Source organism: Emydura macquarii, unplaced genomic scaffold (genome assembly GCF_026122565.2).
Source record: "Emydura macquarii macquarii isolate MOO-44397 ecotype Brisbane River unplaced genomic scaffold, CSIRO-AGI_Emac_v2 contig_3692, whole genome shotgun sequence".
Classification (NCBI taxonomy): Eukaryota; Metazoa; Chordata; order Testudines; family Chelidae; genus Emydura; species Emydura macquarii.
Window position 1 is genome coordinate 9,554,819 of NW_027133829.1, and position 130,871 is coordinate 9,685,689.

Here is a 130,871-nt window from a genome sequence, read left to right on the forward strand (position 1 = left end):
CTTAATTTTGCTAGACATTAAAAATCATGAACTCAGCAGTGACACTGATTTTATGTCTCATTACAACAATCTGTAACCCACTAACTCTCTTTTATCCTATGACTGCAGAGGCATTAACTGCCTGCTTCATCTTGAATGGTCTCTTGCAATATGTGTTGACTCCTTATGCTTAACAATCTGTTCCATCTTGCATTTAGCTGTGACACTCACCGATTACCTTTCCCAGACCTGCAGAGGAGCTCTATGTAGCTCAGAAGTTTGTATCTCTCACCAACAGAAACTGGTCCAATAAAATGGCGGTTCTCAACCAGAGGGCTGTGAGCAAGTTTCAGGGGGTCCACCAAAGTAAAGCAGAGAGCATACAAAAAATAAAAGCCATTTCACCTCCTGCTATTTGGACACATTGGTGTATATATATATATATATATATATATATATATATATATATATATATATATATATATAAATAAAAGGCATCTTAATTTCCCTACATGATGTACTAAACCTAATGGTTTCAGTATGTCTAGCATGGAAACTAACACGTTCACATTCTCCATTTACATAGCACATTCTCCATTTATGGACAGTGGGCCGTAGATTTTTTTATAGCATGGAGGGGGGCTCAGAAATAAAAAGGTTGAGAACCCTTGCAATAAAATATATTACCTCACCCACCCTGTATCTCATGTCTCCTGGGACCAACACAACTACAATAACACTGCAAACAACATCTATTAAGATAAATATCTGAGCTGAGATTATCTGTATTCGGTTAAATGTAAAGGTCATGGCAGAAGAAGACCAATGTGTGAATGAGACAGAATGGACTAAATAACCCACAGTTTAAATACTCTTTCAATATTGAATATGCTTTCAGTTAACTGTAATCAATCACAAAAAGGACTGTCATTTTGCAGTTTGGTGTAAACCTCTGCTCAGCACCCAGCAGCAGTCAAACAATCAAAATGTCAATAGAATGTATAAAGAATGGGATCAAAATTAGTATTGAAAAATACTAGAATGGCAGATTAAATCAATGATACATCATCACATGGACTAGTGGGTTCAGTCTGGTTGCTACACCTCAAAAAACAGAGAAGAAATTGATGGGGTTCAAAGACGGACAGCAAACTGATTAGAAGTATAGAGAGACTTCCCTATGAAGAGACTGAAAAAATTGGAGCTATTTACCAATAACATGATGGATTTTTTTTTTTTTTTTTAAAAAAAGGTATCCAGAAGGTAGACTGGAAACTGCCATTTCCTCTCTCTCCTAACAGAGAAACAAAGGGACAATTAATTAATTTGAAAGGCAGCAAATTTAAAATTGATAGAAGGAAATACTTTTTCATGTCATAAATAATTAATCCATGGAACTTATTCCACAAGGTATCACTGAGGTAGAAAGTTTAGCAAGATTCCAAAAAGGTTAGTCATTTATATGGATAACGAAAACATCCATAAATTACATAAGACAAGAAAACTAGATTTTGCTTGTTTTTTATGTAAATTTGGGATATAATCACTGATGCCCGAGAGCAAAACTATTACTGATAGGCGTAGGAAGACACTTCCCAATAGAGCAGGCAATTCCAAAGTCGTCCATTACAGGGTGTTTTTTACCTCCCTCTGGAGCAGCTGGTACTAGTCAGTGGCAGAAGCAGAATTCCTCACTAGATGAGCCATTGGTCTGATTTAGTATGGCCACTGCCATGTTCCTATAAAGAAGATCTGCAGAGGAACAAAAAATATTGGCTCTGTGCCCTCCATTGACTGACTCTTTATGATATATAAAGGCCTTAAAGGCTTATGCTTAAAAAAAAAACCAAACACACACCACTTTTTGCTGTTTGCTTTTTACATTAGAAGGTCAGGTTTTCCTGGGAGGGCTGCATGGTGAGTGGAGGAGTGCTGAAGTTAAAACATCATTCAAGTTGGGCGACTCAGTGCTGCAGCACTTGGGAAGGAAAAGGGGTTTTTAGTCAGACTGTTTACAATTATTTGCTCCCTCCCCCAACTTCCATTTCATGCACAGGGCACGAATGTGTTGGGGAAAGAAAACCTTTCTTAAAGACTGGGCAGCTGCAATCTGGTTGAAGCACCAGACCCGCTACCTAGAGGTTCACCAGCAAAGTGGGGAAGCCCAGTTAACACTCCAGACATTTCTAAGGTGCAAAAGCAGCAGAGACTGCACAGGCCCCCCTCCCCCGCCAGACAGACTCTTCTACAGCTCCCTCAGCACCCCAGAGACTGCTCAGCCCCTCCCCCCATGCACCAGCTCTTCTCCCTCCAACAAACACTACAACCCCCCAGTTACTAGCAGCAGACCGCACAGGCCCCCCATGCACCAGCCCCTCCCCCAACAGCCACTACAGCTCCCAGCATCCCAGGGACTGCACAGAACCCCAGACAGCAATTCCCAAGATGCCCTGGGCCTCCCCTCACGTACAGACTACAGTTCCCAGCATGCCCCGCTCATAAGGCGCACAGCGCCCGGCGCAGCGCTGCCTTTCCGCGCATGCGCCCCGCGGCCCGGGCTGGCTGGCTTGGCTGTCGCGCTCCCAGTCCCTGGCTAGCGGCTGCGGCGGGTACCCGCCATGGAGTCCTACGATGTGATCGCGAACCAGCCCGTGGTGATAGACAACGTGAGTCCGGGCCCGGCCCCCTCAGGCCGACACCGGGGAAGGGGGGTGGGAAAGACCCGGCCGGCACCATCCCTTTGTCACCGGGACCCCGCCCGCCTCCCCGGGCGAGTCCCCTCAGCCCAGCCCAGCCCCGCCCCGCCCCGATGTCGGGCCCTCCCCTCCCCTCCCCGACCCAGCGCGACGTGTCAACCGAACTCACTGCACGCCCTCGTCCCGCCTTTCGGGCCGTGCCCGCCGCCCTCCCCGCTTTTTCATTGGCTCCCGCGCCTGCCAGTCACCGGAGGAGCGGTCACCTGAACCTGCTGGTGCGACCCGTCCCGCCTCCGCGGTGGTGCCAGGACACGGGGGGGTGTTTTGGTGGCCTGGTTGGCTCCCTCGGCTGTCAGTCGCATGGGATGCCCGGACCCTTGGCTAAACCTGACGAGCCCCGCCCCTGAGGCAGGCACCTGTGGTGATTGGCTACCGTAGCTGTCTGTTCTAGGTATAGGCTGGGGCCCCTCAGGCTCCGTTGGCCTGGGCCCTGTTGGTCTGTGACCAGACTTGGCAGAGGCTCCCTCCTGACCAGGCTCCCAGCATGCACTGCTCAGGTGCCCAGCAGGAGGTGTGCCTCTGGACACTTCCCAGCATGCACTGCTCCATCTGGAGGTCAGAGGGCTGTGCCCTCCCCCTGGGGATAAGCGCTCCCAGCATGCACTCTGTGTCCAGTAGGAAGTGGACCCCAGGGTGGGGACGGCTCCCAGCATGCACTGCTCCATCTCCCGGCCAATGGGAAGTGAGGCCCACCCCCCATGGGGATGACTGACTGCTCCCAGAATGCACTGCGCTGCCCTGGATTTAAGGGTGGGGGCAGGGCCTGCACAGATGACAGGTTCAAGGGGGTGATGCTGCTGCTTGATTCAAGCCAAAACTTTAATCTCAGTGTCAGGGCGGGGGCGGGCCAGGTGCCTCGGCGTGGGACTCCAGAGCCCCATGCAGACTGTGCTTGGGTTAGCTTTGGTTCACGGGGCCTCCCGACAAGAAGGACCATCTGGTAAAGGGTGAGAAGAGGAGAGGGATGATGTAGAGGCAGCCGGATTCATTACAATGGGTCACGCACGCCTTTCTCCTCCCGTCAGCCTCGGGATGCCCATATTCCAAACTGCTTTTGCTGTTCACATGTCAAGTGGGGGGGATTCTGCCTGTCCTCTCACCATTCTCCATCCCCTTTGGCAAAAGGATTCAAGAAAAATCAGCAAAGGCTTGTTTGCCTTGCAGCTCTGAATACATTCCCGGTTTTCTTGTACCTCATATCTTTGGACCATTTAGGACCACACTAGACATCCTAGCATGTCTGCTCTTATATTGGGTGATTCCTAACTTCTTCTTGCTGCATTTTTACTATCCATCCCAATTGCCACCTGGAAATCCAGCCATCTCTTGAACTCTTTCATACCTCTTTGCCAATCTACCTTTTCCAGTAACTAATTCCAAATATATTTCAGACTCGTGACTTGTATGTGTCATAATGGGAGGCATGACTCTTGTTTCACTCTGAGGGAAGCATTACAAATTTCCTGCGGCTCCAGCCATAGTTTCTAGTGCTGGCTTTTAACCCCACAGTTGATGTTTCCCTTTAGAAAGTCTAGAAGTGAGAGCAGTGGTTTGGGTTGGTAGGCCTGGGTCCTTTCCCTTTTAAAGAGATTTTCCTGAACTGGAATACTATATCTATACCCTTCAAACTTTGAAACCTGATTCAGACTTCACAGATTGGTCCCCTCAATCCTGTTTTCCCACTAACTCTGTGTGACTTTGGGCAAGTTGCTTAACCTCTCAGTGCTTTAGTTTCTCCATCGATGAAATGGGAATAGTGGTGCTTACCCACCTTGGTAAAAGGCTTTTGAGCTTCTAGGATGAAAGACAAGGGAGGAGTGCAAAGGAATTTTCATTAAAACTTAGTGCTAATAATATGCAGACACTGCTTGGGATCAAGCAAGGCTATAAAGAGCCAGATAGCTGCAGCATGTCTGATTTTTCCTGGTCTGTGAGATGTAAATAATTGAGCAATTTATGTTGTGAGATCAGCATTTTTTGCTGGCAAGGCTCCCAGATCAGGATTTTACAGTGACATTGCAATTTTGGGGCTCCCATGTGTGATAGAGGAAAGTGCTAGGAGAGACAGACAGTGGAAACAATGCAGACTGTACACTACTGTTCTCTACTTCTTTGTAGTGCCTTTCATCAGAGAGTGTCATAGGGCTTTAAGAAGTTGGGTGTTATCCCTGCTGTAGGCATGGAGTAAAATGAGGCAGTAAGAATCAGGAACAGATCCAGAGTCCCTATTCCAGTTTTGCTGTTACCAGTAGTACCTACTCTTACCTATTACTATTATATATCACCATGCTATAAACTCATGCTCATGTGTCCACACAGAGATTTTATTGTATAAAGCTGGAGATTGGCTTAATACTCCTTCTCTTTCCCATAAGTAAATTGTAAATGACTTGGGTCCCCGCTGTGTGATGAGCACCACTTGGGCAGATCTCTGCACCCATATGGTGCCTCACTGAAATCAATGGCCTTGGTGAACATAAATGACACCAGTCAAGGTGAAGCGCCAGATTCAGCACTGGCAACTCCCCTGACCTCAGTGCTGTTGTACTCACTTACATTAGACTTGAACTCTGAGAGGAGAATTAAGTGTGTCTTTGTAATCTGAATAGTGTTGTTTTATACAGCTGATATAGCACGCCTGGATATTGGTTCTTTGAGAGAGTTTTTTTATGCTCTTGATGTTAGTAAAAGAACATCGACCAAAATGGAAGTGTAAGAGTATGGAATGTGTTCTTTCCATAGAGTTGTGAGACCAGAGTAGATTTAATCTGTCAATGCATTCTATTTTTATTCAGCTCATAAACCCCTTCAGGATCAGTGAATCAGTTGTATAGTTCACTACAAAGTTGGTGAAAGGATAGCTTGCTCCCAAAGTTTAGGTGCTGTAACAAAATATTTTCATGAGATTATTTTCACTGATTTGAAAACAGTCTTTATGGTTCCCTTCTCCCCCGCCCCCCATTTAAAATACAAAACCAGTTAGGATAACAGATTTAAAAATCTATTTTCCTTCCTTCATCAATCAGTCTTAATAAATGTAATATGCTTTTGGTGTGCAGTGTTGTTGCAGCCAGAGGGGAGGTTACATGTTTTGCTGTACTTAAAATTGTTTCCACCACATTCCTTAAAACTAACTTTATTCCAGGGCAACAAATCCCCCCAAAATATTTATTTTAAAACAGTGACTCTTAAACTGGCGGTGCCCTTTTACCACTTACATTTTTTTTCTGTGTGGATCTACAGGGACAGTTAACAAAGATTAAATAGCTCCACCTACCTAATGCACACAGGTGTAGCTTTGTTTGGAAAGATTCAAGCATTTTACAGGAGAGCTAAATAGACTGGAAAGCATCGTCAGCTGTCATAAGGGAGAGATGGCTAACAATTGCAGTTGGATTACTGCATGGTACCACTGCATTTGGGCCTGGGCCTGCAGGCCTGTGTGTTCCACTAAAGTCCAATTTCTGTTTTTGAAGGACAAATAAATGTCAGCTGATTTGGAACTTTAATAAGTAAGTTAAAAATGCATCACTTGCTGGAACCTCTGAGTGATTTTTAGCTTGGCAGAAGAACGTTTCTATTACAGTGTTAAATACGAGCATCATGTTCTCCTGAAACTGCTTCCTTGGAGCAAGACATGCTGGCAGTGTGTTAAGAGTTATTATCTAGACTCAAATATTAAATAAGCACTTATTTGGATGAGGTTGCCTTACTGTATTTATTTATCCTGCTTTTTGCTATGGTGAATAACAAAGGATGAAATTGTGTATTTGCCAAGTATATAGCCCTTAAAGTTATTGCCTAGGAAACTCAAGACTGTGTTTTGTAGACTAGAATAATGGCTTTGCTCTAAGACTGCAGGTCAGAAAAGAGTCCATGTAAAGCTGACATCATCTCTTATTTCACAGATCATTTCCATGTGTGAGTATGTTGATGCAGAGAGCCGACAAAATTATGGGCCACCAAGCAGGAATCTCCTATGTGTCATGCCGAACATCTTAACTGTGCTCTGGTGGCAGGATGGGGCTGATTCACAGTGAGACAGCGTAGTTCAGGGGCTAGGGCACTGGCCGAGGAGGCCAGAGTTATGAATTTTATTCCTAGTCTGCCATTGACTTGCTGAGTGTCTTTGGGCAAATCAGTTTGTTGGCCTTTGTCTGTAAGGTGAGGCTAGAGATACTAACCCACCGTTGGCGGGCACTTTGTGATCTGTGGGTGAAGAGCAGCCTTGTTAGTCTGGGATCCTGGGTGGCAGTTAAAACAATTCTCTTGACCTGTAAACTGAGAAAACGCGGAGTGGAGTCACTGAAGGTGAATAGAGGATCCCATTCTTAGAGTCACTTGGCTTCAGGAGACATCACATGCCTCAATCCACTCTCATTTTTTAATTGCGTGCCTTTCCACGGAGGAGCTCGTTTTCAGTGTCCTGAGAGAGCAAACCAAGATTATCTGACTCAAAGCACATGAGAATCTGTTCTTTATACTAAAAACCTGGGAGTTTCCCTGAGATCACTCCTTGTTTCAAGAGGACACTCCTGTAGAAAGGAGAAAAGGAAGTGGAGGGGATCAGCAGTGAGTGTGGTAGTCAGCCAGGTTCCCAGCTTGTATCCTGAAAATATCTGTGAGGGGAAGTGAACTTTGTTGTTTGATTGGAGAGATTTCAGTAGCTCTATGAGGTCAACTGCCCAGCACGATTGTAAGAACATAAGAACGGCCATACTAGGTCAGACCTATGGTCCATCTAGCCCAGTGTCCTGTCTTCTGACAGTGGCCAATGCCAGGTGCTTCAGAGGGAATGAATAGAACAGGTAAAATCATCAAGTGATCCATCCCGTTGTCCATTCCCAGCCTCTGGCAAACAGCAATCACTGCCTATTCTGGCTAATAGCCATTGATAGATCTATCTTCCATGAACTTATCTAGTTCTTTTTTGAACCCCGTTATAGTCTTGGCTTTCACAACATCCTCTGGCAAGGAGTTCCACAGGTTGACTGTGCATTGTGTGAATAAATACTTCCTTTTGTTTGTTTTAAACTTGCTTCTTATTAATTTCATTTGGTGATCCCTAGTTCTTGTGTTATGAGAAGGAGTAAATAACACTTCCTTATTTACTTTCTCCACACCAGTCATGATTTTATAGACGTCTATTGTATCCCCTCTTAATTGTCTCTTTTCCAAGCTGAAAAGTCCCAGTCTTATTAATCTCTCCTCATATGGAAGCTGTTCTATACCCCTAATCATTTTTGTTGCCCGTTTCTGTACCTTTTCCAATTCCAATATATCTTTTTTGAGATGGGGTGACCAGGTCTGCACACAGTATTCAAGATGTGGGTGTACCATGGATTTATATAAAGGCAATATGAAAATAAGACAGAAAATATCTATCCGTTTCCTAATGATTCCCAACATCCTGTTAGCTTTTTTGACTGCCGCTGCACATTGAGCTGGTGTTTTCTTCTCCCAGCCTCAATTCCAGTCTGTTTCCCATGTGGTCATTCTCCACTTAAAATTCTCTCCTTGGCTCACTCAGCCATGCCTCCAACCTTTCCTCCAAGTCCCATTTTAAGGCATGCTCCTTCCGAAAGGCCTCTGAACTCTCCTACTTCCCTTCTAAGAAATGGCATCTAAAAGTTGAACCGACCTGGTTTTTGCTAAACTCTGCCATTTAATTATTTGCTTCCTGTTGCCCTCTCCACCATCTGTCTATTGTTTAGGTTACACTGGAATCCCATGAGGGCCGAGGCCTCATTTCCTTTTGGTGCTAAACAGGTGGCGGTGTTTGGTTCTAAAACAGTCTTCTGTAGGAAGCAGACTCTGTGTCTTGGGGTAGCTCTGTGCAGCAGTGTGACAGCCCAGATGAGCTGCTGCTTTTTGCTGACATTCCTCAGTTTTCCCACTCCAGGCCTGCACAGCAAGGCCTGGTCAGTGGAGGGTGGAAATCACTCCCTCTAAGGAACCTTAGCACACTGCAAAGCACATCTTGATGAAGCACTTGTTTGGATTTGGATCATCAGTGCGGGCAGCTTGCTTTATGATACAGGGAGGCAAAGGGCAGTTTGGGCTCAATTTACCATGCTACTTGTTTTTAAATTGTTTTGAACACAAGGGCCACAGTGACTGATATGCAGAACTATTCAGTATTAATTACTTGCTTTTCACACACTTCTCCATTCCTCCCACAGGGCTCGGGTGTGATCAAAGCAGGATTTGCAGGTGATCAGATACCGAAGTACTGTTTTCCAAACTAGTAAGTATCCTAGTAACTCGGGGGGGTTTAGTTGCTCTGAGTATCCCAGACCATTTGCAATCTACATAGAGGGGAGGAATGATCTTGTGGTTTAAGTGGGGGTTGGGAATCTGAGAAGTGGGTTTTATCTCTGGCTCTGCCACTGAGGGGATGCCCACCTCGCAGAGGTGCTCTGGAGTTTTGTTCAGTAATGTTAAATGCTTTTCAATCTCCTGAAGTTGTTAAAAAGTGCAAAGGATAATTATGCATCGCTTTCAATCAAGTGCTGTGGGCTCCCGGCACCTGGTTGTAGTTGTAGAACTATAAAGAGACCGAAGGTGGAATTAATTTTAACCCCAGGAAAAACATTGGTCAAGTGGGGTACTCTGGAAAACTGAAAAAACAAGAATAGGATGGGTAAAAAAATACCTTCATGTATTTATTCTGAGCCCAGTCCTACCATCTTTACTCATGTAAAGTGTCCGTGGGAGTTCTAGCTGAGGATCTGGATGCCTGTACACGACTGCCAGCTGTTAGTTCCCCAGCCTAGCTGTTTCACAGGAGTGTGTGTGTGCTCACCAAGGGGAAGTACTGCTTCACACCATTGCTAGAAATAGCTTCTCAGTGACGAGAGAAGCATTGACTGATTAGTGCTCAGGCATGTATGCTGTCTTGCATGAGACTCACTTATACTTGTAACCTCCATTTTAGTGTGGGCAGACCAAAGCACGTTCGTGTCATGGCTGGTGCGCTAGAAGGCGACATTTTCATTGGGCCAAAAGCAGAGGTAAGAGCCATTTATCCTGGGTACCCACGTGTCTGCAAATGGAATGGTTCCCAACTGAGAAGAGTCGCAGCAGTTCACTCGTCGAGGGCAGTGTTCCCATTGAAAGTAGAAGAGCTGCGAAGGGCAGTGGTATAGACCTTCCAGGCCCCAGTGCTGCCTGCAGCAGGCTGACGGTTGGGCCCTGCCCCTGGGTTTTGTCATTAGTTGTTTCAACTAAACAGTTTACATTCGCTCAGGAACGGTGGAGTCTTTCTCTGCTGTCCGTGTTCTCTGTGCCTGTAGAAGGATAGTATTTCTTTTAGATGATGTCCTTTTGAAAAGGAAAATAAAACTAATGGCCTGATCACATAGGATTGTTATGGAGTCCGTAGCACTTTCCTAGAGTCGGATTTCCACCCTCCAGTGTCCTGGCTTGATTCCAGTTGGACAGTTACATCCTCCCTCCCTGAGCTCCCCTGCCATTTTGAACTGGATGCAACATTTATTGACTGTTGTGTGGTGGTACTGTGGGCTGTTAATCAACTGCCGTCCTTCTCCCCAGAGGTGGCTGCATTTCAGTGGGGAGTGATGGGATTCAGTAACAGGTTCCTTTCTTTCTGTTGCTGGGTGTAGTTGTGCCTCAGTTTCCACTCCAGATCTGTGTTTCAGCCTCCCCCCTCTGAACTGCAGCCTCTGTTGTTGTAGGCCAGTTGATTTTTTTGAAGTTCTTTGGCCCTCTGGCCATAGCAAGAGCGTCTTCCCTTTCCAGGGTTCAACAGAACCAAAGCCTTCGGCTAAATGCTTCCATCCTTCGCTTATCCATCTCCACCCCTGTTGATGCAGGGCTGATCAGTGCCAATAGTAGTCCTTTTCTCCAGCAACTGCTCCTCTTGATACAGAGGGTGGATGTGGATTTCCTTCTACCCTACCTGGAAGTCCCTGTCGCAGATCCCAGAAACAGGAATTTAGCACTCAGTTCCCATCCCAAACCCTCTGTGTCTTTTTGCCCATAGCTTCCTCCATCACTCACTTCACCCCTCTCGGGTCCTCGTATTTCTGGCTTTTCTCTAGGCCAGCTCACAGTTCCTCCTCACGTTGCGTCCCCATTTCTCATGGTCAAGAACCTTAAAAACCCAGTCTTGCTTTGCTTCTGGTTTCCATAGCTAGAGAAGCTCAGTAAGTGGCTCAGAAGTGTTTCTGCACTACTCTGGTAATGAACTGACGCCTAGTCAGGGCCTGTGTTTTTAAGACAGCCCTGCTGGAAACTTAATGATGTGACTTCTGAGTGGACAGATGGAAAAAGATCCATTAGGTCATCTTGCCCATCCTCAGCACAGTAAGATTGTCCCTATAGTCTATTCCCCAGTGCTCTGGCTAACTTAGCTCGAAATGGCCCCAAAAACTTGTCATGTGTAGTCCTGTGTTGCCCAGCACACAGTCGCATGAATGCCTACAGCCTAGTCTGGTGCGGAAATTGGCCTATAGCCTCTCTTAAAAGACCAGTGGATCCCATTACAGCTTCCCCTCATGTATAAACTAGTGACACAAACATACCAGCTTATGGATATTTGTATATCCGTTTAGGAGGAATGTAGGGATGGAAGGCGCTGGATAAATACAGGATATTAATGTGCTACCAGCATAAGAAGTCCTAATTCATCACCTGGGAATACTTCTGTGTGAAAGGAGTTTGTCATTTATTTACAGTCCTGGCCTTTTAAAATCCATCCTCTCCTTTTTTTTTTTTTTTTTTAAATACAGAAATTCAGTGTTGTTCTGTGGAGCTAGAGGCAAGCAGATCCATTTGTGAGAGGAGCAGTGTCAGTAGTAATGGGCAGTGGCGGGTATGTTTGGAAATCTTGCTGAAAGGCGTATTATGTTGTCTTTGCTGTGTGGCTAGGAGCACAGAGGTCTGCTCTCGATCAGATATCCCATGGAACATGGCATAGTGAAGGACTGGAATGACATGGAGCGCATCTGGCAGTATGTGTATTCGAAAGACCAGCTTCAGACTTTCTCAGAAGAGGTGAGATGCTTCATTCCGTGCAGGCCCAGTGCTTTGTTGCTAACTGTCTATTTAATAAGCTGTGGGGTAGATCTAGCATCTTCCCTTTGCTTTGCCCCGCAGAAGCTCTAAATAGACCTGTTTGTTCATCAGAAATAATTGCTTAACATTAGGCCTCGGCCAAGAAGCGCCCAAGCAGGATGCCTTGTGGCTAATCTGAGATTGTAGCTTTACTGATGATCCAGCATTGGGACTCCGCGCACACATTCGCCCTAATGTAGCATCCCATTATTTCTGAGCAAGGCCAGGTGCATCTAATCTTTCCTGTTTCTGCTTTATCCACTCACCCAATGCTTGCCAAGGAGATTGTTTGAAAGGAAGGAGGAGTAAATCTTGTGCACTCAACCTGGCGAGAGAGAAATAAAATAGGGCCATGTCTGCGAGATGGCCTGTGAAATTGCTCTGTAAGTGGCTCAGAAGCATTACTGCACTACTCTGGTGATGAACTGACTTCTGCAGCCTCTTAGTCAGGGCCTGTGTTTTTAAGACAGCCCTGCTGGAAACTTAATAATGTGACTTCTGAGTGGACAGATGGAAAAAGATCCATTAGGTCATCTTGCCCATCCTCAGCACAGTAAGATTGTCCCTGTTGTCTATTCCCCAGTGCTCTGGCTAACTTAGCTCGAAATGGCTGAACTCATGAGTTTTTCTCCAACCCTTTCAGTGGGAGATTATTCCACAGCCTATAAAAACTCCTATGAGATCTCCCTGGCTGGCAGTGTTCCCTCATTCCTTAACTTCATCCCATCTTGTTATTTGTAGCCCTGTGGTTCCTAAACGGTTATTCTGGAACACATTTCCAGTAACACCTCCTCCACCCCCCCCTTGCCAATCCATATGGACATTCCTAGCCTGTGGTGGGGAGAGAGCCCCACTCCTACCTCTAGCTGTGATGGAGCATTCCCAGCCACAGTGGTTCCTGCCATGTGCTCAGAGCCACGGTACAAAGCCCTTGGCTGAGTTCTGTTTTGGTTCTTTCCAGCATCCTGTGCTCCTGACAGAGGCTCCCCTGAACCCACGTAAGAACCGAGAGCGAGCTGCTGAGGTTTTCTTTGAAACCTTCAACGTGCCAGCCCTTTTCATCTCCATGCAAGCTGTGCTCAGCCTGTAAGTATCTGCCCCTTTCTCTGCACAGCCTGAGCGGAAGGGCAGGAATAATACTCGAGTGAGGCTGGCCTGTAAACCAGCTGTTCCTTTGGAGGATGACTGTGTAAATGGAGATGGATCTGCCCATCCCAGAACCACAGGGACGTTTGGGTCCAGCTTTCATGTTGGCAGTTTTGTTTCATTTCTAATTCAGACCTTAGCCACCTGGAAGGAATGAGAAATATACAGACGATTAAGCTTTTTTTCTGAAAAAACTCTTTCCAGTCATTGCTAGTGTAACGTGGCCCACCACACAAATCCCTGTACAGGCCACAGTCTGCAACTCTGCACCCTACGTTAGCAGTGGGGCTTGAACCTGGGATCTCGGGATCTTTAAAGCAGGAGCCTCTACTGCCTGAGGTAGAAGACTCAGGTGTGTTAGCCAAGGCTGCCCCAGGCTCAATCTCTGTGTGGTCCAGCCACCACTAGAGGACAGAGTGTGAGACTGAGTGGGCGGCAGTTCAGCTGGTACAAACGAGCAAGGCTCACAGCCATTCGTAATTCTACCATCCTGTCATGGAGTCCTGTCCACAGCAGTGGTTCGCGGGGGTTAAAATGCTGGTGGCTGCCGGTGCCTTGACTAAACTAGTGCCCCTCAGTTGTTACCATTGGGGGAGCTAAATTGCCGGTGGCAATGGTGGGGGGAAAAGGCTAGAGTATCCAAAGCGGTACATCTCCTCCCACGGCCTTGCGTTGCAGCCATATTGTCCCTGCTCTGGAAAGCACCAGGCACATGCTTCCTACCACAAGTGCTCTCTTGGCAGTTTGAGGGGCCAGGACTGGCTGACATAACGATTCCTGCCCCTCCGGCTGTTCTGAAGTATGGCTTGTGGGGAGATGGGGTGAGCAGGGAAGTGGCTGTGACTGGACTGGTTTAAAAAAAGTCATGGTTCATCTGCAAGGACTTCTGTCCTGGTCTTTACCAAGCCATATTAAACAAAAGGCGGCTTTATAAAATTGGTCGTCTTTAGTGCACTGTCCAGTTTCAAATGCACAGCTAGTGACACTGGATTAACCATATTTCTTTTAAAATCCTTCCCTTTTTTATTAGTAACCCTTAGATAGTTAAATGCATTTTTTAACTCCAATATAGTGTTCTTCAGTCAGATCATTTGCTTTCTGCATTTCACTTATGAAGCTGGACTGATCCATTTTACCAATATGCACATTTATTGATTATAACTACTCGCTTCTCTTCATATTACATTTTATAAAAGCTTATTTAAAAACACCGACAACCCCAAACCCTGCAGTAAGGCCAAAATTAAACAGAGTCCCTCAGAATTGAGAAAACTTTCATTTAAAAAAAAAAAAAGTAGAAATGCCCGTTTCAGAAGTAAGCTGAATTATTCTGCAATTACTTGCCTCTTTCTAATTGTTTTGTTATTTGTCGGTAGTGTAAATGTGGCATTGGCTGGGCCAGCTACAAGTGCATTGTGAAGGTCGCGGTCTGTCACGCTGAAACACAATCATTCCCTCCTTTGTTGCAGTTACGCTACAGGGAGAACTACGGGGGTGGTGCTGGACTCCGGGGATGGCGTTACCCATGCGGTTCCTATTTACGAAGGGTTTGCGATGCCTCACTCCATTATGCGGATTGATATCGCTGGCCGCGACGTATCCCGCTTCCTTCGCCTCTATCTCCGGAAAGAAGGCTACGACTTCCACACATCGTCAGAGTTCGAGATCGTCAAAACCATCAAGGAGGTGCCCCGCTGTCTGTGATTGATCTGGGTGTGATTTTCTGCACTGCTGAGCCAAGGGGTCTATGAAACGGGGTGGGAAACCTAAATGGCGGGCTCTTTGGTGGCGGTCTTGGCAGATTCCGACAGAGGATCTCTTCATGTTAGGGTTGAGACACGTAAGCAGGTCGGCGTGGGGGAAGCTTGCATTGCTAGTGCCTGTGCTGTACCAGTTGTGCAGATAAATGGAGACCTCCAGTCCCCAGGGCTGGCAAGACAGCACCTTCCGTTAGCACTAAAGTAACCTTTCATGGAAAAAAGAGTAGTTAAATCCATGCCGGATCAGACTGAGAAGTCTGAAATATTCCAAGTTGCATTATGCCGCTGTTCACAATGATAACATTTAAAGTGCAGTGCCCAAATGAGAGAGACTCTTCTTAGGAGTCCCAATATAAACAGTATTTTGTGATCTGGGAACTGCATTTGCTGCTAAAGAAGTCTCTCATAAATATGCACCATCAGGGAAGTAAACAAACCAGAGCCATCTTGGCTACTGCTCTGTTAGAAACATGGAGGAAGGCAGCTCAGCTCTGCCAAAGAAAAGGATAAAGCTGGGGGGGGAAGGTAAATATTTTAAACTAGAAGAGGGAGTGATTCTTAGCAGTCGCTTTGCTTATCTCTCTAGACCTCACTCAGCAGTTTCTTACACCGATAGGACTCCCACTGATTGATTTCAATGGAGGCTTTGCCTCCCTGGGTACTGAGCTACTGCAATGACTAGCATAGAAATGCTCATAATGCGGGATCAGTCCTGAAGTGATTAGAGCCCAGCACCCTCGAATTTCTGACTGTCGTTGCTTCGTAGTGACATCTGGTGGAGAATTGCCATATTGCAAAATCCCTTCACATCATTGCTGCCTGTAAAGTTGGTTTAAGACAGATGCATGTGCCTGGTGTCAGTGGTATCAGTGAGGTTTTTTCAGTCTGTGATCTCCTGCCAGTCAGAGAGTGAGAGAAGATAGGAAATGTCCTCATGGCTTGGGAGTCAAATGCCAGAGCTGCTGCTTTGCATGCTAAGTGCGAAGCAGCTGAGTGGCTGCAGCAGAATGCACAAAGCTCTGGAGTTGTGAGGCTTGTAGGTGGTGGTTCTGCTGTCTGTGGTGGCGTTATTTCTGCTTTGGGAGTGCTGATTACTCGGGAAGAAGGGCTGGCTTTTCTAATGGCTAGAGAGACGTGTTGTAGATTCTCTTTCGTTCTGCAAAAGTAAATAGCTGTAGCTTGCAAGATGCCAGGCTTGATGGGGTGGGGAAAGTGAGAAACGTGCATGCTTCCAAATCGATGGTATATTGTGCCTTGGAAACACGCCTACAAATGGCCAGGGTCGTTGGGGCACTTTGCATCTTAGAAAATGAAACAACCAAATCACCGGTATTGGAACCTCTGCTCTCCCTTCAAGCTCGCCATCCCTCCCGAAAGTGATGATTTTCTGAACCTTACACTTATGAAAACTGAACTTCAGAACAAAAACAGAGATGAGCCCAGACTTGCTGAACCTTCTCACTAGCCAGGCGGGGGGAGTGGACAGTTAGCTTGTACAAGACCTTTAAATTTGTCTCCCCACCCCCACTGTTTCCCCTTCCCCCAGTAATTCCTGGTTCACTGAAGATGTCCGAATTCATCATTCTCCGACAAATACCAGTGAGATTTCTGCTATTTGTTTTCTGGCAGTGCTGCCAGCTCACGATTTTATCACAAGCCCTGTTGTTTGATTTACTTAAAGACCCAAGTTGTGGAGACAAGGGATAACCATGAGAATCTCTGCTTTCATTAAAAAAAAAAAAAAATTCTACCCCGCCTGGTTGTGGAGAAAAGCTTGAAAACGTGCCCCTTGTGTGACTTAAAGGCAAAAAACCTGGAGGAAAATAAAAAAGAAATCCTAATTTATTATTTAAGTCTGATGATTTGAACCAATAATAACTCTCAATGCTGGATAATCTCATGAAAGGCCAAACTTCCACAGAAACTTCCACGTGGTTGATCTTTACAAAAACAAGACGGGCCATTTGCAACATTCACTTTGCTTCTCTACAGAGGAAAAAGGACTTTAAACTATCTGAACTCCTACATGCCACAAGAGACCACAACTGCGATACCCTTGACTCATCCAACAATATTGTAAACCTATCCAGCTATACACTTAACCCAGCAGAAGAGTCCGTCTTATCTCGGGGACTCTCTTTCTGCCCCACCACCCCCACACACATGATACAATTCTGCGGTGACCTGGAATCCCACTTTCACTGTCTCTGACTCAAGGAATATTTCCACCACACCACTGAACAACACACTAACACACAGATACCTTCCTACCAATGCTACAAGAAGAAGAATCTCCATGGACTCCTCCTGATGGTCGAAACAACAGACTAGACTTTTACATAGAGTGTTTCCACTGATGTGCACAAGCTGAGATTGTAGACAAGCAACATCACTTGCCCCATAACCTCAGCTGTGCAGAACGCAACGCCATCCACAGCCTCAATAACGACTCTGACATTCTAATCAGAGAGGCAGACAAAGGAGGTGCCGTAGTCATCATGAATAGGTCGGATTACAAACAGGAGGCTGCCAGACAACTCTCCAACACCACATTCTACAAGCCATTATCGTCCGAACCCACTGAGGAATACCAAAAGAAACTACAACATCTACTTCAGAAACTCCCTAAAGAAACATAGGAACAAATCTACATGGACACACCCCCTGAGCCCCGACAAGGGTTATTCTATCTGCTACCCAAGATCCACAAACCTGGGAATCCTGGACACCCCATCATCTCAGGCATTGGCATTCTCACAGCAGGATTATCAGGCTATATGGACTATCTCCTCAGGCCCTATGCCACCAGCACTCCTAGCTATCTTCGTGATACCACTGACTCCCTGAGAAAACTACAATCCATCGGTGATCTCCCCGAAAACACCATCCTAGCCACTATGGATGTAGAAACTCTACACCAACATTCCACACAAAGATGGACTACAAGCCATCAGGAACATTTCCCCTGATGAGTATATGACACACTTGGTAGCTGAACTTTGTGACTTTGTCCTGACCCACAACTGCTTCAGATTTGGAGGCAATCTATACCTTCAAGTCAGTGACACAGCTATGGGCACCCGCATGGCCCCATAGTATGCCAACATTTTTATGGCTGACCTAGAACATCGCTTCCTCGAAACTCGTCCCCAAGCACCTCTCCTTTACCTACGCTACATTGATGACATTTTCATTATTTAGACCCACGGGAAAGAGTCCCTCAAAGAATTCCACCGGGATTTCAATAATTTCCATCTCACCATCAACCTCAGCCTGGACCAGTCCACACAAGAAATCCACTTCCTGGACACTACAATACAAGTAAGGGATGGTCACATTAATACCACCCTATACCGAAAACCAACTGAGAGCAATACATATCTTCATGCCTCCAGCTTCCACCCGGGACACATTACACGCTCCATTGTCTACAGCCAAGCCCTAAGATACAACCGGATTTGCTCCGATCCCTCAGACAGAGACAAACATCTACAGGATCTCCATAAAACATTCTTAAAACTACAATACCCACCTGGAGAGGTGAAGAAACAAATTGACAGAGCCAGACGGGTACCCAGACGTCACCATCCACAGGACAGACCCAACAAAGACAACAACAGAACACCACTGGCCATCACCTACAGCCCCCAGCTAAAATCTCTCCAATACATCATTAAGGATCTACAACCTATCCTAGCAGATGATCCCTCACTCGCTCGCGCCGTGGGAGGCAGACCTATCCTTGCTTACAGACAGTCCCCCAACCTGAAGCAAATACTCACCAGCAACCGCACACCATACAACAAGAACACTAACCCAGGAACCTATCCCTGCAACAAACCCCGTTGCCAGCTCTGCTCGCACATCGACTCTAGTGACACCATCACAGGTCCTAACCACATCAGCCACACTGTCAGGAGCTCATTCACCTGCACATCTACTAATGTAACATATGCCATCATGTGCCAGCAATGCCCCTCTGCCATGTGCATTGACCAAACCGGACTGTCACTGCGCAAAAGAATAAATGGACACAAATCAGACATAAAAAATGGTAACATCCATAAACCAGTCGGAGAGCACTTCTATCTCCCAGGACACTCTGTAGCTGACTGGAAAGTTGCCATACTTCTACAAAAAAAACTTCAAAAACAGACTTCAGCGAGAAACTGCAGAGCTGGAACTGATCTTCGAACCTGACACAATCAGACTGGGTCTGAATCGGGTCTTGAAATGGTTCTCTCATTACAAGAAGTAATTGTCACTGTTCACACATTCTCACCTTCTGATCAACGGTTGTGAATAGGCCTCATCTACTCTAACTGAATGGACCTTGCTAACACCTACCCTCCCCGTTGTTGTTCCTTACCCTTGGATATCTATATATACCTCCAATCTGATTTCTGTTTCTTGCATCTGACAAAGTGGGTTGCAGCCCACGAAAGCTTATGCCGCAGAAATTAAATTTGTTAGTCTTTAAAGTGCTACAGGACTCTCGTTGTTTTTGCTGTGTACAGATTAACATGGCTACCCTTCTGGAACTTTTCAGTAATTATTTTGGTGCCTAACTCATGATTTTTGAAGGACAGGTTGGTAGTACTGAGGATTTCAGAGAGGATCATTTAAAAAAAAAAAAAAAAGATTTTTACCTCGTTTCAGCCAGTCAGCAGGGACATTAGCAATTCTGGGCTTACCCCTGTCTTTTTTTTGCTTTGCATTGTGACTTTCACACTGTTTCCTTCCTAACTGGCTTGTGGAGCTGCCTGGAAAGGATTTCCATCTCTCTGATACTTTGACGTGTGTTTTGTCCCAAACTGGAACCAGCTCAAAATAGCAAAGCTTCTTGCAAAACAAAAAGTTCAAGACATTTCTCTTTCGAAATGTCCGAATGTTTTGTTTCCCATGAAACCCAATAGCAGCTAGGCTGGTAGGAGACCGGGGTGCCTTATGGGAGATGTAGTCCAGCTGGGATGCGGGGACCAAAATGAGGCACCTCAGTGGCTCAAGGTGGACTAACAAAGGTTTCAGTTCAGAAAGACCTGAAATATTTGTTGGTCTCCCCACAAGGTTCTGCTGAAAATCGTTCTCTTCCCAAAGAAAAATGTTTTGTTAGAAGCCGTACCCATCTGCTTTCCTTTCTTTGCAGCGTGCCTGTTACCTGTCAATAAACCCACAGAAGGACGAGACGTTAGAGACCGAGAAAGCCCAATACTACCTGCCAGATGGAAGCACTATTGAGGTGCGTACGGATAAATTCTAAATTATTCTTCATAAGAAACTCAGTGTTAGTAGAATGTCCGGGCCCTCTCGCTGCTGGGAGCTGGGAGGCCCCAGTTGAATCTCTTGCTAAAACGTGGCTGCAGCAGGGACAGCTTTTACAAGAGAAATCGCTAGACTAGTTCCTTATCTGTTTCCTTTGAAAGACCTGCAGTGATTGAACCCCTTGATAAATGGTTTCTGATAAATGCAGCTTCCTCTTGAGAGCCGCTGCACACCCGTAAATCATTGAAATCCCAGTGATCCAGAAACACATGCAGTTCCTAGTTAATGCACGCGACTTGCTGTTACTCGAATAACAGACCTGCAGTGCAGGGGGCTGCAGTCGCAGGTTCTGATGCAGGGTCAGGGACAGGACGAATGGGTCTCAGCTTACTGCAAATCCAGAAGCGACCTGTGTAGGGGGTTTATCTTCTCGAGCGGTGCTGTGAAGAAAGACTTAGAAAGGATCCTAAAGATTGAACCCTTGCAGATGAGGGCTGAAGGAGAGGGAATATGTGGGGGTGGGGGGGGCGTTTTTTGCCCTAAGGCACCAGACTTGGAATGAGAAGATCTGGATTCTGCTCCAAGCTTTGCTGCTCATTTGCGATGGAAGCGGGGACGGGGCAGTTGGCGTGTGTTAAAGGGAGGAGCCCAGCAGCCTTGTGTTCCTCTTCAAGATGCCATTCGAGCATCTGGTAGACCAGAGAGACTCTATAACTTGTTGATGTTTTGACCGTTGAAGGGCTAAGCGGCTCTGCGATAGAGGCATAGGCCATGCTCCTTTTCCTACCCAACTGGCAGCTAAGTTGTTCCCTCTTGCTGTTTGCAGATCGGCCCTGCCCGTTTCCGAGCCCCTGAGTTACTGTTCCGGCCTGACCTGATTGGAGAGGAGTGCGAGGGGCTGCACGAAGTGCTGGTGTTCGCCGTTCAGAAATCTGACATGGACCTGAGGCGAACGCTCTTCTCCAACATTGTGCTGTCTGGGGGCTCCACGCTCTTCAAAGGTCTCTGTTTTCTGCAGCGCCCCTGAGCCTGTGCTTCTGACTCAGCCAAAGTCCCCTGGAAGCTAGTGGGAGCGGAGGGGGTTCCTGGAATCCTAGGACCACTCTCCGACCACTCTCAAGGGGCCAGGATGGGAGTGAGGTTTTGTCCAGCTTTGCCCACTTCCCTGGGAAGACAATGCCACAGCCTGAGACTTTGTTCTTTTCTCCAAAACTTTGCCAACATCCAGACTCCTCCCGTTACTCCAAGTCAGAGCCCTCTGGGTCCTAGATAATCCCTCCCCTGCTTCAAATTGTCCCTCAAGCTTCTGCAGACTGAAGTGGAGACTTCTTAAAGGCATGCAGCTCCCACACGTGCCGTTGATGCTCTCCCTTGGCTGTCCTGTCCGTCCCCTTCCCGCAGCATCATTTTGCCTGAGGAAGGACTGAACAGCCAGGCTCTTTCTGCTTTTCCATTGAACCATTTTAGGGCAGTTTCTTTATTAAATCGCTAGAAGGCTGGTGCAGATCCAGAAGTTCCCGTAGATCTCTCCTTTGATGCCAGGGCTGTTGGAATATTCCCAGGCGAGAGCTGAGCATGTGCAATGAGCGTAGCTACATCCACAGCAGAATGTCCGGATGTCCTGTCCCACATCAGCCTGGGGCAGAGAAGAGAAGGACACAGAGGGAGAGATTGTTCTCAAAGCCACGGTGTTCATTACACCCTGAGATGCTCTAAGGGAACAACCAGCTCCTGGCTGTAATTAGAAATCCCAAGTAATCTGACAATCCAGCACTACTCAGAGTGGGACGGCTCTGTAAATTATACCAAACCCTCACATCCCCGTAGCAGGATCTTCTTTCTGGTTATGCTCTGCCGGTTCCCCCAGCCTGCCTAGGACCCTGGGGAGGGACTTCACGGGCTCCAGGGTCAGGCAGGGCCATCGCCCTGGAGTATTTTGCGTCTCGCGTCGCTGCATCTGCAGTAAATTTTGGGGGCCGTGCTCACGGGGCCAAACTAAAGGAAAGTTTCCTCCTCTGTGCAGGCTTTGGAGACAGGCTCTTGAGCGAAGTGAAGAAACTAGCACCCAAGGACGTCAAAATAAGGGTAGGGGCGCTCTCTCTCGAGGCTTCCTGGCCTGCCTCTCCCGTGTGGTGCACCGGTGTACGTCAGCAGATTTGAGCCCCTTGGGGACACAAGGCCGAGGCAGGCGCTGCCCTACCCATCACCCCAACTCCAGCTTTTCGGAAAGAGTCCAGGCACCCCTGTGGTGGCTGCTCTTAGCGCTGAAGCCCACTCAGGCTCTTGCGAGAGACGTCCTGTTGGCAGTGCAGCCCGCCTTCGGGATCTCTGCCCATGATCTCTTAGAGAAGATCATCCTCCGGCCACGCCGCTTGGGGGCGAAAGCAGTCCCAGGGCATGCGTACGATGTGCTGGAGCGACTTGGGGTGTGTGTAACTGCGGAGCAGTTTGTAGCCGGGGTCAATATTAATCCAAGTTCCCTGACTCTCCTTTCAGATATCTGCTCCTCAGGAGAGATTATATTCCACCTGGATCGGGTACGTACTGCGCAGTGACGCCTATAAAGCACTTTGTCCTCTCAGCCTGTATTTCCCTGGATAGCTCAAACCTGCCCACGGGGTGGCCCCAGCCGTGCTGGGTCATATTTGTTGTATGCCAGGTTCTGGCCTTGTCCCAAATTCCGCCGCATGGCCTGTTTCATCAGAAAACCATGCTGGACTCAAGACAGTTCTAAGTTCAGCCTCTGTTGTTTATCATTTTAAGGTTCAGTCCTGCACATCCCATTCAGTGGAGCAAGCCCTTGGATTGTAAACTTTAGGGCGGGAGTTTGGGGCCGGGTTCCCCTCTCATTGACACCAGTTACTTCAGTGGAGTTAGGGCTGATTTCGACCAGTGTAAGTGAGAGGGTAATCGGGGCTGCAGGTGCCTATCTGACCATGCCCATTTAAGGTGCTGTTGAAAGAAGAAAACCTACGTTGCTGGCAACACCCGTGTTTGCAACTGGCTGGCTCTTGGCACAGTTTCAGCTCCCCCGTGGACAAAGCATGGACGATGATGGCTGGAAACTCAGCATAATCAGCATGGGCCTGAAGCTAATGGGAGTTCGGTTTACTGGGATTGCAAGGTCTTTGGGGCAGGAACTCTCTCCCTCTGCGTTTGTACAGGGGTTAGCACCAGGGGGCGTTGGCCTGGCTGTGCTATCGCTGTCTGGATAATACATGGGAGCTGGGGGTGCGTAATGAGGGAACACGGCCCACGCGAGGAGCCATCGGCTTGTCCTGCTCTGCTAACACACTCGCTTGTTCTCCCCAGCGGCTCTATTCTGGCCTCGTTGGACACCTTTAAGAAAATGTGGGTTTCAAAGAAGGAATACGAAGAAGATGGAGCCCGGGCCATCCACCGAAAAACCTTCTAGCCCTGCGGACCCGTCCTTCGGAGACTCACTCCAGTTCCAAACTCGCTTTTCTGAGTCCGAGCGTCTGTGAGGAGTTGTGTGTGCGTGTGTGTGTGCGCGCGGGCAAGCATGGCCCCCAGAATGTCGCAGAGCAAGGAGGAGAAGGATTAGATCACTTTTTTTTCTTTTTTTTTTTAAAAACTAGGAGGAAAAATAATCAGGCCCCATTTCTCCAGAACGATCCATTCCTTTTACAGCCACATCTGGCAGCACAGAGAAAAGAAACCGCGAGACAGACAGACACTGACCACTGCAAATCAACCAGCCGGGTTCTAGTTACCTAGCGTAAGACTCCAAACCCTGGCGTGTCTTTACCCTCTGGCAATTCATAGCCCTGGCCCCTTAGCTCCTCGTTGTTGCTCAGCAGTGAATGACTCACTGCGCAGTTCAGCCTTTTTTTTTTTTTTTTTTAAAGTTGTTTTTGGTATATTTTTATACAGAAAAAGCACATTGGGAGCAGTTATAGCCCCTCCCCCCCCCTTTTTTTTGGTGTGTTTGTGTAAACTCTTAGTCTGCTGCGTGGGGCTGGACTATGAGTGCACAGCTGGAGCAATTGCTGGTAGGACGTAGTTTGTGTTGCATGGTGTAGGTCACAACCACCCCTCTTCCGCTCAGATTGTACTAGCTGGTTATGATCTAGTCTCTTGTTCGCTAACCTTCTTTCTCCTTGTGAAGCGAGTGCCCAGGGCAGGGACAAAGGCCCTCGTGTGTTTGCTTTGATTTTGGTTTGAAAGTTTCCCGTGCTGTGTTCTCGCTGTAAAAGGTGAAGCTGCATATCCCCCTTTCTCCCACAGCAGGGACAAGGAACCATCCATTTTCAGCCAGACGAAACCTCTTTCATTGGATCCGTCCTCGGGCAAAAACCAATTGGAAAAAGTGCATTGTAACTAGAATGATTTTATTTATTTAAATGTTCAGTAATAGCTAAGTTACTAACAGGGCTGCTGTTCCCAGGGGCCGTCGCTGCCCCTGGGGGTCAGGCTGCTGCTCTCCTTCCAACACCTTTGTACTGAATTTCCATTGTTTAATGCTAACACTAATGTTTACAGCACACATGCTTAACGTAGCAGCCAGCCAGCCAACCCGCAACGCTCCTTGGTTACTGCTGGTGAGTCACCATTCTCCGTGAATGCACGAACGGAGAGGACAATAAACTGTGTTAGGACGTTGGCATTATGAACGGAGTCCTGAGCAATAGCTCTTTCCACTCTAGCACGTACGCTGTTAACTTTGTGGGCCCCTCTGTTATGACACTGCTACAGCCAGTGTAAAGGCCAGGCACTTGCTTTGGGTGGGGTGTGTTGTGTTTGATGGATCACCAGGTGCTTGTTTACTTTTCAGTGTTGTTTACTTTTCACTGTTTTGTTTTGTTTTGAAAGGGAGGGTGTGTTGCTGAGAACCAAATGTCTTGTGTGTTTTAGCCACTTCCCTATTAGAGAACACAGCAGAGGTGTGGAGTCAGTGTAGTAGCATTCTCTCTACAGCGAGCCGCATCTGTCAGAGAATTTCTTTGCAAAGAACAAGTCTGGGTGGGAAGGAGGAATTTTAAGTAGGAAAGCAGCAGCCTGGGGAGACCCTGAGCTCCTCCTACTGCCTAAGGGATTTGCAGTTGTTCAAAACTTTTTTTATTTTAAAGCACTGGTTCTTAGTTTAGAGTGGAGACTCAATCCCCGGATTTAGAATGTGCAATTGGATTTATTTCTACAATATAAACACCAGCTGCGCCTTCATCAGAAGTGCAAATGCAGACTTTGTGCTTATTAAGGCGGGGTGGGGGGGAATGTTCACACCTGCTCTTTTAGAAGACAGGCTGGATAGCATTTTTTAAAGAAAAGGTAACTGGCCTGTGGTAAATCCCTGCTTTGTCTTGAAAAGGAAGCTGTAAGCACCTGTAATTCCCACCTCTACTGCTCTGTCCTTGGCTTCATACACCCCCCCCTTCCCGTTAATATCCCTGTACAGCGCCCCACCTGCAGCTGTGAAAAGCCAGGCGTGCTCCTGAAAGACTCCAGGCTGTGGGACAACTTCGGGCTGGTGCTGCCTGTGGGGAACAGAACCTGTTCCTCCATGCGCTGCAATGGATTGATAGCGTGGTTTTCGAGGGATAGAATTTGCTCCTCCTGCCTAGCAGTACAGTGCAGCAGGCTGCTCTCCACTCACTCCCACGGCCTCTCATGCTGCTTTTGTCAGGGTCTCGCTTTACACCAGCCAGAACTTGAGTGGAAGTCAGATTCTTACACATCCCCCCCACTAAAAACAGCGAGGCTGGCACTGCTACACTCTCAACAGCAGCTGCAGCCTCACCACGTTGTATTTGTGTATTCAAGTATCCAACTCTGGCAATCACACCATTGACGGCAAAACAGCGGCAGAGAGCAGCTTTGACACCCCTTTAAGCACAAGGAAGATAGAAAGGGAGGGGTGCAAGAAGTGACCTCTCTGCAGCTGTAGCCTTCCCCTTATAATTTAACCCGATATACTGCACCAGAAACAGCGCGCCATCCCCCTATGGAGAGTCTGAGGTCAGGTGATTTAGGAATAGCAGAGGACACTGGGTGATAGTCTGTAAAACGTTCTCAGCAGCTGGCTAGGCTGCAGCTCAGCTGTAATTTGTTATAAAAGTAACATAGCCTAAAACAGCTGGCGCACACACAGCTGTGCAGTGAGGGCATGTTCTCTCAGTCCAGCTAGTCAAATTCTTCCCATTTTTCCACCCGGCACAAATTGACACAGGTGATACATGTAGCACAGGTGATGTATATATTCACAGCCTTGTACCTTAGTTGCTTATTGATTCCCTTTCTGGATCCTGTATGTACACTCCAGACGCAAACCTGCTTGCACCAGCAGGATATAAATTTGTTCTTAATTCACCTCAGAGCGGTAAGTCTCCATCCCTGGCACCTCTGGCTGACCAGCCTGACGTGAAGCCATGGGCTAGTGAAGATCTGTGCACTCGCTACCTCTGATTTAACATGCTGATTTAAATAGCTGCTGTGGAATAGACCAAGGAGCAAGGGATAAAAATAGCTAATGCCAGCCATGGAACTCCCCTTCTTCCAATCTGCTGCGTCCCTAGAGTTAAAAGTGGGTTGTATCATCCACCATGGCCCTAAGACGTTATTTTGTCTTTTCCAGAGACATGAGGAAGAAACAGGCTTATATATTTGCCATAGATCTTAGCTGCTCGCGTTTTGATCACCGCGTCGCAACTGCTACGCATTATAATGTTAGTGGTTGGCAGCTGCTGGCCCAGAGAAGAGGGAAGTGAGAGGATTTGGACACCAGACTTTAATTTGCATGTAAGGCAAATTCTGCTTGGTCCCCTCCATTTCTTTGCATGACTTGCCTCCTACTAGGCATGAACTAACCTCCTCAAGCGGCAGGGCACCCGAAGAGACCTCTGGCCTTGGCAAAAGCTGCCGCATTTGGTTGTAGAAAGCAACGTGATGCGACAGTCCGGTGTGTGATAGGACCGTTTGGGAACATAGTTCCGTTCAGTGCCACATCTTCTACCAAGTGTCAGCTTCCCACCTCGCTGATGCAGGGAGGTCTGTGCATGGAGTTCTTCCCTGATGCTACGAAGTTGCATCTTCTGTTTGAAGTGCAATTTCGGGACCTGGCACACCATCCAAGCAGTAGCAAGTATTATAAAGGCTGAGGCGCTACAGCTGGTATTTCAAAGGCTCCATGGTCTCCCCACCCCTCAGGAGACAGCTCATCTCCCGCTATTTATTTCCCTGGGGAAGCATGGCTGCTGTTCAGCCTCCCACTACTCACCATCCTTCTAAGAACAAAGAATTGTGGTTGTAAGTAAGAGAACCTGTAAAAACCCCATTGATGAGGAACAGCTGGTACCACAAAGCCAATTTCCTTGGAAAGAAGTTGTATTCTGAGTGGTAGCATCAGGCAGCGGGTGAGGCAGGGAGGTAAGGGAATGACCCGTGGTGTTAAGAGCAGTGACAGCTCATGGATGGGGTAAGAGAAGAGGAAGCGTTTTCCTTATCCTGGCTTTGAGCCAGCAGGAGGCCGTGTTCTGCTTGTAAATCACATGGACCCGACTGAAAGGTGCTTTCTGCAATGTAGCATTTGTTCTAGCAGCCGGACACCCTCTCTTGCACACCTGTCCCAACCATGGTGTCGAGGGTGCCCCCCATCCCTAAATAAAGTTGTTCACATACAAACCTGCGTATCTCTGGCTGCAGAGGGGGGCTGGATGGGCTCTTACAGCAATTTCTTTGGATTCAGTTTCTTGCTGCAAAATTTGCCTGCTCATCGCAGGCCTCAGAGCAGAGGGGTGCAGTACACGGGTACAACTGCCACCGTCTTCCTTTATCTCCTAAAACAAGTTATTGGCTTCTGAGGGCCTAGAACGAGCCCCCTGCAATTGCGGGGAGGCAAAACCCACTGGCATAGCCCTCCCTGTGCTTCGGGGAGCGTAACCCGTGCGCTCATCTCTTGATCTAGAGGCTAGGCCGTGGTAACTCATTTCTGCTCATGTCCATGCTGTACCAGGGGCTCTGTAAATAAAAATGACGTTACCGTTGTGGGCTAGCTACTTGTGCTTTGATGGATTCAAAGTGGAGGGACAAAGCGACCCAACGGACAAGGCGAGGGGGAGGGGCGAATGAGACATAGTATTTAAAAAAAAAAAAAATCTCCCTCTGCCCTTGGCCCAGGCAGCAGCTGGGTAATTAATTGTAGCCAGCACGGTAGAAGTGGGGGCACTTTGGAAGAATCTGCATGCAGAGCCTGTGAAACCTTTGTGGAACAGCTCCCCCTGGGCTGCTCCCCCTGGGCTACTCCCCACATCGGAGTAGGGGGAAGTAATGGGGCAGACTCCAGTGGGAGCAAATGTTGCTTTCTCCTGCCAGAAAAGCCTTGATCTGCTAGAGATGTTTCGGGGCGTCTCTGAATTTCGACATGTAAGACTTCGTTCTTCGAGTGCTTGCTCATGTCCATTCCACTCTAGGTGAGTGCACAGCTCCGTGCACTGTTTCCGGAACTTTTTTCCCCTGAGCAGATCCCAGAGAGCTGGCTCAGGCACCCCCTGGAGCCTTACGCGCACATGCCACGGTATATGAGGCCCTGCCGGCCCTCCTTAAGTGCCTCAGGGAAGAGCAGAGGAAGGACAAATGCAAAATATGCAGAGCTTTTAAACCGCAGACCCAGAAGGACTGGGAGATTCGGTTAAAAGCCCTGCTAATGGAGGCAGCGCGCTGCCCGGCCTCCAAGCCGTCCCGATCTACTTCAGCACCGAGTGTTTATTCGACAGCAGCCCTGCAGTTCAGGATTGCCAACCCCCAGGCCCTCCTGGGCAGGTACAATTTTAATTTGTGGGACTCCCGCAGACTTCACCACGGTCCTGGATGAAGGAATCACGGTGGCGAGGGCAGCGCTACAGCCGTCCAGTGATGCTGCTGACTTGGCGGGCAGGGCCATGGCCTCTGCCATTGCCATGAGACGGTGCTCGTGGCTGCAATCCTCACGGCTGTCCCAGGAGGTGCAGCAGTCGATTCAGGACCTCCCCTTTGCTGGGTCGGGCCTGTTTTCGGATCGGACTGATTAAAGACTCCAGGGCCACGCTTCACTCCCTGGGCTTGTACACGCCCCAGGCTTCCAGGTGGCAGTCATGGCCCCAGGCGCAGTAGCAACCACAGCCTCCACCTAGACCCTCCCAGCCCTACTGGAGCAGGGATAGAAGCAGGGTTTAGAAGGCGAAACCAGCCCCCCAGCTCGTCCTCAGCCTTCCAGCAGGGCCCCCCCCAAGGGGTCAGGCAATCGGAAAAGGCAATTTTGATGATGCGCCTGAGGGTGGCACCCCTACCACTCCCCTGGATCCGCCTCACCCCTTCCTAGACAGATTAAGGCCCTTCTACACCAAACGGGCACACAGCACGTCAGACTGCTGGGTCCTTGGGATAGTCCTTAGGGGCTATGCCCTGCAACTTACATCTACCTCCTCTCCCCCCCCCCCCCAAACAACAACCCACCCCCCGTCCCTCTTCAGGGACCCCTCTCACAAGCAACTCCTCTTGCAACAAGGGGGCAGGGGTTTTATTCCAGGTACTTCCTCATCCCCAAGGCGAAGGGGGGTCTGAGACCCATATTAGACCTGTGTCGTCTCAACAAATATATCACACGACTCAGGTTTTCATGGTCTCCCTAGCCTCCATAATCCCTTCCCTGGATCCAGGAGACTGGTATGCCACCCTCGACCTCAAGGACACATACTTCCATGTGTCCATCCTCCCCAGCCACAGGCGTTTCCTTCATTTCACGGTGGCTGGTTCCCACTACCAGTTTACAGCCCTATCCTTTGGCCTATCTTTGGCTCCAAGGGTGTTCACCACACACACGGCGGTAGTAGCTGCCCGCCTCAGACGAAAGGGTGTGCAGATCTTCCCTTACCTGGACGACTGGCTGATCAGGGGCAGGTCCAGGTCCCAAGTGCAGGAGAGCGTGACCCTCACTTGCTCCACATGCAGCAGGCTGGGACTGCCCATAAACGAGCAGAAGTCCACACTAACCCCAGTGCAATGCATAGAATTCATTGGGGCCTTCCTGCCTCAGCCACGTTTCGAGGCGATGGTCTCTATCATCTCCCAGCTGCACTGATGCCCCACGACAGCCGGGCACTGCCTGCAGCTGTTGGGCCACAAGGTTGCCTGCACCTACGTCGTGAGACTAGCTCGCCTGAGGCTCAGACCGCTTCAGGAGTGGTTGGCCTCGGTATATGTGCCAAGCAGATACCCCCTGGATCGGGTGGTCACAGTTCCCCTACCCGTCTTAGCCTCCCTAAACTGGTGGTGGACTCCCAGGGCAGTGATGAAGGGTGTTCCGTTCAGGGAACTGATCCCGTCGGTCACCCTAATTTCTGACGCATTAGATGTAGGATGGGGAGCCCACATCAGCGCCAACCTAGGCACTCAGGGGCTCTGGTCGGGGGAGGAGAGGCGCCTGCACATCAATGTGACGGAGCTCAGGGCCATTTGCCTAGCGTGCAAGGTGTTCCTCCGATTCCTGACGGGCAGGGTGGTGCAGGTGCTGATGGACAACACCGCAGCCATGTTTTACATAAACAGGCAGGGCGGAGCGCGCTCCTTGGTCTTCTGCGAGGAAGCTATCCGTCTGTGGGACTTTGCTGTGAGGCACAATTTCCACTTGACTGCTTCTCACCTCCTGGGAGTGAGAAACGGCGAGGCGGATCGCCTCAGAAGGTCGTTTCTACCCCCCCATGACTGGTCACTGCACCCAGAGGTAGTGGCTATGATCTTCCAGAAGTGGGGCGTTCCTCGACTGGACCTATTCGCATCGGCCTGGAACACACAGTGCCCGAGTTTTTGCTTGCTCCAGGGTCGCAAGACTGGGTCGATTTCCGACATGTTCCTCATGGGAAAGCAGACCCTGTCTGTGTAGAGCATGGAGACAGTAGGGTGCCAAACAGAGGAAAGCTACAGGCAAAGGGAGATTACTTACCTAGCAGATGGGACAAGGGCCGGGCTTAAGGGGTTACCTTTTGCCACAGGGGGCCCACTCACGTTCACACTAAGTTTGCTGTAATAGTTCAGCCAGTGCTGCCCCTGGAGGCACTTGTACCTGAAGCTTTAAGATGGTGTCTGGGCGAATCCAGCTTTCCCAGAGAATAGCGCAGTGCAGCATGACAGTCAAAGCTGGCCATGTTCATTCGGTGCCAGCTGACGACCAATGTCTGAGCTTTTCCTCGAGGAACACACGGCTGAGGAGGCCAGGGAGGAAAGTCCAACAGGAAGGGGCAGTGGTAAAATATCTGAGTAGGGCCCAGTCCTATTGCATCTGAGAGAGACTAGCAGTACACACAAGCTTGTCACTGATCCCAGCTGCCGCCTCTGGCATGGTACGCCCCTGTTAAGGTACATCTGAGCCCTGAAAAGGATGTCGCTAAATGGCTGAACGAGCTCTGACTCCTCACACTAGTGCAGGGTAGAGAGACAAAGCTTGATATAGGCAACCTCGACTTCACATTCCACATCCTCCCACAGGACAGTTCTCTGCTCCCTCTTAGGGAGGCCAGAATGACACATGCTCAAACAATGGAGTCAGTCACTTCCCGACCAGAGAAGAGGCTGCTCCCTCACTTTTCACCCGGTGTAGAGCAGAGCAGAAAACCAGCACATGCAGTAGGCCGGGAGAGCTGGCTGGTAGAACCGTGCTGGGAGGGGGAGCTCTGGCTCCTGCGGCTAAGTGTTTAATCTTTAAGAAGGGAAATCAGAGAGCAGATGGAAAAGCCACATTAACACGGACGTAGAAGGAGGGCAGTTAAAGCTTTTGGCAGCAGAACTTTGCTTCAGATTGTATTGCGGGAAGGACTGTGCCTAGATGGGGCTGCGAATTCACTCACGCTCACAGCCAACAGAAGAATGTAAAATGAAGGGAGCCAGACGCCAGATTTGACACCACAACACCTTCCCCCTACCCCACCCCACCCACACACACAAAACAGAGAGTCTCTGCAAAGAACGGAAGAACAGCCAGAGGGGCGCAGCGCAAGGTATTAGGGAAAGGGGAACGTGAACCTCTAACAGATGCACACCGAGGCAGAAAACTTTCCATGGGCCAACGCCTGCAGAGAGCGTGCATGGTTAGTGACAGTCGCACAATCTGGCTACCTGAGAGATGGAAGCCAACTCCCAGCAGGGCTGAACTTCTCTAGCAGTACCTTGAAACGGAGGAATTGCCAGACTGGAACAAGCTACAGTCAGTCCAGCCCAGTAGCCCGTCTCCAGCAGAGGCCAGAAACAGACACCTGCCTCTGAAGTAAGAGCTCGACAGTGGCAGAGGTAGGGTATTTCCTCCCCACATTAGGTCGCATAGCTAGCAATCAGCTGGTCTAATAGCCAGCAATCGTGTGTTCGTTTGCCCTGATGGTGTTTTGGACAAAATTAAGGTCCCCTCATTTTCACTTCCGCCAGCCGGGCTTCCCCCGGATTTGGGCACGGGACCTCTGGCACCCTAAGTTAATCAGGGCCCTAGACCACTGAGGACGACTTTTTGATCCTCCACCAGTGCACAAACCTCTCCCTGCTCAGCACATGCTCCCCACTGCCATTGGCTGGCCAGAACCTTCCTCCCAACTCCTGAGTTATTACTGAGAAATAAAAATGCATCACCTCAAAAATATTCTTTTTGAGCCCGGGAAAGAGCAGCCTGGCTAATGGTTTCTTGAGCAGAATTCCAGGCAGTTCAGTATTGCTTCTTTGAAGGTCTCCTCATTACAGGGCAGCAAGTAGCTCAAGCAATGCCCCAGATCATCAACACTGGCACCTGCAAGTGCAAACCCAGCCCCAAACCCAACCAGATGGATTTCACTCCTCCAAACGTGAGGTGCAGATCACCAGAGCGTGAACTCCAATAAGGGAAATGCTAAGGAGTGGGAAAGCCCAGGTTCTCCTGCTCTGGGAACAAGCTCTTCAGGCCAGAGAACCAAGTTTTCCCTAGTGGGAAAACGAGATTTTCCCTACGGGGCTAAACTGAAGCAACAGTACTGTAGGCGTTTGGAGCAGGGACCATCTGGCTGCCCTGCATATGTCCAAGACTGAGAAGTCTGAGTGGTGTGCAGTTTCACAGGCCTGCCAGCTCACAGCAGCAAGAGAGGCAGTTAGCTATTAGACATGATCCTGTGGAGTAGCACTGCCCTAAGGAAATGGGCTTGGAAAGAGACGTGCTCCGAGCCTGGCAGAATATGGAACGGGGAAGATATCAAGGATGCACAGCCCAGTCACAAGCAAGTCCAAAACCAGCAGGGTGTGCCGCAAGAGCTGCAGTTCAGAGAGGGAGCGTCTGCCCAGGCTGCAGTTGAGAACTTGAGAGGACACTGGCACTTTGTACACCTGTAGCTGTTACACACAGATCAAAGGCCAAAACCTTGGAACTACAGATCCCACCTGGCTCATGCTGGGAGCCTGAGATCCAAGAAGCGGAATCTAGTCCAGACCAAGCTTCGCTGGCTTGTAAAGCTCTCCAGAAACGGACAGTATTAACATACCCACCCCAAACTGAACCGTAGAACAACAGTACAGAAAAGGTCGTTTTTAATCAACTCATTAGGAAATGAAAAAACCTGCCAAAGTTCATTAAAAATTACATAAATAAGTTATGATTTGACCATCAAAAGATACAGAAGCCTCCAGGCAGTAAATATTACAGCTTTGTTACATCTGGGTCCAAGCCCCAAGGCGGCTTTGTCCTGAGGTGAAATGGCAGTAGTTTGGCTGGCCCCAGTGTTAACAGCAGAACAAGCAGCAGCCCCAACAGAGCCACCTCACTGGTGTATGTGCTGGGTATTCAGTTAGACATGATGGGGGAGTTTGGTCTTTACATGCTCCAGCTGCTTTCCTTGCTCTCCTGCCGCTATGAGAGGAGGCGGGTGCTTGTCCACCTCCAGTCAAGACTGAGACCAAATCCCAAAGTGCTTTGGCACGACGCATGTTGGTCATGATCCAGTTTTGCCAATGCAAGCGGAAATAGATTCAGCATAACCCATTCCAAGACAAACCAGTTAAAGGATTTCACAGATCAATGGCCCCTGCATGCAACCAGGATCAGAACTGTGCTAGCTACAAACGTGTGGTTATTCTGATCCCAGCGTGATCAAGTCCTTCTGTCGATTTCAACCCCGCTTGCTATCTCAGGCCAGAACTTCTGTTTGGCTGCTGATTTAGTCAGTTGACCAACTAGGACATGGTTTAAAACAAGACAAGACAAAAGACTACCCAGTTTATGATCAGAACTGCCACTCATTGGTTTAGATACCGCTCTAAATTCTCAGCACGTATACTACTTGATGACACAAAACTAATGTCTATTTACACAGATGGGGCAAAATCCTGCCCCCATTGCAGTCAGTGGGAGTTTTCCCATACATTTCACTGGGGCCCAAATTTCACTAATGGTAGAAAAGAAGAATTTAAAAGGGTGCGAGTAGGAGAAGAACCTGATAGCAGTGCAGGGTTGGGCTTCCCTTCCCCAGCAGTGGAGAGGTTTGCCACGATGGTTTAAAATGGAGTCTCCACTGCCCCTGGATTGGGGCAGAAACAAAACTATTCCCCTTACCAGGTACAGTTTGGTTCCCCTGGGCTCTGGGCATAGGCAGTTCCGCTGATTTCAAGAGGATTATTTGTGCTGCATGGGCAGGCTGCTCGCATGAAGCCCTGCTCCCTCTTACTGAAAGGCTGCCAAGAGGAAGGGCTACAATGCTCAGCAATCTCATCAGGCTTGGTGGCGAGTAGGTCCCCAACAAAACTGCTATTTCTGTATCAGTTCCCTTCAGGGTGGAGGGGATGGCTCGAGAGCCACCTCCCACACACCAGGTCCTAAACCCTGTTTAAAACTGGCTTCAAGAACCATGAACCACGTGCCATTAGTTTTTATTTAGCAGAGAAAAAAGCAGACAAGGAACCCGCTGATGAAAGGCAGTAATGTGGGGAAGGTGGGCTCTCCCCCATGCTGCCCATTCACTGCAGACAGTCTGGGATCACGTTCACACAAGCCCCTGCAGATTGTGTGAAAGCGATTAGCATTAGGACTCTGAGCAAAGAGTTCCCCCTTCATTTGGACTCAGAGCTCAACGGGCAAGTCACCCCAGCTTTTTCTGGGCTGCTGAATGACTTCAAAAAGTGTCAGTTAGGAACACCCCACGAGAGACTTCTGCAGCTGTGATAAGTGCGTGCTGATCCTGCTAAAGGAATTCTGCTTCGCGTAAAACAGTTCCAGGAACAGGCTTCTCCTGAACCCAACAAAAGGGGTTTGATCCAAGAACTGCGTCACTTCTCGACAGCGAATTAGGTGTAAGGCATTACATCAGCAGGGAGTAGTTACACTGAGGAGTCTCAAATCCCAATTACTTAGAAGACACTCCCCTCCCCCCATCCCAATTTTTCCTGTCCTGTAAACCCCTTTCCAGCTCCGAAGCCCTGCCCCAGAGTCACCACTTCTTCCAGTGGTCTGGCCAGCCCTCCGCTGCTGGAGTAAGTCCAGGGTGACCCTACCCGGCTGCATGGCCTGGTGAGGAAGAGCATTCATTCCCCCAAGGAGATGACCACAGTGCTCTGTAACACTACCTGTTCCTGCTGAGCCTGGGAGTTAGCGCAGGGCAGGAGACAGGGTCTAGTCCACGCTAGACAGGACTGCACGTAGAGCTTATGCCACAAAGAGTGCTTTTGAATGCATGGCTTATCCCAGTTCCCTGAACTAAGTAAGCTAAAGCTCTTTTTTGCCTGTATAACTACATCTACCCTGGGACTGCACAAAACCACCAGTTGTCTGGCCCAACAGCATCTGCTTTCCCACGGATGTCCCATCGGATGAGATCCTGCACTAGGCATTTCACTAGAATGTCTGTCTCCTTTATTCTAGGCCAGTGGTTCTCAACCAGGGGTCTGAGACCCTCTGAGGGGCCACAAGCAGTTTCAGGGGGTCCACCGAAATAAACCAGAGAGCAGAGCTGGCGTTGGACTTGTTGGGGTCCAGGGCAGAGAACTGAAGCATGAGCGCCACTGCTCAGGGCTGAAGCTGAATAACTTAGTAATTGCCCTGCTTGCTACCTCTTAACATCAGCCCTGGTTTTTAATCTAATGGATATGCAGAAAAACAATTGTGGTGGCACAGGTGGGCGGTGGAATTTTTATAGTATGTCGTGGGGATCCTCAGAAAGACAAAGGTTGGGAACCCGTGCTCTTTACCATTGTCACCCCCCGGGATCATCAGCATCTCAGTGAGCCCTGGGTGCAAGAAGTGCAAGAGCAAAGACTATCTAATTGCCTGAGCAAACTCCCCTTCCCTCCCACAGTGCTCTGAGCACATTCCAGTTACCCGTGTCTCCGGAGTATCCGCCTTCCAAACTGACTGCCTCCTGGAGTGAGTAAACATCTAAACTGTAAGCATTTCACAGTTGAATTGTAATCACTTTCAATTCTTCATCAGCAATCTCATTCGCCTCAGTCTGTACCCTCTGGCCTGTAGTGAGGCGTAATCACACTCACAGCACAGAATCAGTGAGAGCCGAAGGGCTCAGGCACATCTAGATCGTTTTGATCTCTTGCAATCAACTGTGTCGGGCTCTGGCGCTGGGACTTGACCGTCTGGAGGCGCCTCCCATGGAGGCTGAACTGAGACCAGCTAAGGAGCTGCAGTAATGCACACGTGATGGGGACGAAGACAAGGAGGTAAAAGCAACCCTGGCGCAGAGTTGGTTCCCAGGCTGCGCTGGACTCCAGCTTCGGCTGGGCGCTCCCCATGTTACCCAGAGGGTCCCGCTGGAAAATGTCATAACCTGAGGCCAAAACAGTTTGTAAGACACAGCTACAAATTGCAAAAACGCCATGCACCCCCAAACCACTGCTGTAATGTGGAGCTCTCCACATCTCCTTCTGGGGTCTGTGCATGGTGCTCACAGCCGCCAGACAAGGTCCCAGAGCCCAATAACTCTCAGTCCAGTTCAGATACAAGGTTCCTGGGATACCCATGCACGGGCAGAAGGGAGCAGATCATGCAATGAGGAGTTCAACGCAGGCGTGGGGAGATGGATTAGCATCAGATCTGTATCTCACAGGCCTGGCTTCAAATCTGAAGTCACTCAACACGAGAGGTAGGGAGGGAGTGGTTTCAAGCTCATCCTTGGCTGAGATACAGCATATAGCACCACACTGGGACATGTGTCCGGTATGAACGCCCCGAGTGAATCGCTACAGCCAATTCCCATTCAGGCTGGTCTCCCACTCACATGCTGCCCAAGCCTGACAATCACCACACTCAAGGTGGCATGGGTGCAAAAGTACCTGGAAGGTTAACTTACACAACCTGACAAGTAATAAAACATCCTGCAGACTATGTTGCCAGTGGACTATGTCCAGGCATGTCACATCACAAAAGCCAGCAGACGCATTCATCTCCACCCCACCTCGCCGCTGTCTCCCAAGGACACTTCCTACGTCACTCACCTGTGTAAGCATAGAGCAACCAGGTGCCAATCAGGGGGGCAAAGGTCTGACCAGGCTTGGTTACCAAGGCAACCATCCCAAACAACAGTGCTGAGGCAGCCTGCTTCCTGCGGTTCAAGACAAAATCCTCATCCACCAGGTCGGTGATGACCAGGTTCAGCAGCTTGCACGTCCCTTCCGTGAACACCCGGTTACTGCGAAGCGTAGCAGAAAGGAGATGGAACAGCAGCACACGGAAACACAGAGAGACTAATACAGAACAGTGCTGCTTCACCTCTCCCTGGCACCTGACATCCATTTTATAGGAAGTTTAACGTCACCACCCCTCAGACGTGGGTCCTCGCCCCATTTTACAGACGGGGAAATGGGTACACGGAAAGGGGAAGCCCAAGGCCACACCCTCACAGAGACAGGAACTGAACCCGGAACGCCTCAGTGCCAGGCCAGTGCCTTAGCCATAAGCCCAGCCTTCCTCCCACTAACCCAGAACTACCAGAACGCAGAGAACAACCATCTGCCTCATCTTGCACACTCGAGTCCACTGTACAGCCCGCTGAGCTAAGGAGGTTCACCTAGTGCAGGAACAGGCCTGCTAGGAACAGGCTACATGGCAATGTTCATCCAGTTCAGAGTTCGCATACCAGATGACAGACTGTGTGTTTGAAAGCAGCTGCCCTTGGTCCTCCCTGCTTATGCGAGAATAAGTCCCATGTGGCAGAGCCAAGCCAGCGTTTGCAGACACAGCATGATTTTTGTGGAGAGAGCGTGATTTCCCCATGGCTTCTTAAACACAGTTTGTATGAAGTGGGGAGTAAACATGGATTGTTCAGTCCATCTAGCTCAGTCCTTCGGAGGTGAAGGAGTTCTTCACTAGACAGGACAACCTGATCTAGGGGTTGGAGCACTTGGTCAAGAGTCAGGACTCCGGGGTTCTACTCTCAGCTCTGACAATGACTTGCTGCATGACCATGGCTCACCTGTATGCCGGAGGTTCACCAGCTGTTCAATGGAGACGCCATCTACCCTACCTGGGGTGGCAAAGCACCTGAACCACTTCCACCAGCTCACCCATAGGCACAGAGGTCAGTGAAACCCTCGATACACAGCATACCTGGCTATGAAGATGCAGAGCAGATGCACCTGGTCGGGTCCAGCTAGGAGCATGATGATGCTGAGAGCCAGCTTCAGGAAGAAGAGCCCTCGCACTACCGCGTAAACCCCACATCTTTGACAGAGAGACAGAAAATAGAGGTTGTTGAGATGAGGGGCAATGTAGGAAATACCTGTGGAGAGAGGCACAAACAATTCAAGGGCGTTTCAGCATCTGGCAGGGCCAAGAGACCAATGCAGGCTCAACTCAGACAGCTGGGTGTTAGGAAGAAAACTACAGAACATCTACACACGTTTAAACCGAGTGAATTTGTGCTATTGGAAATACTCAGCCCTTACGTGTCACTTCTTCCGTTCCAAGCACTGCAAAAATATCTTCACAACTCGTGTGCCAGGTCCGTATAATTTTTGGTGGTGCCCAATCCCATAACGGGTCCTGGCCAGGGCGCTGGGCCCACATCACATGGGAGGGGGCGGGGGAGGAAGGGCTCCTGGCCCGGGTGCTGGGCTCATGGGGAGAGCAGCGGGGTTGGAGGGAGAAGCAGCAGCCGCTGCACCGCACACCACTTGGGGCTGGAGCAGCTTTGTCAATCCTGGCCAGCCGCTGAGTGTCGGGTAGGGGGGTGGGAAGCAGAAGGGCCAGGCCATGCTGGGGCCACTGCATTCTGCACCTCCAGGGCCGAGCGCCACTGGAGGCGCCACAGCCGGCCCCCCAGCACCACAGAAATATTGGTGGAGCCAGGCCCACCATCCTCAGTGTTGGTGGAGCCTAGGCACCATGGGCCCATATAACTCGCCACCTATGTCACAACTCTCCTGTGAAGTCTTAGCTCCATTTCTCAGATGGGGGCATCGGGGCCTAAGGAGGTAACTGACTTGTCCAGTGTCACACAGGCAGTTAGCATTAGAGCCAGGACTGGAGCTGCAAACTTCCAATTCTGTGCTCACTCGATCGGACTCCACACACAAGCTCCTTGAGTTGGTGGAAGTCAGCCATGGTAGTTCCAATGCCCCTCAGCCCTGGCCCAGAGACAACCTTTGTATTCCAGAGCTGAGCCTCTGCTGAACCTCGCACTGCCCACTGGGCAGATCTGGGTGGGAGCCTGGGTATGAGCCAACGATAATTAAGAGAAAGCGACTGAGCTCATGGTCTCCACCCTCAGGTCTGGATTTGAACTCCCGTTTACAAAGCTGATCAGATCTAGGTCTCTGTCTCACACAAACCCCCTTACACCTCTGGAATCCAGGGTCAGAGATCCAATGCCAGCCTCCCCCCCTCCTGCCCCTGAAAAGCATTAGAGATTATTTCTTGTGTGTCTGTGGAGGGAGGGGAAGATCTAAGACCCAAGATAGTTGCAGCAATGGTCCTATCTGGGATAGGTGGGCCAAGTCCCAAACCTGTAGCCCCGAGAAAAAAAAAAATAGAGTGCACCTTCCCTCCACCCCCAGTCTCAGTGCTTCCAGTGTGTGGGAAGAAAGAACCAGCCAAATACCAACCCAGCAGCTCTGGGGCGCTGCTTACTGCAGTTCCCCATGCAGGCTCACCTAGTAAGAAGGATCCTGTAGAGAGAGAGATCCGGTCTGACAGCAAGTGTTCCAGGAAGAGAGGGAAGAAGTTGCTGTTAAAGTGGCAGTGAAAAACCTGTGAAAAAACAGCATGGAGATTATCTGACCAGCAGTACTCAGAGCAAGAAGAGGAAGGCTAAGCCAACAGCATGCTGGTGTTATCCTGCCATGCTGGGCTCCGCTCTGCTAGGAGTCCAGTGCCAGGGCAACATGCAATTCTTAAGATCTGCTTTGTAGAGCCTAACAGTTGGTTCTGCTGACAGACAGTGTGCTTTGTTTATACAAGAGCTCTGATGCCATCTGCACTCACCTCTGCGGACCATCAGTTGCACCCTTGTACATCACAAGACAGATGGCCACCATGAATGGCCAGTAGCCAGGCCAGCCCAGTAGCTTGTGTGTGTGTTACTATGTGGGAAATCCAAACAGTCAGAGGTGACTGAGGCTGTGAGCGATGCGGAGAGCCTGCTGGTGTTTGGCAGTAATCCCTGTGGCCACTTATCTGAGGAACCAAGAACTAACTCTAAGTAAAGCCCAGCTGTGACGTGTACCTCAGGAACATGTGGGGGAAGGAGAGGATTTTCAGTGCTCCCACAGGAAGGCTGGAAAAGAATGCATTTCCAAGCTGTTCCCAAGGCATTCGACATCAGGAACTAGGACTACCCTGGCCATTGCTTTTGCACTAGCAATTCTCCCAACAGCCATAATAAGGCATTAAACTGCAGCATCCTACGTAAAGTGCACACGATGGTCTCTGTCTGAAGGGCTGGGAATTCCCACTTGCCAAATCCTCCTCCTCAGTGAAGCTGGAGTCAGCTTACACTTTATCACCCCTCCTGGCTGTAGATGGAATAATAAGACCCCCAGAAGCCTTAGACTCCTCAGGGACTCCAATATCAGAGCAGCTGGCTGACGCTGAGTCACACAAGCATGTGCAGGAAGCACCAAGAGGAGTTATGGCGTTATGCAGACACCATTACTTTCCTCATGGGGAATCAACATCCTGTTGAACCATAATTTCAGATGGGCTTGGCTAATGGCTCATCTGAATCACTGCTAGAGCATCAGTGCTACACCTACCTGTACTAGGTTCATACAGACAAACCAGAGGAAGTTGCGGTGCTGGGACAGCTGTTTGAGGTATTCTGCCAGGGTGATTCTTTTCTCCAGCGGGACAGATGGTTGCTCAATGTACAACCTACAGGGACAATGAAACCACTCTAATTGTTTCTGCACATGTGAGAATTTCTATTATCCCCCTTCCTCTGCACTCCGAAGGGATTGGTAATCCCAATGCTCCCTGCTTTGCTCAGAAGTGCATACACTGATGCCCAGCTGGCTACTTTCCTCATCCTAACAGTTCCTATGATTGATCTTCTTTGTTTCTGGAGGAAGTCAGAAGCTGGTGTGATGTTGCTCCATGCCAGAAGCAACCACCAGAACCAGGGTCATCAAAAACTTGGAATATTTGCCTAGTGAATCAGCAACTCGAACTTGCACCAGTAAGAGCATTCCTCCTGTGGCAGCTGTTACAGTCCATGCAGATTCCCACTCCCCGACTCTCAATCTGTATTGTTAATTGTCCTGTGGGAACACCGACAGGACTGGGCCTCACTAGATGAGGCACTGCCCAAACATGAGAGAGTCCCTGCTCCAAAGAGCACTTTAATCTCTTAAACTTAGATTGTGACAAGTGGATACAGCAGAGGGGCAGCCCAAGGGCACAGTGAGTTATGAACATTGGAATGAGCAGCACCGCACACACCAGCTGCTTAGTCAAGGTCAGGCAGTAAGATTGACAGGCAAGATACATTTACTTTTTCCATTATCATGGTAAAAGGAGGGCAAGTCTATTTCTATGACAATGCTCTGCTGGCATTTTAACAGGTGCAGGCCTTTTACTATTAGTGTATATTCTAGAAATTAAGGGACAGAAGCTTCAGGTAACTTCTTGTCCATCTGCCACCAAGAACAGGACTCCTGCCAGCAATACATTCTCTAGCGCTATGCCTAGTCTAGTTTCAGATGTTCCATGAGATGGGGCTTGCACAACCCTTCCCTGGGAAGTCTATTCACAGCCTTGGAGACCTCAGGATTAGGATACCTTTTTTGGTCATCAGCCTAGATCTTCCTTCTCTTAGACCCATCCCATAACTTCTAATTCTAGTTCCATACACCATTCTAGTCATTCCTTTTCCTCCCTGGTATTTACATGTAGATGCTTGTAGAGAGATGTGAAAACCACCTAGTTGTCAACAGGTAACCAAATTAGACAAAGAGCCCAATTTTTAGCAAGCCAGTCACATAACTGCGTGCAGAACTAAACATGCAATTACTGAAGCTCTGTGCAAAGACGGGCTCTCTGGCATTCGTAAGCAGGATACTCCCAACACCACATGCACTCATTTAATCTGGGTGCAGTTATTCTACACTTTCTGCATGTGCAACTACACACCTGACTTTAAGGGACTAGTTAATGTGGGCCAGTTTTCTGGGTCTTTCCTCAGGACTCAGTCCCTCTCTCTCTCTTTAATTTTTTTGGCTACTCTGAATTTTGTAGGGAAGAAGCTAGGACTGATAGGCATTTTTGAACATTTTACCAAAGTGACTTAGGCTTCCTAGGCTCCATTTTAAAAAGTGATTTAAGAGACTAAAGGTATATCTACACTTGGAGCTGGGGGTACGATTCCCAACTGACTGAGCTAGCAAGCTAAAAATAGAGCGTAGCCACAGCAGCAGCAAGGGCTAGTCACCCTAAATACAAACCCATCCGAGACCCAGACCCACAGCATCAAATGGGTATTTATCTGATGGTATGTAGTTTGGTGCCACTTACTCTTTTAAGGTTGACTCTTGGTCCCATTTCACTTTCCCTTCAGTCTCAAATCGTTGTCTTAGCAGCCACGTTGCCAGAGTAAATCCAGCCACAGAGCAGAGCGCCAGCACCACACAAAATATCCGGAAAGAAAAGAAGTCTTCTTTGTTCCACACTGCATAGGACATGAAGACAGAGAGGGAACCGATGGCACTGAAAAGCGAGCAGTAGAAGTTTAGGCTAGTCCTGTCCTTTGCAGAAACTGCAAGGTCTGCGAGCAAGGCATTGTGATTGAGATCCACCATGGTAAGAAAGCTGTCATAGAGGCAGAGGCAGAGGAGGAACTGTAAACCTGGATGGGCCCACGAAACCCAGAAAGCCAGGAAAGAGAAGGCAAAAAGAGGACCATTGCGGCTCAGTGCCTTAAGTCTCTTAAGAATGACTTCTGGTGAGGAGATCTCCACCCCTGACCTGCAAGAGAAGAGAGAAACTTTGGTCACAATCCCTGGGAAGTCCCCCTGCCACAGCCTCTATTTCCTCATAGGAAAGTCTCAGAGGCAGTGGAAAAGATCTCAATACCGAATACTGCATTTGTCAGGGTAGTTAAGTGTCTTTGTTCAGCACCCGTTTTTCTCGCTCTGCTAATGTGAGGAGATAACAGGCCCCAACACCAGGAATGTGAGCAAACACACAGGAGTGCACAGTTCACAGGAGTGAACAGTGCCAGTCTTGGCAGGCCAGCACTGTCTGCTTCACAATCCCATGGTAAATCTGCAGCAAGGCAGATTGTTCAATTGGTTTTAATAGTGTAGCTCCGTCTCCCTCTGATGGAGGGACCATATGTAAAGGTTTGTATGTCTGCTATTGAATCCAAGTTTAATGGGGTTTAACTCAAGCAGCAGAGGCTCATGATTTTAGATCCAAACTTCTGGGCTCAGTCCCTTAAGGTGACTTGACTGGGGATATTAGTGTAATTACACTTTCCGTTGACCCGCTTCGCTATATATTCCAGACACTGCAATGATGGACAAGCAGCACCCAACCCTGAAACTTCCATCACAGCGACATCCAACTTCTCAGGATCCCATGAGCAGGGGAGTTTAAGATTTTCATGCCTAGCTAATCTTCTTCTAACAGCCAGTCTTTTTAAGGTATCATTTTCAGATAATCTTTTCCCCAGTCTACTCTGAAGATTTCAGCATTTAACTAAGGATTCGAATGGCACAAACTTACTGTTGTGTGCTAAGAAATACCCGGTCACTCAACCAGCCGAAGAGAGGGTCATTGAGGCTGTTCCAAATTAGAAACACTGTCTAGAAAAAGATACAATAATGAGGCAAGCCGCAATGAATCACTTCAGCAATCAAGTCATGATACTGAGGTGATCAGCATTCAGACGGGGACCCATTATAGTGCCCTAGGACAATAACCAGTTGGAACTGGATGGTGATAATGTGTCACGTAACACATAGGCCTTGTCACTGTACCGCAAACCCCCTTTCTGTGCCAGTACTGTGCCCCTCCAGGCTGAGAGTCAAATTGCTTAGTGGCTTTATGTTGTATAAACAATACCTACTGGCAAATAGGTTTACACCACCCACTTTCATACATGACTCAAAGTCAGATTTGAACTCATGCTTTGGGAGGAGATGGAGTAATGCACAGAGACCAACATTTCAAACCTGAGTGCCTAATGTCAGGTACCTAAATCTATACATAGGCACTCAAGAAGTCTGATTTTCAGACTCTCATTCAATGCTGTGCTTCCTTGCTGAAGTGTGTATTTTAAAATGCACTGGGATTCTCCAAGAGGAAAGGCACTCTTAAAAATATAAGTTGCTGGAGTTTAAACCTTAATTCACTATCTTTGATTGAGTGAGAGGAGCTAATTCACCCAATTTAGCACTGAAACTACTAGCTCTTCTATCACTTCCTGCCAAAAAAGGAATTAAGTTACAAAAATGTTCTCTCATATTTTAACATGGTGCTTTGGTTTCAGGTCCTACTGCATATATCTTGAGAACAAGTAGGAAAAAATAAGTCTCAGAAACTTACCTCCCCAATCCAAAAGGACAGTTTATCAATTTTGTAAACAGAAACAAAGGTGTCCACATAATACAGGAGGAATACATTGTGCAAAATGGAAACGAAGAGGGACAGGGACCCATAGATAACAGCAGTGGGTAAGTTAAAGAGACAACCCAACAGTCTCAACCCCATGTTGATTCATTCAGAGTGCTTCAGCTTTCCAGATCACCTCCATTTCAGATGGGACACCTCTCCCCAACATCTGTTGACTCTTTGTTGAGGCCAGTCCATTGTTCCTCCTGTTGAAAAAAGATTACAGAATTAAATCAGAATCAATTTCTTAAAAAACCCCAAACAAACCACAAAACCCACTCATCTACATGAATTTAAGCTTTAGTAGCAGATACAAATCACATCAAAATTAGACTGCTTTGCTCAGTTGTTCAAAAGTGAACTTAAAATGCTAACGGCCATCTACTGTAGTAAAGCCATTCCCTTAAATGGAGGTATCATTTGGCCCAAACTATCGAGCTAGATCAAGGGATCTCATCAGTTTACTAGTATGAATGCTGACAGTTTTTAATATACTGTACTTTAACACTCTTTGTTGTCTGGCACAGAGTAAATTAGCTGTTTCCATACTTTAAGGCAAGAACACAAGAGGAAACGTGGTTTATGGTTTCATATAGCAACATAGTCTTCAGAAGACAGAACTAATCACGGATATTTTTAGATAGTCAAATTGAGGAAGAAGAATTACCAGGTTGAATTTAAGACTCACAAAAATGAATGACAGGAAGCTAACAGGAATAAGCTCTAGTTCAAGATGGTGTGATACAACCTGATACATGCACACTTCTTCCCCAAAGCACCTCAGACATGACCTGCTGCAGCTGGTCTCTCCCAGACACAAGTTACTTAACTTCCAGTTATACTGTAGTTTTGTGATGTAGGAAGTCAATATCGGACTATGGTAATATCTAGTTGACACCACGATGTTACATGATGTAAACTACTTTGGTATCTAGGTCTCCAAAGATAGAAAACAGAGGTGTCTCACACATATCTATGTGTATATACAGTGCCTAGCACAATGGGAACATGAAACTCGATTAGGGTCTGTAGTCACTACTGCAATACAACTAAACCTACTGGCACGTCCTCACTCCCTTCCAAAAGGAAGTTAAATATACGGACAGTTAAGAGAACTGCATCTTCAGCACAAAAACGCGAGTACCAAGGATTGCCTGATGGCACTTATGGGAAGGATGCATGTTTCGATTCAGCTAACTTGCAGCTGAACACAGGCACGGTCAGTTCTGTAGCGTTAGCACTGTAAGAAGTCCCCAACAAACTGTGAAAGTCAGTCATTTAAAGGCCAGCCAAACGCCCACTGGAGTCTGGTATTTTCCTGTTGACTTCACTGGGAGTTGCATCAAGCCTAGATCCAGGAAAAAGAAGTCAACAGCTGGGATGAAACTTGATATGAAAATTCCAGACCCACTCAACATTTACCAGAAGTCAGGAGTGTAAGTATTTCTATGGCAAATGTAAGAAAAACTATCTGCCCAGCCCAAGGAATGCTCAATTACTTCCTTCTAACTCATTCATTCTAAGCAATAACATTTATTCTAATTATATCATTACAGAGAGATTTAATATTCCACTTGGAGTCAAACACCCAGTTTTGCAATTAGATCTAACTGCAGCATAGTCAATATCAGGTGTTCGGAGTTTAAGCTGTAATTGTTCACACCCCGACCGACAAAAGCTTTGCCAGCCAAAGTGCTAGCGTAGACAAGGCCAGTCTAGAGGAGAGATGGTTAAGGGGGGGACAGAGTTGGCATATATAAAATAAGCAAGAGAACAGAAGAGGTAAAATTGGATGTTTCATTTTACCCTCAACACAAAAACATTCCAAAAAATTGAAAAACAAGAACATTTAAACTAAGCAAAACCTTTTTTTTTTTTTTTTTTTTATTTTTTTTGCTGCTTACTTTACACACACACAGCACTTCATTAAACTACAGAACCCAAGAAAGCAGAGGCCACAAGCACAGCAGGATTTCCCATTTATACATATAGTGAGAGCTTCCGCAGATACAGTAGATGGACTACAGCGTAAAATCTTTTTATCCTATCAGTCCCTCTTTCTAAGACAGGAAGACACTCTCCCCATGGATGGGTTATTCCATTATTTCCCCTACTGTAGGGGTTTCTTTTGCACCTTCTGCTGAGACATTTGGGAAACCCTGCTACCTAAAGCCCATATCAGAGCGAAAAGTCAATCTACCACTTTACGTCGCCCTATGCATGCCAAATCCAAGAGGTACTTCGCTCTAACAAACACTGTAAAGGCAACAAAGCCATTGGAGCTTCCACAGACATTCCATTTTGCCATTTGTATACCATATTGTTGATTTAAGTAAGCAAAGCTTCTTTTACTCTTTTTCCTGTGACTCCATCACAGATGTATAACCTCTCATAGGAGGGATCAAAGCATTGACATCTGTAAGTAATTAATGTTTGTTTGGGAAGTCATGAGGTCATTCATTTTTTCCATTTGTAAATGTGTGCATGAAAGGAATAAAATTATAGTTGCATGTAAAGAACTTAATTTTGCTCCAAGAGTCATAAAAAGCACTACATTGTATAAACCTGCCACACGGCTCTTTTCATAGCTTTCTCCCCGGGGAAAAGTTACTTATGACATATCTCAGAACTTTTCAATATTCAGCATCAAGAGATAAGGGCTAGAAGAGTTTCAAGAGAAGGTCTCTCTCATTAGTTATTCTGCATCTCATGAGCACAACTACAGAGATGGAAGTTAAAAAACAACAGTTTTAGTTTCAGAAAGTTTAGCTTTTGCAAAGTTTGTAAATCTTCCTCTAAGAAGGCGGACGTTTGTATAAAAGACACCTGGAATGCACTGCCTTTGTTACAAAGGATGTTTGCAGATGTTGGCATTGCATTTTAGGATTCCTGCAACATCTGGTCTAGTTTTCTAGACATTGTCACAGCTGGAGTGAACAAGTAGACCATTCCATACACCCCTTTCCTACCTCACACAGTTACCTTGTGACTCCTCCACAGCACAGAATGCCTCATACAGGCTCTCCATAAAGGGCAATTTTCACCCTTTACTAGGAATTTACCTTTATCATATTAAATGACTTGTTCATCACTGAGCAGCATTTTATACTTTTTCCAAAATCTAAGGAGATTTCTAGGCAAAGACTTTGATTCTTTCAACCTGAACTCAGAGTTAATCACTTCAGTCAAAAAAGCCTTCAATTTGTTCTCCCTCCCTGTGAGAAAGATACCAGTATTAAAAATCCTGAGAAGGCCACAGCAAAGTTCCAGTTAACAAAAAAACTCCACATTTAAAAGTTAAGGTCATCCAAACAACCTTAGCTCTGTCCCTCTAGCACCACCCTAAGAGCAAAACAAAACTCCAAGACAGCCTGGTTTATTTGCCACAAAACCATTTAATATCTTAATCTTCATGAGCCTGTGATGGATGGACGGATAAAGCTGTTGCAGAGTTCCTAACTGTTCTCAAGTGGGCACTAGGGGTCAAGTGTTAGGGCTGTGGATTCAACTGTAAGCCACCGAAGAAGCCTTAACTCCTCTGTTTCCTCAAGAGTCCATTGGGCAGCCATTGCCAACACAGGTAGATTTTACAGAAAAGTGCTGATGGATACCAATTGTCAATACTAACAAACTCACAGAAAACAGACTCCTACTATAATTATGTTTTTATAAAGCTATGGAATGTGCATGCAATAATGGAATACCAACTGGCTCAGATAAGGAAACAAACCACATGCACTTTAATTGCTAAGCACAACAGGGAGGCACCCAGCTGGTTTATTAGCCAGCCATGACACCCAGGTATTGGAGGATATTGAACATCTTTCTTTTATAAGTGTGCAATCATGTGCTTCTGTCAGACTGGTTCATACCCTTAATGACACAAATTATATAATTCGCACTATTTGTATTAGTTGATGCTCTGCATTAACAAGTTTTTATGGAAAATACGTCTTACCAAAGAAACCCATTTCATTATTTGAAGAGATTACAAGTTTGGTTGATAAAGGTAACTGCACTGATGTAAAATACTTAGCTTTTTGTGAGGCACTTGACTTCGCACCACACGACATCTTGATTAAAAATGAGTACTGCACAATATCAATAAAGCACATGCTAAATGGATTAAGAACTGGCTGACAGATCTCAACAAGTAGTTGTCAATATAGAGTCACCACGGGATGGGACTCGGGTTTCTAGTGTGATTCCACAAGAATCAGTATTAGGCTGAATCAGTGGCATACTATGGGTCTCCAGTCCCCGGGGGCCAATCCTTACATTTGCACCCCCTCCCCAAAAGTGATTCAAGAGCTGCAGCAAATGTCTTGCAGTGCACAATTTAAAGAGCTTGATCTGTTTAGGTTATCAAAAGGATTGAGAGGTGCCTTGATTACAGTATATTTGTAGCTTCATGGGGAGAAAAAACACAGGTGCTAAAGCACTCTTTAATCTAGCAGAGAAAGGCAAAACAAGAACAAGAGGCTGGAAGCTGGCACCAGACATTTTCAAAATTAGAAACAAAGCACAAGTTTTTAAACAATGAGAGTGGTTAACTAATGTAACAAACTACCAAGTGGTGAATTCTCATCTCTTGATGTCTTCATATCAAGACTGGATTCTTTCTGGAAGATATGCTTTAGCCAAACAAGTTATTGGGCTCAAAAAGGACAACTGAGTGAAATTTAGTGACCTGTGATGTACAGGTCAGACTAGATCATCTAACGGTCCCTTCTTGCCCTAAACTCTATGAATGCATGAATCTTATATCACAGAGACAGGGGAAGGTAATATCTTTTATTGGACCAACTTCTATTAGTGAAAGGGACAAGCTTTTGAGCTCCACAGAGCTCTTCTTCAAAAAGCTTGTCCCTTTCACCAACAGAAGTTAGTCCAATAAGAGATATTCCCCCCAACCAACTTGGTCTCTCTCTCCTCCTGGGACCAACATGGCTACAACAACACTGCAGACAATGAAGCTTATATTGAGAGCCTCAGCCACGGCTTTGAGAATGCCTTCTTTAATCCATTCAGGTGTTTCTATGTAATACAAAATTAATTCCCTGTTTGAGGAACACATGAACTACTGGAGCACAGGGAAGGTTAAAGGGACACAGTCATCGGAAAGCCATTTTTGTCTGATTTTTGTACCTTGTGTTATTGCAACACCTAGGATTTCTAAAAAAAAGCAGCAAGAGCCCTCCCCCCCTCCCACCCCCCAGTTTTTTTGTGCATTTGACAGCCCTTGGTGCAGTCAGTTTCCATGTTTCTCTGTGTAATCAGTTAGCAAAGGAGAAACTGATAGCAACTTGTCAGTGGGAGAACAGGAAAACAACATTTTACCTGAGTAATTGGTATCAAAAGATTAACATTGACAGCATGCCTTTAAGGATGAGTTTATGGCACAGCTTCACATATCACAGTCTTTATCTTCAACTCACCCAGTGATGTGGGCCCAGAATATCTAAAAGACTGCCTCATGCTCTGGGATAAAGACCCTTCTCCACGGCTCTGCTCCTCAGGCAGAATGGAACTTTTCACCACAAGGGTAAAGCTCATCTGTACAAGAGTCTGGGCTTTCTTGGAGGTCCGTCCCAAACAGCAGAACAACCTCCCCAGGAACTAAGACTGTCATAAGCACCACCACCTGCTCCAAATGCAAGGTGCTCATCTCTGAACTGCCTTCTCTAGCAAACACACAGCAGGGTGTACAGGTTAAAAAATATATTAAAAGAATCCCCTACTGAAACATAACTGCACACACAATTCTTCCCCACAGAGGAGGAGAGAGAGAATGAGCCACATCTGATAGATGTTAGTCATGTGGATTACTGAACTACTGGTAGATGCTCAGATACTACAGTGATGAGAGTGGTAGAAGAACCTGAATAAAACATCAAGTTGACAGGTTCACTCACAAGTCAGATACTTAACATTACTTTAATTTTGTGTTTTGTGTTCATGAACTCATCTGTTAACTTCAAAAACCCATAGAAAATTAAATATGCAAGTTTAAAAAAAAACACAATCTACTCCTGTGCTGAACCCCTGGAAGTGTAACCCTTCAGTACCTGCCCATTATTCTCATTATCATTAACAGGAAGTGTACAGCAAGCTGAGAAGCATTGGTGCCACTTTTCATGCAGTTCAAGACATCTCTGTCTAGGTATTTCTTCTCCACTCATCATCATGGTATCTGAGCAGGATCTCGTCAGACCTCATCTCAGTATGGACTGGTCAGTGAGAATTTTTTTTTCTTACAAGAACCTTTAGAAAACTGCATGCATTCCTTCCCTCCCTCCTTAAGTTTCAATCAACAGATCATAAGTTGTTTCCGGATAACCTGCCACCGGGCCCAAAACTGAGGCAGTCAGGAACCTCTGTGATGTTTCAGTCCTGAAAGATGTCAGTGGACCAATTTAAGCAGATTTACCTACATTGTTATGAGCAAGAAAGACTTCAAAACATTGAACAATGCAAGTTCTCCTTTACCCACTCACACCATTTGAGCAGTGTCTGGATACAGGGTTTGTTTTGTTGCAAAGGGGGATGGTCCAAGAAGCAGAAGGGGACCGCCACCTGAAGTCCTAGTTTAGATCAAGTTTTCACTTTGTCATTCAGATGCCCTTGAAATTGAATTTTGAGAAGAGATTAGTGACTAGATTAGGGGATGGAGAAGCAGGACTCCTGGGTTCTCTTCCCAAATTCCACCACCGACTTCTTGTGTGATCTTTGTCAAGTCACATGCCTCCATTTCCTGATCTCTGAAGTGAGGATAACGCACACCTACACCTCCCAGGGGGTAGGAGATGTAGTTTGTGTCTGTGAAATGCTTTGAGGTGGTCAGATAAAAAGTCACAGGAGAGGTGCAAATTACAATGGAAACTGCTGCCAGACAGCAGCTTCCAGGGAGAGATGAAGCCTTCATTAGCGGGCTAGATTTGTAAAATTACCTGGATGGTCATGAAATAAATAAATAATCAAATAATCAAATTGCCCACTTCATTGTAAGTGGTCTGCCTTTAGCATGTGAACCCCTTACGTGTAATCTGCCCCACCTTTTATTTAGCTTGACCTCTTGGTCACCACTTCACGTCCCAGCAAGCGATGGGGACGGAGACCCCGAGCCGAGTGCTGAGGTGAGGGCAGCCCGGCTCCAGACACTCCGCACAGCGGTACCGCACTCCCCACAGCGCAGACCCCTGCCCTGAGCGGGGGGGGGGGGGAGGACATCCAACGGCGCTCTACCGGAGATGGACCGCGATAACGGGGGGAGGGGATAGAGCCCCCCCACACCACACACAGTGCTCTACCTGGGACAAATCCCCCCCCCACACACACACACAGCGCTCTACCCGGGACAAATCCCCCCCCCACACACACACAGCACTCTACCCGGGACAAATCCCCTCCCCCCCTCACACAGCACTCTACCCGGGACAAATCCCCTCCCCCCCTCACACAGCGCTCTACCCTGGACAAATCCCCTCCCCCCCTCACACAGCGCTCTACCCGGGACAAATCCCCTCCCCCCCCTCACACAGCGCTCTACCCGGGACAAATCCCCCCCCCTCACACAGCGCTCTACCCGGGACAAATCCCCTCCCCCCTCACACAGCGCTCTACCCGGGACAAACCCCTCCCCCCCTCACACAGCGCTCTACCCGGGACAAATCCCCCCCCCACACACAGCGCTCTACCCGGGACAAATCCCCCCCCACACACAGCGCTCTACCCGGGACAAATCCCCCCCCCCACACACAGCGCTCTATCCGGGACAAATCCCCCCCCCACACACAGCGCTCTACCCGGGACAAATCCCCCCCCACACACAGCGCTCTACCCGGGACAAATCCCCCCCCCCACACACAGCGCTCTACCCGGGACAAATCCCCCCCCACACACAGCGCTCTCCCCGGGACGGACCCCGCTAGAGGGGGGAGGGGACGGACCCTTGACGCGGAGCCCAGGGGAGGGGGGTACACTCCCCTCCCCCCCAACGCCTCTCCCCGAGCGTTAGAATGGGGGCACCCATCCCCCTAGGGGGAGCGCGCGCGGAGCCTCCTACCTGCCCCTGACCGGCACCGAACGGCGGCCGCTCTCGCGCTCTCCTTTCTTCTCCTCAGCCTCAGGCGCGCGTGCGCACTGCCGGCTCCCCCCGGCGTTCGGCCCCGCCCACGCTGCCAGAAGAGCGAAGGGGTGGGTATGGCCCGCCGGAGCTCAGGCGGGGCCCGCGGAGGCCATCTTCACTCCGGGCAGACGAAGCCAGCCCCAGCCTGGCGGCCATCTTGGGTGAGGGCCGCTTCAGGAGGCGGGCCGGCGGGGGTCTCTCGACGGAGTGACAAAGCGACCAGCCCGTCACCAGGCCGCGTCGCAGCTCATTTACATGGCCACACCCCTACCGCCGCCAGCCGCAGACAGCGATTGGGACCGGGCGGGGGCCATCACTCGGCACAGGCGGCCCTGTCAGCCCAGCCGAGCCGGTCTCTGTCACCCTGAGGTAGGCGGGCCGGGCGTGGCCCTGCTGCTACGGAGCCCGGGGGTGGTTGGCGGGCGGGCCGGCCGGCGGCGCCCTCACAGGCCGCGCGGGGCCCCTGAGTGACCCGAGCCGCCCCGCCTCCTGCTCCTGGGGCCCTGAGTGTGTGACACCCCCCCACGCCACGGGCGGACCCCTCACACTGTCTGATCCCCGGCCCCTCCCACGGCGTGGGGTGCCCCCTCCCCTCACAGGCCCACGCGAGGTGCCCTCTCCCCTCCCCGCACACGGCGTGGGGTGCCCCCTCCCCTCCCCTCATGGGCCCTTACACCGCGCGGGGTGCCCGCTCCCCGCCCCCCACGGGCCCCCGGCCCCGCACACTGTGTGGGGTGCCCCCCCTTGTTAAACAATCTGTTCCCACCCCGTCTGTAGCGGTGACCCTGCAGCAGCTCTGTGTAACCCCCCTCTCGCTCTTCCACCCCCCTCCCCCCAGTCCGTCCCAGGCCATAAGAGAGTTAAAAACTTGTATTCCAGAGCATGTTTTAAACAAATGATCAGGTACAGCGTTTAAACAAGAGCGTTTGTGGACAGCCCTGCATAACGTCCAGATTATCAGCTGGCACCCAGTGTGGTTGGAAGTTGGCACCTACAAGGAAAGCATCATCTGCGGTATCCCCGCGGGTGGGTAATAGGTTGGAGGGTTCAAAATACAAGCGGGTGGGTCAGAGGGGACGTTGTTCATACAAAAGTGACGTTTAGGCATGGTTTGTAGGAAGTATATACGGCAATGAAAGCGGGTCGTACCCTCATTGAAGGAGAGTTATGGTATAGAGCAAAAACAACGAGAGTTCTGAGGCACTTTGACTAACACATTTAATTTTTGTAGACATAAGCTTTCGTGAGACTCCGCTTACTAAATGTGTTAGTCTGTGAAGTGCCACAGAACTCTCGTTCTGTTTGCTATATACAGACTAACACGGCTACCTCTCTGGAACTGTTCTTATGGTATAGAGAATCCGTCAGTACATAAGATCTATCAGAGAAAGGCTTTCGATTCACCTCCCTCCTCTTGCCTCTGGGGATTGATTGGAGAGGACTGGGAAAGGAGAGTTATTTCAAGGTGAAGACAGGTAAATGTGCGTGTCACGCACCCACAGGTTCCATCTTCAGTTTCAAAAAGCAATAGTAGTTTCTGTGGGAGGCAACCTTTGTGTGTGCTTTGGGGTTTACCCACGCTAAGCACGGGGGAGCTTTTGTTTAGGATTAATAATTCTTGCCCTGCTGATTCCCAGCAGCATAAAGAGAGAGTTCTTCCTTGTTAGGGCTTTTTGTCCCGCCCCTCTGCCTGATGGAAGGAATACATCTGTAGATGGAGAGGAGGAAGGGAGGGAAAAGCAATCAGCAAAGTCTTCTGTTCTCTTTGATGCTCTACAATACTTCATCTGGTGTCAAGGGCTTTTCCCTGGGGGGCAGGACATAACGCCTGTTGGAGATCAGCACTTTACACTAATTAATGTCTCTCTCTAGTGATTTACACAGTCAGATGCTTATTACACAAATGCTTAAATACTAACTTACAAGGGGGGATGTTATATGTGAAATTAATGTGTGCAGCAATTTACAAGCATTCAATAAAGTCTAAGCACATTTTTATAAGTCTAAAACCTATTTAAACAGTATGTCCATATAGGTGAGCCAGACTGGTTCCAGCTATATATGTGTCTGAGGCATGAGACATGAGCTGGCACTTGGTCTGCCAGTATCACACCTTCCACCATCGGGAGTCCTGCTGGGGACCATGTTCCCCTGAGACTGCATGAGATCTTTTGACCTCAGTGCTCATCCCTTCCACCCTTGGGAAACCCCATTATGGCCCCAGTACCCATGAAACTCTGTGCAGGATCCACAGGCCCCATCTCCTCTTTTCAATGATTTTCCTGACACATTTTGGATTTATATGTCCAGAACAAGATAGCTAGCAGACAGATGTCCCAGCTGTGGCCTGCAGACCACTGGTGGTCTATGAAGCACATGCTGATGACCAGCAGAGATCTGGCTGGTCACATGGTGCTGGGTCCCGCTCCTTATGTCTAGCTGAGGAAAAGAGAACAGATAGGAGACAGGCTGAAATGAAGAGCAAACGTGGACACATGACTAGCTTTTCAGAGAGGTGAAAATACTTACTGCATTAAAGACAGCTAAATACATTACCATTCCTACAGACATCACTTGTTTTCCAATGCAGTATCACGAGTTTTATGGGATTGCAGACTAGGGAAGAGAAGGCCACATGCACAACTGCGAGTGAGAAGAGATGTCCATGAGACGAATCAAGGCTGGACTCCTTTCTGAAAGAGATGTTTGAATCACATAGGAATTATGCGTTAGTCAAACAGAAGTTATTCACCTCAAATGCAGGGGTAACTGGATGAAATTTAATGGCCTGTATTATACAGGTCAGACTAGATGATCATAATAGTCCCTTCTGGCCTTTAATTCTATGAACTACATTTTTAAAATCCTTCACAGAAATAGCATACAGAGCTTTAAAATAATAAAACAAAGGTTAGAAAGTCTGGAAATGGGTTGTTAAGGTATCCATCAACATCACCAGCTTCAAACAACCATGGTTCTCACATCACACATGCAAGTTTAACTTTCCCCCTAAGCTGGATCTATAAAATACACTAGTTTCTAATATATAACAGCTATTCACACTTTGCTATAGAGAAAGCTATTCTTACCCATTTTTCACATTAGCCTACCCCAAATATTAAGACATTACAAGACATCACTGCACTTCTTATTAATGTTATTTTAAAACCCCTGGCTACTAAGGCATAAACCCATTTTGTCCCAATGCAAGTCACTTTTATCTTTTCCCTAGAGCAATTCATTTAGTTGTTAATGGATATTCACCAAGAGAGGTGATAAAGAAAGCTTTAATTAGTGTTTGTAAAGAGCTTGGAAAGCTTTAAAGTATCATCATTTGCTTTCCTAGTCATTGTCAAAGCATCTCCTTCTTTTATTATCTTCTAACGTTCTATAAAATAGGATTACCAGCATCTTTACAGATACATTCTTTTTATAAAGTCTCTAACCACAGAAGTTCAACTATTTGCACTCAGCACCATAATTCCAGGTTATGTAATTAAAAAGTGATTCATAGACATGCACCATCAGACATTGAGATCACCTGTAATATTACAGAGTCATTTTATGTAAAAAGCCTCAATCACTATCATGTTTGATAATTTGCCATACATAACATAACCTATTCTATTAGAACTAAAAGAGCAATGTTGGCTCATAACAGGACACAAGCTATCATTAGAAAGTTGTTTCTATAACATCAGTCAGACCTGATAATGGAACCATAACCTTTTGGGTTTTAACTTTTATAGCTTAATTTATACATCTTAAATGCTTATACTAGCATCCAATTTGTTGTAAAATTTATTTATGGACAACTGGGATGGCAACATAACAACACGACAGGTGCCTACAATAATGACTGATATGGGTCATTCCATTTGTAACAACTGGAATGATTATAGTGATTACAAATAGAAGTTGGGCTGTAATGATCACTGATTCTGAAAAATAAGTTGGGGAGAAGGCTTATTGTGCAAAGCAGTAAGTGGTAATTTTTTAAAACATTTGTTCTTGAGATTGCTCAAAGTTATAATCTTCTGAGGAATGATGTTAATGGTTTGTCTGTTGCCTTGGGAAGGAATCTGAAGTTTTAAGATATACTTACATAAGTTCTTATATTTTTTCAGAGCATTTGAATGTTTCTAGATGTAGATGGTGGTTTCCTTTCTCTTCCCCCTTCTTCTGAAGTTATTTTTAAGTTCTGTTTTTGTCTATTGTGTTTTTTAAGATAGTCACAGTAAGAAAAGCATGCTGTCACTTGAGTTATATTATCAACCGCTAGCTAGCTTCTGTAACATTTTATTACTTAAATGTTGTAATTTTAAAAAGTGCCTTTTAGATATTGTTTAATTTTGAAGGGGGAAGCTCTACTTACAGGTAAAGAATGTGTAAGTATAGATTAATTGCAGTATTTTAGTTCACCTAATTTTATTTTAATTCAGTAAGTCATTTAAGGTGTGTGGAGAATTCTGATCTAAAACCAGAATTTTTCTAGCTGCTATCCACTTTTAATATAAATGTTTGGTGTATTTAACCCTCTCCTCTTCAGGCTGAAAGTAGCTACAGTGCTAAATAAATACCTGCTTCCACTTGATGGAAGGATAGAGAAAAGCAACAGCTAAGAATATTGTGAGTTAAAAGTAGTTTAATGCTGTGGCTTATTTCACAAACTGTACGTATGTTAACAATATATGCATGCACAAGCTTCAACTGTATTGCCTTATTTTAACAGCCTCTCATTCACACTTAGGGAAACTTAATCATATCCCCCTAATATAATGTTTTGGGTTTGCTTAACATAATCAGTATTTTTATGTACATAAATGACCCAAAACGTGAGTAAAAATAGGTAAATACTAACCAAGAGCTTCTGGTCCCATAATAAAAGTGGCTTTTTTTTTTTAAATTAAACTCTACACAAAGCAACACTAAAGAAAGTGATTCTTATTCCTGAATAAGCATGCCCACATGGTGAGTTATACTAGAATAATGGCATGGATCAACATTCGCACTCTAGTTTCTACCAGTACAACTACCTTGTGTAGATGCTCTCTAATTTGGAAGGTCGCTTGAATATAAAATGTGCTAATCTTCTATAGAAATCCTCGTCATTGTCGCATTGGCCCCCAACGCAGAATTTTGTACAATGTGAGATCTAGAGAAACCCTCCTATGGCCCCAACCCTGCGAAAGTTTAGATGAGTAGTGCCATTGACTTTAATGGGACTACTCCTTTGGTCAGTCAAGTTGTGTGTGCAGGATCAGAACACTCCAGTAGAAAGCAGTGGGGTTATTTAAAAATAATCAAGTAATCATGTCTCAGCAGTGTTGTAACCCACAAGCTATGTTAGTGCATGAGACAATAAAAATCACCTGAAATGGATTAATCAGTTTAGTTGTTCTTGCATTTTACTGATCCTGGTTAATTAGAAGCAGTCAGAAGTATACAATGCATTTTAAAATTATTTAAGACTCAAATAATTGAAGATGTTGTTAGTGCAATAGACAATGAAATTTTTCTTTAAATGTGAAAAGTACCCATCTTAAATTAACTTTTATTTTATATAGCGTAGTTCATACCCTGTCACACCCAGAATTGAAGTATTGAGTTAAGCAACAGTAAAAATGCAAACTGCTTCTAATTATAAAACAGCCTCTGTAAAAATGAAACTTGCCACCAGTGACTCACGTGCAAAATGAAGCATAAATGTAATTCTCTGTGACCTCAGGGCAACAATGCGCACAGTAGAATTTGATTGCTAATAACTGGTTTTTCCCAGAAGTCTCTGCTAGGTATTCAGGCTGGAATTTTCAAAAATACTAACGGGAAGTAAGTACCCAACTCTCGTTGGATTTCAATCGGATTTGGGTACCTAACTTACTAAACCCCTTTGAAAATCCTGGTCTGGGTGTCTCAGTTTAAAAAAAAAAAAAAAAAAAAAAAAACCTGTCTAAAGCATGATCTACTGTAACAAGTCTGAACCACTAATTCTGCCGTATCAAATCTGCACCCACTTAAGGCTTTATGCTCTTTTCTGCACATCATAGCAGTCCTGAAGTCCACAGGGAGCTGGGCTAGGACTCAGATCTTCCCGCTTCAGAAAAGTGGTCCTGTCATCAGCTTAATTCAAGAAATGGTTAGCTGTATGGGGCCGTGACCAAAGCTGAGTAGATCCTTATTCCATCTATTAGAAGGCAGTAGAGATACATTGACTAGTCCATTACCAGATCAATGGTTTGAAAGGGGTAGGAGTTTTGCTTGACTAGAGCTGACCTGACAGCTCTCTAGCCAGCCACTTGTCTCAGAATGGGGGTGTGGTGAGAGAGAGACACCCCCCCCCCCTCCACACACACACACCCCTCAAAATCTAAATTCAAATTTGACTTGTTTTTGTAAACTCCCAATGGCAGGCTCAGATTGTGTCTGTCTGCAGACACTGCCAAAGCTGGATAGGCCCCCTCATGCTGGACAACATCTAGATATCTGCAAACGCCTTGTGGCTGCTGTTTTACTAACATAATCCGAGACTCCCATTGACTCAACTAGGAGTAGCACCAAATCCTTTGAGTGTGGACTGGCTCTGCTAGGAAAGTCTGTGTGGTATATTCCAGAATCGGCTGCTGGTCTCACATGCCTTGCCTGGATCTAAGGATTTTGGCCCAGATCCACAATGATGGATGTAGGTGCCCAGTTTGAGGTGCTGAAGTCCCAGTCCGGGCTCTGCTGCAATCTACAGAGCTCTTGCTGACCTCTGTAGGTGCCTGCATTCATTTGCTGCCTGAGTTTTCAGGGTAGAAGTTTCCTATGTGCTTATGTTTGTGCCTGTGGGCAGGCCCACTGCTGCCTCCCTGTAGGCGTGTGGCTGCCTCCTTCGTGCCTAAACTCTGGTGTGAGTCTCAAACGGCTGAATGTCTTACCTTCCCCTGGTTTAAGTTGCATGGGGAGGCCTGATCTGGTGGGTGTGTTCAAAGGCTGCCGGCTGGAGCAGGTCCCATTCACAATCCAGGAGGAGGAGGTGGTGAAACCCACCATGTAACTTTTAAGCCCAGTGGTCAGTGCACTCACCTGGGCTGTGGGAGACCCATGTTCAATTCCCCCATCTCTTCCAGAGGGGGAGAAAGGTGGGGAAAGATGTTTAACTCCTCTCAGGAGAGGGCTCTAACCACTGAACTGTGGGCTATTCTGATGGGAGGCTCGCTCCGTCTCTCCTGTGGAAGCTGTTCCATGGTGCATAAATGAGTGATTGGAGCAGGGAGGTCCTAGCCACTGGAATACAGAATCCTCCTCCCCCCGCCCCCCTAGCCCAATGGCAAAGTATTCTGCATTGGGACTGTTGTTGGGTCAGAAAGAGCGACTTCATAGTCCAGCGGTTAGTGCGCCCACGGGGGAGGTAGGCTATAAACAGGGGTCTCCCTTCTCCCCCTCCAGTGAAGGAGGGAAGGGGTGATTGAACTTGGGTTTCCCACATCTGAGTTGAATGCTCTAACCACTGAACTAAAAGTTAGAAGGTAGGTAGCACCACCACCCCTCCCACACTGTTTCCCCTCCTCTTTCTGGTGCAATTGTGCTGGGGTGATGGTCAGTCTTAGAGAATCCTTTGACTTGTAGCTACAATCAAATTCTAGCAGGTCTGCACAGTAGAGCTTCAACGTTGCACTGAAATGTTAAAGGACAAAGCATGTTGGGAGAAATGTTGTACATTTTTAGCTGTTTTCACAGCACCTTCCTAACCCAAATGAGCTGAACCATGTCTTTGTTTGGATAATTTTTCTTAAATTTTCCCCAGAAGCTATTAAAAATACCCTAGGCTCAACATGTCTACCCTTTTATTGTATTTGGCCAAGGTTTTAAGGCTTGGAAGCAGAGTGGGCTGGCTATTCAGAATGGTGGGAATAGGGCTGCTTGAGCAGTGCTGATCTCAGGCTAGGCAGGCCTCAGCCCTCCCCCGTTCTATCTCCTTTTATAGCAAACTGTTGAATCTGCTGGGAAAAGGGGGGGAAAGCAGGGCCGGATTTAGGGGCAGGTGACTGCCAGGGTGCCAGGCTTGTGGGGTGCTTGGCTCAGGCTGCATGCATGACTAAATACAGATTTACAGATCCTAACATGCATGCAGGATTTATCCCTGTCATACAAGAGGATAATTCTGCAACTCATTTGGTCTAGGGCTGGCCCTGGGGAAGAGTCTGGGAGTCCTTTAAATACAGATTCTCCTCTGCCTGGGAGAGAAGCGGGATGGCTTGGTGTGGGTTGCCAGCTGAATGCAAAGTTGGGTAGAAGAATGAGAGGCAGAGCAGACAGGTGCTCTGAAGGGATTACTTTTCTGGCAGCAACTTTGAAACTGGGTCTGCTGGTGGTGGTGGCCTGTCGAGTACAGATACTGCACGCCCCCTCCTCCTCCCCCCCCCCCCCCCCCCAGCATAGCTGTAAATAGCCGTGTAGCTGGTGAGGTGCTAATTAGGCAAGTGGAATTAAGATATGCTAGAACCTGTGTGCCCTGCACAGCTCACTACACACCCAAAAAGTGCCTCACATGTCTACACTGCTATTGTAGCCTCCGTGTGCTGCTGCCTCCTGCTGCCAGAGCCTTTCACTGCCACGTGTAGCACCACGCTGCCATGTGCACGCAGCCGCCTCTTGGTGTGGCGTGTACCTACACGTACCCTACATGCTGCCGCAAGTGTAGACGGGGCCTAATACTCCTAGCCTTTTGGTAGGGATGGGTAGGAGAGAACCCTTCAGTGTCTTGTATTTTGGGGAGAACTTTGCAGAATTGGTACACTTTTCTCTTTGGGATGGTGGGAGTGGGAAGGGTAGTGTGCAAGATCTGGTTCATGGCGGGAACCTAAAATACACCTGGGTATTTCTAGTTTAAAAACCTTCCCTTCTCTTGGTTCTCCTTTGTCCTACCACTTCTAGGGTGGGCTGGGGCACCCGCCTCACTGCTTTGGCAGCATTGCATCTCTCTTGGAGTCGGTAGCTGGTGTCTTGCAGTAGCCCACTTCAGTTACCCAAGAACAGCTTTAATATTCTGAAATTAGTCTCCATCTAGCCTTCAGCAGCACTGGCAGCTGCTATGACACAGCAAGTTATGCTTACTAGTTGGTTTACTTGGATACCCTGTCTCCAGCAGTGGCTGATAGCTGCTCTTTCAGAGTCAGGTACAACTGCCACACTTAATGCTATATCCTGTGGGAACTTCTTCCTGGCTCCATCTATTGATAGCCCTGAAGGAGCATTAGTAGCTCTCGATTCTTATCCTGCTGCAGTAAGTTCTGTTTGTGAACGATATTGTGTATAGTGACTCACTAGCCGTCGTCATTTTTTAAATCCATTGCCTCTTCTTACTGGCCTTCTTAGTTTCTCCTTCTATTGTGGGACAAGGCCAAAAGGATCATACCAAGCACGGGAAGATGCAGTAGGTATTTTTGGGAGTCCTCTGTAGCTCGTCAGTCTGGGACGAAGGGGGGAAAAATTATAGATAATGTGTAACATTAGGTTCTGTCTTAGCCTGTCTACACACAAGTTAACTCAAGAAGTTATCTACACGCAAGTGAGAGCAGCCACATGCTGCAAAATGAGCTGCACAGTGTTAATGGCTGGTAAATTGCACTAACTGGAGCAATGGCCCATTGGGGATGTAGGCTAATCCGTTTGAGTTAAAGGCACCACCGCATTCCAGTTAAAGGCTTCTGTGTATGGATGGGACTCAACTTAGGGGCAGTGTGAGTTAATGCTGCAATGAAGACAAGCCCCCAGAAAGAATTTATGAAGCTTAGGGCTAGTGTTTTGCTGAAAACTTAGATCAAGATAGCTTTGTGTGTCTGGTGTAGAAAATTCCACACCCATAAGATGTAGCTGACCCAACGCCTGGTGTAGACAATGCTAGGTCAACAGAAGAATTCTCGGACAGGTGGATTAACTACAGCGGGGAGAACCCTTCCCGTCACTGCAGTGAGTGCCTGCACTGCAACGGTTCTGCTGTAGTGTCCTAGGTGTAAATGAATCCTTATGGGGGGAGAAACCTACTCAATCATCTGGTCTAAGCCATGGGCCTTCACCTCAGTCAGTGCAGAGCTATTGCCTGACAGACCATGCCCAGTGTGCTCCTCCAGGAGGTTGCTGCTGAACAGAAAATGGGTTCTCTTCCCTTTCTGAAATGCTCTTCTGGAGCTGATGAGGAAACTTCAAATTGTGACTCTCCAGAGTACTCTGTATTAAGATGCCAAGGGGGATTCTTCTCTCTGCATTAACAGTGACTTAGCAGTTTCCTTGCAGGAGACTGTTTATATCTCACCCTAGATTAATTGGTCACCAAAGTGCTTAGTCTAAGAACAGAAGCTTGTTCTTGGATCAAAGACTTACAGGTACATCTACACTATGGAGATGATCTTGTGGGTAGTTATGCCACTACAGCCCCATAGTGCAGATATTGCTTAGTCAGACTGAAGAGATTTTTCTGCTGTTCCTACACCATCACCTCCCCAAACAATATTAGCTACATCGATGGAAGCCTTCTTCCATCCGTATAGCTGCATCAACACTCAGGGTTACATTGGTATAGCTACATCAGTCAGTATTGTTTCTTTTTTCACACCCAGCTATGCTGAAATACCTACAAATGTAGACCAAGGCTATGTAGCAAATCACGTAACCCTTCATTATCATAAGTTCCTGGAGGGGCAAAGGAGGTAGAAAGTGTAAAGGTTGATGTGACCAAGTACTGATGCTTATTATTGCCTATATCTGCTCTCTTTGCCGTACGCAGCATAGTTGTAGCTGTGTTGGTCCCAGGATATTAGCAATACAAGATGGGTGAAGTAATATCTTTTATTGGACCAACAGTAGTTGGTCCCAAAAAAAAAAGATATTGCCTCACCCACCTTCTCTCTCTTTGTCATAGACTTTTTCAGGCCAGAAGGAACCATTATTAGGTTATGTAGGAAGTCAGACTAGATCATAAGACATGGCATTTTCACCCATTTAATTCCTGCACTAAGCCTATAACTTCCTGGCTGAGCAGTATCTCTTTCTAAAGAGAAAAAGAACCTGTCACATCTGTTTAGCTAACTGATGCCAGCTCTGGAAGAACAAAACAATGCTGATCTGTTTCCTGCTTCCCCGACAAACATGTTGGCTAAACTCTGAGGTCAGACGCCTGACTGTTGCTTAAACTAGATTGAAAATTGAATGTTCTATAGAACAATATTGCATTGGCCAGAGGAAGTGAAAAGAGTGGGTAGCAAAGATAAGCTAAGAAAGCTTCCTCCCTCCATCTCTGATTTCTCTGATGCTATGTCTTGTTTTGCTTGGTAATGAGGTATAAAGGACTGGGCTTGACTCCTTGACATCAGCAACAGCTGAAGGGGAAAATCCTGTCTTGACTTGTTAATGCAATGCACTTGATCAGAAGCGTCATTGAGGCAGAACAAATTTGGAAACCCCCACTTTAACATGATTATTTGGTTTTCCACTTGTGTTTAAGTGACCCTCTAAGTCAGTGGGACTTATGCTGCTAAGTGACAGTGTTTTGGAAACATCCCCTCTTAGTATGTTAGCCTTAAAATAAATCTTTAGGGTTTTTTTTGACTTTCTTAAGTAAGGCCTCCACTCTAACAAAGGTCTTGCCATGTGGTGATTCTCCTCCAGAGCCTCCTTGAGATGATGTAGTTTAATTGAAACAATGCAAGATTCACTCATCCTATGGGACTGGGGGGGTATGCAACTTCTGCAGTCTTCTCAGACTCTGATTGCTTGGGGCACTCCAAAAGAGCTATGGCCCTGGGATGGGTTTAGAGGAAGGAAAATTAAGAACCAAACTCTGACCCTTTTGCGTCTTTGACCTTTTATGGAATTTCCAGTTAGACAAGAGTCATGGCAGGTTTTGAGTAGCAACATGAGGTAGCTGAAGAGGAAAGTTTGTGTACATCTTATGAAACCAGTAAGTTATGTATTTACTATCCAGGAAAGTAGGGTGGGAGAATGGAAAGGAAAATATTTAACTGATGTATGTTAACTCATAACTTTATTTTAAACTTATTTTATTTTAATGCTCAGGTAGTATGTTGTTGACCTGAGATAAGAACAGTCTTGGGTCACATTATTGTACTGTTCTTTCTCTTCCCCTGCCCCCATCTTTTTTGCATTCATGATTACATTGCACGGTAACACCAGGGCAGGGACCCTGGGTTCTGAATACATAATATTTCTAGCTGCTTCTCTGCACTAAATCTGATTATAGCAGGGGGATTTGGTCATGGACTAGTTATCAGAGCTGCTTTGTTACTGGACAACTTAATCAGCAAAACATCTCCCTAATAAAAATTGCTTGGCACTAAATAGATAACTGGCAGTGTGATCATTTATGGACGGAGTCCCTGATATTTCAGAAGGCACATTGAAGAACTCTCTCGAATGCATGAATTGGTTCAGGGTAGCTAAGGTAAATATTCTGTACATTAAAACAAACATTAACTCTCTGGCTGTATATTGCAAATGTTTTTGGTTTTCCCCCTTGATTGTTTGTTTGTTCCCTGGTAATTCTATATGGTGCAAGTCAGTACTGAAGCATGCTTCTCTGCAAATATCAAGTTATTTCTCAGAGCTGCAGTGGAAAAGCCTCCTCAGTTTGTAAGAACCTAGAGCAGTGGTTCCCAACCTGTGGCCCAGGGGCCAAAAGTGGCCCACCACTCCCCTCCTGCTGGCTGCAGAAGGGAGCCGCTGTCTGAGGACCCAGGCGGAGCACGTTGCCATGGGGCTACAAGAGCAGTGCAGGCTCCTTGCTACAGCTAAGGGGATAGCCTCCTCACTGAACTCCTTCCATCTGGCTGCAATGGGGGTGGGAGGGAAGGGTGGCTGGTGGTGGAGCAGCTAGGACCTATCATGCTTGAGGAGGGGCAGGACTCTAAAAATCAGTGCCTTACAGTTTGGCCTGCTAAGTTTAGGCCACCATTGTGACTTAGCTGCCAGGACATGTGCTTCAGTGTGTAGTGACAGCCACTCATCTACACTAGTGCATTGTCTGTGAGTGTGTGACACAGTCATTTTTAGTTGTAAAATAGTGAATGTAAAAATGAGCACCATAGCATCGAAATGCTTACTTTAAACATGTAGTGATTTGCAGTCCTTAATGGTGTGTACATCAGTACATTTTTTTTATGAGCTGATAGACTGGTGACCCGTCAGCACTGTAAAAATCTTTTTGGCTCAAGGGCCACAAATGTTGGGAACCACTGACCTAGAGGATAATAGTGTTAAAAGGAATAGCCAGTATGGATTTGTCGGGAACAAATCATGCCAAACCAACCTAATTTCCTTCTTTGACAGGGTTAATGGTCTAGTAGAGAGGGGGTAAAACAGCAGTTGTGGTGAGGCTTTATTTTTTGGGTTTTGTTTTTTGTTTTTGTTTTGTTTTGTTGGGGGGGGGGGAGGTGGGGGGTGTAAGGCTTCTGCTAGTCCCACATGATATTCTCATAAGCAAAGTAGGAAAGTGTGGTCTAGGTGAAACTACTATAAGGCAGGAGCACAACTGGTTGGAAGGCCATACTCTGAGTAGCAACCAGTGGGTCTCCGTCAAACTGGGAGGATGTATCTGGTGGGGTGTCACGGGTCAGTTCTGTGTCTGGTACTATACAATATTTTCATTAATGATGTGAATGAAGAGTATGCTTATGAAACTTGCAGATGACACCCAGCTGGGAGGGGCTGAAAGCACTTTGCAGGACAGGGTTAGAATTCAAAACACCCTTGACAAATTGGAGAAGTTGTCTGAAATCAGCAAGATGGAATTCAACAAAAACAAGTACAATGTACTTAGTAAGGAAAAACCAAATGCACAACTACAAAGTGGGGAATAACTGGCTCGGTGGCAATACTGCAGAAAAGGATCTGAGGGTTTTAGTGGCTCTCAAATTGAATGAGTCAACAATGTGATGCAGTCATGGAACAGGGTATTGGTCTGGAGCATGTGAACAGGAATGTCCTATGTAAGACACAGGAGGTAATCATCCTGCTCTATCTGGTGCTGGTGAGGTCTTAGCTGCAGTATTGTGTCTAGTTCTAGGTGCCCCACTCTCGGCAAGATGCTCACAAATTGGGAAGAGTCTAAAAAAGAGCAATAATAATGATAATTTAGCAAACCCAACCTATCGGAGAAGGTTAAAAGGAACTGGGTGCTCTTAGTCTTGGAAAAAAGAGAACTCAGCCGATGGGGAGGAATCTGACTCCATGTTCACTGGAGTGTAATGGGCTTAATCTCTAGCAAGGGAGATTTAGGTTAGATATTAGGAAAAACTTGCTAATTAGAAGTGTAGTTAAACTCTGGAAGGGAAGCAGTAGAATCCCCATCACTGGAGGCTTTTAAGAACAAATTGGACCAACAACCTAGAACATCCACAACAGATTACTTGGTCCTGCTTCAGTGTAGGAGGCTGGACTTGATGACCTCTCAAGATCCCTTCCAGACCTGCAGCTGAGACTCTCTGATCTAGGATTTCAGCAGTAGCCAGATGGTGTGACGGGTTCAGAGGAGGCCTATGCGAGATGAATGAATGGAGGGGGTGGGGGAAGAGTAGACAAAATCCATGAGGTAGGCTTGGGCAAGACAATGGAGTATGTGAACTGTTCTACTCTCTTCCAAGCTGAGATGGTGACAATATTGTGTCAACTATGAGTGCCTTTTTCCAAACAAAAAACCCCAGTCTTTCTCCATTTTGTGGGTGACCTTGACTGCAGCACTAGCTGGATTGGGATGGACAGGACACCCCCTAACTGGGGCAGGGGCATTGGGGAAGGGCACACTCACAAACCTGGGCAGAACAGTTAAGTGGGGAAAACTGATTGAGAGAGGTCCATGTGTCCCTCTTTGCCAGCTTAGTGTTTGTTACTCTTTGCCTAGTAACCGTAGCTCCCTGGCCGTGCCCAGGCTTGGGAGGAGCTTGGCGTGGCTACTAAATGCAATTGTTATCTAGTCTGCAGATTAGCTAGTCCGAGAACACCTTTGGAGATAGCCAGAGCCTTTAAAATTAAAGAACCAGTGAGGCAGGGAGCAGAGCTTGATGTGGGTCTAAGGCTTTGTCTAGTCTCATCTCATTGAGAGCAGCCTAGTTGACTCCGGTCAGGGCACATCTGACTGCTGTGCTTCCCTCTTTGGAAGAGCTTGAAATCTTTGCTAAGGAAACAAAGCACACGCAGCCTACAGAGACAGGTAATGGCCTCTCTTTCCTTGCTTCTTGATGTGCTAAGCTGCACGACACCTCTCCTCTGGCTCAGCAGCTGCGGCTGCACGTGCTTGCTGTCTAGAAATCCACATCCTAAAGTGTCTGTCTTGCACTCTCGTTTGTCGTCAATCGGACTTTAGGGCACCAGGGTTCCTTCTTCCCACTGCCCCCTAAGATACGGGAGGTCAAGGTGTGATTCTGTTTGGAGTGCCTAGGTAACTATTGCTGTGCTCTGTTTACAGACTGCCCAGGGATGGCTGCATTTCAGCAGTGAAGTGTCTGCCCACTGGGATGCAAGGGGCTGTAACAATGCTAGTATCTAGTGCGCTTAGACCACAGGCTTGCTGTTATCCAGCAAAGCAGCCACTGGCCAGAGCCAGCTCTGGGCTCTGTCCCCACTTACGCTGTGTAGCCTTTCCCCCTCCCTCAGTGACCGTGTATCCCTACCACCACCTCACAGCTTCCTGCCTGCGCCCCTAGCTCCCAGCCTGGGGTGATCCTGGCCTGTCTGCTGTGCTCTGCAGCTTCAAGTGATCACCCTGATATGGAGCAAGGGGTGGAATCAGAGCACCACTTTCCGCAGGGGGCCATGGAGTGCAATGAAGGGGATTTTTGTGTGGTGTGACTGTAGACAGCTGTTGCTCCTGCCGCAAGGGTTTGCGTGTCCAGCAGGGTCCTATGCAGGCAAACAGGTTGCAAAGGCCTCTTCTGTTAATTTAGATGGAATAAATGGGCCCAGTTAAAGGTGTTGACAAGATTCTATCACTATTCAACACTGTTAAACAAGCTTCCAGGTGTGGTATTCAGAGGCCTCAGCCTGCTTAGTGTCAAGGCAAACCCCCTCCTTAAAAATCCTTTTATCTTTTTTTACTAAAGATACGGAAAAGAAAACCAGAGCATGAAATGTAGAGTGTTTAAATAAGGCTCTTTAGTTTAACAACATTCCTTGTTCCCTTTCGCTGGAGAGTTACTTTAAAAGGGAGGGAGAGGGAACAGCCATGTCTGACCATCATTTAGATGGTCTCTAAAATGGGAACTGTTTGTTTGTTTGGGTGTTTTTTTGTTTGGCAGGGCGGGGATCTGGGGAGGAAGAGAAGAAGTTAATTGAGATGGGCTGGAACTTCTTATTGCAAGTTGGAGCCAGTTTCCTAAGAAGACAAACACACACGCACAGAAAGGGAGAGGAAAAAAATAGCAAGGATGGATAATGCAGCTTTTGTCTCTGGGGGATGACTGCCATGATGATGATTACTTGCTGCAGTGGTAGTTAGTTTTTTCCAAAAGGCCTTGTCTCCACTAGCACTTATGCTGGCAAAACTTTTGTCACTCTGGGGTGTGGGGGGTGGAGGGGAAGCTTTGCCGGCATAAGCGCTTGTATGGACAGCGCTATGTCGGCAGGAGAGCTCGCGCCTGTCGACAGGCTGCGGCCACACAAGCGCTCTTAAACAGCACAGCTGTACCACTACAGCTATGCCCCTGTAAGTTTTAAGTGTGGACTAGCTCAGTCTTTTTTTATTTAAAAAAAAAAAAAAAAAAGACTGCAGAAGGAAGTGTTATGGGGATGGACGATTCGGCCCATTTTGTTCACCAATTAAGCCTAATTTCCAACACACCAATTTTGGCTCATTGATTTTCTGTCTCATGATGTTCTTGTGTACCACGCATGATCTCAATGCTGTTCTTGAGTTGAGGCCTTTTTATTTGGACTAATTTTTTTTGTACCTTTTCACATTCACATTTGTTGTTGGAGGTTATTATGAGATCTTATGAGCTTTTATTTACTTTTACAGCTGAGCTTACAATTAAGGTCACTTTGCTATGCCAGCAGGCCTAAGGCTGTGACTGCTGTTAATGCAGACTCAGATTGCTGGGATGGGTGTTGGTGCTTCTGAGAAATACAGCCCTGTGGAAGCCATTTTTCCTTAGTGCATTGCACTAGCGAACCCTTCACTGTATTGCAATAGCACTACTAGATAAATACTGCACACACTTGGCATTCTGGGACTGAGACCTCCAGATATTTCACTGTGCAAAAAGCAAGTCTCCACTACAGCTACCTGAAGAGGTTCCTTCACCTTCCTAGGTAAAAGGAATAGGGCAGTATGAGACAGTTACAGAATGTGGGCTTGTGAAAGCCAAACAAGTGGGGCATGTATTAGCTGGCAAACAGGCTTGCCCTGGACTAACTGTTTTCCAAACCCCTACAGTGCTGGACTGTATTGTCTGCATTGTGCCTGCACCCTATTGCTGAGTAATCAGTCTGCATGGGAAATGATGCCTGAACTTTTTGTGGTCTGGCATGTGATGTGCTGCTGTGCATCCCTCTTGACTCCTTAAGAACCTCCCACTTACATAACAGCAGGCTTGAACAAGTTCGGAAAGTTAACAAGCTGGAGTTACTCTGGCTGGCTGTAGAAAGAGGAGGTTCTCACTTTATGGTGTCACATAAGATGAAATTAAGTTGTTCTTGGTTTTTCTTACCAGCAGTCTAAGCAACTTTCTACCTAATGCTTTACAGCCAGGGTTGCCCAAACAAAAGATATGATGGCAACTTGCTAGGAGCCCAAGGGGGACACTATCCTTGCATAAAACAGAGCAGATTGCAGCCATGCTAGTCTCTGCTAGTAGAGGTCCCAGCATGTAACACTCCATCCTGATCCAAGTATCTTTCCTCAACTCCTTCCCTGTTGAGATGCTTATCTAGCCCTTCAGCTCATTATTTTCATAGTTGTAACTTGCTTCTCTGTGGCTGTTCCAGACTGTGGCATGACCATGTCACATGCTATTGGCAGACACCTCCACCTGCTCCCACGTCACTTCAGGTCCAGTTGGGAGGAGGGAATAAAAATCACCCTTGTATCTAGCTCTCCCCTGACTTATTGTGCTCACAGCATAGGCCTGGTTTCTCTCTGCACCTCTCCCTGCTCTTAGAGCACCAGCCTCCTTGTTGAGATTGTGCCAACAGTGTCCTTCCACCCACACACACACACCTTTTTCTTAGAGTAGGACCTAGCCAACAAGGGACTGGAAATATCCATTCCAGATTGAATAGGCAGTGTTCAGGCTGTATTGGTCAATCTAAAGACTGGGAAACTTGTAGAATTTTAAATAAAGATTGAGCATAGGCTTGGGGGTGGGGGCAGTTTGTCAGTGGAGGTGACAGACGTTGAGTGAATTGTGGTATGTATAACCTATTCTAGCTGCAATGCTAACAGAGACAGAGCTGTACTAACTGGAAGGTGCAGATCAACATGCACCACGTCCATTCTTAAACGGAAATTGATACTAGCCAGGTTTCATTCACGCGGTGATGTGTCAAAGTAGGTTGGAAGGATACAGCCAGATTACTTACTCTAGAATGGAGTATATTACCCTCTACTTCATCAGACCTGTGGTTGTTAATCAACTTTCAATTCACTGTTCCGCTCCTGGTTTTTTTTTTTTTTTTTTTTTTTTTTTTACATTCTCTCTGATGGGTGCATTAGAAGAAGGTTTGTCTGTGAATCCAGTTGATGGGGTCAGATCAATTACTAGTGTGCACTCATAGTACCAAATAAACCACCAGTCAGTCACTTTGTAAGTCTGGATGGAATACTTTCTGATGTTTGATCTCAAGGGTGGCAGTTCTAACTTATCTGTTTAGGCTTATAATGTGCATATCACTTCAGTATCTGTGTTGTTGGAAGGCAGGCAATTGAATAGGTCCTGTCTAAACTGGGGATATCTGCACTAGTGCTATGTAAAGTGCAAATCCCTCATGCAGAAACTCTGCACCGGTGTAAAATGGTGTCACAACTTATTCTGGCAAGCTCAAGGAGCAATTTGTGCCAGCACTGAATGCTGCATTATCTCCCTACTGATGGGCTACAGTCAGTACCCGAACCTTACCTCAGCTCTCCATGCTAGCTTCCCGTGAAACACCGTCCATTTTGAGATCTCAGAGTGCCTTGAAGAAAAGGACAATGGATTGGGACTCAGGAAACCTAAAGCTCTGGGCTGAGGACCATAAATGACAACTCTGCTCCTCAAGCAGAATGGGGCTGTCCGTCACATGGATAAAGCATGTCTGTGCAGGAGATGGGTGCTTTTCTCTGACAGGGGGAACAAACCTCACCAGGATTCACTAATATCAGAAGCCTCACCACCTTCTGCTCTGAGTGCAAGATGCACTTCTTTGCCCAGCCTTTGCTAATATAAACATACAGCTGCGTATACAATGCACATTCCCTTGGGCAGAAAAAATAAATTACATGTGACAGATATTAATCATGTTGCTTAATGCACTGCTGGAAAGTACTCTGGTACTGGTGATGATGCTGGTTAAGGAATTGGAATGGAATTTCACTGGTGATGTCCTAACGTAGACAGGCATGTTCACAAATAACCAGTAACTAGGAAAAGGTGAATGAGTTTAGAAAAACCAAAAGCCCTTTAAACCTAACATCTACGGAGGGATGGAAAAACAGATTAACTCTTCAGTTCTTGGTTTCTTTTCTCCAGAAGCAGAAGTGTCAGAATACCTAACCTCTGGCTTTTCCCAGGAGGAGTTTGCTTCCAGTCAAACTAGAAACAAGAAGACCCAGAGATCTTGCAAGAGATTCCTATGACTGTTGTTACTTTTTGGTGCTATATATACAAAGAGTGACTGTGGTTAGGCTGTCTTGCAAGAAAACTGAGTTCCTCTCCTGAAAAGATGACAATTTAAATAGACAACATACAGAGACGAGAGGGAGGAGGCATACACGGATGAGTGGTCTTAATTCTTATCTATTCCCCTCCCCCCCCCCCTTTTTTTTTTTTGGCAGTGCTTACTCCCAATGCTGCAGCTCCAAAAGATCTAGATAAATGTTGGTGCTTATCTGACCTTCCCATACTTGGTGCCACTCATTCGCAAGTGGTGGCAGCATTTGACAATACCTTGGAAATGCTGGAGCCATTTTGTTTTTATTACATTAACTTTTTGTTCCTCTAGGCCAGTTAATTGCTCGCTACACTTCAGTTATAGGAAACTCATTTGTTATCCAGCATGCTGCATGAGCAATATTAGGGCCTAACACTTTTTTTTTTAACTCTTCTCTATTTCTCCAGTCCTTAGCGTCTTCTGTTTATTTCCACAGCTCGGGGGATGCACTCTGCTTGAAGCAATGAACACTGTTTAACGCACAGATCTGGACCATGTACCATTATGGTTTTGTGCCTCAAGAGTATTATCCAAGCATGATCCAGCCCTCCCCATATGCCTACCTGCCTCTTCAGCCAATGGGCCAGGCCCAATATCCAAACTCCACAATGTTCCCTCCTATCCAGATGCACAACCTCTACAGCCGGCCTATCCCGGACTGGAACAGCCACCATGACTATGCTGGAAACCAAGTAGAGTATCATCATTTCTATGGCACCAACCCATACTTCCAGCCTCGCCCCTTCCTGCACTTCTCTCAGGTGACCCCCATGTCTCTGTACAACCCCTATGCAAACTATAATCCATATGCGGCATACCAGAGGCCAGGCCAGAGTCAGGACATGTGGCCAGAGGGATTCACCATGAGAGGGGAACTACACTGGGGGAAACTCGAAAGGGTCTTGGGACCTAGACGGGAACTTCCAGAGTTTGTGAAGGATGATCTCCGCAGGGTGTATGGCACCTACCCAAGGACTGATGTTTCCATAACCTTCCAGAACAGGGAATTCCTTGTGAAAGGAGACCCCCGAGTGGGAGAACAGGAATACACAGTCGAAAAGAGAGTTGTCCAAAGGGCTCCAACCCCAACTGCCAGCGAGGCAGATGAGGCAGACGGCGAGGAACGATACAAGAAAAAGAAAAAGAAATCTAGACGTTGACGTACCTAGCTCCCTGCAAGACTGGTGCTTCTGTGTCCTCATGGCCAAAGAGCTAGCAGCTGAATTCCAGTGCGTGGGAGAATATTGGGTACGAACACCGGCATAAGATGCTGGCTGGTCCCCTTACGCCAGATTTGTACTACTGCCAAAACTTAATTCCTTTGCCTGTTTTTCCCCACACTCCATAAACACTGACATACCTTATACTACACATCTTCTTCCCCTACACACACACACACACACACCCCCCCCCCCCCCAGTGCACCTCCAGTATTTGTTGGTCTCTCAGACGTTAGCTTTGAATAAGAATGTATAGGCTTCCATTTGACTGACCAAATATAGTCACAATCTGCTTGCCAGCCAGTGGCCCTTTACAAGAGGAGTTGGTGAGTTTTTTCTTTCTTTAACTAGGGGAAGGAACTCCATCCCAAAAATCACTCACGTGGCCTCTTGTTGGCAGTCCTGTGGTGGGTGACTAAACCAGGAAGACTGGACTCCTTCCATCTCTGCCAACTTACTCCACTCCTGTATGGTGAAAGTGTCTTGTTTGAACGCTGTAAACATGCACTGGTCTTTTTGTAGACCCTGTAATTACAGCTTCATTACAGAAGATTGTTGTGGTCGTTCACTATATGGAATTTTTTAGAATAAACTTTGCTATGGGCTGGAGGAAGGTGATGTTAAGATATCCCCCTTATGTGCACTGATAGGGCTGGTATTCCTTCTTTCTGGCTGCATGTCCTCATTCTGAGGACAAGAATCTACTATATCTTTCATCCCAGAAGAACCTAACTCTGATCTGAGAGAGCAGCTATTGCGAGGTGGGCATTGGAAAATCCACCATTATGGATGCCAGTTCATGAATGCCACTGACATCTTTAAAATGTCACAGGTGGTGGTGTGTGTGTGCTGCGGCGCTAGCCTCTTCCCCTTCCCAGGTGTGAAAAAAGATCTACTGCTAGAAGGGTGTGCTGCACTGGAAACTTACCACAGGCCTGAAGGCAATTCCCAAGTTGCTTGCAAATTTATGTAGCTTTTAAATAATAAAACGTGAACACTCGTATGTGCGTGTCTTCATTATTTGTGACTAAAGCTGCTGCTTGCTGGAGTTGTATAGTTATATATACACACACACAAAATGCTTGAAAAGTTAAGCACTTGATCTAGGACGTGTCTGAATTAAGGTCATAGAGGCAGCCTTAACCTGTCCTCCTTGCGAGTGTGCATAACCATTTAGTCTTTAATTACATGACTGCATACTATATCTTTCCCCACAAGACTGCCTCACTCAGTGCTCAGGATTAATCTGCCTTGGAGGAGAAGCAGGGTTGTGGAGGCTGTTCTCTCCAGAGCCCCTGCTTTGTTTGTTGTAGAAGTTGAAAGCTATCTAGTGAAAGAAAAGAGGGTCTCATGGTTAAGGCAGCTGAAGGGGGCCCTAGAAAATTTGATTCTATTCCTGGCTCTGCCCCAGAGTTCTTGTGGGTTTCTGGGCAGTCACTTAAATCAATCTTTACAGGTGATCACGAGGGATGTGTTCCTAACTTTCTGGGTGGCCAGTGTGAGACCCTAGGGTCTGATTTGCACAACTGCTGAGTGCTCACAGTACAAGAGAATCCACTTAGAGCTTTGCTTTGAAAACAGAGTGCTAAACCATACTAAGGACTGTGGGGGTGGGAAGGTCCTAGGTGTCTCAAAGCCGGCACCCAAAATTAATGATGCTTTCAAGCTCTGTCTCTCCATGGGCCCTTGCACCCCTGTGGTGCAGATGGAAGCACTGTGTAGACCACCTCTTAAATACTATACTGCTAAATGCCATGCGGAAATGGTCTTCCCAGTGGCGTTTGAATAAGTGCGGTAAATGAGGCACAAGACACCCGGACCACTGAGGCTAAAAGCAGGTATTGAAGGGCTGGGCACCGAGAGCAGCCTCCATCCTGTGCGCAGAGTGAGGCAGGACAACTAGGGGTGGGAAAAATAGCATGTGAGTGTGTGATTGAAGACTATAAACACAGGCCGGAGCAGGCCCAATTAAGGTTGCACAGGCAGCCTTAGAAAATACCTGAATTAGTATTTGAGGACTTGACCCTAAAACCATTAAGGTTGCAACGTCACTTTTAATGGGTCCGTTTTCTCAGCTGGCAGCTATTTGAGACGGGGTGTAGACTGCTGAGCAAAAGGAGAGCACCAGTGGATTCTCTGTCTGAGGTAGAGCTTTTTTGCAGAGTCCCCCTGAACTGATTCATGTTCCGCGTGTGCCCCCCTCTTTCTAAGGCATGGCAGCGGTGCACAGAATGAAAGGATTCTAGGGAGAGAGGGGTGCTGTTGCTACTGTAGCTGGTGGGGGGAGCAATGGCTGGGCAGTTTGAGCAACTGGGATCCAGTTCCGCATGCAGGTGAAGCAAATGGTGAAGGGTCAGAAGGGGAGCAGCAAGCAGCCCTCAGTGGGTACTGGTTCCCCCAGATGGACACTCCCCTGCCCTTCAGCCTGGTTTGTTTTCTTCCCCAGAGCAGACTGCCCAGCAGGGCAAGTGGAGGGGGATACACAGAAGGGCTGGGGGGTTCCGCGTCCCAGCAGCAGAGGAGAGCTGGCGATTGGGGTCTGAGAGGGGAAGCTTGGCCCCAGAAGCTGAGACCATCTGCACAGAGCCCCGTCCTGACCCCAGCCCTTCAGCATAGCCCCCTGGGGTCCTTCTGCCGCCCACGTCCCCCCACAGGGGTGGCATGCCCCAGACATTCAAACTCTGCTCCATGTGGAGCAGCACAAGAGGAGACTGAGACCGGCACTTTGCCCAAGGGTTTCACAGCTACTGGCAGACAGCAGAGGAAGGGTGAGACTCTGGCTGCTTGGGTTCCTTTTCCAGGTGCCAGTGGGGAGTGTGCTCTAGTGCCGCTGACCCTTCTGCCCTGGCCCGGTTCTCTCTCTCCCCGTTCCTGCCTCCTTGTGCTGGTCTGCTTGCCTAGCACCTAGGTGCAGGCTTTTTCCTGTCTGACTCAGTTTTCTCGCTAGTCACCTGGTCATCTTCCTGTCTCCCCTAGGCCGGCCCTAGGTGTTGTGTGGTGTTCATGCTAGAAGATGATTTGATGGTTCCCAGGCCCATCACACCCCCTGCCGGGGGTAGCTGCTCTTGCTATTTGTGTTATCTCCTGGGTATCCCCTGGCTCCCAGGTATAGCCTCCTTGCCCTTTCCCAGTCTTCTTGCCCAACATGCCCCAGACTCCTTGTCCCAATAACCTCCTTTCCCTCCCCTTTGCCACTGAGAAAGGGCACAGTTGAAGTATTCAGTCCTACTGCATTCCTAACGTATGGGAAGTGGAAGATCAAAACCAAAGGTGCTACCAGTCTTTTACTACCTGCCCCCCTCCCCCACCCATCCCATTTACTACTTGTCTGACATGGTCATAAGGCAGAATTTCACTGTAGGAAGGGCAAGGGAGGAGATTGCGGTTCATCTTGTCGGGTTTATTCATGCAATACAAACATAGTAATCAATCCAGCACGGAATTCTACCCTGAATTACACATTTTGTGCATAATAAACGAATGCTGGCCTATTGTACGGTATTGAGATGGGATGTGTCATTGAATCCAAGGGTCACGAGCAGATGGCTCCAGGAGGCATGATGCTTAAACAGGATTGTAGCCGAAAAACTGATAACCACAAGAAGTAGTTTTCCATGTAGTCACCCAGACCTGTTCCCACAACATCTGCTGCAGGGCTACTCTAGCCTTATACTAGGCCTTTCTTTCCACTGGCTATTGCTCCTGGGCTGTGTTTCCCTTGGGATTCTCTCTTAACAATTCCAGTGGTACCTGTCCACGTCAAGCACAGAAAGAATCTGGGCCTCTCTCTGCCTGTTCCATTTGTACTTTCTGTTATCTTTTGTCTGAGTTTTCCATCTGGGATGTACAGTGGAGACTCGACGGGTCACACGCAGGTTTTTGTTCTAACTATTTTTATTTTTAGCCCAGGGATACGGTTGTATACAATAAATCAGCATACACTAACATGTTCGTGTTCTTAAAAGTGCCTTTCCATTGCCAGACAGAAGAAACATTGTATTGTAAGTTTCCTCTCTCTGACTCCTCTACTTCACCCGCCCTGTGTACGAAAGAGGAAAACGCAGTTAAAGTCTATCCCCTAGCAACTTTCTGGCTTAAACATGGAGATTTCCTATTATAAGCTACAAAACTCGCCTAGTTCCCAACTCCTCCTTTGCCAATTGGCAAATAATTATAAGTTAGTTCCTAACGTGGGTGATCCAGGCAGCAGCAGTCACACAGAAGAGGCTCCAGCATGTTCCTTCTTCAACCAGCCACTCTCTGGGGAATCTGAGGGTGATTTGCTACCTAGCTACAGAACTGAATCCACAAGGCGTTTTCACTGTTTTAAAGCCTATGGAATTCAGTTCTCAAAGCCAGGCAGCTAGGTTTCAACTCCGGGTCCCTGGGCCATGCCACATGAGTCTCCATCTGTAAGGGAAAGTAGAATAAGTTGGTTAAATTTATTATTAAACAGCATAGGCAAGATTGAATTGACACTGATTTTGCAACTAATCGAGAAAAGCACGTTGGCATCTTTCTATCCTGGAGGTTGGATGCAGCAACCATGTGTCCTAATTTAATAACTTTAATCAGTGGAGTTTACTATTCAGTGTTCTGAGGTTTTCTGTTCCATTATTAGGAATGTCAGAATTGCCACATTAGATCAGCCCAGCTTGAGAATGTATATCCCTGATGACGTTCTTTACTATAACCTCAGCTATGTTGGTTATGCACATAAACGTGGGATCTCCAAAATCCTGCTGAGATTTTTGCCTGAGTGATAGACTGCGGAACTCATTTCCACAAGCTAACGCATTCATCTTTGATCTGTAAACACATTTAAATAGGAATAATTGTGCGCTAAGTATTGGAACTAAGCAAGTCCCTGTATTTACGTCTCAATCTGTCGTCTGTTAGATGCAGGCAACGTGTCCTACAGTGGGTTGATGCACCTCTTTCCTTTGCAATGTAATGATGGTTTATACTGAATGGGGGTCCACTGATCCAGAAGCCAAGTTCACATGGAAGTGATATGGAAAACTTCAGTGAAAGTGAGAGGCATCAAGTTTAAAATTAATAAAGGGAAATATTTTTACATAGCAAGTAGTTAACTTGTGGAACTAGCTACTTTAAAGGTATCAAGAAGACTAGAAGCTTAGTAGGATTAACTAATTTGATACTTTGGTGTGAAAGTCTATTACTTTTCTACCACCCACTAACTAATGAGAGTGGGAAGAAAATTCCCCTATGGGCAGGTTATTCCATAATTATGCACTCTTGTACCTTCTTCTGGTGCTGGCCCCTTTCAGACAAGATACTGAAATAGATGAATATCTGGTCCAATCTAGTATGGAAGTCCCAGTATGAATTTTCTTTATACTCCCAAGTTTCTTGGTATCCCCCAAGGTTTCCAGTAAAATTGGTCTGATCTTTAGTTAAAGACCATTCACTAAAGAAAATAGGATTTCAGTGTGAAGCCTTCCTTGAATGACCCCCCTGTGCAGTTCTGGGCGGAAGGATGACTCTCCAAAGCTTTTCTACAAAATAATGTTCCTTCCAATTTCTTACAGTGCAAACATGGCAGCTCCAGCCCACCTGTGAAACCTCCCAAGGACACATGGGCATGCTTTCACCTAGTGTAAAAATTAACCCTTCAGACATTTGGTTCAAGAGATACCTTTAAACAGATATTTTGACCAGAATTCCTCTTTTAAAAAAAAAAAGCTCTTTTTGATCATTATTTCCGAACAGTTTGCGTTGTCCAACTCTAAAGTGCACTGCCTACCCTAGCCATGAGACTGTCCTTTCAATGTCTGTGTTTAACTTATGCATGAAGTTGCGGGGAAGAATTCTGCTAGCACTCCATAGGGCACAATTTTTACTTACTAAAGAGTCTGTCCACCCAGTAAAAGAATTTAGAGGAGCTAAGTTTTCATTCAGAGAGGACACAGCAGCTGCCCAATAAATAGATTTTTTTGTAAAGCAACAAAAAATCGGGGGTCTTTAATGCCATCAGACAAGGCCATTTGGCAAGGTATGGTTATCATCACATGCTTAACATAGAGTCATAGAAATGTAGGGCTGGAAGAGACCTGGAGAAGTCATCAAGTCCAGCCCCCTGCACAAGTAAACCTAGACCAGCCCTGAGAGGTGTTTGTCCAACATGTTTGTAAAAGCTTCCACGGACAGGGACTCCATGACCTACCTTGGAAGCCTATTCTAGAGCTTACCTCCCCTTATAGTTAGAAAGCATTTCCTAATAGCTAACCTGAATCTCCCTTGCTGCAGATTAAGACTATTATTTCTTGTCCTGCCTTCAGTGGACGTGGGGAACAATTGATCACCGTCCTCTTTATAACAGCTCTTACCATACTGGAAGACCGATCGGGTTGCCCCCTAGTTTTCTTTTCTCAAGACTAAACATACTCAGTTTTTTCCCACCTTTCCTCGTAGGTCAGGTTTTCTAAACCTTTTATCATTTTTATTGCTCTCCTTTGACCTTTTTCCAGTTTGTCCATATCCTTCCTAAATTGTGATGCCCAGAATTGGACACAGTACTCCAGCTGGGGCCTCCCCAGTGCCAAGTGCAGCAGGACAATGACCTCCTGTGTCTTACATACAACACTCCTGTTAATACACCCCAGTATCATGTTAGTCTTTTTTGCAGCTGCATCATATTGACAGCTCATATTCAGTCTGTGGTCCTCTATAAGCCCCAGATTCTTTTCAGCAGTGCTATCACCTAGCCAGTTATGCCACATTTTGTAACTGTGCATTTGATTTTTCCTTCCTAAGTGAAGTACTTTGCACTTGTCTTTATTGAACTCCATTTTGTTGAATTCAGACCACGTCTCCAATGTGTCACGGTCATTCTGAATTTTAAACCAGTCCTCCAAAACGCTTGCAGCCCCTTCCAGCTGAGTGTCATCTGCAAATTTTATAAGCCTACTTTCTACTCCATTATGCAAATCGTTAATGAAAATATTGAATAGTACCGGACCCAGGACTTAACATGTGCCGGATCCCACCAGATACACCCTCCCCATTTGGCAGCAAACCATTGCAAACTCTCTGGATACAGCTTTTCAACCAGTTGGGCACCCACCTTATAGTCATTTCATCTAGCCCACATTCCCCTAATTTGCTTATGAGAATGTCACGTGGAACTATGTCAAAAGCCTTACTAAAATCAAGTTAGATTACATCTACTGCTTCCTTCCTATCCACTAGCTCAGTGATCCTATCAAAGAAGGAAATTAAATTGGTTTGGGATGATTTGTTCTTGATTAATCCATGCTGACTGTTCCTTATAACCCTATTATCTTCCAGGTGCTTACAAATTGATTGTTTAACAGAATCATGGAAGTGTAGGACTGGAAGGGACCTCGATAAGTCATAACTATCCTGACAGTTAGGAAGTTTTTCCTAATTTCCAACCTAAACCACCCTTGCTGCACTTTAAGCCCATTGCTTCTTGTCCTGTCCTCAGAGGTTAAGGAGAACAATTATTCACCCTCCTCCTTATAACAACCTTTTATGTACTTGAAAACTGTTATCATGTCCCCCCTACAGTCTTCTCTTCTCCAGACTAAATAAACACAATTTTTTCAATCTTAGAATCACAGAAGATGAGGGTTAGAAGGGACCCCAGGAGTATCTAGTCCAACCCCCTGCTCAAAGCAGGACTAACCTCAGCTAAACCATCCCAGCCAGGGCTTTGTCAAGCCACAGCTTAAAACCCTCTAAAGATGGAGATACCACCACTTCCCTAGGTAACCCATTCCAGTGCTTCACCACCTTCCTAGTGAAAAACTTTTTCCTGGTGTCCAACCTAGACTTCCCCCACTGCAATTTGAGACCATTGCTCCTTGTTCTGTCATCTGCCACCACTGAGAACAGCCTAGCTCCATCCTCCCTGGAATCCTCCTTCAGGTAGTTAAAGGCTGCTATCAAATCCTCCCTCATTCTTCTCTTCTGCAGACTAAACAAGCCTAGTTCCCTCAGCCTCTCCTCATAAGTCCTGTGCTCCAGCCCCCTCATAGGTCATGTGTTCTAGACCTTTAATCATTTTTGTTGCTCTTCTCTGGACCTTCTCCAATTTGTCCAAATCTTTCCTGAAATGTGGTGCTCAGAACTGGGCCCAGTACTCCAGTTGAGGCCTTATTAGTGCAAAGCAGAGTGGAAGGATTACATCTTGCGTCTTGCTTACAACATTCCTGCCAATACATCCAAGAATGATGTTTGCTTTTTTTGCAACAGTGTTACTGTGGATTCATATTTAGACTGTGATCCACTATAGCCCCTAGATCCTTTTTCGCAGTACTCTTTCCTAGGCAGTCATTTCCCATTTTGTACGTGTGCAACTGATAGTTCCTTCCTAAGTGGTGCACTTTGCATTTGTCCTTTTTGAATTTCATCCTATTTTTGTCATAGCATTTCTCCGGTTTGTCCAGATCATTTTGAATTTTAATCCGTTCCTCCAAAGCACTTGCAACCCCTCCCAGCGTGGTATCATTCCCAAACTTTATAAGTGTACTCTCCATGCCATTATCTAAATCATTATCATTTAATAATTTGTTCCAGTGTCTTTCCGGGTGTTGAAATTAGGCTGACTGGTCTATAATTCCCCAGGTCTTCCTTGTTCCCTTTCTAAAAGACAGGTACTATTTTTGCCTTTCTCCAGTCTTCTGGGACCTCTCCCATTCTCTAGTTGTTGTCAAAGATAATTTCTAATGGCTCCAAGATTGCTTCAGCTAGTTTCTTAAGTACTCTGGGATAAATTTCATGAGGCCCTGCTGACTTGAATACATATAACTTATCTAAATATTCTTTAAGCTGTTTTTTCCCCATTTTGGCTTGCATTCCTTCCCCTTAGTTGTCAATATTAATTGTGTTGAATATATGGTTATCATTAGCTTTTTTAGTGAAGACTGAAGAAAAACAGGCATTAAGCAGCTCAGCTTTCTTGATGTCGTCAGTTATTAGCACTCCTTCCCCACTAAGTAGAGGACTCACACTTTCCTTTGTCTTTCTCTTGCTCCTAATGTATTTAAAGGAGCTTATTGCCTTTTATGTCCCTTGACAGCTGTAACTCATTTTGTACTTTAGCCTTTCTGATTATGTCCCTCCTTACGTGAGCTGTTCTTTTGTACTCCTCCTTAGCAATTTGACCCTGTTTCCTCTTTTTGTAGCATTCCGTTTTGATTGTCTGGCGATAAAAGAACTCCTGATGGAGCCATATTGGCCTCTTACTATTTTTCCTGTCTTTCCTTTGCATCAGAATAATTTGCAGTCGTGCCTTTAATATTGTCTCCTTGAGGAACTGCCAGCTCTCCTGAATTTCTTTTCCCCTTAGGTTTTCTTCCCATTGGACTTTACCTACCAATTCTGTAAGTGAACATGTTGCTTTAATAGAATTGAGTTTTTTTATACATGCCAAACTGAAGGCTAAGTGCTAGCAGTGGAGAGAGAGTGAGGTTTGGTCTAGTGTGGAAAAAAATGTCTGAGTAGAATTGTAGTAGCATCTTTAGGGCCTACCCTCATTGTGCTAGGCACTGTACAAACATAAAGAGAGAGTCCCTGCCCCAAAGAGAAATGTACTGTGCTGGTACTTGGTATTTATGTTGCATTTCCTCTGCCATTGTCATGCAGAGGAAATAACGGCATATGGGGCTGCATTAGTAGGAGCATTGCCAGCAGATCGAGGGAAGTGATTGTTCCCCTCTATTCGGCACTGGTGAGGCCACATTTAGAGTATTGCGTTAGGGGGCTGGAGCACAGGACTTATGAGGAGAGGCTGAGGAAACTAGGCTTGTTTAGTCAGCAGAAGAGAAGAATGAGGAGGGATTTGATAGCAGCCTTCAACTACCTGAATGGGGGGTTCCAGGAAGGATGGAGCTAGGCTGTTCTCAGTGGTGGCAGATGACAGAACAAGGAGCAATGGTCACAAGTTGCAGTGGGGGAGGTCTAGGTTGGATATAAGGAAAATCTTTTTCACTAGGAGAGTGGTGAAGCACTGGAATGGGTTACCTAGGGAGGGGGTGGAATCTCCATCCTTAGAGGTCTTTAAGGCCCGGCGTGATGAAGGCCTGGCTGGGATGATTTAGTTGGGGTTGGACTAGATGACCCTCTGCGTGTCGTGAGGGGCTGGCCCAACACACCTCCCTCCAGGCCAGCGCCCGGGGGCCTGACCCCCCTCCGACCTCTCCTTGGTATGCCACTGGGTGGGAAAGTATAAAGTAAGTGTTAGTAAAAGAAAAGTCTGGTCTGTGGCGACTCGCTAGGCCAGCAGAGATCAGTTCTCTTGCTGCCTGACTGAGATAGCTCTGGGAGCGTGAACTTGTCCAGGACTACCACTGTTAAGGTGTAGCTCCACTTGGCATGGTGCCTATTTGCTGATTACCAAGTGACCTTTAGCTGGATAGTACCTCGGTAAAAGGAGTTTATAGTATAGGGTTGAGCCCATTTCAGGCCATGGGGAGTTTTGCAGCTGGTTTCAACAGGACCAGGATTAGATCCATCATTTGCGGACAGAGGGATGGGTGGGTAAAATTTGCGAGAGCTGGTAAGTCCCATTTTCAGGCCTAAATCAATAGGACTTCAGAGCCTTCCTGGCCAAGTCATTTCTGGAAAGGGGACTGAGCACCTTTGAAAGTGTGGGGGCAGTTCCCTTCCCAGCCCACATGCATGTAAATGAAGGGGGCAGGCCAAGACCCAGCAAGATGAGCGTGCTGCTCTTGAAGAGGGTTCTCCTTCCTTGAGGCGCTCCCGGGGAAGTACTGCCCCCTGTGGGCCCTGGAGATGAACCCCTCCGCCCAGCAACGGTTTAGGCAGTGTGCAGAGATGAGCCGGGCCTGCTGATAGTGGGGAGAGGGGGGGCAGAACTAGGGCAGCTAGCTTCAGCAGTGTTACTGAGTATGCTCAGCACAAGGCAAGCAGCAAATCGGGTGGGGGGGGAGCATGTGACCCTCCCGTGCGTCACCTGCAGCAGCATGGCAGAAAACAGGCTTGGGTTGAATGTTCAGAGGACTCTCTCCCCAGTCTAAAACAGTAGCACTTTTCATACAAGGATCTCAAAGCACTTCACAAAAAGGTGATAGGGGCACAGTCCACTCTGGTCTCCGACTTTACCTTCCATCAGTCCCAGTAAGAATGAGAACTGAAAGCAATTCGAATGGAAGCGGGGGCGGAGGGGAAGAGCCTTCAGTTTAAACTTTGTACATTTGACTATGCTTTGCATAGAGTCCATTGCCCTTTGCTGTTTGTGTAGGTCTCTCGGACAACAATCTGTGAGAGAAACGTTTTAAAAACAGGAAAAGTGTGATTTGAAAACCACAAGAGTTAACAGGACGACTTGGGGGAAAGATAAAAGATCTGAAACTACTTTCAACTCATTTTTTTGAAAGTGAGTAATTTCAAATTGGCTTCCCCTTCAAAATCTCTCTCTCTCTCTCTCTCTCTCTTTTTTTTTTTTTTAATGCAGCCGGGGAAACTACTGATTCACAGAGGTGATGTGACTTGCCAAAGGCCACCCAGAGAATCAGTGGCAGAATCATGTATTTAAAATAGAACTCAGCCATCCTTGCACCCAGGCCGCTGCCCTTTCCTTTAGAGGCAGTTTTGTCCAAATCTAGGTTAACTGTATTTATTTTGCTAAAATCTTTCCTATTAGCAGCACATGCTCTGAATCAATAAACCCAGTTAAAAAAAGTCAAGAAGCAGAAGTCATCCTAATGCACCAAATTAACTTTTGCAGTAATAACTGAGCATCTGTTGAGCCAGGGTTTTATTGGAGACGCTGAAAAGCAGAACTGATGTTAACAATTTAAACTATTCATTGACTTCGGACCGGAGTTACAGCTAGTTTGAATCACCACCGCCCCCAGCTCCACTTTCTATAAATACCACCCCCCCTTTACCGTAACTCTAGCACAGAGTTAGATGTCATATGCACAGAACAGCTCCCAGTCCAGAGGGCATTGAAACTGAATACCTTTGAACAGACAATCAAGCAGCACGGAGCGTGGCTGGTTTTGTGCTTTGGTCCTGCCCATCAGCTTAGCTGTTTGCTTGCCTCATGATGGTATGCTGCATCGTCCCCGCCTGTTTAAACTGTGACTGTTGTGAGTTTTTATGTAAAAGAATCACAGAGTTGAGGGGGAGGAGAGAGGGGGTGGATGGGGATTCTGAGCGAAGAGTCATATTTTGTGTAGGAGCACATTCGAATGGTTAGAGCCGGTCACAGAGTCAGCACTCCTGCGTTCTATTCTTGACTCAGCCACTACCAACGCAATGCAAGCGGAGAAGTCACGGCGTCTACAGCTCAGTTTCACCCTCTTTAAAGTGGCAATAATATTACTCACCCACTTCACAGCGACTACTATGAAGCTTTTAACTCAGGGCTCTTTCATGCTGTGGGGGTAGAAGCCTGCGCTGGGGGAGTGGAGTATTTGCTCATGGACCCTTCTGCCAGGGTGCTTTCCCAGCACCATCGAACGCGATGGCCGCATGAATTTAGCTTGGAACGCCAGCCCTCAACAGAAGAGAGATTGGCTCCTGTGCTGGCTACAAGTGAATTGGCTTCTAGTAAGTGAAATGAGGAACCACAACAGCTTTGTTAGCAGAACACGCATTGCTGACCCAGCTCTGTCTAGGAAGAGACGCTCGCTGCAAAAATCAGTGCAGTCCCCTACTTCATACATGTTGCACACACACATATATAGTGAGGGTGTTATAGTGGACCCTGGCTTATTCCAGTAAAAGACAGGCAGGGGAACGCAGGATTTGCCAAACAAGATCAGGCCATTAGTCCAGCTCGTATCTTATCCCCACTAATTGCCAGTAGCTAACGCTGAGTAGAGGAAGGTAAAAAGAACAGGGTGTGGTACTGGCTGGCTGTGCAACTCTGCACATGGAAGGCAAAAGCTTCTACCCCGCTTCTGCAGGCAGTCGGTGGGTGACCGGAAGGAGGGAGGTGTGCTCCATGCTTTGCATTCATGCAGAGACCCTTGCCCTGCAAAGCTTACGATCTAAATAGACAAAAGGAGGAGCTGATGTTATACGTGCCTTTGTTTTAAAGTCTGTTTTCTTTTATATACATCTCTAAAGGCTGTACGGTGATAAAAATATTCACCAGGCACCTGTCTTGCCAGAGGAGCTACAGACACTGTCACTGATCATGCTCAACACTTCTCAGCTGCAATTTCAGGCCATAGCACTAGCCTTGAATGCCACTGCTTTGCAGATCAGCGTGTGTCCTTTTATTTGTTCTGGATGTACAGCCTCTCATTGTCCTCTCCTGTCCCTTTGTTCTTATATTACGAGAAGCATAAGAACTAACAGGCAGCTCAGTTTTCTTTCTGTCAATCCATCATGCTGCTAGCTCCTCCCTTCTAGAACAACAATCTTGGTTTTAGTCATTTCCAGTCATGTAAAGTCACATCCCTTTTCAACGCTGTTTTTCCCTGGAACTTTACCATGCATGCGATAGCTTTCTGAAGGCCCAGGGCCAGGGTCCAGCTTTGGTCACACTCCTCCAGGAAAGAGCCTAGCATGCTAGGCCGTGACTGAGGCGAGGATGGTCTGGTAGCTATAGTACAGGCTTGAGAATCAGGAAATCTGGGTTGTAATTCTAGACAAGTTCCCTCTGGGCCAGATCATCCCTGCCCAAGGGGAAATCCCCAGGGAGGGGCTCTGCCACAGGAAATCTTTGCAAGGATTCCTTTGCAGTGATTCCACCACGTTCCTCCCTTAGTAGGTTTTTTGCTGTATACAGACCAACACGGCTACCCCTCTGGAACTTTTCACCTTAGTAGGTTTGTTTCCCTCCTCCTCCCCTAGGAAAACTTTGCAGGAATGCCACCACACAGCGGAATCCACAGGAAGCCAGAGTCATCTGCACTGAGTTTCTGGTTCCCTGTCCCCTCCTTCTTGGCAACAAGACAATAGGACTGTGTAGCCAGAGGGGAATCCCTGGTGTCACCTGCCCTGTCTCCTTCAAGGAATCTCTGTGAGATGGGAGGGAAGATAACATGCCCTTTTCATCCTAGCCAGTCCAGTCTCTGCCCCCAGCATGGGCCCTGAAGATGCAGAGCAACCTTCCAAGGATCTGGAGAAGGGGTGAAAAGGCCAGCTTCTTCCCCAGGGTCATCTCCCTGCTTTGGCATCATACGGACAACACGGGTCTCCCTTCCTCCTCTGTACCATGGGGATAACAATGATCTGCCTCGGGGGGGCAGCGAAGCTTAGGATGTGCGGAGTACTGTCACGGGGAGTATTTTCCGTGAGCATACAGACCATACGCACTCACACTAAAATGTAAATGCTACACCACAGTGCTGGTAAGTCAGGAAATGACAGCGACCGTTGCCCATGTAACCTTAACCTTAACTCTGCCCTTTTATGGTTCCACTTTTTATTTTACTCTTTAGTGACAAACACTGCTTTTCAAATCAGACGGTTTCTTCTGACGACATTGCAACACAGCTGGTATTGCAGGGGATGCGTGCCCCTCAGAACTCCCTGGCAGGGGTCTCAAGCGCAGAGGGTAAAGACAGGTGGCTGCATACAGATGCCATCCTTTCCCTTCCTCTCACAAGTTGGCGATAGACATCCAGACTGCAACGCAATATAGGTTAGAGTGCATCTCAGACTAGAAGTCACACTGTTTAGATTTGATTCAGTTGCTGGGCAGGTTTTACTAGACTCTCCAGGCAGCCCAGATTGGGACAGAAGCAGTAGGATCAGGGAAGAGGCCAGCCAGAGCAGCAGGCCCTCTCCTTTATTTAGTTCAGCTTGCCTGAATTCCCTCGCAGAGCCCTCCATCCAGATTTTGTCTCTCTCTTCTTCTGAGAATCAAGCTGGCTATACTGACGCCTCTCCTCCTCCCCCCCCGGAGATCATTTTTGCATGATTATACCATTAATTCTTCTCACAAGCCACAGCTCTGTTTGTACATAGCATAGCCCATACAGTTTTTGTCCCAGTGTGGCCAAGGATGTGAATATTTTGAACTCAGTTATGTGCTTTGCTTCAATCTCTGTCCTGTCTAGCTCATGCGTTCCATAGGCATTTCCCAGATTCAGTTCGTACCACCTGGAAGGGTGAAGAAACAAATTGACAGAGCCAGACGGGTACCCAGAAGTCACCTACTACAGGACAGACCCAGCAAAGAAAAGAACAGAACACCACTGGCCATCACCTACAGCCCCCAGCTAACATCTCTCCAACACATCATGAAGGATCTACAACCTATCCTAGCAGATGATCCCTCACTCGCTCAAGCCGTGGGAGGCAGGCCTATCTTTGCTTACAGACAGCCCCCAAACCTGAAGCAAAACTCACCGGCAACCGCACACCATACAACAAGAACAGTAACCCAGGAACCTATCCCTGCAACAAACCCCGTTGCCAGCTCTGCCCGCACATCGACTCTAGTGACACCATCACAGGTCCTAGCCACACCATCAGGAGCTCATTCACCTGCACATCTACTAATGTAACATATGCCATCATGTGCCAGCAATGCCCCTCTGCCATGTGCATTGGCCAAACCGGACTGTCACTGCGCAAAAGAATAAATGGACACAAATCAGAGACAAAAAATGGTAACATCCATAAACCAATGGGAGAGCACTTCAATCTCCCAGGACACTCTGTAGCTGACTGGAAAGTTGCCATACTTCTGCAAAAAACTTCAAAAACAGACTTCAGCGAGAAACTGCAGAGCTGGAACTGATCTGCGAACCTGACACAATCAGACTGGGTCTGAACAGGGACTTGGAATGGTTCTGTCATTACAAGAAGTAATTGTCACTGCTCACACATTCTCACCTTCTAATCAACGGTTGTGAATAGGCCTCATCTACTCTAACTGAATGGACTTTGCTAACACCTACCCTACCCATTGTTGTTCCTTACCCTTGGATGTATATATATGCCCCCTATCTGATTTCTATTTCTTGCATCTGACCAAGTGGGTTGCAGCCCATGAAAGCTCATGCCTGCAGAAATTAAATTTGTTAGTCTTTAAAGTGCTGCAGGACTCCCATTGTTTTTGCTGTGTACAGACTAACACTCTGAAAGTTTCTAGATAATGATCCGTTTGCTCCTGGGGGTGGGGGTTGGGAGGCGGAAGTTTAGTCAGCCTCCAAGACACAGCACCCTGTATATTCGCAGTTGGAAGTGACAAGACATAGAGATCCCCCACTGAGCAAGAAGCCGACATGAGAAGGAGCTAGAGAGGTGGTCTGAGATTCACAAGCAGGGAAAAAGCAGGATTCAAGCTTTTAAGGAAAGACGTTTACAGAGAAGATAGTAAAACTGCACATGAGGAAATTCAGTAGGCACCACTTCTCACACTGCCTCATGACTGACGCCTGGAGAGTGCAGGCTCCCTTTCAGCCTGCTAGCACTGCTGTCTGTCCCCAAGTACAGACCAGCTTCATTTTAACTCTTTGAATTCCTGGCTCCTGACACTACTAGCGTAATGGTGAGCTAGATGCAAGCGTACAGCAGGGCTCGACAAATTTGCTTTGTATCTAGGAGCCAGCGCAAAAATTAAGGAGCCAGATGAACTTTTCAGCTTTCAGAGTTTTATGTTTTAACGATTACCAAAAAAATGTCGCCTTCCACCATTGAATGGTATAAATAAAGAATATTTTACATACAAGCAAGCATAGACAAGAACGTCATGCACATTGATGTCATACGAAATAACATATTCTGACGTAAAATGACAAATGAGCTTTGCTCTTCCACTATTTCTCATTTGGTATCTTGTGGCCAGGCATATGCCTTGTAGATTTGGAACCAAAGTACCACTGGTCCACAGCCTTTCCAGGATCAAATTCCTTCACTGATGGGCCATTCGTGTTAATCATCACTTCAACTTTCTTCTTGCATTGATGAGCTGAATTTATTTTTCACAAGATTCATTAAGCTGAACCATCTCACACAACGTGGGCCCAGCAGCGGGGCGCCCTGGCTGGAGCACGGCGGCCGTTCCCCCCGGGACCCAGTCCTTCACTGGGAGAAATACTAGGCACCAGAATTAAATTTCTAGATGTCATGGCAACCTGGTGCCCGGGGTTTGTCGAGCCCTGGAGTTCAGATTTGACAGTTCACGTTCCTTTTGCTGTGCATTTTGGATTCAGATACCTGCCTCTGATTCGAAACAGGAAAGTGACCTGTTCTGATTTGGCCCAAAGCCTTCAGAGAGATTCCCATGAGATTTCAAACTGACTGTTTATACTACAGAAAAGGCCAAAAATATGCGAGATATTAGACAGACTGAGAAAGACTGTTCTGACCACAAAGAGTTTACCATCTGAAGTGGTAAAAAAGACAGAGGGGAGCGGAGGACAGTGATACGACATACAAGCAAATTGATTGGCACATGCCTAACAAGTGTCTTAGTATATGTAATAATAAAAAACGAGGCCTGATTCAATTTCAAAGTTTACCCTAAACCTAATCCATATTAAAATATGAACTCTGCCTCCTCAGCCTTTTTTCACAGAATGAAAAATACAAGTGTGGGGTGGCGATAGCCATGTAATAATTCTCCCCCCTACACGCCAAACTGCATTCATTTTGCTCTTTTGACCCTGCTCTGTAATCTCAGCCTCTGAAGAGCCTGTAAGACAATTACCAAGAAAAGCTGCCTCAGGAGTGCTTCCCCGCCCCCCCGCCTACAAGCACAGTGACCCTCTGAAACGTCACTAATCTTTGGAGCAGAACTTGCAGTGTTCGTCCCAGGCCAGTGACAGTTTTATTATTATTAAATATTTATATCACTGTCGTGGCTAGAAACCAGTCAGGTCAGGGCTGTACTGTATTGACTGCTGCACACACAGTACCTAGCTTTCACATTGTGTTTTTCATCAGTACTTCTCAACGTGCTAAATAAAAGTCAGTAGTAAGTGACACGCCCTACGCCAAAGAGTTTACAATCTAGAATGCCAAGCTAAGATTCATATACTGAACAATGGGGTGTATTATCCTGCCTTAGGATACATGTGCCTCAAAGCTACTGGGCATGTACCAGACAGCAAAATTTGCCCTTACACACACATTTCTGTATATGACTCTACATGCATTTCCATGCTTCCCCTCCATCCTGCCCAAATGTGGATATAAAAAACTCCGACAGGATATGACCATAATGGTCTGATTTAAAGAGAGAAAACTTGTATAGTTAACGTTCATTCTCAGCCCATTCTCATTAGCCGTTTTCTTAGCTGGACAGAAGTGTGTCAACAGCAGTATGAAAGTGGGATTACAGATACAAGGCAGAGAGCTAAGGAATGGAGGTTTACATAAAAGGTGCTTTGACTCTGAGCTTTCATTCTTGTGTCACTGTAAACCAGCATCTTAGCACTGCTATAACATATCTGAATATCACCACACTGGGTTGGGACTGCTAGTTAAGCGTCCTCCTAACATTTGAGGCCTTAGCCGCTCTATAAATGTTTAGAGAGCTGCACTCTGTAGCTAGAGCCTTCACAGTCCCGGGTGTGACCGGGATAAAGCGTGAGGCTACTCCTCATGCACAACGCAAGCAGGCAGGTTACAAACGCCATCGCTCCGTCAGAAAGAAGGCAGAGTCCATGGGCTGCAGAGATATTATGACGCTAGCAACACTTAAGACGCTGCATGGAACGGAATTGTTGCTTCCGTGGGTTCTACTAGTGTTCGATGGGGCAAAATCCACCCCATGTGGATATTCACCCCCGTGCAGAGGCCCGCCCGAGGCAGACTAAGTGCACCACAGCTTTGTACTGGCCCTCTGCACAGGGGTGAAATTTACCATGTCCCAGTCTCCTGTGTACACAAATTGGCCTCCTACAGAGAGTGACTGAAGAGGCAGTTTCATCCCTCTCACTGGAACGGCTAACCTGCCTCTACCGCCTCTTATCCTGAGCCTCGCAAGCCCTTGCTGGAGAATCCTCCAAGTTGCCATCTTCACTTCCCACACAGACTTTTAAATCTTCCCTTGCTGGGAAGGACATGAGAGATGTACACCCCATCCCAATCCCCCTTTCAGCTCTGAATCTGAACTAGGACAAGCACCATATGGGGAAGTTTAGATCCAGGGATTCAAAGCCAGACACCCCTCACAAGATTAAAAAACATTTTTTTTTAAGGATTTTGGCTTCAAGATTCTTCTTTTGACCTTCCTTCATTGCCTTAAGACCTGATCCAAAGTTCACGGACTTCAGTCATCTTTGCATCTGGGTTAGAGACTTAAACAAACACACACGCACAAAATGAGCATTGTAGAAGCCCCACCCCCTGATAAATATATACCCACTAATTATGCACTCATACCCTTCAGGCCTCACCCAAATCCCATTGAAATTAATGAGTCTCTTCACTGACTTTAACAAAAGATTGATCAAACCCTTAGAACTGTTCTAAACCAGCATGTCTCATCTCTCCCGTCCCTGCCCTTCCAGGTTAAAAAAAAATTGGGTTTTCTTCATTAATTTGGTAAAGGTCATGTTTTTGCCATTTCCATCAGCAGACCTTAAAAAAAAAAAAAAGTAAAAAAAAAAAATAGCACAGTATTATGGGCAAAACAGAAAACAAGTTCTTTGTGAAAAGTAAGAGTTTAGCAGGTTATTTTCTGACTACAAATCACTTATCTGTATTGGCTAATGAGTCAGGATTTAATGGGGCTAAAGAAAAATGCCTTCTCGAAGTATCAGTTACAGCTGAGATAGTACTGCATAAGTAGTGAACATGTAAGTCTTACAGAGCTGAAAGTAATAAATGAAGTTGTAAAAATTGACTTAACTGTGACCTTTATCTTTCTGCCTTCACCTTTCCCTCACATACAGGATTAAACCAGGATTTAGAGATGTGAGGCCCAATCCTCCTGTCACTTATGGTGGTGTAAATCAGCAGTGACTTCAATGGAGTTACTCCGCTGTAAAACTGATGTAAGCCCACAAGCCTCGCTAATATTTAAGATATCTTGCTACAGCATACTGTTAATGGAACCTAGCGAACATAATGGGCATTTGACTTGTTAGAAATTGTTTATTAAAAAGAGCACAAAAACCTAAATTCCAGTGTCCACCAATTACCTAGAAAGTTACCAATTAGAAAAAGGGTGCTGAGCCAGACAGCAGAATTTGCATATGGTATGCTGTGTTTAGAGGAATGGCAGTAGCACACCTACAAGAGCATTACTGCAAACTACTCCATTTTATATTTCAGAAAAGGAAATGCGCACACACTTTGTCCAAAAGGATTTTGAAAGAGCTGATCTGGTTTCACATCTTACGAAAGAAGCTCAGTGTTTCAAACAGAGTCCTTCTGAGATCCTGGTAAATTTAGCATCTTGCCGAATCAGTCCCTTCTCCCACAACTATGGTTGAAAGCGAGCATGCTTTGGTTATCTGTGAATGTCATTTTATGACAGCTGAAATTAACACGCTACTTAGAGGAAAAACCAAACTCTCTATATAGTAAGCGTCTGGAGCCATAAAAACCGAACTAATTATTGTACGACAAAATCCGTATTATTTGAAGTTGTGAGTTTCCCTGGTCCAGGAACGGATCTGTTTGAAAGAGTCATAGTAGGGAATAAAGCACTTACCCAGTAGCTGTCTTTGCAGCGGCTCCAGCTGTTCTGAGACTGAGAGACACGCAGCCAGAGATACTTTTAAATATTACAGCCAACTTACTCACTTCTCTTCCTGGACTGAAGTGTGCAAACGCACTGAGCAACTTCCACCACCGCCCCCTCCTTTCACCTTTGGTTTCCAGGCTTTTCTGAGAAAGGAGGAAGGTGTGGGAGGGTAAGACCGGCATCCCCGTGCCAGTGACACAATCATTACCAGGATTCAATTCTTGAGAAACTCCCCAGCACCAGTCAGAACAGCTTCCTGTTCCCAGGAAAGGAAAAGACAGGTTTCAAAAGGTTCTGCTTTTTGGGAAGTTGAGGGGGAGGCAGGGGAGCCATTTCTGCAGTTACCAGGATCGTGGGCAAAAGGGCAACAAGTTTTTTTAGGCATCTCTAAGGGTTGATCAATATGCCCCCAAGGATGCCTGAACTCTGTGGCACCAGAGGCCACCTTGGCAGCTTACCAGAAGGGGCGCGCACATTTTTAATGCACAAAACCACCCTGGGACCATATCTACAAACACAGCCGTAGTTTCTGCTTGCGCCTGTTCCTTTCTCTTCAAGGGATTAGAGACTGAAAAGAAACTGCTCACCTCAGTGAACCTGCACAACAAGCAGAGTGAAATGTCACCTGTCAAGTTGGGGGAAAGGTGAGTCACTGGAAGCCTCTGAAAACTCTGGCTTAAAAGCACTGTACAAAGCAGAGTAAGAAGATCATTGTTCCCATTTTACAGATAGGGAAATGGAGGCAGGGAGGCAAAGTGACTTGCCCAAGGCTCTCCAGAAAGTTTGTGGCAGAAAAGTAGGAGCTGAACCCAGGTCTGAGTCCTGGTCCAGTACCCATTTCACCAGGCCACTCCAGCTTCCCTGGAGCTCAGCGGCAAAAGCACATTTTAACAGCTTGAATTGGTTTTATAGCTAGGCACTTGACAGTGAAGCAGCTCATTCAGATTAATATTGCGGATGACAACTTCTTAGCCAGGAATCACAATCTCCTAAACCACGTGCAACTGCCCATACAGTCCCTGATATCAAACTGCCAGTGGATGGAGTGTGATGGTAGTTTTCTGAAAGGCAATTTTTTGTTTTCGTTTTGGTTTAATACAGTTTCTCATGTTTGTGTCCCATCTTAGCAAGAGCTTTGTCTCACACTCAGCATAACATGGGCACTGGCAGCAATGTGACATCTTTAAGCCCAATCGTTGCAGGGTGACTCAGACGCTTGGGGGTATTTCTGCAGAAAGCTATTTTTAGAGCACCTGGTTCAGAGTTAAGTCACTTTTATCACACATCCTGCATGTACCTTTAAATAAAGGAGACAGAGGCCTAAGGAAAAATCAGAGGCAATCACATGGGCTCAGAAGAGACTGATTTGAAAGATGGAACATTTCAAACTCTTAGCAGAAGAAATAGCAAAGGGGAAGAATTATTCAGTGGTTAGAGGACTAACCTGGGATGCCCTATCTCACGGGCTCTGGGAGGCTAAATACATGAAAGACTGTGAGGTGCTCACACTATGATACCATTACAAGTACCTCCGATAGCCCTTTCTTTAGCCTGTTCCGTTCAGCAAGAGCATTCAGAGACGTAACTGCTTTGGCATCAGATAGCAAAGAACCACCACAGGCGCGCACTCCGCACACAAGGATTCATAGAGTTTAAGGCCAAAAGGAACGGTTTGATCCAGTCTGATCTCCTGAATAGCAGACCATAGAATTCCACCCAGCTCTGCCTGTGCTCAACTTGTGTTTGGTCAACGCACATCTTCCAGAAAGGCCTTCAGATCAAGACTGAAGGCTCCAAGAGATGGAGAATCCACCACCTTAGTAGTTTGTTCCAGTGGTTAATCACCCCGACTGTTAAATGTGGACCTTATTTCAAGTTGAAGTTGTCTGAATTCACTTCCCAGCCATTGATTCTTGTTCTGCTTTTTCCCAATAGACTAAAGAGCCTTTTAATATTTGGTATTTTCTACCCACGTAAGTACTGTTAGATGAATGACTAACTTTATTCAAGATGAGGCCCCTCCCCCGTATCTATCACCGGTTGGGTAGAGGTACCAACTCTCAAGGCTTAATTAGATTCTCAAATTAAAGGTTTTATTGATGGGGAACAGAGCTAGGGTAGGGGTAAGGGTCACTCGGGGATTGATAACATAGAGGTGAACTCAAGGTCCTTTCCCAACATAAAACCTTATATCCCGGGCTTGGGATTTTTCTATACTCAGGATCTTTCTTCGCCCTCACAGGGTGCTGATACCGACTCCAGCGATGACTCCAGGAGATCAGGAACCCCGGCAGAGATGGTCCTTGATGTCGTCTGGATCCAGGTAAGTGTGTCTATCTTCAGCCTGGGACTGTCCCTTGTCTCTCTTCCCTGGAGACCAACCGGTGCTGATGTTGCTGCTCCAGCTGCCACTGGGGTGGACAGTTGTGTGTGCTGTTAAGACTGTCTCCAGGGTGGACAGCCACAAACGCTGTCTGCTCTGCCCTTATATAGAGTCCCTGTTGGCAGGCAGATTACAGACCCCTCTCTTCTGGAGGTTTCCCACCATTTCTCCCCTAGAGCGGGAACTTTGGACAAGAAGGGGCCTCCAACATGGAGGAAGCCTTGTATTTACAAGAACCCAAAATGGCTAAGTGCCAACTTACCATACGAATGAGTCTGATAGCCAACGGTACTTATACACTGCGATCAAGTCAAGGGCTAAACAGACTGAGCGTTAAATCTCTCACTAGAAGTCCCTCCGGCCCTCTCATCGTTTGTGGCTTTTGTTTGCACCCTCTCCAATTTGACATCCTTTTAAAAACTGATACCAAACCTGTATGCAGCGTTCCCACATCCACATCATCAAGGTAAAACCACCTCCTTACCCCTACGTCCTTGTTTATACAGCCAGTGATTGCACTGGTCTTTTTTGGCCACAGAATCGCAGTGGGAGCTCCTACTGAGTTGCTTGTTCACTATGACCCCTAAATCCTTTTCAGAGTCACTGCTTTCCAGGACACAGTCCTCTGCCCCTCCTGCTCTGTAGGTCTCACCTGCAGTCCTTGTTCATAGATGTGCAGCTTTGCATTAGGCCATATTAAAATGTCTGGCTAGAACAGGCCAGCTTACTAAGATCATTCTGTAGGACAACCATGTCACTGATCTTTGTGTCACGTCAAATTCTATCAGTCGTGATTTTACCTTTACTTCCAGATCATCAAAGAAAACGTTGTTTAGTGTCTGGCCGAATGCTGATCCCTGCAGACCCCCACTAGAAACAGCATCCCCCCATTCGATGAAAATTCCCTTTTGACATCCACTTCAACTACTCGGTTCTTAATCCATTAGACATGTGGTTTGATATTGTATAATGCTAATTTTTAACCAGCATGGTGTGTGGTACTAACTCAAATGCCTCACAAAAGTGTATGTATATGACCTCTATGGAGTTACTATTGTCAGCCAAATTTGTAATCTCAAAGAATGAGATCAGGTTTGATAAGATCCATTTTCCATAAAACCCTGTTCATTTGCATTAGTTATATTCTTGTCCTTTATTTCTTTATCAGCTGAATCCCACATCAGCTTTTCCATTATTTTGCCCAAGGCTGATGACAGGCTAAGCAGCCTGTAGTTACTCAGGTCATCCTGCTTCCTCTTTCTGTGCATTAGAGCGCAAACAACTCAGCTGGTAGGGCAGCAACGGCTTTACTATAAGAGTGGAGGGTTCAAGTTGCTGTTTGTATAAAGGATTCACCTAGCAGATGAAGAAGAGCTGTGTAAGCTCAAAAGTTTTTCTCTCTTGCCAACAGAAGTTGGTCGGATAAAAGACGTTACTCACCCATCTTGTCTCTCTATAGTCCCCTATGACTTATTAGTCCAATCTTTTGATTAGTGACTACACTAAAGAACTCTGCATTGGGTTATTCAGTTCCTCTTAGCAAGCCTCTCGAAACAGTGTAGTCCAACACCAGCAACAGTCAAAAGAATTTAGACAGCTTTTTGGATGTTTCTTTTTTGTGCCCATTTATGTTTCTGGGGCAGGACCAGCTAAAAGCAGGAAGTCTGTTCCTGTGAGATTATCAGACTACTTTTGCAAACCAAAACAGTTCAGGCAATTTTTCTGAAGCTGCTGAACTTCTGAGTGTTTATCTAAACCAAACCCAAATTCAGACACTCAGCAGTCTATAGGAGGTGGATTCTGTATGAGGCTGTTAGATTTAAATCTAATTTCACGCACATGAAAAAAAAAAGTGACTGACATTTTGATTCCAGGAATTTAGGGGCATATTTTCAAAAGCACAGAGGACAATAGGCACCCATTGATACTTAATGGGAGTTGGCTGCTCCAACCTTATGTAAGGTTGATCAGAATACCCCGTGTTTCAAAATTCCCCATCCAGCATCTTCAGGGTTATGGAGTGAACACCCACAGCTGCAGGATAAAGAGACATTCAGCATGTACAATTACATGAAAAACATCTTTGTGTTTCTCAATATTAAGCTACCCTCAAACCCCAGTAAGACCTTAAGTAAAGAGTTAGGGAAAAAAAGCAATTTCCCTGCAACCCCACTTCAATAATCATCCAAATATCTCATGAGGCATGGTGTTTTGGAAACCCAGGGCCGGGCATTAGAGTTTCCAGTTTCTATTCCCTGCTTTGCCACAGACTTCCTGTATGACCTGGGGCAAGTCATTCATTGCCCTCTGTACTTCCATTTCCCCTCCTACACCGAAGCAAGGAACATTGTAATATTGTGCCTGTTCAATAGAACAGACTCGCACGGGGAGAACAGACGCCACATTCAGCATCCGACTCTGCAACTGCCTCTGCTCAAAGCCACTACACAATAAGTGCTTTCAAGTTACTTTTCCCTGCTTGGGATCTGTTTAATATGATTAGAACAGTTTACCTAAGAGACAGAATCTCCCAGCTCCCTACTCCAGGCTCACCAGACCATTATGCATGTCCTGGGCTCTCCCAGCACTGCAGGTAGCTAGTCCTGAGTCTTCCCCTGGAGGAAGGGGGACATGGTGTGTGCTGCATCCACAGCCAGTTCCACACCTTCCGCCTCCAGGCCTGCAGAGACTCCTCTGTAATGCAGGTAGTCCTGCGTGGAGCGCACTGGTGCACACCTTCCTCCGAGGGCTCCGATACGACCGGCAGCTCTTTTTTCTCCGCCCGAGGGGTCTTCCGCGAGACCTCTCCAAGCTGCTGGTCTTCTACCAGGACCTCCTCCAGACCTGGAGGCTGGTCTCCACAACCAGGTCCGTGGCGGCCGCCAAAGGGGCAGATCTCCTCGCGGAGCCCCTGCTACACAATCCCCATCTCGGTGTGCAGGTGGCAGAGTCCCTGATACCAAGCGGCGGGACCTCTTACCACCTGTCAAGGCCGAGAGACAGTCTGTATTCCACCTCAGTTCCACGGCCCGCCGGGGATATCGGCTGGCGGCTCCTTCACGGAGCCATGAGCACGGGTGTGTACCTGGTGCAGTTCACCCCCCCATCCCGAAGCCTGTCCCTTTTGCGGCGTGCGGGAGACCCTGGCGCATGTTTAACTGGAGTGCGCCAGGCCTGAGGTTCTGGCTGCACGTCTCCCCACACCTCCTCATCTACGCTCACCCCATCTGCTGCCCCACAAAGTCACGGTACCACCTCATCAACCTCCTCCTCGCTTTAAAGGGCCAGTCCCTCCCCACCTCCTGCCCCCCACCAGACTGTCTCACCCACAATGTACTGGGCACTGTACAAACACAAAAGAAGGCACAGCGTTTGCCCCAAAGACCATAGTGAAAAGACCTGTTGTAGTGAGGTCTTGTGTTACTACAACTCCCAAACTTTCAGTGCCCTGAAACATGAGTGTTATGTTGGATGGTGTTAATGGCTGCCATTAATCACAGACCTGGTTGCAGAGGATAGGGTGCTAACCACCCTTCTTTCAGGCTAAATGGCAGGAGCAATTAAGCTTTTTTATGGAGTGGGATTGCCTTGGGCAGTAGCTTCTATTGTCTCGGGCCATCTGTCACATGGCCACGCCTGAGCAGGGCTAAGCCGTGTGGTCTGAGGGGTTCCCCCGGGACTGACTGCAAACTCCAGCCAGGTGAATGTTTGGCAATCTGTGTGTGTGAGAACCAGAGAAAGCCAGCGCAACAGACAGGAAGAGAAGCTGTTGTGCGTGTAGCTCTGAGCGGGAGCAGTAAGACAGAGCTCCTTGGGACACAGAACTGGCTGGAGAAACATGTTGGGCAATTGTGCAAGGAGACTGCCTATTATTTGCTTCTACTGTTCAGGGGAATAGGACTTCGTGTACGTTCTTCATAAATAAACAGGGCTGCACCAAAGAATTACCTGCCTTGTATCCTCAGTTTCTCCTTCTAACAGAAACCACCTGGCCAGCCCCCCCGCAACGTTAGCTAGCCAGTCAGGCTAAAGGGCAAGCGTAATGTCCCGGAGAACATTCGCTACAGAGGTGCTCAAAGAGGAAGTTATGCTTATCAGGATAATTGGGTGAGAGCATTTGTGATGCGTCGTCCTTGATTTTTTTAACATTGCATTTGTTTGCCAAACCTGATAAACCACACACTGCCTCCCAACTTCTTTTAGCCTCCAGGAGAACGAGCTGTGGCCTGAGCAAGGTCAGAAACAGGGATACGGGCTGTCATGTCTAGTGGTTAGAGCAGGGGACGGTCACCCGGAAGAGAAGCCCAGGGTCAGAGCCGGAGTTGAAAGTCAGAAGCCAGCCAAGAATCAGAGTCCGGTTACCTGGAAGAAGGCAAGGAAAGAGCAGGGCTGAGAACAAGCACACACAGGCACCATCACAGCCAGGCATACGGCTGCTGCTGCTGTTCTGGGCTTCGGAGCTAGGCTGCTGCGTCGGATTCTTCCCGCCCATCCGGTGGTGTAGGCGCTAGGCAGCCTACCACGTGCCAGTTGTGCCCATTAGACTGCCCAGAGACTGGCTGTGCCGCAGGCCTGATTTCAGTCAGGAGCTCTGGGTTCAAATGCTGCCATTGTTACTGACCCACTTGGGGATGGTGAGCGAGTCGCTCCATCCCTCCCTCTGCCTCAGTTTCTTGCCCTTCAAAATGGAAATAACACTTAGGCCCAGATCCTCAAAGGAACTAAGGAGCCTAATTCCCATTGATGCCAAGGGGAGTTAAACACCTCTGCAGGTCTGGGCTTTCAGGACTATATAAGAGAGACAAGTTGGGTGAGGTGCCAGCCTTTATTGGCCCTACTTCTGTTAGTGAGGGCAGGGCCCCCACACGGGGGGGGAAAAGGTACACTTTACTGGGGCCCGGAGGCCCTGGAGGGCCCAGCCCAGGCTGCAACCCCCATGGGTATGTGTGTGGGAGGGGGCCCGTGCTACAAGTTTGTACTGGGCCCGAAAAAAGGATGCTTGGTCCCTGGGTGAGGGAGACGTGCTAGTACTATATAAGAGCACCATCTTATGCTAGGTGTGAGAGATAATGTGGTTCTGCTGCAATATTCAAATGAGTGGCCCCATTACTCTCTTGCTCGAGAAAAGAATGAAACTTTCAAAATGTTCCCACGCCCATACACCACTTGGTGATCAAGCTGCACAGGGTGGATTAGATTTCTGCCTCTGAGTGAGCTACGGTTCCTATGCTGGTCAGTCTCCTCCTCCTTCCCCCGCCCCCCGCCTTCCCCTCCAAAGTCAGCCGGCATGAGTGATCACTTTGGGCAGCCTCCTTCAGGAAGTGCAGTGCTCAACACTTACCAAAGAGAAACCAAAATCTTCCTGGAATCTCATTAAATTCGGAGCCAAAGTATTGCATAATTCTGGGTAGGCAGCTTGTTAAGGGCCACTGTGGTTGGGGAGACCCTGAATGCTTACCTTGTCTGCTTTGGGAGTGGGGGATTTACCCTGCGGAATATATTTTATCCCCAGCTCCGGGTAGCCTGGTTCTGATTTTGACAGTGTTGTAATCTCTTATGATTTTGTCATGAGTCTTATGATAATTATTGTTTTCCTTAAAGCCCCCGCTCCTGGAGTCAATTGGCTATATGTAGAAATGCAGCTGTAGCTGCTGTCAGTAACACGCAGCATCGCCAACTCTCTCAATTTTACTGGGACTCTCCCAGTTTTCCTTAAGCCTCTGCTCCTGGATCCATGTCATTAGAGGAGAATCTCAGGTTTCATTTTTTTAAAAAGTAAGTTTCTAGCCTTCCTGGGTGCAGAGAAAAATGTGACCCCACTGAATCCTACAGGCTCAGAAATCAGAAGACAAATTTAGAAAATTGTTACAAAACTCCTCATGTTTCTTGGGAGGCATGACTCATGATTTTGGAGTGCTTTCGACCAGCCCACCAGTGCTGAATGTGGGCAGCATTACTTGTTAGCTATACCAGTTGGGAAATACCTTGACTGGAAAGTGGTGAAATGGCTTGAGGATGCAGGAGATGCACATGGAGCTCTCCCACTGTCTGCTAATGGTGGCCAGCTAGAAACCACTCATGCCCAGAATTAGTTAGGAAAAAGTCTGAGTTTTGAGGTCTGACCTGCACCGCAAGGATAACTCGGTTTTTGTAACCAAACCTTCTCATCTGACTTGCTGACGTGACGGTATCAGAAGGAGCAGACTTTGACTGACTTGGTTGAGTTGTGAAAGAGCTACTGTGTAGACACAACGATGCTTGTTCACCTGTAGCCTGTTCACCTGTTCCTAACTGTGTTTATATTAATGCAGCCTGGGAAAAACTAGGCTATTATCCCATAGTGCCTCGCCTTCTTAAAGGCAACCACGGCACTAACTGGTTAACATTTATACTAGAGAAGGCTCACTAATAAGTTCTCACTCCTATTACTGCTCTACGAGAGCTGGTCAGAAAACTAGCTATGTTTTTCTCATGAGTTTTGATGGGAACTTTTTTGATGAAAGTTTTCTAACCAGCACTTTAATCCACTTAAAAATGGGTTCTCCCATCCAGCAGTAGGACAGATAACATGACAGACTTATGCTTTGCACTGACCTTTCCCCTATGTATTTGGTAGGAGTCACTCTGCATAAATGCTGCAGAAAGTCTGATATTTTTTCGATTTGTGCACTCTTCACTGTTTCTTTGACGTTATCAGCTGGAAGCGCTGTCCACAGCTCTCCCTTCTGCCTGGGTGCAGTAGTGAGTGATTCTCACGAGTTCAGCCACCGCCTTCCTTGAAAATGCAGTTTTAAAAATAGAGGTACACCTTTTTAAGGGGTGATTTTGTCTTTGGCTAGTTCCCCAAAATTAGTGAGGGACAGAATTGCTACTCTTCGCTGAACTTGTCAGGACCGAAGGAAAAGAGGCTGCTTTTTGACCTTACAGTAGTGGAAGCCAGCCGCTGAAACAGGATTTACCGCAAGTAGAGGTTTGCTTAACCACAGCTATTGTTTCTGCACAGAGGGACAAGAAAAGCTTTCTTGATCTACTATGGATATTATGTTTTCCCATAGACAAAAAGCAGAGCAAATGGTTTTCAGTCTGAATGGTTATTTCAGCTCAAGGAAAAGAAAGAACCAATATAAAGTCCATCTGCGAGAGGGCAGCTCTGTGCAGACATGCTCCAATATTTGACCTCTGGAGAGAAACACAAGGTGACAATTGACCAAAGGAAACGTATCAGCATGTAGTACACTTAAAAGAAAGGATAGATTCTGTTACTGTACTTAAGCTTCAGGGGGAAATGTAGTCCAGTGGAATGAGCAGGGGTTTACCTGTCAAGTCTCCTGAGTTCTAGCCCTGTCTACACTGCAGATTTGCTTTGTAACTGTGGGAACGTTCCTTCAACTCTCCATTTACCTATTAGTCACATGGAAAAACAAGGTTACTTACCAGTAACTGCTGTTCTTCGAGATGTGTTGCTCATGTCCATTCCACTATAGGTGAGTGCACGCCTCCATGCATGGTTCCCGAAACTTTTTTCCCCTTAGCAGACCCTGTAAGGCCGGCTCCGGCGCCCCTGGAGCCCCGCGCACATGCTGCGGTATATGAGGCACTGCTGACACCTCAGTTCCTTCTTTCTGCCAACTCCGGCAGCAGGGACGGGGGGTGGGTTGTGGAATAGACATGAGCAACACATCTCAGAGAACACCAGTTACTGGTAAGTAACCTTGTTTTCTACTTCGAGATGTGTTGCTCATGTCCATTCCACTATAGGTGACTAACAAGCAATACCTTGGTGGTGGGCCGGAGTTACCGGTGAGCTGCCCTCAATACGGTTCTGCCGAATCCCGCGTCCTCTCTCGCCTGCTGGACGACGGCGTAGTGGGACGTGAGGGTGTGCACAGACGACCAGGTGGCAGCTTTGCAGATGTCCTGCAGGGGCACTCTCTCCAGGAAGGCTGTAGACGAGGCTTGAGCTCTGGTTGAGTGCGCTGTGATGGTTCCCGGAAGAGGCACCTTCACCTGCTCGTAGCAGAACTTGATGCACGATGTAATCCATGCGGAGATGCACTGGGTGGAGACAGGTGAGCCTTTCATCCGGTCAGCCACTGCGACGAAGAGCTGCGTCGATTTCCGGAATGGCTTTGTACGCTCGATGTAGAAGGGCAGGGCTCGTCTCAGATCCAGCGAATGCCATCTCCTCTCCTCCTCAGAGCCGTGCGGTCTGGGAAAGAACACAGGGAGAAAAATATCTTGATTACAATGAAATTGGGAAACCACCTTGGGCAGGAAGGCTGGATGCAGCCTCAACTGCACCTTACCCTTATAGAATACTGTATACGGGGACTCCAAGGTCAAGGCCTTAATTTTGGAGACCCTCCTAGCTGAGGTAATGGCCACCAGGAAGGCTACCTTCCATGAAAGCATGAGCAGGGGGCATGAAGCCATGGGTTCAAAGGGGAGCCCCGTGAGTCTCGAGAGGACCAGGTTGAGATCCCAGGGAGGCACCGGGTCACGGACCTGTGGGTAGAGTCTCTCCACCCCCTCGAGGAACCTGACCGGCATGGGATGGGAGAACAGGGATCTCCCCTCTAGCAGCTGATGGAAGGCTGAAATGGCCACCAGGTGAACCTTCAGCGAGGTCAACGCCAGACCCTGGAGCTTTAGCTGAAGCAGGTACTCCAGGATCGCCTGAATAGGGGAGAGGCTGGGCGGAATACCCTGGGACTCCGCCCAACAGGTAAACCGCCTCCACTTAGCACGATACACGACCTGTGTGGAAGGTTTCCTGCTGCCCAGCAGGACTTGTTGCACCTGCACTGAGCAGGCTCTCTCTCCCTCCGTCAGCCACAGAGCCTCCAGGCCGTGAGGTGCAGGGAGTCCAGGTCCGGGTGCAACAGGGACCATGGTCCTGGGATAGAAGGTCGTGCTGCCTCGGGAGCTCCATGTGCAGGGCGATTGAAAGGTCCAGCAGCGTGCTGAACCAGCGCTGTCTTGGCCAGGCCGGAGCGATGAGTATCACATTCGCCCTGTCCCTCTTTATTTTCAAGAGCACTTTGGGCAGGAGCGGAATGGGCGGGAACGCGTACATGAGGACTCCTGTCCAATCCATGAGGAACACATCGGAAATCAACCCAGTCTCGCAACCCTGGAGTGAGCAGAACCTCAGGCACTTTGTGTTCCAGGCCGATGTGAATAGGTCCAGTTGGGGAACGCCCCACTTCTGGAAGATCATAGCCACTACCTCTGGGTGCAGTGACCAGTCATGGGGGGGTAGAAACGACTTGCTGAGGCGATCCGCCTCGTCGTTCCTCACTCCCGGGAGGTGAGAGGCAGTCGTGAGAGTGGTCCATGAAGAGGGATGGAGGGGGAGGGTTGTAGGGGGGTAGATGTAAGTTGTAGGGCATAGCCCCCTGAGACTATCCCAAGGACCCAACGGTCCGAAGTGATCTTTGCCCATTCGGGACAGAAGGGCCTTAACCTGTCTAGGAAGGGGCGGGGGGATCCAGGAGAGCAGTTGGGGCGCCACCCTCGGGCGCACCATCAAAACTGTCTCCTCCGGTTGCCCGACCCCTTGGGGGGCCCCTGCTGAGGAGCTGAGGACGGGCTGGGGGGCTGATTTCTCCTTCTAAACTCCCTGTCCCTATAGGGTTGAAAAGGCCTGGGCGGAGGCCTTGGCTGCTGCTGCGCCTGGGGCCGTGACTAACGCCTGGAAGCCTGGGGCGTGTACAGGCCCAGGGAGCGAAGCGTGGCCCTGGAGTCCTTCAGACCGTGCCGCTTCTCATCGGTCTGGTCAGAGAATAGGGCCGACCCATCAAAGGGGAGGTCCTGAATAGACTGCTGCACCTCCTGGGACAGGCCCGAGGATTGCAGCCACGAGTACCTTCTCATGGAGATGGCGGAAGCCATGGCCCTGCCCGCCGAGTCAGCAGCGTCACAGGACATCTGGAGCGCTGCCCTAGCCACCGTGGTTCCTTCCTCCACGATGGTGTTAAAGTCTGCAGCCTGGTCCTGGGGCAGGGCCTCAGCGAACCCCCTGAGGGAGTCCCACACGTTGAAATTATATCTACCCAGGAGGGCCTGATGGTTGGCAATCCTGAACTGCAGGCTTGCCATGGAATAAACCTTCCTCCCAAACAAATCCAGCTTTTTGTTGTCTTTGTTCTTGGGAGTGGTACCTAGCTGGCCTTGCCTGTCTTGCTGGTTAGCCACGTCTACCACCAGGGTTCCCCTAAACTACTTAGAAGAACAAACAAGTCCAAACAAGGGGACTGGCACTTGCAGAGAGCAAGGCTAGTTCCAGCAACCGTCACGGGCGGAAAGCAGGGACTGAGGGGCCATAGGGCCGGCAGTGATTCATATACCGCGGCATGTGTGTGGGGCCTCAGGGGGTGCCGGAGCCAGCCCTACGGGATCTGCTGAGGGGAAGAAAGTTCCAGGAACCGTGCATGGAGGCGTGGACTCACCTATATTGGAATGGACATGAGCAAGCACTTGAAGAAAAAGAGGAGGATATCCCATATCAGGAGGAGGAAACTGAATTAGTTTTTATAAAGTGCCCTCAACTGGAAACCCACCCAAACAATAGGAGTTACATAGCATCTTCCCATGCTACATCCTTAAATGGTTCAACACAGAAAATATCCCTCTAGCTATAGGGCATGGTCCATGGAGAAGGTGGATGATTGTCTGAAAGCAAGCAAGCAAGCAGTTAAACAGTATTAAATTGCAATAGATTACAGCAAAGGCGGAGAGGAAAACCACAAGGCTGAATAATGCATTACAAGCCATTTGCACTGGGCAAGTTCCAGATGAATCCCCCCCTTCCCCCATGACACAAGGCAAGTTACAGGAATGACTTCGCTTTGCTTTAAAAGATCTTGCTGCGATAAAGACATTATTGCCCTTGGCTTATTGTTCTGAAGCTACTGGGGAGGTTTAGTCATTGCATAGCTACTGGAGTCACTCGGCTGTAGGATGTGCATCATATTTTCGATTCCAAAAGGTTTCCATTACAAGGCAGAAACTCGTTCAGATAATGAAAGCTGCATTTTTAAGCAGAACTGAAAATGGGATGAGTGCAGTGCAGGAGTCTTTAGGGTAGCAGTCGTCAATTTATTCCATTTACTGACTGTTAAGAATCCAGCTCATTTACAAGAAACAGCAAGGTGGATCACAGACTAAAACAGCGACTGTGTCCCCCTCGGAGACCTTCCTTTGAAATGTATGCTCTACGGGGGTTTCCCTTCGTTCTAGGAAGGACACTCGCTTTGATCGAAGCACAGCACAGCTGACAGAGAATCAGTGCTGAAGAAACAACTGACGTCCTAGCCCTTGTCCAGCCAACTCCATCTCGTGGGGCACCCTGTAAAATCATTCTCTTCCCTGTAGCCCGTGGTGGCATGAATAGGTTATATAGCTTGCGTCAGACCCTGACCTTGACCATTGAATTAAATGACTGATCAAGACCTCTAACTCTTGTAGAATCACTCATTAGTCTAGCTGTAGAAATGGGGTTGGTACTTCTACAGGAAAACACAAGCAAACAAGCCATGAAGTCCCTGCCCCAAGCAGCTTACAAGGAGAAAGACATGCAATTTATTATTCATCACCTTTAGTACAGCAGTGCCTAAGGACCAATCAAGATCAAGTGCCCCATTGCACTAGGTGCTGTACAGAGTAGCAGATAGTCCCTGCCCTGAAGAGCTTACAGTCTAAATATACCAGACAGACAAAGAGTAGAGAAGAGGATAACAGACACAGCAGCATGAACGATATAATGGCAGCACGAGTGCCTCCATTGTCTGGGGTTTAGTTATGGGATTAGCTAAATGGGCGGACGAGGGAAGGGAGAAAAGTGAGGGGGACAGAGAGGGTGAGAACAGGGAAGACGCTAGGAGGGCAGGTTGGAGAAAGATGGAGGTGAAATCTAGGCGCTATGAGACGGAGGTGAGAGGCGTCGGAGGAAACAGTCCATCGGCAGCAGGCAGAGACGGACCCGTCCAAAACGTAGAAGAAATAATCCGTGCCCACAGCTCGCCGCTTAAGCTGGTTCTACCGCTTCTCTCCTGCCTTCAGTAACTAGCTGTCCCCTCCCTGCCCGGTCTTTCCGAAAAGCCACATGGCTGGGGAGACAGGAGGCACGGCCCAGGGGTGAGTACCCGCAGAGGGAGGTCTGCTCTGCACAGTGCTGAGTCTGGGTGGGAGGGGGGGCGGAGGAGGTGGCCCCAGCAGTGTCCCATTTTACCCCCTCCTATCTGCAGGGCAGTATTACCTGATCAAGTTGCATCTGCTTCCATTGCCAGTTCCACGGCATTTATTACATGGGCCTGACAATAAGCAAGAGCTCACCCCCTCTTTCTTTAGAGTCATTTAAAATTCCCCTCTCCCCAGCCCTCTTCTACGTGTCACCTATTCACCACCAGGGAGCCACTCCCTTTCCTCAGCCCTAGGACAGCTAGATCATCCAATTGAAAGAGAAGGCAGGCAAGGCAGGCAGACAGCTGTAACAGTCCAGTGCATCCAAAGGCCTGGGGCCATGTTCCCAGGCCTCTCCAGGTGCCTGCATGCTTCCTGCATGGCCTCTCACGGTACCCAAAGTAGGTCTTGGTTATTGTTGACCAGCGTGCTCAGCTCCCTGTAGGCCCTTTAGGAAGACAAAAGGGCCTCGAGCCATGTCCACCGCAGTTCAGGCACAACGTGTGTCTTAGACAAAACATGGTTGGACAAGAAGGTTCTTGCTTTGAAGCTCAGTCTCAGGTTGGCTTTCGGTGCTTACTGAAGTCAGTAACAGGAACTGGCTCTGTTTAGTGCCCCTCATGGCCCTGGCAGGTATGGTGCATAGGGCAGTCATGCTTGGTCAGGGTGCTTGAAAAAAGCAACACGTTCAATAGCCCTGGCGCAGCTATTGGGTTGACAAGGAGAGCAGCCCTTTGTGGCTCAGGGCTCGCTCCCTGTACAGTGGAAGCCAAGTTATTGGCACAGGGCATGGTGGCTAGCACGCAAAGGTTGTCTCCTTTCAATCTTGCTAGCTGGACAGCTTGCCAGGAGCCCCAGACAATTGCCTTCAGAAGTGAGGACAGCAGGGAGTGGGTTAATGGGGCCACCTAGGTGAAGAACGGATCACCTCAAGGATGTAGGAGAGAACCTACCCTATGGTATATAGAAGAATCCCACAGTTAGGATCTGGCTTTCAAACTCTCCTACCATGCACAGTTCATATACAGGCCAATGGGTGGGCCCCATACCTCTACTAACATCACATTAACAGTATATCCAAGTTCAATATTGTTAGAGATAGCAGCTGTTCCAATCCATGCCCCCACGCTGATTTCATTGCTGATGGGGCTACCCACGCACAAGCCCTGCCTGGTGGGTGCTTTCGCATTGCTTGCTGTGTCTAGGGTACATAAATCACTCACGACACTGGGTGATCCTTGCAAAACCTCTAGCTTTGAATGAACTCGGTGGGTTGGGGAGCAGACACGATGAGTAGACGAGGGCGTACTGGCTTAGGTCTTTGTTTTCCAAGAACCACAAACCTCCACTCTCCCCCGCACAACGTCTGCGAGTGAAGATCAGCTGGGGCACAGCTGCAAAAGTGATGGAAAGAATTTACCGAAGGCAAGGTTGGGGTGTGGGTAACTCTGAACCAAAGTTTTAGTTACAGAGGGATTAAAGGAGTGAAGTGCCACTCACTCTCCTCCTCTGCTCCACAACATCTAAGGAGCAAAGGTACACCAAGTTAGGGGGCCCCCTCTTAACCATATCCAAATACCCACAGAGCATGTTTCAGGTGACAGACGCTGCCTGATCACAAGGCATTTTGTTCTTCCGCCAACTGTTAATTGCCACCTCGGCAAATATTCAGGGTTGATGTGTGACGGCCAACAGCCAGGATTAAACGGGGGCCCTCCAGAACTCGTTACATGAATCACTACAGTCTGAGAAGCAGCAGCTGTAACAGATCCACATCCTCTGTCTCAGAGGGGGGGCATGATATAGCACACTCAGACTTGTGGGTTACACACACACAACTTAACTATGCGATACGTTTGTGTTCGAGCGGGTGTGGGCGTGGGGAGGGTGGCAAATGAGGTTGTAGTTGAGGTCACTGAGGGTGGAAACAGTCAGTGAAGGCATTAGCATACCGTTATCAGACTTCTCATGTAACTTGGGATTTCCCTGCTTCTGAGGTTGGAATACTTCCAGCGTAGGAGCTGGTGACTTCCTTCTCCCCAGCTGTAGCACAGCATAGTTCTCTCTTCACAGTTGCCGAACCAGGCAGCATATGGGGCACCCTGCAGCTTCAGTCCCAGCAGAAAAGAACCAAGAGGCTGTCATCTTGACTAGAGAGTGGCTATAGCCCAGGAGATTAGGGAGAGAAGGTGGGTAGGGGGATACCTTTTACTGGACCAACTTCAGAAGATGATCCACTAAAAGATATTATAATCACCCATCTTGAGTAGAGGCAGTCTCAGCTTCACATGGCAAGTAGCGCTCTCCAGAGTACCCCATTGAAGCTGAATCAGGCTCCCGCTGCACAGAACAGTTGCTATTGTGCAATGATGTGGTGGCAAAGACCAAGGCTCATGCTCCAGTGTGGAAGGCAGGATTCTGGTGCGCAAGGTGCAGGACAGTCTAGGGCAGGCTGAAGCTTACTGCAGGTTCTCGGAGCTGTGTTTGAATGAAGAGAGGTTAATGTTTAGATAAAAAGCCTCCACTGCTTTGATGCAAAGACCAGAACCCCAGGTTCTTTTGCTGAGGGAAGCAGGGGACAGGGGGACTTGTATTCAAAATACCTTTTAGTGTAGGCAGCAGTGCCAAGCCCGAAGTGTTACAAACACAGCAAGAGGCTTTAAAAAAACCGCAAACAAACAAGAACCCAAAGTGTGTCTTCTGGGTTTTGAACCTTTACGGGCCAAATTTTCCAGCTGCTCTCAGCAACCATGAGGGACAGACACTTTTAAAATGGACACTGAGATCCTCGTGTACTCACTCGCCCTCAGGAGGGGAGGCTTTAAGAACAACGAGAATAAAAAGAAACGAAATGAGACAGCCATCAGCGGGATTAGCAGCATTGGTTCGGAGGTACTTCCCTGGCTCCCGGTTCAAAGACTTTGTTCAGACTTCATCTCTTCCGCTCCCTGTTTATATTTGTGTATTTTGCAGCCTTCCGCGCTGAGCAAAACTTCTTTACATGTTGGAGAGGCCACGTGAAGTAACGCATTTAACATCATTAATGCCTTAGGCAGACCTTGCTTTGTGCTTCTTTGGAACCTCCGGGCTCTTGTGAGCGGACAGAGAGAGCTACAGACATCCCCACATTTTGGTGATGTTCATATCTGAGTTTTGGGGCTAGGGGCCTGCTCTAGATTTAGTCATTCTCAGCCTTGACAGAGGAACAGCTCAGAAAATATACGGAGCCGCACATTATGCTGTTCATTCGAGCTGCTGTGAAGAAGCCACTGAGACCATTATCATATTCTCCACCACCCTCTAGTGGCTAAATCGTGTTATAGCAACTGACATCTTTTTATTATGGGATACTAGACAGGATATCCAAGCATGATGTGACTCAGTTGAAATTCATGGAGTTAAATCACGGATGAACTGGGCCCCGTCGGTCTGCGTAATGATTTATTGAGCACCTTTCATCCCGAAAAGCACCCAAGGTGCTTCAGAGACACCAGCGCTGAAATGCAGCCGCTACGCCTGTCACGCTACACAAAGCACGTGTGGAAAGAAGGGAAAAGAGGAGAAAGCTTTGGCTGAGACCTCCGCAGTCAATCCATACGCATGAAAAAAGCCACAGGTTGTCAGCAGCCCCGGCAGGTGGTAAAGTCATCATCTGAGACACAAGTGACGTAGAGCTGGGATTTCTTGACTGAAGCAGGATAAAGAACTAAATGAAAATTTGCCGAGATCTAAACCTGCAACTCCAGGGAGCCTGGTTATTTAACGCTAGAGGCTTAGCCCTCACTTCCAGCATCACATCCCGCCTTTCCTTCAATTCCCTTTGGAAGGATTCCCCATCACATTGTTTGGATGAGAGGTTTCCTGCTGCTCTACCTCTCCCATTGTATGAGAGAGAAAAAACTGGGTAACTACGAAGGAGGGAGGAAGACCAGGTTTCCTTTGTACTAGTCCAGAAGTTCCCAGCCCTGGGCCCGCAGAATCTTTCAAAGTGGCCTGCCGCTCCCCTCCCGCTTGCCTAAGGACCCAGGCAGAGCACGTTGCTGTGAGGCTACAAGACCAGCGCAGGCTCCTTGCTACAACAAAGGGGACGGGAGATCAGCGCTGCCCTCCCCCTGGCTATAGCAGGGAGCCTGGCAAAGCGCTCCGCCTGCGTCCCTAGGTGCTGGGGTCCCTGCTGGAGCCAGAGGGAGGCTGATCTCCCATCCCACTGGCTGCAGAAGGGAGCCACTGCCTAGGGACCCAGGTGGAGCGCATGGGGCTACAGGACACATGTAGTTTCTCTGCTGCAGCCAGAGGGACAGGAGATGAGCGAGGAGGCAGCCTCCTCGCTGAACTCCTTTCGTCTGGCTGCAGTGCTGGGAGTGGGTGGGGGAAGGCCTCTACAGGGGCAGCCAGGACCCACCATGCTTGAGGAGGGGCAGGACTCTAAAAATCAGTAGGCCACTCTCTGTGACTTAGCTGCCAGGCCATGTGCTAGTGCCAGCCACTCATCTACACTAGCGCTGTGTCTGTGAGTGTGTGACACACTGCGAGTCCTTTGTAGGTGTGACTTTGTAAGTGTTTCTAACAGTTACATTCTTTATTTGCTTTGCACTGAGTGTTTAAATAGGTGGTGATCTGCAGTTCTTAATGGTGTGACGTCAATTCATTTTTTATGAGTGGATAGACGGGTGGTCCTTCAGGGTTGTAAAAATGATATTTGTGGCCCTGGAGCTGACAACCATTGACCTAGTTCATTTGTCCTAGGTTTTAAAAGTGCCAGCATAGAGCAATGCCGGTTAATTAGAAGAGGAGGGGTAGTGACTGCTCTAGTTAAAATGCATGTCACCTAATACGTAAAGGATGTGTTCGTACAGTAGCACTCATGAAGAGATGTCTTCAATAGAGCAAGTGTAGGCCAGCGATAAGTGGGAGGCTAGAGGGCAGTGTCATGAACTTGCTTTGCGTCTGCGTGAGTGATGGCCTTGGCTGGTTGCTCCGGGGAGCAGACAAACAGATGTTTTTAGCCCAGCTGGTAAAAAGTCTAGGTTTTAAAAGCTGAGACTCTCCTAGCAGGCTGTTACAGTTGCTGGAGTTGGCCACTAGAGGGTTACATGACTACATACCGCAGTGGGTCCCAACCTTTTCGGCTCGAGGGCCACAAATATCATTTTCACAATGCTGAAGGGCCACCCGTCTATCCCCTCATAAAAAGTGTACTGACGCGCACACCATTAAGGACTGCAGCTCACCACATATTTAAAGTCAACATTTGGATGCTACGGTGCTCATTTTTGCATTCACTATTTTACACCTACAAATGACTCGCAGTGTGTCACACACTCACCGACACAGCACTAGTGTAGATGGGTGGCTGTCACTACACGCTGACACACATGGCCTGGCAGTTGTCACGGTGGGTGGCCTGCTAAGTGCAGGCCAAACTGTAAGGCACTGATTTTTAGAGTCCTGCCCCTCCTCGAGCATGGTAGGTCCTGGCTGCTCCACCACCAGCCCCCGGCCCTGGCCCCCACTGCAGACAGATGGAAGGAGTTCGGTGAGGAGGCTGCTTCCTTGCTGATCTCCTGCCCCCCTGGCTGCAGCAGGGAAACTGCACAAGTCCTGTAGCTGCATGCGCTCCACCTGGGTCCCTGGGCAGTGGCTCCCTTCTGCAGTCAGGGAGATGGGAGATCTGTGCTCCCCTCCCTCTGGCTCCAGCAGGGACCCCAGCACCTAGGGACCCAGGAGGAGCACTTTGCCGGGTTCCCTGCTACAGCCAGGGGGAGGGCAGCGCTGATCTCCCATCCCCTTGGCTGTAGCAAGGAGCTGCACTGGTCTTGTAGCCCTGTGGCAACATGCTCTGCTTGGGTCCTTAGGCAGCGGATCCCTTCTGCAGCCAGCAGGAGGGGAGCCACGGGCCACTTTGAAAGACCCCGCGGGCCACTGTTGGCCCCTGGGCCACAGGTTGAGAACCACTGACATACAGCAAGGCAGTCACTTACACACCAGGTAGGACACATCTTCTGGAAGTGGTCACTAGAGGAGACGAAGGCGGTCACTTGAATGCGAAATAGGAAAGCGGTCTCCTCAGAGTAAATCACTACAGTACACTGCACTGGGGAGAACTCTCCTTTACCGCGGAAAGTTAGCACTCAGTATGCACTGCAGAACCAAGGCAGCAGTTTTCCATATTGCTTTAAGCAGGAGGATTGAATGCATTACAGCTAGAAAGACAGGCATGGGGTTTTTTGACTGGACTTGAAGTTCTGTTGCAAAAGAGAGTGAATTGCAATGCACCGGTTAATAGGTTCAATTAGGACTAAACATTGTGCTCAGCAGCCCACCTACGGTACAGGAAGAATATTGAGGTGGTGCTAGAAGGCTGAGCTACCTTCTGGGGCAGAGTTAAGATGGTGGGGCATAGGGGACAGGTGTGTGCCTCCACGTGGGTGATCTGAACGGTTAAAAGGTTCAACTTTTCACTACCTCGCTTGTGTTAGGAGGGGTGTGTGCAATGACTACCTACCATGCACCAGCTCTGCACAGGGCAGTGTTATTACAGGCGTTCCCTTGGTTTTGTGTGTTTGAGAGAGGCACTCTGATGGAGCCGCCTTTCAGGAAGGACAACACCTTTGTGAGAGCAGCTGCTGCTTTCTTGGAGATGCTCCTTTCTGATAGAGCACAGATGGGGAGAATACCCTTGCCTCTTCCCTGAAACCGGGGCCCATTGTGGGGGCAGGCAATTAGGAAACAAAGTGGCTTTTGTGACCTGCCCTCTTCTTTCAGCCACACGGACCTTTCCCTCATAGGAGATCTCTGAGAAAGCACCACCAGCATGGGACCAGTGGTTCTTCTCCCCGGGGAGGAGAGGGAGCCAGAGGAATTCCAATAGAATTCTGATCCGTAGAATGGATATTTTAGGTGTTGGAACATATAAAAAGATGCCTGCTCGTCTGGCAAGGAAAGAGAACAGGCAGGTGAAAAGCTGAGCCAGCAACCTGATCAGGTATACAAGTCGGTCAGCAGCCTGATCTTAGTGCCAGGCCAACAAGGTATTTATACAGGATAGAATGAATAACTTCGTAACAATGTGTTTAAGGGGAACACTGAATGTGGTGTGCGCTTGTGTTTCGCCCTGTGCTGTGCTGTTTCGGGGCACTGATCACTCACTGACGCAGCAAACAAATGACATACCTCTTCAGCTCAGGAGTGTCTGTGAACCAGTGCATTCTGGATGGTGGGGAGAAGAACTCGTCCACACAGTGAGAGGAGGGCAGCCCCTAGATCTTACAATTCATCCACCTCTCTACCACTCCTGCCTACCAGGAATAGGCACCAGAAAGCAGCTTCAAGCTGATGAGTGTGGAGACTGGGCAGGGGTAGTCCTGCTGACACAGGGAGAAGATGCAGGTGCATTGATAGAATCAACAAATGCCTTTTTTCATCTTTCAGCGAGCTGGGCACTTTCACAAGGGACAGGACTTCCATGGCAGTAGTCATTGCTTTGTGTCAAAGGAGAATCTTGGACAACGCAGATGGTGCTGCGCTAGAAACAGCCTCTGCCCTGGACTGTGGTAGGCCCAGTGGAGGAAGCATTATTAGGCAGCATATGACAAGAGGCAATGTGGCGTTGCCCTCCTAAGGTGTTCAGAAGGACTTCAAAACGCTGCATCAGAGAATGGAAATAGCCAGCACAGAACATGTACTGTCAGCTACCCCATGCCCAAAAGTTGTTACACAAAAAAACAAACAAACCCCACACTTTTGTCGTGTGATTGTTTTAATCACATATTCCCAGAGACAAAACTTGTCTCCCATGAGACTGAGAGTGACTCTGTAGGTTTTAAAAGAGAGGAATCAAAAAAATTATGACACTCAGTATCGACTGTAAGATCCCATTTTTAATGTGAAAATCTAGTCTTGTCCTCGAAAAGTTGTAGAAGTTACACTGTGTTATGCATAGAAAATGAAAAGGTTGAATCCCTCTGTGACGGAGTTTACTCACCAGAGCAGCGCCTCTTGCTGGCCATCTCCTGGTGGTGCCTCTGCTGTCTCTGGGTTCACCTGCAGACCCATCTCAGCCCAGAATCTACAGCAGCCTTTCCATGACCAGCAACTGCACTGTCCAAGGTGCTACCTATCTGCAGCACACTAGGAACACAATCCATGCCTCAATCTACACAAAACAAGATCTACAGCTCTAGTTAATATCTTACGCTTGCAATAAGTAAGATAGGATCTTTACTATCATCACATCGTTAGTGTAGCTCCACAGATTAATAAAAAAATAAGCCCTAAATTGGTTTAATTTCTTAAAGTTCAAGAGAGCAATATGAAGAATACACATGATAATCACAACTACTGCCTTGTAAAAGTTCAAGAATTTCAGTTCCCCAATTACTTCCTGTTTAAGAAACCATCATCTCTAAGCCACTATTTCAATAAATTGCAAATCAAAAGAACAAGGGTGAATTGAATTGAGCAGACTGTCCTTTTATAAGCTACGCACTTTACCCATAATTCTCAGTCTTAAGCATCATTTCCTCTCAGTTAAAAAAAAAAAAATCAACCCCCTAGCCCCTTGTCCTTATAAAGCCTGCTTCAGCCCTCATTCTTCTGTCAATGGCAGAGAGAATAGAGGAAGTAGGTCTTTAGGAGAAAAATCACTAGCCCACAAACAGGTGAGGACTCTAAAGATAGAGAATGTCCTGTCAGTGTGAATGTTTTATTTTAGTATCTTAACAAAAAAATTGAGACTAATATATTTATTATAATGAATACATTTTAAAGGAAAAGAAACGAGCCCTCTTTCTGAGGACTAACTGTACAAAAAAATCCCAAATCAAGTGAGTCTTCATTAGTTAGTTGGTAAATTCTGCTGCTGTTTTTACAGTTGTTCATCAACAGCTCCTCATTCCAATGGGTGGGACAAAATCTTTTTTCTGACTTTTCTGATGAGTTTTAAATCAGCAACTACAAATATACATATGCTATCCCCTAAAATAATCCCCTTCAATCAGTTTTTATGGTGTTTTAACTCTTACTGATTTTTAAGGGGAAAGAATCCCAACATTTGCTCTGAGTATTATGTGCTTTAAAGACCCCTACATCAAAGGCCTGGTCTTCACCTAAAATTTAGATCAACCTAGCTACGTTATTCAAGGCTCTGAAAAATGTCACCTGAGAAAGCTGTCACTGGGCTAGTTTACTTGGAGAGGGGGAAAGAAAATAAGAGAAAGTGACTTGGACCTATTCAGACATATTTTGGCAGGTAGTCTCAGATTTAACTGCTTGGCATGGTATAAAACACAGGGGCCATAAGTAGAAGGAAAAAAGCTTTAGCTTCCCTGCTCTTGGAAATTCCACTTACTGGTGAGTCTAAAAGGAAAAAACCAAACAAACAAACACATCTGAAGGTACAAGAAGCCTGCAAACGATGTAGCTGAGAAAGCTTTCTTGGCTATGCACCTTTGCTGAATGGTCTCTACACTATCAAGAACTCAAGACCCCACATTCAAAAACTCTTGTGTATAGGTCACCTGAAAGGTGCTATGCCTGCAGCACAGCATCCCATGATATCATGCTGATGAGTTGGTTCATTTAGGATGCTGAAGGAAAAGCACCACCTAGTCAATGACCAACACTAATTACTGTAGCATCTAGGTATTCTTTGAAGGTCTGCTAGTCAATAACCGACAAGGTCTGACCCTACTTGCCATGGGATCTAACTGGAGCGCAGCGTACGGTGCTATTGCTGTAGGTTTCAAGAAAATGCTTCTCCAAAACGTGTTCTGATATGCCATTCAGCTGACTAATATTATGAAAATGCAAGGCAGAAGTGTGGCCTGGTATGTTATGCATTAAGCATGAGTCATGGTGCGATATTGGAGGAGGCACTTCACCTTTTTGTGCTGCATTACCCCATCTGTAAAATAGGAGAGGAAAACAGAGAGAACCACAATATTAAAGATCTTGTTGAAACAGTATGGGTTATGAAGTCTGCCGGATGGACAAGGTCTCAATTACATATGACTCGTCCCATTTGTGTGAAAAGGAAGTGCTGAGGAGGGGAACTTCAAAACAGTGGTTCTCAGCCTTTCCAGACTATACCCCTTTCGGGAGTCTGATTTGTCTTGTGTACTCCCAAGTTTCACCTCACTTAAAAACTACTTGCTTACAAAAATCAGACAAAAACACAGACGTATCACAGCACACTATTACTGAAAAATGGCTTACTTTCTCATTTTTTACCATATAATGATAAAATAAATCAATTGGAATATAAATATTGTACTTACATTTCAGTGTATAGTATATAGAGCAGTATAAACAAGTAACTGTCTGTATGAAATTGTAGTTTGTATTGACTTCGCTAGAGTTTTTTATGTAGTCTGTTGTAAAACTAGTTAAATAACCTCATTTGGCTTGGAATTACTGGCTAGAAAAAGCAAAGGAAGATCTTTCTGGTTTACCTGTGGAGGGTTGGAACTGTGTTGAACATAGTCTATTCTATTGTTACCTCATGCCCTTTTGACCCAAGCAAGTAGGCAAAGTTTGGGGTCTTGGGAGATGTCCCAGTTGGGAGTAGAACTTGATGGAGTTTGGTGTTTTCTTTGATGCAGTCTTGTTTTACTTACAAGGAACGTACAAACTCCTGCTTCTCCAAACACAGAAGAGACCAAAACCAAAAGCAGTTTCTTAGGTTACAGCCCCAAGCCTTGTTAGCCAACACAAGACTGAAAAAATTCTCTCTAGTGTTTTCCAGGGTTGTACACCATTCTCACAGGCTGCGGGTTGGCTTTCTTGCTTTTTGCCTCTCAGTCTGTCTCTGTTCTGTCTGTCTCTTTTCCTTTCCCTCACACGTACATACGCTTTACCAAAACACTACTCAGCAAAAGCCCCTCCGTCCACCCAGTCTAAAACTCCTTGGTTCATAATCCCTTTTGTCTTAGCTGGGTCTTGTGATTAACTTGTCCTGACAGTTATGTTAATTGTCACACCCAATCTTACAGAGGTTTATGATCTATACAGGCACCAGTACTGCTCAGCATAACAGTATTAACTGTAAATTAAATCTACCTTCCTGGACTGTGGAACATGGGTGTATTTACTACTGTCTGCCTTCCCTATGACAATTGCTAAAGAGATATTAATAAAGTCTACTGATAACCTAATCAACAAACAATCACCTGATGCTCTGGTCTGAGTCTTACCTTTCTATGTGGAAACTTGTCTCTGCAAATAGAAATTGGAAGAACCTTTTGGCCAAGGTGAATGAGGTATAACAGTCTTTCCTAGTTCCATGTTTTCCAACTTGTGTGTATTTTACTTCTGGCCTAACCAAAGAAGCCTTTTACATGTCTCATTTTTATATGACTCAACTCCTCTAATTTGGATATTTTTAACATGGGAAATACTCTTTGGATGTGTCATGCATATAATATTACACAGCTACAAATCTGAATCCACTCAAGTTGCTACCTGAAAATAAAACTTTCATAAAGGAACAGTTCCAGAGGGGTAGCCGTGTTAGTCTGTATACAGTAAAAACAACAAGAGTCCTGTAGTACTTTAAAGACTAACAAATTTAATTTCTGCAGGCATAAGCTTTCGTGGACTGCAACCCACTTCGTCAGAAAGGAACAAAGACTGATAATGACTTAAAACGTGATCAGTAAACTATGTAAACCCTTCTTACTGCGTCTGACAAAATACTCTTTAGAAACTGGGGCTGTTTCTCTCTCTCACACACACACAGAGAAAACTGTAACTAAACTCTAACATGCTCAATAATTAGAGCTGAGATGCAGCTACATCTCACTTATTGAAAGTATTAATCTTGTACGTGAAAACTGTGCTTCTAAAAGTTACACATTATTCAATATGTATTTTAGAATGTCACTCAAACGTACAAAGGTTTATTTTGAAACTGTACTGTGACCCGTCCCGTGCCCAGGGTAGCCACTTGATAATGCCAAGGTCAGGGCAGGCTGTAAAAACGGAGCAGATTATCCCAACACTGATGAGTGATACTGAAGTCAGGCTTCCCAACCAGCCACAAACCGTGCTTCTGAGTCCCCACAGAAGCCAGTACACAAATGCACACAGCCCCCTCTACTGCATTTCAGCTCCTGGCTCCCAAATCAGCACTAGGTCCAGTAAAGAGACCAGTTATTTAAACTCTATGCTCTTTACTAAAAAGGCTCCTCTGACCCCTAAGGGTCAGCCACAGTACCAGATCAATATATGTTTGAATCTTACCTAAAATACCACGCTGTCAGCCAATCCTTTAGTAACTAAAACTAAAGGTTTATTGTAAAAAGAAAGAAATAAACTATAAGAGAAATGTTAAAGGATTAGAGCAATCAGATACATACAAATGATTCAAAGTCCATATACATCAGGTTTCTAGAAGAATTGTGGCGTTGCAGGCTTGTACAGTTCCTCTGGTACACATCCAGTACCTGGATGGGTCTAAATCCTTTCGGTTCAGTTGCAAAATGAATTGATCCAGAGGCAGGTGTGTGTCTGCAGCCGGACAGGAACAAAGACAAAATGGTTTCTGTGGCTTGGCCTTATATACCCTCTGGCCCTGGCCATGCGGTCTTGTGGAATATTACAAGAACTAAAATGGAGTCCAGGGTCACATGGGCCAATCCTGGTAACTCTTCAGGTCTGCCTTTAGTTTCTTCCTGGGCTCCTTGCATACATGAGTGTCTTAACGGGCCATTAAACAGGCTATTGTTCTGCTGCCATCCTATCTGGGGTGTTGCCCAGGCAGCACAATTTGAAATGCAGATATCTCAAATACATCTATAACTTCCATTTCACATATTACACATGAACATAAGTATTATCACCTGACTTAGCATATTATAACCTTTCTAACAGTACCTGACATGGTATATCTCCCATGAATTATTATGATTTTGACATACTGGTGTTAACCAATATGACAAATGCTCTCCCCCCTTATCTACCCAGCATGACATGTACCAGTTCCAACCAGCTCAGTGTTTGAACTACAGATTGGATGGATTAGAACAAGAATGCTATCTGAATAGTGATATCAGAGTCAATAGTTCATCATTAGTTTTAGATAAGCAGCAAAAAAAAATTGCAGACATCTACACAGTAACCCTATGTGTGTCTCAAAATATCACTGCCACAGAAATTGATGTGAGATCTTGACATGAGTGGAAGTGTGGAGGACAAAGGGGACTAGGCCAACTTCATTAAATAACCAGTGCAAAATAACAAACTTAAAAACAATTACAAACATGAAATGCAGCATGGGGCATTCCGTTCTCTCCATTCTGCTCACTGGCCAGGGTGGAGTACAATGAGAATGCAGGGGAGGCAAAAAGCAAATCTCAGTAAGAGCAGCTACTCTACACCACTAAGACATACACCAGCTGTTTCCATGGAGCAGTGCTTGTATTGTTGGCTTTAGTTAATTATTCTGGATATATAGGTATCTTGTAACTTGTTTGGTTTTATTACCGTTACCATATGAGTAACCCAGTCAATTGGCATCTGAATCCATTCAGTAAAATCTAACTTTTACCATCCAATGAAGTTCAGGTTTTACTTAGCCTCTATGTTAAAAGGACTGTATATCCATGTAATGGATGAATTAAGGAAATACTACCATTCCATTAAACACCACATTGTATGCTTTAAGAATCTTTCTTTTGCATCCACCCTTTAGTGGATAAGCTATACATCGTTGATTATTTGCATTTATATGCTACTCTTCCATCTAAGCACACACTGCACTTCCTGTTAGTTATTTCAAACTCTGCCCAGTGGCATCTGTCCTTATACAGATATGCCAGTGTGGCTTTGCCACATAAACTCATGTGATGGTGATATGATACTTTTTATATGCTTGCTGTTATCCTTTTGCACTCAGTTCCACTATCCATTTTGAAATTCACTTTTTGTTTATTTATTTCCAATGTTACAACTTGATCTGTTGTACAACCTTGTTTTGTAAATATAGAGACTCAAAGATATCTTTTCTGGTATCATTAGTAATTTCTCCTTAAGATGTTTGTTAATTACTGTAATTTGCCTTCATATTTCTTTGCAGTTTGTGCAGGCTAATAGGCTTTTGCAAAACGTATAAATTAAAAGCAACTCTGCCTCTACACCCTCTGTGCTGGACACCATTGTGTGTTGCAATTACCTCCACATTTACTGCAAATAAATCAGGTCTTTTCTGTTCATGTGCCCTTCTATCTTTGTCTTACCTGTCTTTTAAATTAGATGTACTTCTGTTTTTTCACTGATTGCTAACACTTCTGTTAGGGAAATATGGTTTTCACTAGCCCTGCAAATATCCACTGTTAGCACATTAGTTTCTTGCAATAATGTTGTTTTGACCTCAGTTATGAATTTATCACATAACTTGCTTGCTAATTAGTCTATATGATCAAATTCACGTCTTATTTTACGTCATTTTATTACATCTTCTAAAGAAAACAGTCCAGATCCTCTAAGGTGTGGGAGTTAAGATGCATAAATACCTTTGTAATCTGGGGCAGTGCACCTTTTGCCAATGAAATCCTTTCATGGATGACTGTTTTTAAAAATTCTGAATGACTGTGTAGCAGCATTCCCGCAGAATGTATTGTAGATCTCATGTGTCTCTCTCTAGGCCTTCCTTCCACATGTAAGAGTATGGAGGAGTTCAACCCATATTCTTACAACTTCTCTTCAATATTGCCTTTCTTCCAGGGAAAGCTTGGAAGCATTGCAATCACTTCCTCTAACTCTCTGCCAGGTTCCCTTCCAGGCTGAAGGAGTTGGGTGACTTTATTTGCCTCACTTGTGCCATAAATTCATTTTTCTTCTGACACCACATAAGAATATGACACACACAAGTGCTGGGACAAGACTGATCTTTGTTTCTTGGCCCCAGTCATGTGACATGGTTATACTCTTGTCACACGGCAAAGCCTCCAGTGGCTACTGTTTTACCTGCTGAAGGGGCCTACTGGGATAGCAATGATAGATCCCTTTGCCCTTGCATGCAATCTTTCAGGAATTCTCTGTGAAAGTCTTCCACCTGCACTCTCATTCCTCTATCACAGAGTCTTTGTCCTTTTGTCTTTTTTTTAAATAGCTTTTTCCTTCTCACACTTCTCACACTTAAACATTCTCTGGGTTTCCTGTTCCTCTTCAGGTTAAGAAAACTACCTGCTCTCATTTTCAGTCTGATTCTCTTGAAATAATAGGTGGTCACTTCTGGATTTCCGGTCCCTCTCTTGATCTGTGATGACTTTGGTGTTGTAGTATATATCAAAACCAAGAGCGGGTTAATAGCTCATTAATGATGCAAACAACCTTTGGAATAACAAAGAATGTGATTTAAAAGCAACCATTCCTGTTCACCTGGGGATTCAAAATAGCAAGAATATAAACCAACACCATCTTAAATTCAAAATGCAGTTGAAGAGGAGGTTTGGGTTAATGGCTGAATGGGAACAATGAGTGCAGAAGTGGGGAGGGTTGGTGGGTAGCATGCAGGACTAATAAAGGCTACTCCTTGTAGATGACAGATGTGTGAGCAATCTCTGTGCTGCGGGTTCCATAAAGGAAAAGGAAGGTAATGTCATACGTCTATAAATGGAGTTTCAGAATAACAGGTTTCACTGTATTTTGAAATTAAAAGCAAATTGAAACCGTCTGGTTGCTTCTTTATTTGTGATTTCTGATACAGCTCTAAAATTGGGAATTTCAAATTCATCAACTGTTCATGTGTTATTGTTACCTGGGGTTCTTTCAACCCAAAGCTCTTGGTAACTTTACTCTGTGCGAGATGGTGTCAGGAGATAAATCAAACGGAGATGTGGCTGGCCAGCCGATACATGGTTTGGTAGAAACAGTATTACGCAAGAGTGCTTTCACTTTAAAAGCTATACTTAGTCTCAAGCACTTACACATATCCGCAACAAGTTAGTAAAACACGCCCAACCCTCAATCATTATCAAAGTTTGGGGCAGCTTTTGAGGGTCATAGAGGCAGCTTTCTGACTGGCCAGTCTTCCAGTTGGGATACCCCAAAATATATGTCCAAGAAGAGGTCCCAAAGAATCCAAACCTCTCCCGCCCTATTTATCCTTGTTAGTAGTCAATAACATGTTAAGGAAAAAACTTGTTAGGCAAGCAATTTCAAAAGCTAATAAAGAGTTCACCTCAAAGTACTAATTAACTAGATGTGTTCCTGCAGAATGTGTCTGTCTTGAGGCCCTGACAAACATCTCCTAGAGGGCATGCATATATAAGCTTCTTGCTTTTCTCCTAAAAGAAAGATCCCAACATGTCCACCAGAGACTTCATTGGGGGGAAGAGTGAGGGGCGCGGGTGCAGAGTCAGATTAGGTTGAGAAAAAGGCTCCTCCCCTCCTGGCTTAGTCATACCAAGGCTGCACAGACCTGCAAAAAGGCCTACTGAGTTTGGCTGCTGTTAGCAACCCGTTTGATAATCAATATTACACTACCAAGGGGTCCCTGGCCCCTTTACTGGTCTATCAAAATCTCCCCGTACAGTATTATTTTAGGGTGATTGACTGGTTTTGCAGATGATGTGGTGAAAGCAAGAAGTGCATTAATGTAATTCAGTTTTCACTTAATGACTGTGGAATTCAACTATACTTTCTGGAACCTGAAGCAGATTTCCTTCCAAATTGGCAATGGTGTTCTGGTTTCCCTGTTTTATCTTTTTGCATGGAAATATTTTTGCCCTTCTCAAAATCAGGGTTTTTTTAAAGTAGCTTTATTTAAAAAACTTAAATTTTATGAAATTATATAATAGACTTCAGGATTAGGGACAATCCATTCCAGATGTTAAGGGCCCGTGGGAAGTTTCTAGTTCTTCACTATGATTTATCTGTACTGTGAATAGTCCATTTGGGGCTTCATTGTGGAAGATAAGCCAGAAAAATAGTATCTTGTGTTTGCTGAATAGCAAAGGCATGAGTCATTCTGCAGACTAAAATGAAACTTATTGCTAAGAATGACTTGAGTTTACTGCACAGTCCACTCTAAAACCTTAATAGTTTTTCAAGGCATTTATCTTTCTGGGTTTTTGACTGTTTGTTTGGGGAGCAAAATGCAAAAATATACGTGTTAAGATTGAACCATCAGAGAATTCAAAAAACATTAATGAAAACAGAAAGGAGGGGGATTGGACACAAAGTTTTAAGCTCATCTAACTTCTATAAAGCAAGACATTGTGAGGAAAGCTTCTTTTAACTGTTTTGCCTAATCTAGAGGAAAGGAATGTGAATGTTCAGGGACATTTCTAAAATAAGTGTCAATTTAGTGCTCTGGTTGGAATAGACTGGGAACATGAGATTCCTCATTCTCCAGTAGTAAATAACGGTCAAGGTGATCTAAATATCTACTCTAATTAAAATGAAAATTAATTAACTTAAAGAGGACTAGCAAGTGTATTAACTCCTATTTATGCCTGTATCTGTGCCTCTGAAGACTGATACCTACATCTTTGGGGTCAAACCTGCTGTTGTATAATGGCATGTATCTCTAGTGTTTATTCTTTGCAAGTCTCCCACTGAAAATACTTGACTGATAAAATATTAGACAAATGTTTCCCATCTTTAAGTTCCCCTCCCTCACCCTCTTTGCCATGATTATTCTCCTGTTTTCAGTTACTCTGATTCAAGTACTAGCCAAAAGATACAACATATCTAGTCTGTTCAATAAAACAATTGCTGCTTTTTTGTATTTTCATTATCTTCTCCTTCAGATGCCCATATGAGTAACATGACATCATTACCTCCTGCTGTCATTATCCTCTGCTTGAATCTATTTGTCCTTGGGAAAACAGCAGTGCTGTGTCTGCAGTTTTCTTCAAACAGATTGGTGTACTGCATGTCTAGTTTTGGCTAGTTATTTGACAATTTATTTACATACAGCCCCCAAATCACATCCAAAATACACTGTCAATTGTCCAAGGCTGAGAGTTCTAAACTGAAAGCAAATGGCATATTTTAACTTTGCCCCCTCTGCCCCCTCAAGAGAATTGCAGAAATAATTCCTAATACCTCAATTCATAGCCCTGAGCAGGAAGCTTTTCTTAAGTTGTTAGTTTAAAAACTAATTCAGATATGTGCTGTCACTTCTATTAAAACAAGCCTATCCAGTAACAAGCTCAGAGGCAGCAGGTTAATCCTAAATTATCCCTCAAGAGTGTTGAGTGTCAACATGAATACAAACATTCTGCTAAGCACCTGTTTAATATGCTAGTGCCCAAGGATCAACCATATTGTGCTAGGCATTGTACAACCAGTAGTAAACAGTTCTTGTCCCAAAGTGTGTCTATCTAAATAGACAAGACAGACTCAGGATTGGCAAAAGGGAGAGAATACATAAACCGAGTGAACTATGATGGCAGCAGATGTCATGTTAGTTCCACAATATTTTTGGGTGTGCTTTTAGTTAGGAGGGGGTAAATTAAATTAAAAGAAAAGTGAAGAGGGGACATTGAAGGAGAGGGAAGTAAATGGGATGGGACAGATTTTGTGAAATGAAGCTGAGATGAAGAGACGGAGGGAAGGAGAGGGTTGGCACAAACAACTGATCAGCACAGGGCAGATAGTTTTTTTTTAAATCTGTTCTTATACTGTGCTCAGCACCATAGTATCTAAGCAGCTTCCAGTAACTTCCACCTTAAGTAACAAGACTATACCTCTGTCATGTGGTGGAGGCTCCTAATCCTCTCCCCAGTGAGAGAAGCATGTATAACGGAATGCCTTGTTCTGGTAGGGTTCTAGGTTTTGTTTTACTGGAGATGGCAAGGTCAAAGAAACATGCCTTGCACTTGAAGCAGAAGGTGGTGATGGTCCTTGGTTCCTAGAAGAGTTCATTCCTCAGGCATGGCCCAGCCCCCTGAGAAAGGTCTGTCTCCTACACAGACAAGCATTAGCTTTAGTGTAGAGAGTTCCACTGTGCCAGATAAGTGTAGTTGTTGACCACTGTCTTCATCTCTGATCATCATCTTTAGATCTTTCATATATTCTGGGCCCAGGCCATGGAGCGTCTTAAATATAAGGATCAATACCTTGAACTTGATTCAAAATTCTATGAGAAGCCAGAATAGAGAGTGGAGAATGAGAATAGGTCAGATGTGCTCGCTGTAGCCTGTGTTGCTGAGGAGAAGTGCTGCACTATTCTGTACTAGTTGGAGGTTTCTTAGCCAGGTACTTGCACTGCGGTACTCCTTCCAAAAAGTGACCAAAAGATGTGAATAACAGGCCAGGCCGTCATCCACCAGGATGGGATGTAGCCTCTTAGCCAGCCAAAGATGATAAAAAGCATTACTTGCAGAATCTGTTATGTGAGATCTTAGCATTGGTTTAGAGTCCAAGGGTGCTCCTAAACTACAACCCAAAGTGACAGATTGTAGATATATATCCTCAACCAAAGGAGAGTGCACTGTACCTGCTGCAAACTCTTCAAGTCCAGTCAAAACTGTAGAAAATTTTCTGGATTTCTGAAGGTCCTTGCTTTGGCTGCTTCTGCAGCTGTTCCTCCAAGCTGGATCCTCTGCAGCTTTTCCCCAAGGCCGTGTGGCAGCGTTTACCACCTGGTCTTAGCTTCTCCAGAATGGAGGGTCTCCCCTGCACAGTTCTGGTTCTGGAAAGATTCTGGAGATTCCCATTTTATCCCCTCACCCCCAGTGCAGCAGTTCTTGCTTTGGCTGCTATGTTAATGCTTGGCTTACCTCCTGTTTTGTCAAACCTCAATCTTTATGCTGTGTGTCTTGGTGGTGGCTAACTTTTTAAAGATAGTATTTTTTAGGTGTTGTAACGGGTTAAAATCATTGTATTGTGTGTGTGCCCCGAGTCCATGTTGAGAAAGAGACAAGTAATTGATTTATAGGCGAAGAAGTATCTGTTAAACATGTTTTGCAATGGAAAATTTTATGTGATGAATAGAAAAATCCATTGAAGATTGTTAATTGTGCTTCAAGTTGTTTTGTAGCCATTTGTCCTTATAATTGTTCCTAGTTATTTTTGTAATAGATAAGGGGAAGTTGTTAATCTTGTGTAATAGATAAGGAGGTCGGAGTTGTAAGCCACCTGGGGAGAGAAACTCAGGGGCAGCAAAAAACCCTGACCGAAAAGTGACCAGTTGAATTTGGAATAAGGGGAACTTGCGAGCACAGCAGTTCCTGGCCCAAATTTGGAAGTTTGCAGTCACTGCAACTTTTATTTGACAAGTTACACCCGGTCAAGGACGACCTTCTGGCCTGGGGACTCCCCAAGAAGGGACCGACAAAATGATGTAAAAAATGTCCATAAGTGGCTTGTCAGGCGTATAGGCCAGAGTAGAGATAAAAAGGGGCTGTCAGGCAAGCCCAAACCAGAGAGCCATACATCAAGAAAGGGGTGCACCAGAATCGCACTGCATAGAGGATCCGGTCAACCGTCACGCCTCTCTCTGGCTCGTCGCCTCGACATCGCATTAGAATAGTCAGGTAACTGAGCCGATAACCTGTTGGGACTTGTCCCGTGGATGATAACCTGGGTGTGAATACGATAGAGGTTCCACCTGGACGAAAATTAGCGCTAAATAAGAAAGATCGGGTCATGAAATATTTGTTATCTTTACTGCTACTGAGTTCATCTCTACATGTGGTGAGTAGTGAATGTAAATGTAAAATTAGCAATGATTCTACTTGTATTCCAGGAGTGATTGTGGCTATAACTGTTGGAATAATTGCTTTTTGTGTGTGCTTTTTGTAGTTGTTTCTTAAGTTTCATTTGTGCGTTAAGAATTTCTAAACGAATTAGAGAAGACAATTTGTGGTAACATCTAGCGGGCACCCTTCGAGTCTTAAGACTCGCCGCGAAGGCTAAAACCTTCGAAAGACTCGGGTGTTAGTCTCATTTGCAGGCACCCTTCGATTTGTCCCAAAAGAGCAAATTGCCGCGGGAGTTCTTGTAACTCTCGAAAGACTTGGGTGTAAGTTTTCTGCCTTAAATTGCAATCATTGTAATTAATTGTTGTTGTTTGTACTTATATAAAAGTGAATCAGTAAAAGAAAAAGTTATTACTTGTACTAGTGAGTTGATAAATAAAAACTACTAAATGGTTAAGAATCTGAATAGTTTGCCAAGTTTTTTCCGCTAGTTTGCCAAGTTTATTTCTGCTCCATCACACTCTAAGTAAAAGAACTTTAAGTAACCCTTAGATGCTCGCACCTCTGGTCGGGGCGAATGCTTAATGTTTCTTTGTTTGTGGTATTAATAGAATCTTTCATATCATAAAACTCTTTTTTTGTGTGTGTGTCTCCTTTCCAACGTCATTCGCCGTCTTTCAAAAAGGGGATATATACGAATCCGCTTTAGTGTTCTAGAGTTTTTGAGCACCCTTCAAACACCACTGACCACTTGTTCAGTGAGGTTT

The 130,871-nt window shown here is 46.7% G+C and overlaps 2 protein-coding genes and 2 long non-coding RNA genes across 7 annotated transcripts; 2 read left to right on the forward strand and 2 right to left on the reverse strand.

The window, feature by feature from the left end:
• Positions 1–1,511: 1,511 nt before the first annotated feature.
• On the reverse strand, positions 1,512–2,906 carry LOC137146081 (uncharacterized). 2 transcript variants are annotated; one of them, XR_010917832.1, is made up of 3 exons: positions 2,845–2,906; positions 1,838–1,957; positions 1,512–1,731 (listed from the first exon to the last, which is right to left on the reverse strand). It is a non-coding gene; the product is annotated as an uncharacterized lncRNA (long non-coding RNA). The 2 variants fall into 2 exon arrangements; XR_010917833.1 differs by lacking the exon at positions 2,845–2,906 and adding an exon at positions 2,450–2,595.
• Positions 2,463–27,619, forward strand: ACTR1A (actin related protein 1A). Its single transcript, XM_067537201.1, has 11 exons — positions 2,463–2,645; positions 8,918–8,982; positions 9,673–9,748; positions 11,628–11,753; positions 12,775–12,899; positions 14,429–14,645; positions 19,866–19,958; positions 20,808–20,982; positions 22,005–22,066; positions 22,478–22,518; positions 23,294–27,619. The coding sequence occupies exons 1-11, from the start codon at positions 2,598–2,600 to the stop codon at positions 23,394–23,396; spliced, it is 1,131 nt and encodes a 376-aa protein (XP_067393302.1). The 5' UTR covers positions 2,463–2,597; the 3' UTR covers positions 23,397–27,619.
• Positions 27,620–33,488: 5,869 nt separating this feature from the next.
• On the reverse strand, positions 33,489–53,165 carry MFSD13A (major facilitator superfamily domain containing 13A). 2 transcript variants are annotated; one of them, XM_067537103.1, is made up of 9 exons: positions 53,089–53,165; positions 44,958–45,229; positions 44,136–44,215; positions 42,924–43,373; positions 41,168–41,285; positions 40,067–40,163; positions 38,523–38,694; positions 37,412–37,605; positions 33,489–36,744 (listed from the first exon to the last, which is right to left on the reverse strand). In XM_067537103.1, exons 2-9 carry the CDS (start codon positions 45,120–45,122, stop codon positions 36,464–36,466), a joined length of 1,557 nt encoding a protein of 518 aa, XP_067393204.1. In that variant the 5' UTR covers positions 45,123–45,229; positions 53,089–53,165; the 3' UTR covers positions 33,489–36,463. The 2 variants fall into 2 exon arrangements, with proteins under 2 accessions (XP_067393204.1, XP_067393205.1); XM_067537104.1 differs by having other exon boundaries at positions 45,160–45,229; positions 53,089–53,139.
• Positions 53,166–53,448: 283 nt separating this feature from the next.
• LOC137146059 (uncharacterized) lies at positions 53,449–98,384 on the forward strand. Of its 2 annotated transcripts, none has more exons than XR_010917823.1 (3): positions 53,449–53,520; positions 97,130–97,210; positions 98,083–98,384. It is a non-coding gene; the product is annotated as an uncharacterized lncRNA (long non-coding RNA). The 2 variants fall into 2 exon arrangements; XR_010917822.1 differs by lacking the exon at positions 53,449–53,520 and adding an exon at positions 85,596–85,653.
• Positions 98,385–130,871: the final 32,487 nt, after the last annotated feature.

Coding starts and splice junctions, on each gene's coding strand:
- ACTR1A (XM_067537201.1), top strand. CDS start 2,598: ATGGAGTCCTACGATGTGATCGCGAACCAGCCCGTGGTGATAGACAAC. Junction 11,754..12,774: donor TTCAGACTTTCTCAGAAGAG/GTGAGATGCTTC, acceptor GGTTCTTTCCAG/CATCCTGTGCTCCTGACAGA. Junction 14,646..19,865: donor TCGTCAAAACCATCAAGGAG/GTGCCCCGCTGT, acceptor CTTTCTTTGCAG/CGTGCCTGTTACCTGTCAAT.
- MFSD13A (XM_067537103.1), bottom strand. CDS start 45,122: ATGGGGTTGAGACTGTTGGGTTGTCTCTTTAACTTACCCACTGCTGTT. Junction 44,216..44,957: donor TGTCCTTTTGGATTGGGGAG/GTAAGTTTCTGA, acceptor ATCTTTTTCTAG/ACAGTGTTTCTAATTTGGAA. Junction 38,695..40,066: donor TACAGGATCCTTCTTACTAG/GTGAGCCTGCAT, acceptor CTCTCTCCACAG/GTATTTCCTACATTGCCCCT.